Below are 114,867 nucleotides of genomic sequence, written 5' to 3'. Positions count from 1 at the left end.
ATTACTTGACGATTTATAGAACACACGAGAACTGGCCATTCGTGCACTAGGAATCCGGGCGATTTCTCCGGCGTAGTAAAGATATAGCTATCATGCCATGCCAAACTAACTGAGTGGTATATATGTTTAAACTGATTTGTCAGTCTAATCGGATTAATGAAAAGATTTAATAAAAAGGAAATGGTATAAAAAGCCCCAAATAATCTAAAATTTATTTTGTAAAAGAGGGGCGCCTTGATGCAACATAGGGAGTCTGATTGGTATGATATGACTGCATATACGTGGGCCGTTTGTGGTTGCATACACTAAGAATACCATATTATGACGAACGTTGCATGGAATGCTAGTCTGGGTAAAGCAGAATTAATTACTACAACTCGAATTTGCCATCGCATTGGTAGATTTTTATTCAAAAATATTCTTTGGAAATCTATAACAAATAGCGATGTTAAAAAATACTTTTCATTTACACTGAGGAATTCTTCGTGAAAATTCTATAAATTCGTATTCAATTCAAAACACTGAAGAAATCATTCGCTATTCTGTCTAATCTGTTTATTATTTTATGATCTTTTATTTCGGTCGGCTGAAATCTTGCAATTGTAACATTCTCAATAACATAGATTAAGTTATTTCACTTTGAATCACTCAGGTGTTGGTTTGATTCCAGGGATTTCGCATAGATGTCTTATGATATCTTATGGTTACTATATTCATATTTAATCAATGAAGTCAATTTTTTACTGTATAGATTCACACGAGGTAAGTGCAAACAAAATTTTGGTTTTACAAAATGATTAAACTATACATGACGTGCATTGTTATGTTGCGTGGGAGGTTAAGGAGAATTACGCTCGGAAATGCAAATGCCAAATTGAACTGAGATGTCTGCCATTATGTCATGGACGTTGTGTGTTTTTGTTATACGCAGTGCATTACACACGCGAGAGTTCAAGAAAAGTTTAAACAGTTAAACTGGTAAATTGGCCGAGTGGAAAACCTGAATTGCATTTAAATCCGGCATCTCCTCCATGCACGTTGCTCATAGTCCGAATGAATTACAGGTGATCAACGTGGAAATATTTGCACTGTGATCATCGATTTTATAGGCAACTCAGCCTAAATTTTATTCCAATTGAGGCCAGTGTAAACATAGGCAGCTCAATAATCTGTGTTCTCGCCCCATTCCTCTATTCCTCTTCCATTAGTGCGCGGCCGCTTTGTCACTCAACATTACTATACATATTTATATAAGCTTGGCAACTCTACGAGCTCTGACGATCGGTGAACATACGTACATCGTATACGTAATACGATGTAAACAATTGAAAAATATACGGACAAACGCTGATGAAAACTAAAAAAAAATGTTAAAAAACAAAAAAAAAATTGTTTTCCTCAATTCTGATGAAAAAATTTTGTTCAAATAGAGTAGATAAGCGCGAAAATAGCTGTGATTTTTAAAGCATTTGCTGCCAAAATTTCTTGTCTCGATGCTGGATGCCTAGGGTGCCGGTATTCGTCATTTTCTATAGTATAAACAAAATATACTATAGTCTGTATATAGGCGTAAAGCATTGGCGAAAAAGTTTTACTGGTTAAAAGATTAAAGCATAGAAAATTAGCGTTGTTGTGTTTAATATTAATTTATGTACGAAAAGTAAACTTAACAAGTTTGAAAGCAATAGATTTAAGAAAATGTTTACCTTTTGTAACCTGTTTAAAAAGACAGATTTTTTTAGAAAGATTTTTTTAAATTTCAACTTTTACCTTTTTGACCTTTCTAGCAACTTGCTGATTGCCCATCCTCCAACAAAACGTATTTTCGCTTGCCTGTCTAGTCCCATTTCTTCTACGTTGAAGCGAACTAGCTCATTTTCCTCTATTTCGCGGGTTAGATTTTCTAACTCGAAAGTGAACAACTCGCAGAGACAAATTACCAACTGGAACCCCAAAGTTCGCTGACCTTCGTTTAAGTCTGCCCAACATGGAAACCCAAAGCAACTTATCACGCCACTCCAGTATTTTTGCGTCAGAAAAAGGCGATGTAATCTCGCGGTATAGCAGCTGTAAAGCCCTTGTTTGATATTATTATGTACTGTTTTTCCGTTCTCAGATAAATAACCTTGAAATAACTTGTTTATTCGAACCAAAAGTATCTTGGAAAGCAATTCCAATGCTTCCAAATTGTCGCTTCCATTATTTGTTCCAATTTTATTGCGTTGCTGGTGGGATCATTAGCCTATAACTATCTTCTGCAAAAAATCTTTATTGAGAAACCAGTTGGGGATGTAGTTAGTTTTCATTAGCGCAGGATTGCATAAGTTGTAAAAAACATCTTTCAGATTGATGGAAACCCCACTATTTGTCTCAAAAATTTTTTGGCCGTGGTTTCGTCATAAAGAGCGTGTGACTCTGTGTCAATCATCAGTTTCCTCATCGGTTTCGCATTCCTCAGAAAAATGAAAAAAGCTGTCATCGATCGAAGTGGTTGTTTCTGCATCTTTCAAGGTCGGATCCAAGGCGCATTCGTGCGTTTCTAAAGTGGCAGAAGAATTTGTGGTAAATAAATATGTAAAGCCAGCTGTACTAAAGGCGATTGATCGGAATCAATACGGCGTTATACCTCAATCATCTACAACAATGGCACTTATTAATATGTTACACCAATGGTACACTGGAACAGATGGAAATGGATCAGTTATTAGAACAATTCTTTTCGACTATCGGAAAGCCTTTGATTTCATAGACCATTCAATCCTGATCAAAAAAGTGTCACAATTAGATATTCCCCACAGTGTCGTAAATTGGATTATGGATTTTCTTACCGATAGATTCCAGAGAATTAAGCTGGGAAATTCCTGCTTTTCGTCGTGGGACTCTGTTCCATCAGGCGTCCCTCAGGGCACAAAATTAGGTCCCTGGTTGTTTATTATTTTAATAAACGACTTACATATATCTCAAGGGGATCTATGGAAGTATGTTGACGACTCAACAACATCTGAGATAGTCCGGAAAAACGGCATTAGTAAAGCTCAGAGCCTAGTAAACGAAATGTCTTGCTGGTCTGAAAAAAACAGGATGCAACTAAACTCAGAGAAATGCAAAGAACTGCGCATTACGTTTTCTGCAAATCCCACTGATCTGGATCCCTTGGTTCTTAATGGTAAAGAATTAGAAGTCGTGGAAAGTATAAAGCTGTTGGGTCTCACTATAAACAGTAAATTGGAATGGAATGAGCACATCGCGGTTGTGGTTAAGAAAGTGAATAAAAGATTATACTTTCTCTCACAATTAAAACGTGCCAAAGTGAAATCGAAAGATTTAGCATTGTTTTACACTTCATGTACCAGATCTGTTGTTGATTATGCAATACCAGTATTCTATCACTCATTACCACAATATTTAAAGAATGAACTGATACGGTTGGAGAAAAGGGCAATTGCGATAATTATGCCCGATACGCATTACCTTGATGCTCTCAGATTGTTAAACATTAAATCCATGGAAAATCATCACGAATATTTATGTGACACTTTGTTCCAATCTGTAATGTCCGATGAAAATCACAAGATTCGTCATTTATTGCCTGAAAGTTATGATCCAGGCTATCTTTTAAGGAATGTAAATAATTTTAACTTGCCTCTAATTAAAACTTAAAGGACCAAAAACTCTTTTATCTTTGCTATGTGCAACAGATTCAATAATAAAATTAAATAGGTTTAGGTCTACCTGACTTTTAGATTTTAACTAAATTTTATTCTGCTTTTTAACTTTTTGATGTAAGTAATATCAGTAGTATCATAATTAATTTTAATACAAAGGTTGTAATCATTACGTAATTCAGCTTTTGCTGCAAAGTAATTTGAATAAACCTCTATTCCTCTATTTTATTCTATTCTATTCGTCTTTGGCAAGAGATAACGCCTTCTTAGGTACAGGAAGTAGAAACTTTCGTTGAAATCGCATCACCTGGAGAGCGGCTTCTTCTAGAAAGGGCGCCATACGTCTGACTAGACACGAACTCCGGAGAACAGTGCATGACGACATCAGTCATTTTGAGACTTTGTGATTTGTGAACTGTTGTTGCGTAACAAGGCGTCAGTGGAAACTGTGTGCGACTCGTATTTATACGTCCGTTTCTATCGTATGCATTCCAGGTCCTGCGTTCGATGGTCACTGCTCCAACTTTTGGACAATATAGAAGCAGTCTTTCGTTCAAAAGATCAAAAAACTTTCCTCGGGACCTATTACGAAGTTGATTATTGATGTTATAGAGTATCATAACGTTGCAGTTAAATTTCAGCGAATGAACTTTATTCACAGTGCATTCAAGGTATTGGGCGCACCCAGTGTCCACAATTTTAAAGCTGGTGAGCTTCCCTGGAAGACTCGATAAAACATTAATATTGTGAACTTTTACTGGAAGTTTCTTAAAATATAAATGTGTAAATTCGTCAGCACCATGCATAACCCTCGAATTCCCTATCCAGTGAATTGAAATAGGACTCTGTTCCGTCGTAACACTTTCCAGATCGTATTTCGTCTAAAGCTTTCTTTAAACGAATTTCTGTTTTCATGCTGCCTTTTCACTTCTTTCAACTCGACTCTCTGAGGAAATGTTTCATGGAATAACATGAAATTTAAAACTGCGTTTCCTTCATCCATCAAAGTGTGAATTGGTTTCAGTTGACAAAAATCACCAACCAGCATTACCTGGATACCTCCAAAAGGCAAGGAATTGGGTGAGACGGTGTGGTGCAGAAGATTGACAAGCTCAAAATATTCGTTGAATCGACATGGAAATTTCATCCCCCACCAGAACATCTGTGTTAGTAATTTCCTAAACGATGTTTTTTCTTTTTAAGGATCTCTTAAGCAGTAATCGATGGGGTAGTTCACATGTTTGAAGTCCGTATCGTGAATGAACGGTTTTTGCAACGCTATTTTTGTTTGGATCACAGGAAACTCCACTTGCGCAGACAATGTAACACCTTTTTCCTCTTGAAGAGCACCGCGTTTGTTAATCTCCAAAACAAAAGTAGAGATTCCAACACAAGCTTTTCCACTATGCAGTTATTGTGACCGCTCTCAGCAAGTTTCAAAAGTTTAAGTTGATCCTCTTTATATGGAATCTGCTTTCAAGGAAATCTTACGACGATTTCATAGAAATATAGCCGTGCGTGAAGAAGCAATAGTGACGTTTTCACTTGATAAATTAAGAGATCTGGAAAGTGATCTGAAGTTAGACTTGTGGTTGTTGCATTCGCCTGGTTCACTGTTCATCTTATTCAAACAGCCAAGACAGGACATCGTCCGTCGTTACTCCTTGGCTTCGAAGGCACTGAACGTAAAAACCCTGGAAACAAGGAAAAAGTTCAAAATAATTCAACGAAAACGGCGCTCTTAATATTATAAAAAGGTCCCTTAAAAAGGAGTCAAAATACCGGTTGCAATTGAAAATGGAGATGGCTAATCTTTGCTAGGATCGTAATTTGGCATCGATACGTCTCCCGCAGCAAAAATATACTCCGTTGCTGCCCAAGTGACAAAAATAAAAGAAAATCATGAAAGTTTACAAGCTTCGACCGAGCCTTTTCTGAGTGGATAACGGTTGACAACTTTGGTATGTGTTGATTTTAATGTTTTCTCACTCCTCAAAAGCTCAAGACGCCATTTTTAGCTACAATTTGGAAAGTTAACGATGCCCTTGAGGATAGTTAACTTTAACTAGATTTTAACTACAGTTAACGCCTACTACGTTTTTATACAACTGGCTTAACTATATACGTGACTGAATAAACTTAACTACGTTTTAACTACAGTTGGGTGGTTAAAAAGTAGTTAAAACGTAGTTAAGAGTTTTATACAACCGGCCCCTGGTATGCATGTACAATCCACGTGACCTGAATTTGTAGATTAAGCATTTCTTTTGTAAATACACAAGCTCCACTTATACACTATAGTTTATATACAACTTTTCGCCACGGCATGGCTAAAATCGTACCCGTAGCAATTTTGGATAGGCTCGGTCCTTGTAGCACAAACAACTAAAACTGTGCACATGCATGAACTATTTTCCAATTTAGCCATAGGAAGCCCAGACAAATGAGTTGAAGTTAATAAAAATCCGTAAAACACTTGAGATATGTGTTTAATAAAATAAATTAAAGTATGTAATTTGCTACAAAACTACCGTTAGAACCATGTATGTAGCGTGTTCCAGTGGCGCTGCCATTTGACTACGCAACTAGCGACGTAACTTACTATATTATTGGGAAGGAAGGAAACTCTCGCCTCAATTTTCAACATGTTCACAAATTAAAACACAAATTACTATAGTAAAACGGCACGTCGACTGCTAAATGCATACCGTAGGCTTAAGTTGAATAATCAAACTATATTTTCATAATGAAAATAATGCTGAATTCAAAGGAAAGCGCTGGAAAAACGTAAACAAATTTTGTAAATTGGCCGAAATTTTCGTGAATACATGCGGGATGTAAGTACCTACCCAAAATGGCGGCGGCAGAAGAATCTGATTGGTTGAGAAAAGTAAACAAAGTATGATCGACCAATCAGATTCTTATGCCGGCCGCCGTTTTTGGTAGATACTTACATCCCGCATGTATTCACGAAAATTTCGGCAAATTTACAAAATTTGTGCATGTTTTTCCAGCGCTTTCTTTTGAATTCAGCATTATTTTTATTATGAAAGTATAGTTTGATTATTCAACTTAAACCTATGGTAGGCATTTAGCCGTCGACGTGCCGTTTTACGATAGTAATTTGTGTTTTAATTTGTCAACATGTTGAAAATTGAGGCGAGAGTTTCCCTCCTTCCCAATAATATATATAGTAAGTTACGTCGCTAGTTGCATAGTCAAATGGAAGCGCCACTGGAGCACGCAACATACAAGGTTCTAACAGTAGTTTTGTAGCAAATTACATACTTTAATTTATTTTAACACATATCTTAAGTGTTTTGCGGATTTTTATTAACTTCAACTCATTTGTCTGGGCTTCCTATGGCTTAGCCTAAACTTTTACTCTACGCTTCAGTGGAAGGAGTCGAGGACTCTTAAGTAACAATATCGTTTTATTTGTGCTTAAGACAATTAGTTTTACTTGGCAACACAATTGATAAAAAGAAACTTTTTCTGTCCGATATGGTCCGAAGGATAATTTTTCTGACTGGAAACCAGGCTTCAGTCTAGACATAAGAAAAATTGTATAATGTCGACCAGAACTGCCACTGCGACTCTAATGTGGATTGGGGGCGTTTACCCGCAGCCACACCTTAATTTTCATCCCATACCGAAATTTACTGATTTCACTAACAGATGAGCGTTCTGGCAAGAGCATTTTTACTGTACGAGAGCGAGAACGATTAAAACGAACGGTTTTAAATAGATCTTTTTGACTATTTTAGCGAGTGTATTAATAATTCTTAACTTTTAGACTCAAATTTTAACTTTTGTAGTCGTAGCAAGATGTCCAATATTGTGAATAGTTAAAAAATAATTTATAGCTTGATTTTGTAAAGTTACACGTCTGATGTAACTATTTTTTGTAATGACTTAGTAATAATAATCTAAGCTTAAAGCTTTTCAGCAGTCGTGTAATTTGAGTAAATTGTTGTCAAACAAACATGTCACCTTGCGTTATTCAATTCGCGCGTGGAGTCGACTCATATCTACGACATATTCCGACAGTTTTCGATGTGGGGTCCACACGTTGCGTGTTTCTTCGGCTGTATTCGGTATTACATATTCATGGCCAGAAATTGCGGACATCGAATATGCAGATTGCCGTAGCAAATTTGCATATCTGTTCAAATATTATTCGTTTGCAGAACTATAAATTATATTGCGCATTCTTAAATTTCGCAAAATTTAAGAAAATCATTGCATCTTTGCAATTTGCCCTGGTTGTTTCTTGTAATTCGTGTCATATTAAAGATCCTGAGGTAATATTTTGCTGGTAAAGGTTTATGTTGGCTCTGCATTTTTATTTTATTTCTACGCTATTACGGTTTTTGTTTTATATGGTATTCAACGTGATAAATAATCAAACTTTTTTTTGAAAATGCAGGACGAATACTGATAAAATATTTTGAAATACTATATAAAAATATTAAGATTAACTTGCTCTGCAACGAGTAATTAAGGCAAATTATAATTGACCTACCTAAAGGTGTATTTTTAGCGTTTAGTACTGTGCACATTACAGTTTACTATAAACTCACGAAGCTTTATTTTGACACCATATGCAAATTTAGGCGGAAGTAGAATGTTAATTATGTCCGAATTTTCTGGCCATGATGTTTATTTACTACTAAAGATTTACTGAAGTCAACGTTGTCAGGTATAGTACTTTCTTTATTTTAAGCAAAATAGTAACTTCATGAGGTAAACTCTGATGCTCTGAATACTAGTATCAGTTCAGTTGTTATTGCACGAGGCCCTTAAATGTAAGATGCATTTAGAAAGTTGATGAATATGAAACGCGAGATTGCGAAATAAACCAAGACATTAATCACAAGCTTTGCGGGCATTTCCGCGTGTGAATTGCTTCCGTAATTTTAGTTCAGGTAGCTGATAAAAACGATTTGAGAACGGCTTTTTTTTCTAATGCTTTTTATACAATCATACTTAATCGGTTTAACCATTTGCACGTCGACACTCGACAACGTATAATTTACTGTATTCCATAACAGATATATTTATGTTATAACAAAATATTCACTTGTATAAAAATTGTAAAACTATAAAATATAGTTATGCCTTTTAGTTTATGAATGTGATATCCTCATGCACTCATGCATCTTGTTGTATTAAAGAATATATATATCTTATCAATAAGTGGGTTGGTTGTCTCTACCACTATGACTATGTAGCTACCTGCACTTCGTAGACATGATCTTTGACCCTTATAATATACCTGTAGTTTGAGTTTAAATAATATGACTATTTCATTGATTCTTACCTATTTATTGCATGTGAAGTTTTATGAGCTGATATATATATATATATAAATATATTTCCAATAATTTCCTTTACATTTCTACATGCATAATCATAAATACAAACTGGCGAGGGCTACAACCTCATACCATGGTCTTTTCTCTGAAAGTTGTCGTGTGTATCTAAACAATAAAGGTTGCAGTCACGTCGACAGATTGAACCACGTCTTATTTGAATGCAGAGAAAATGCCTTGTCTACACTAAACCGACTAATTCTGCGATCACAACGTCTTTGTTTGTGTTAAGAAGCAATATATATCGAGTAGCAAAAGCTTCATGCAGTGTCAGGCTAACAAATTTGGTCGGTCATATGCATCTGTAATCTGTGTAACAAACATTCTTCAAGCTTATTAAGGTTAGTTAGGTTACCTGTTAGGTATAGCGTATATGCAGTGGCGTTTAAAACCGTATAGAGGAGTTAAAAATATGCGAAACAAAACATGGGAGAATTTTTACAAACTCGCGTATCTAGCGCTCAAAAGTCGAACGAATGAGATTGCGTAACTTACAAAATGTAAATATGGCGGCGAGCTTTCCTATATGATACGAGCGTTTGCAGTGTCATTTTTACAGTTATTTCGAGTGGATTGTTACCGTCTTTAAAAAAAATGATATTTTATTATCATTAAAAGTAAAGACCTGTTGAAAGTTGAGAGAATGATATCTCTTATTTGGTATTGCTTTCAAAGCAATACAATTGTTGGAGCCAGGCTGGAGGAGTGATCATGCAGTTCCAGTCGACAGATATCAGAACATATATACCAGGTATGATTACATTTTTTGTGATTTGCCGTTTTAATTACTTTTTAACAAACTAAATCGTATGGTGCTACAAAACTCGGTTATTATACCTTGCAAAATTATATTTTTATTGGTTTTTTTTGTGGTACCCATTTGAGATATCTTAGCAATTATAATAGATGTACATGTGTTCCATCATTCCAAGCAAAATTTATATCTATATTACTATACTATATAGTTTTAGTTGTACTTTCGAAATGAAGAGGTGGTGAGCATTATCCTTGCCCATGTACGTTAGGTAAACATACCTGTATTAGGTTAACTGATTGGGCTATGCCATTTAATATGCGTACCCCCCTATTGAGGACACTGGAAATCCTCAGGGATGTGGACTGTTTTTATGCAGCCTGGAAATCTTCAGGTGTGGGTAGTTTCCAGTCTAGAAATCCTCAGGTGTGGGTAGTTTCCAGTCTGGAAATCCTCAGGTGTGGGTAGTTTTCAGCCTGGAAATCCTCAGGGATGTGGACTGTGTACTGTGTTCAGATATTACAGATATTAAGGTGGCTCCCTACAGTTTTGATTGTGTAATGCGCAATTGTGTTGGAAAGACCATTATTTTATCATCTTACAAAGTATGATCACGAAACTTGGCCACATAACTGCTATGATATCGCAAATTACGAAATATATGAAATTTCATAAAATTTCCTCGTTGCCATGGTAACATAACGATTTTAAAAAGGGCCAATTTACAGATTCTGAGATAATTTTTTCAAATTTTCTTCGGTAAAACTGTCTAATTTTTTCCACACAGTAATCTTATCCATAATTCTTTCTAATGTTAGCATTTAAAAAAGATCGTACGAGCACTTTTTTTTAAATCCTCAAAAAATCCTGTTTTTTAATTAAAAAAAATTCGGCTCGTACGATTTTCTTAAAACTTGCACATTTTACGCATTTCAAGATTACCGAAAACTGTGTAAAGTTTGAAAAGAATTTACCGAAGGAAAAACGAGAAAAATACATTTATTTTTATGTTTATGACGTCACAAAAATCAGGATTTCAACTTCCTCGCGCGACCAGTCGACATCCCGCGAAGGCCCGCGCGTGTTTATCAAAAGTTCACAATGACAAGTTTTAAAAAGCCCGCGCTGCATGCAACATCAGCTACGCGTGTTGCGTGTACTATTTCGCGCGCGACAAAATTACCGCGATACAACCATAGAACTGTAGGGAGCCACCTTAAATGGAATAGCCCATTCAAAAAGTCACTTGAATTGTTGTATAAACTTTAGACTTGGTTAAGTTTGTAATGACAGTATTTTTAGCACATGGTAATTGTTCTGTGCTCCATTTTGACTAAATACTGAAAACTGCTCCTGATCCGCTTCTGAACAAAGAGATCGAAATACATTTCCTTACATGCTTCAATCATTCTAGCTTCCCAAAAATAAAATTTACTGAAAATTTGAGTGCTACCTGAAAAAGATATTTTCATTTGAAATATAAGCAACCACAAATTGCCAGATTTCAGACATTCTCAAGCACTTAGCACACAGCTATACACCCAGTGGTATGCATGAGGAAAAGGAATGTTTATACCATTTTCAAATCATTTTGGGCCAATTTTAGGTTTGTTTTAAGTATCATCACAACTCCAATACAAACATTTTCCAATTAATTGAATTAATTGTGCAGTATACAGTAAAATTATATCCCCAACATTGTGTCTAATGACAATGCATATTAGCATCAAATGTGGTATAATTAACATACAACTTCACTAGTTCACTTTATATTCAATAAGCAGATACCAACACTGGGCTACTCCATATCTATGAATGCATGAATAATTCCTTATACAAAATTTACTGATCCATCTTGATTATGACAATTCTGACAATTATGAAATTAATGTGCATTGCTCTAATATTATCAACAACATGGCAGCGTCGTGAAATAACTTAACATCAAATGGATCAGTAAAGTTTGTATAAATCTATTAAGGAACTATTCAATAATAGATATGGAGTAGCCCAGTGTTGATATCTGCTTATTGAATATAAAGTGAACTAGTGAAGTTGTATGTTATAAGCTGTGTAAACAATTGGCTCTCAATTTTATATTTCTTTGGTGATTATATTTGGTTTTATTTAACCTGGTTAATCACATGTTGCACAAAATTAATGTGTACGTTTTCACACACAGCCCCCAAAAATATGAAAGATCCCTTTTTTGACATATCTATCACCGTACTTTTTATTGCAGATTTTCTTTGAATAACAGTAGAAACAACACAAGATTGCAAAAACACTATTTATTGCCATCATTGATATGATATTTTAACAAAGTCACATTATAATTTTACATGACCAATATCCACAGCTGTAAAATTTTGAAATGAACTGTCCCACCATAAGGAATTTGTTGTTAGAATAGAGCGGGGGTAGTTAAACTATATCAAAATATAGTTTGTTTCGTTTGTGTTGTTTCTTGCAATAGATTTTTTAAATACTTGCTGATCTTCAAGCTACTACACAGAGCAATAACTATCCACTCTCTGCAACCCAAATACAAATTTACTAGTATCTGAAACTATTGTTCATATTTTCCATGATTGGTTGGAGACCTGGGAATAAAAAAGTTTTACATTTGAGATCTTTATTTCATCATGCACAAGGTTTATAAATCACTAAAATCAGTATATTTCAATATGTTCACATTAGTGTTTGTTTACTAGGTAATTGGCATGTTGGTGCACATGTCATTAAATGGTCTGCAATATATGCATTTACCAATATTTACCTATGCAAATGCAATATGCATAATTCCATTGTCGAAAGCTTCGCAGTATTAAATACGTCGTATAAATACAAGCTAATTTGATGTCACCGTGCAAACTTATACAAGATTAGAATATTTTAAATGATGATATTACCATTGTATTCAGTTGGTCTGCTTAGGTGTTTTGCAACCTCCATATATGATATATATAAATTATTCTATTGAAGGACAAAACTAGAAAAAGAAGTTTGAGTGATATGCATAAGACGCAAGATGGCAGGCAACCCTTTCTTTTAAATTGGTATCAAGCCCAGTAACTAAAAAGGTAAATCTATCTTTATAGTTTATTAATGGATTGATTATTTTACACCAGATAAAAAAGGACCCTACGTTTACGTAAAAACCCATCTTTTTAAGGCCTTTTCCACTTCAACCGTATCGTAGCGAAACGTAGCGTATCTCATTGTTTTAAAGTCATTAGTTCTGATCGAATACTTCGGAAACAAAGAAATACACTACGTTACGTTACGATACGGTTGAAGTGGAAAACGGCCTTTACACTAACCCAGGTCATGCGTGCCGAAGTTAAAGTGGCGACGATGCTGATCCAGCACAATATCCCGTTTGCAGTTGCTGATTAACTTACACCACATTTTCGCGATATTTTCTCCGACAGCGGAATCGCCAAGAACTATTCTTCTAGACGAACAAAAACAGCTTGCATCATCAATGGCGCTGTTGCTCATTTCTTTCGGAAGAATCTGGTTGAACAATCCTTTCGCTATTGCCATTGACGGCTCCAGTGATTCTGATGTTGAAAAGATGAATCCCTTGACCGTTCGAATTTTTTATCTGAACTGCGCAAATGTTTGGGAATGCACTCAGTTCCTTGACATGTGCATGTATTCCTCGTCCACAGCAAAAGGAATATTCTCAAAAATAGGAGGATGCCTTTGCTACACATAATATTTCATGGGACAACTGTGTGGGTTTAGGAGTGGACAACACCTCTGTCAATATGGGTTGCAGAAATTCAATCAAGACTCGGGGATTGGAAAAGAACCCAGCGATCTATATTACACGTTGTCCTTGTCATATTGGGCACAATACTGCACTAAAAGCAGCGCACGCCTTTGAGGAAGTAAGTCTATGCCCGTTTTTAAAACTGTAGGGTGGGGGTGGTTCCGAATTATTCCGTTTCACATATTGTACATTCGCTAACAAATCCCCGTATTCTTGGTTTAGATATCAAAATTAAATGTTGAGGATATGGTTATTGATATTTATCATTGGTTTGACAAGAGCACAAAACGAAAAGCTTGTCTGGTAAAATTCTACTTCTTCTGTGACGTTGACTATTGTAAAGTAGTTAAACATGTCAATACCAGATGGTTAAGTTTAGAACGAGCGGTTACCCGGGCGCTTCAGCAATATCCTGGCCTCAAGAGTTACTTTTTATCCAACGGTATCGTACGATCGATATATTATTGCCCAATTCTAATTAATTATAGATATTTGCCAATGTATTATTTATATGAACTGATTACAAGTTGGAAATTAATTTACATGCGTCTTATCTAGCTGTTGCAGATGAACACGAAGCAAGATTTCGGAGATTTCCTTTTTTGATGATCCTATGACGGAAGTTTATCTTCTCTTTTACCAATCATCTCTTCAAACATTTATTCATTATTATTCATTATTAACATGTTTCTACAAAGGGAAGACTCTATAATTCCAGTTGTCTTTGAGCAAACAACTTCGTTTTTGCAGAAGCTTGCTAGTAAATTTCTGACTGTGACAGCTATTATGGAAGCAAATGGAGACCTCTGTACTCTTGATTTTAAGCATCCAGGTAAGATACACTGGCATACAGAACTGTTGTTACATGTATACGCATGTATGTACATGAAACATCCATAATGAATTATATTATAATAATACGTCGTATGTTTTTTAGAAAATTTGCTGTTTATTGGGTTGCACACCAAGATATACCCAAACCAATTTGGGATAAAGCTACAGTTAAAGTTGATAGCGAAAACGACAAATTTTACTACAGGATAGATATCATTTGGCATTACCTTTAATCGCTGAAGGCCCCAGATCATACCACTCGCTTTTTCAGACTTTTCAGTATAGCTATATGCTGATTCTCTTAATCCCACATTCTAACGCCGTTCGTGAGAACAAAACAGCGTTCCGGCCTAATCTAGATTCCAGGGAAACATCGAGCACTTTGACTGTAAAACTTGCAATTCGTGCCAGCCCATAATTTGAGCCAACGAAAGAACTTCTGAAGACAGCTATATCTGCCACTTGAAATTATAACAAAGAACACTTGAACAAATAAAATTCCCTTCACTGATGCATGATGAACTTTAACTAATTAATGTTAGATCACATAGATTAGTCTATATAATAGTTATATATTATATTATAGTCTATATATTATATTATATTGTGTTGTTATATTGTGTTGTCCCTTCAATTAAATTAAATGTTGGTTATAAAAAAGAGGCTTTCTGTTTCATGACGTTTAATGTGTTTTAATACCAGCAAGGTTTTGAGACCTAAGCGTGAAATTTGACCAACCTCGTACCCAGGGTCTTTTTACCTCCGCAACACTTGATCTCATCCTGTTAATACGGATTTTTATGGCCTGTTGGTGACTTATATTTAGTCAATAGTGACCGAGCTTTCTCTCTAAATTTTTTTAAATATGTGGTCAGAACGCTGGAAATGCAATTTCAGAGACCCAAATTTCAAAAATTCCCCGCGGGAGGCATGCCCCCAGAACCCGCTAGAATTGTGGTGGTGTGGTCTATCTGACGCGTGGCCGATCACCGAACTTGGCATCTATGTGGTTTGACGAAAATACTTGATATTTTTAACGTTTTCCAACGAAAATCCGTTGCATATAAAAATCTCCTGTTAATTAACCTTTTGGTGCATAATAGACCAACTTTTGACTTAGGCGACAAAAAGGGAATTTCCGAAAAGAGCATACTAAACTTGGTAAAATTGCCAAGTTTGGCTGCCAAATATTGTAAAGTGAAGAAAATATGGTCATGCGTGTTTGGCAATTTTGTATATACTTTTTTACCACTGTACGAACGGAAGCTTGTAACTAATTTAGCATCAAATGTGGTATAACAACTGCCAAAATAGACAAAACACTTCTCGACGTTTCGACCTGAGGGCCTTCGTCAGGAGAGTTAGTATGAAAATAAATATGGGAGAATACATTTTTTGTATGGGGGCAAAACACGTGATAAAAATGGGCCAAATCCGTGGTTATATTGTAACTAATTATGACCAAATCCTTGGTTGATATAAACAAGGATTTGGTCATAATTAGTTACAATACTAATTTAACTAATTTAGTTTAATTGCCAACTTCGCATGGCTATATTTTCCGTGATACTTCACATTTTGCAGCCAAACTTACAATTACAGCGATTACACTAATTTTGGTATGCTCTTTTTAGCTGTGGTGATTTATTTCCTCCTTGTCACCTAGATCGTAAGTTTGTCTATTATGCAAAAGGTCCATTAATGTATAACTATTGACGTCTTTTAAAAGTTATCAGTGTCTTTCGACTTTGCAACACGGTGTAAACTTTAAATAAACCCAAATGAAATATTTAAGTACATTTATTTCAAAAATAAGGTTTAAATGGTTTGTTTCTGTTTCCTTCAGAACAGTTAAATTACATGCAAACGACAGAAGAGTTGTCTACGGGACAAGGAATAATCCTCAGTTTAAAAAAGATGAACAACTCTGACGTCCAGGGGGATTATAGTCCAAATGCAAACATTGAATATTTGAGACTATCAGAGTATGGTGTTCCACTAAACAAACGCAAAATCGCTTGGAATAAAGTCCACATAGACTTAACGTCGCATCAAAAAAGATTTTTAGGCTTTCAAGTAAACCAAAATCTCAATTGTGATATAATTCAACCCTTCTTTGATATTGCATTAAACAACAATGGCGATCCGTTTTCAGTACCAGGATTGAACGGTACGAACACAATAGTCATGGAAAGTGCTGTTGTGGAATATTTTGCAAAGCTCTGGAGAATACGTCAATCACAACCTAGCAACGGCGAAGAGCTCTGGAGAACACGTAAGTCATACCCTAGCAACGAAGAAGAACGAGCTTACTGGGGTTATGTGACGACCATGGGATGCAGCGAAGGTAATCTGTACGCTTTTTATACAGCGAGAGATTATTTAGCAGGCATGCCACTTACTGATCCTAATCTGCTTCAAGACATCGGGGATGAGTCTGGTACAGAAATGAACGAATCATTCCGTACCCTTGTCCGAAACCATGTTCGACCGGTTGATGTATGCACAAAAAGAAATTTCGCAGCCAATCCCAACAACTTCACGCCAGTTGTGTTCATTTCAGAAGAAAGTTATCATGGGAATTTGAAAGCGTTGCACATGTTACAGATGAAAACATTCTGGGAAATTGGCAGTGGACATTTTCCGTGTCCATTGGAATTTCCTGACGATTACCCGACATGTTTCAATGGTGAAAACCTGGATAAAAACGGTTGGCCACGAGCTGTACCTGTTGACGAAGTTGGTGCGATGAGCATACCATGTCTTGTGAAACTTGTCACTGCTTTCTTGTTGAGAGGTTATCCCCCCCTGATCGTGTTCACAAGCGGTACCACATTCAGAGGAGCTTACGACAACCCAAAAGCTGCCATTGATAAGCTTGTACCCATCTTGAAAGAACACAACATGTACGAACGCCCAGTACAATCTGCTGAGAGTCCAACAAAATTTGATGTTCGTAGTGGATTTTGGTTTCATATAGACGGTGCAAGTGGTGGGGGGCAACTTGCTTTCCTTGAGATGGCGATGAATAAGGGCTTTGTTGAAGATTCTTTTCCAGATGGTTTCCCTCTGTTTGATTTCCGTATTCCTGAGGTGAAGTCAATCGCAACTAGTCTCCACAAGTGGTTTGGCTGCCCTTTTCCTGCTGCCTTGTTCATGATGAGAAAGATGGATCAAGTAAAACCTTTTGAAAACCCCTCATTTATCGGCGGAAATGACAGCACTCTATCTGGTTCAAGAAACGGGCATAGTGTATTGGTATTATGGGATCTGCTTTCAAGGAAATCTTACGACGATTTCATAGAAATAGTCGTGCGTGAGGAGGCAATGGTGACGTTTTCACTCGGTAAGTTCCGAGATCTGGAAAGAGAACTGAAGTTGGACTTGTGGTTGTTGCGTTCGCCTGGTTCACTGTTCATCTTATTCAAGCAGCCAAGACAGGACATCGTCCGTCGTTACTCCTTGGGTTCTAAGTCACTGAACGTTAAAAATCTGGACGGTGAATTTGAACGCAGAATTTATTCTCGTATTTGTTTAATGCCGCATGTCACAGAGAATTTGATACTGCAGTTGATCGAAGAACTTCGAACACCGTCGGCTTTTCCTAATCAACAGTGACCTGATCTGACCGTTGCCATCACACAAGTCGAAATGCAGGAAACAAATATGCAGGAAATAGATTTAACAGTTGATTTAAACAAAAGAATAATTATTACCTAGTGGACAAAGACTTTAATTCTTTTTTGAACAGTTTAATTATACATATATAACATCTATGTAGCATTTACTTAATAGTTAAAGGTAGAAACCTTGGATAGGCTTTTACACTTTTTTCATAATAAGCTTACTACTGCAGAACTAGTATTAATAAAATAACATAAATTAGGGCTAAATGTTTTCCTGTTTTATTTCTTTTCAGTAAGCAATATTCTGGCTATGGATGCATGCACTATTTTAGCTTAGCCTAATCTTATTCTGTACCCTTCAGTAGAAGGAGTCACGGGCTTTTCTTCTTACGAATATGCAACCCCCCGTCCCCAATGAGGCTTCTAGCGACGGCCCTGATTAAGATGCTACCTTGTGCCGACCATGCATACGTGCACGCTCGAGCAGAAAATGTATCTGAGGTTATTTAATTCACTCGGCGTTTTATTTAACAAACATACATATACATTGCCGTATTTTTCAAAGATTACACATTCTATCACTATTTCACAAACTATTTCGTGAAAAAATACTAATACTATATTTCGTAAGGTCGCATTTCAAATAAACCGTTCCCTTTCTTCATTATAGATAGGGTAAATGGATCTCGGCTAGACGAGGTGAAAACTGGAATAATTTTATAATGAAAGACTAATCAGGCTAAGCCTTTGATGTGATGCACTTTTTACCTCGCCCAGTCAGGATAACTCGCTCCATGTAAACAGGCTTTAAACCAGGTTTTCGTCAATCCCAGTGAGTCAGCATTTCTCTGCAGTCTGCGACCCATTGTCGGTGACGAATGATGTAGAATGTTTTTTGACGTGCAAATAATTTATACATCAATGATCACCAGGCTTAACAATGGAGATCGCCGACTGGCTGCGAGTGACGAAAATCAGGTGGGCGGAAATGTCAGGGACAACCGCTGACAAGAAAACGAAATCCATAATCACAAAGAAAATGAATGAACAATCGAAATTCTATGTTAATTGTGCCATACAAGGGGGATAAGGGTGACACCCCCACATATAGTTGTTTAAATGCCCGTTTCGAATTTCATGGCTTCTTTTGACAGATGTGAACGAGTGAATCAGTTACTGATGTTCAAATAAGAGCTCTTATACATCAGTGAATTCTTAATTAATACTCGTTCACATCTCTATCAAAAGAAAAAAATCGCAGCAAAAATCGCAAATGTAAACGAGCCTTAAGACAGATAGAACAATAAAGCTGAACTTTTGCCATCACTATATATATATATGATTTTATAAGTTCGCTGATGTTACACGCAGTGATGATGAACTAATAGACAAATTACTCGTAGTTAATGTTGAAATCTTCAGTTGCAATTAACCCAAGATGAGCCAACATCAAAATTTCTCCGTCAAAACAACTGAGTTCTGGGGCTTCAAATATAAGATCATAGAAAATTTTAGGCGGGGAAAATAAGAAGACACGATAGAGATTTAAAAATATAAAAACACAAGGGATGCGTGAAATAGTATTAATATTCAATTTTTAAAATAACATAAATAAACGTTGAAACTTAACTTGACCTATTGATGTAAAAATTGAGAACTCACATCCTTCGTAATTTTCATAGATTCCTGTGACAGCGAAAGAAAAGAAAAAATTCAGTTGACGAACGTTATCCTAATTAATTTATTGTTTGGTTTTGTTAGGCATTCATGAAGTGGTAACGGAATTGAATGTTCTAAAGCTGCCTTTCCTAATATAGAAATTTTGGCATAACATTCAAATCAATTGGAACAGGTTCGCGGAGTGTATCAGAGAGTGAGGGGCTAAGTCTTAAATAGAACGCCACAGTAAAATTTTAGTTTTCTACAATTCATTAACTCTTTAACGCTAATTAAAACTGCGAAACCTGCATTTTGAGAGAAAATTTATGAGAAAACTGTAGTCATAAAACAACAAAATTGACACTTTTACAGTTATAAAATTACAATCTTTTTCACTAGCTAGTGAAAGGCTATTTAACAATAGCCTAATCAAGCATACATCTTAAGGTTGAATTGAAAATACCTCGGAAATGTTAGTTACTGAGTTACTGCATGTGTACTGCCTGTATGGCTTTTGTTTCAAAAATTTTGGCCGGGTCCCTGTCCCCTCCCTGTCTCCGCGGTCCATGTGCAATGGTCGATTATTAATTTTACGTACCATTTATCGCGCAACTTGAGTACCTTTCTTTTCGCCAGAGGTAGTCCGTCACCGATACGAGTAATCCATCAATTCCCAGCATTACTCCAACTGAATTTGTAGCAAGGATCAGTCCCATCTTCAACGAATAAAAAACCAAGGTTGTAGTACTCAGTTTCCTAAATTTAGTTTGGTTTTAATCTAAGGTTTCCAATGTCGAAACCATTATTATTACAAGAAATCTTTATCATAATTTTTGGCCTCTATGTGCATTGTTCTAAATCTATACTAAAATTCAGATGTATATAATTCATGCAAAAGTGATAATTATATCATGCATGTCATGTAGAATAAGGAAGAATTTTGTCAGTTTGAACTAATCGGTACGTTTTCATTTCATGTCGTCGTTTCAATCACGGGATGCATTTTTCAGCAATTAGTTTTTAAAATTGATTAAAATATTTAGAGATTTCATCACAGTATGTCATAGTTATATTAATTTGTTTCATGACTAGAATTTGAGCTGTATATTATTCCCAAAAGCAGAGTTATTTGAGGATTTAATCGCGTCACACAAATAGGTTTTAAACGTTATCTCTCGCTAAAAATTAAACATTACCGTGCAACCACCACACCAGTCTTCTATTAAATATCCACGATGTTTATCATATAGACCGATGTGCAGTAGGGGGCAAAAGTTTGAGTCCAGTCGTTGTAGAATTCCAGTATTAAATCCTGGCTGCGTATCTATAGTTAAGACATGCGTGCTAGTGTTTCAGTACTGTAAACACTGGACTCAAACTTTTGCCTTCTACTGTAACTTATGTGGTTCATTAAGACAACGGCAGATAAAACTGACGTTGTAGCATAAATTAAATCTGAACGTCGCTTTTGGTACCAATCTGAGTTGTACACTAACCAACTAACTACTTTTCTTACCAAATTCATGCCTTGTCGCAGCTCAGAGGAAGAGAGTATGCATAGGACAGCAGGGCACTAGAAACTTTAAAAAAAGGACAATTTCACACGATATTTTACTCTAGCTACATTCATAGGAATTAAGGTTATTTTTTTAAGAGACTAGAAATACATGCATGCGACTGACCCTCGCTATTTCAAACCAGGTACACAAAAAATTATAACCTGACATAGACTAATATTATGAGATTACTCTTAAATCAGCCTATATTATATTTTATCTAATTAATGTTTCCAACATTTGGTTTGAAAAAAATCATAACGTGCATGCAGGTAAACATTAGCAATTCAATTTTTGCTGCATTATGGCATCAAGCAGGCAGTTTATGGATAGTCTTGCAGCAATTAAGTAAATGTTGAACATTCCGGCTTATAAACTCAGTTATTAAAACAGAGACAAAGAAAACATCTAACTTACAACCTGCGGGCTTTGTAAATGTGATAAGTACAAATTTAGACTACTCGGAAGAAATAGCCATTTACCGTTTTGAATGGCACATTAAAAAGCTTCAAAATCGTTTCTTTAATTAATTCTACGATTCAATTTTTTGTATTGGACAGTGCTATTTCTATATTTAACGTAGAAGGCCCAAAGGCCATCACAAAATGGTGTATAATGAACCCGGGTGTAATATTCCAATTCCCGGGCGGAATTAGTGCCCTTCGACGAGGCTTCACGCATTTCATAATACAATTCATCCTTAGAAATATATTTAATTTGTTTATGTGTACTAATGTGTAATGAAACTAATGCTTGAAATGTTACACATTACAAGACCATTTAGCATTGATTCTATATACGTATATTTCCCTGAGTAGATAACCCCCCCCATATAGCTAGCAAAGGGTGCCGACACAATAGGTTCACGTGAACAAAAATCACGATTCACGTGGACAAAGACCATGCATTTGCACGTGGGCATGGGTCATGGATCATGTGAACAAAGAGGTTAGATTCACGTGGACAGTGACCCTGAGGGATGAGGTGTTCCATCACGTGAACAGGGATCATAGAACATGTGAACAGTAGGAGGTAAATGAGAGCGCAGATACATATTTGATTAGGTATTATTTTAATATCGTATAAATCTGAGTAAGTATGCTATATGGAGTATTTCAATTGACAGATACAAAAGACATGGTCTAAAAAATAGTCCAAGCATTTCATTAAGTTTGTTCCTTTTTGCCTTCTGTATGAGGTTAGAAGTCTTAATTAAGGTGTCTTGAATATAAGTTCAAACTCTCTTTGGATTTTTTCGGAGGGTTTTCCGTATCCCAGCAGATCAAATGCTTCTTCGATTATTTTCCACACCACCTCTCCCTTCGTCTTGGCTTCGTTGACCGATATCCACCAACTAAGCGATCTTGTTTTTACGTTTCTTTGAGTATGGCAGCGCGAATATTTGTTCAAATTCTGTTTTGTGGGTTTGCTGTACTTTAGCACATCATATGCTTCGCCAACTGCTTGCCAAAGCCTAGTTTTGTTTTCCTCTGCTTTTGCCTCGTTTACGCAGATCCACCGACCAAGCGATCTGGGTTCCTTCTGCTGATTTTTTCAATTTTAATTTCCTCTGTATGAAGTTTATTAATGCTAGCCATAATCTCATCTCTGGCTAAAGTTTTCACTGTTGTTAAATCAACACCGTACATTTGTTTAAATGAATGAGTCATTTTAGCATGAGTAAATTGGTGCTAATAATTAAGAAATGTAAATGAAGGGATTTCGCACGGTTGAGCACATCAAGTTAGATCCTGTTTACACTGTACCCGATTCGCATGGTCACGACATCAGTTTACGTTGTTTTACCGTATATTTGTCCCCCAGAACTTTTTTCATTTGTCAGATCATGCTAAAGTAACCATGCCACCAAACGTTTGGAGGTGAAACTCCCGTTGACATGATTAATTTTGATGTCGTGACCATGCGAATCGGGACTAAGAGGCCACTTGGGGATGTAAATTAGGCGCTTGCAAAATTAAATGCGTGGGAAGAGCACGTTGTGGATGTACATGAGGCCGGCTAGCAAAATGATACGCATGGAGAGAGCATGTTGTGGATGTAAATGAGGGGCGTGCGAAAATAGACAAACGTGGGTATGCTAAAGAGGAATGTGAGACCACATGAACAGAGTGTGCAAGTGGTGTGATTAACACGTCGTCCACGCAAATGAATAATCCTTGAAAGTAATTTTGTGGAATGAGCCGATGAGCACATGCGCATAACTGCTCATAATTGCTCGTAACTGCTCATAACTGCTCATGAGAACAAAACTATTAAATAGTATTAATATCAGATTTGGGTAGATTTTGAAGACAAAATGGGTTGCAATTTGGCGCAATGAGCGTATGAGCATGTGCTCATAACTGCTCATAACTGCTCGTGGACACATGCTCATAGCTGCTCATAGCTGCTCATAGCTGCTCATAGCTGCTCATAGCTGCTCATAGCTGCTCATAGCCGCTCATAGCTGCTCATAGCTGCTCATAGCTGCTCACATTAGTTGCTCATAGCCGCTCATAGGTGCTCATAGGTGCTCATGTTAGTTGCTCATAGCTGCTCACATTAGTTGCTCATAGCTCATTTTGCTCAACTTCTCATTGCCAATTTTTAATAATCGAAATTAAACTATTACTAGTATTAGGCCAGAAAAGTAACATACTGGTTGAACGAAATAACAAAGACAATCATTGGAATAACGATTTTAACATTTATTTTTCTGTTATAATAATTTCTTCTAAATCGTTTTTTATCTCTTTTTGTTCGTTTTTCATGGTTTCTTTATAAGAATGGTTTAGTAAATCATTATTTCTAATCATCATCATCGCTATCTGTATTTTCTTTTTCATCCTCAACCTGGTGATTGTTTAAAAGCCTTTTAATAAGAAACTTTCTCTTATCAACAGCAGCTTCTATTGCCTCTTCTGCATCAAAATCGTCATTTTCAACAAACGCATCTTTTGTGTGCATTATTTTCTTATGTACTGGATCTTTCCTTAGTTGTCTCATCCACAGAAGGCGTTCCAAATAAATATTTTCCAATTCTTTCTGGAGTATAGGCATAATATTCGAGTAAGCTTTCTCCTTAGCAGATTGCTCATTCAGGCCATTGTTATAAGGCTTTCTTTCATTTCTTCAAAATCTGTATTACTTTTTTGCTTTGCTTCTTCTATTAGAGGTATCCATGGATCCACTTTTTCTTCAGTTTCTGAGTCAGTCGTCATCGAACTTTCAGACTTTACAGATGAAGTGGTCGAGACATCGTCCTGCAAATCCCTTTCTTGACTGTCCGAGTCTCTTCGAGACATTGCCTCTTTCTTGTGTTTTAGTGGACAATATTCCCGTTTCGTGTCTGCGCAGATTGTACCGCGCTAATGTGTTTCCGCAAAACTGGCAGCTCATTCCCTTAGGACTGATTGTGTAAAAATGGTTTATTATTGAGCAGTAACTGAATTTTATGAGCACAGAAGCCGATTAACTCATGAGCAGCTATGAGCAGCTATGAGCAGCTATGAGCAGCTATGAGCAGCTATGAGCAGCTATGAGCAGCTATGAGCATGTGTCCACGAGCAGTTATGAGCAGTTATGAGCACAAGCTCATACGCTCATTGCGCCAAATTGCAACCCATTTTGTCTTCAAATCTACCCAAATCTGATATTAATACTATTTAATAGTTTTGTTCTCATGAGCAGTTATGAGCAGTTAAGAGCAATTATGAGCAGTTATGCGCATGTGCTCATGGCTCATCCACAAATTATTTCAAGGATTATTCATTTGCGTGGACGACGTGTAATCACACCACTTGCACACTCTGTTCATGTGGTCTCACATTCCTCTTTAGCATACCCACGCTTGTCTATTTTCGCACGCCCCTCATTTACATCCACAACATGCTCTCTCCATGCGTATCATTTTGCTAGCCGGCCTCAGTACATCCACAACGTGCTCTTCCCACGCATTTAATTTTGCAAGCGCCTAATTTACATCCCCAAGTGGCCTCTTAGTCCCGATTCGCATGGTCACGACATCAAAATTAATCATGTCAACGGGAGTTTCACCTCCAAACGTTTGGTGGCATGGTTACTTTAGCATGATCTGACAAATGAAAAATTCTGGGGGACAAATAACGGTAAAACAACGTAAACTGATGTCGTGACCATGCGAATCGGGTACAGTGTAAACAGGATCTAACTTGATGTGCAACCGTGCGAAATCCCTTCATTTACATTCTTAATTATTAGCACCAATTTACTCATGCTAAAATGACTCATTCATTTAAACAAAGTACGGTGTGTGATTTAACAACAGTGAAAATCTTAGCCAGAGATGAGATTATGGCTAGCATTAATAAACTTCATACAGAGGAAATTAAAATTGAAAAAATCAGCAGAAGGAACCCAGATCGCTTGGTCGGTGGATCTGCGTAAACGAGGCAAAGCAGAGGAAAACAAAACTAGGCTTTGGCAAGCAGTTGGCGAAGCATATGATGTGCTAAAGTACAGCAAACCCACAAAACAGAATTTGAACAAATATTCGCGCTGCCATACTCAAAGAAACGTAAAAACAAGATCGCTTAGTTGGTGGATATCGGTCAACGAAGCCAAGACGAAGGGAGAGGTGGTGTGGAAAATAATCGAAGAAGCATTTGATCTGCTGGGATACGGAAAACCCTCCGAAAAAATCCAAAGAGAGTTTGAACTTATATTCAAGACACCTTAATTAAGACTTCTAACCTCATACAGAAGGCAAAAAGGAACAAACTTAATGAAATGCTTGGACTATTTTTTAGACCATGTCTTTTGTATCTGTCAATTGAAATACTCCATATAACATACTTACTCAGATTTATACGATATTAAAATAATACCTAATCAAATATGTATCTGCGCTCTCATTTACCTCCTACTGTTCACATGTTCTATGATCCCTGTTCACGTGATGGAACACCTCATCCCTCAGGGTCACTGTCCACGTGAATCTAACCTCTTTGTTCACATGATCCATGACCCATGCCCACGTGGAAACGCATGGTCTTTGTCCACGTGAATCGTGATTTTTGTTCACGTGAATCTATTGTGTTGGCACCCTTTGCTAGCTATATGGGGGGGGGTTATCTACTTCCCTGGTTACGATGGGATAAATAAAACTGAGCAGAGCCAGCAAAGGTTTTGGAATATTGACATTTTTGGAGGTGATTTTGTTAATTATGTAATTGTTCCAAAGTATGCGACGACTGGTGATGCATACGCATTATCAATATTCGACTCGCGTAATTCTTTCACTTCATTTATACTAAAGAATCTAATGCTTAAAATAAATCTGGCCCTAAAACACGTTTGCGCCAGAAATTTGAAAACATTGGACGGGGATGAGTATAAATCAAAATTCATGCAGAAAGATAATGAAGCGTAAAGTGGTGAATTATTACAAAGATTAGATCAGACAGAAATACGTAATTCAAATTCGAGGAAAAAATTTCACGTTTTAAAACTTGACAAAACATATATTTGTTACATCATTTGCAAGAAATGAGACTATAATTTATGTCGACTGGGTACATAGTCAATCAATTTCAGCTCTGCTTACCCAAATAGACTGAAAAGCCAAACTTGCTTCTCCAACATAAATATTGTACACCTTGCTGATTATGACGCAACCAGAGATGAAAGAAATGGTTGCTAATCCTATCAACACAGAACCAATAATAACGAAAATCAGCCTTTCTTTATTTGATAAAAGCATGTCCTTGCTTTATTTGAAACAGCAGCGCCAGCGGCAAGGTGTACGTAATACGATGTAAACAATTGAAAAATACACGCACAAACGTTGATGAAAACTAAAAAAAATGTTAAAAAACAAACAATGATAGTTTTCCTCAATTCTGATTAAAAAAATTTGTTCAAATAGAGTAGATAAGCGCGAAAATATAGGTAATTTTAATTTTAAAGCATTTGCTGCCAAAATTTCTTGTCTCGATGCTGGATGCCTATGGTGCCGGTATTCGTCATTCTTTTAAAATTATTTAGTGTGACCCAAATGGCTTGAAAACTGTTCAGTTTATGACGTTGTGAACGTAAAGTTTTGGCCACAGGGGGGGGGGGTGCATGGAAAGTACAGTATAATTATACGCATACAAAATAAACAAAATATATATACTTTAGTCTGTTGTTACGTTCGCCGGTGAGAACGAACAAAAAATGAGAGCAGTGTTGAGCATTTTAAAACATTTAGTGAATTATAGTGAGCAATAAGCAATTTAAACTTTACAAAGCACATTAACAATATCCTATTTCCTAACATTAACTTATCTGGTAAGAGTAACAGTGAATAGCTCCATAGTTGAAAATCCATCATAAATCCATCTATGTTATAATGTTCATTTGGTCAGCCGTCAGCTTAAATTAGCATCGTCAGTTATGGCATCTTGTAATGGCTGTAATCGCTTGCTTATATCTATTTGCGCTCGGACTTATATACGCTTGCTAAGAGAAACTGCAAAACAACAAGTAATTTCCCCTACGCAATTCAGCGTTGTAGCGCATGCTACCATGGCTTGTGGTTGACACCAAGTTACGCACTTGCGGTTAGGCGTGGACATAGCTATTGCTTGCTCATGCTTATACCTATTTTGCTTACTCATGCATGTAAGTCTTACGAGAATAAGGTTAATTAACTAAAAGGTATATATATATTTATACTAGCTAAGTATATGACGCTATATTATTATACGATCTAATTACATGATATTATGTATCATGTAACACTGTATATAGACGTAAAGCATTGGCGAAAAAGTTTTACTGATTAAAAGATTAAGCCATAGAAAATTAGCGTTGTTGTGTTTAATATTTATATACGGAAAGTAAACTTAACAAGTTTGAAAACAATAGATTTAAGAGAATATTTACCTTTTGTTACCTGTTTAAAAAGACGGATTTTTTTAAATTACAACTTTTACCTTCTTGACCTTTCTAGCAACTTGCTGATTGCCCATCCTCCAACAAAACGTATTTACGCTCGCCCGTCTGGTCCCATTTCTTATACGTTGAAGCGAACTAGCTCATTTTTCTCTATTTGGCGGGTTAGATTTCCTAACTCGATATTGAACTCGCTGACCTTCGTTTAAGTCTGCCCAACATGGAAACCCAAAGCAACTTATCATGTCACTCCTGTATTCGTGCGTCAAAAAGAGGCGATGTAATCCCGCGATAGCAGCTGTAATGTCTTTTTTCGTCATATGTACTGTCTCTCCGTTCTCAGATAAATAATCTTGAAATAACTCTTTGATTCGAAACCAAAAAATCATGGAAAGCAATTCGAATACTTCAAGATTGTCGATCTCACTCTTTGCTGCCAATTTTATTGCGTTGCTGGTGGGATCATTAGCCTATAACTGCCGTTAACTATCTTCTGCAGAAAGTCTTTAACTGAGAAACCAGTAGGAGGTGTTGTTAATTTTCCTCCAGAATTGCACAAATTGTGAAAAACATCCTTCAGGTTGATGGAAACCCCGCTATATTTCTGAAAAATTTTTTGGCCGTGGTTTCGTCATGAAGAGCGTGTGACTCTGTGTCAATCTCATCAGTTTCCTCATCGGTTTCACATTCCTCAGAACAATGGAAGAATGGCTGTCATCGAAGTGACTGTTTCTGCAACATTGCAGGTCGGATCCAAGGAGCATTCGTCTTTGGCAAGGGATAACACCTTCTTAGGTACAGGAAGTAGAAACTTTCGTTGAAATCCAATCACCTGGAGAGCGGCTTCTTCTCTAACTCTAGAAAGGGCGACATACGTCTGACCAGACACGAACTCCGGAGAACAGTGCACGACGACAGCAGTCATATTGAGATTGTGATTTGTGAACTGTTGTTGGGTAACACGGCGTCGCAAATTTCCAAACCGTAGACAGTCAGTCGCATCATTTAACTCGATCTCAGGTTGCTTGAAAACGGGCTCACACTCTTATTAACGACAAATATACACAGAAAATAAACCAAACCCTCAAATAACCCAAAAAATTAACCAAAAGGTATTTTCCCTGGTTCAATTCGGGGCTTTGCAAATACGAAAAAAAGAAAAAACAAAGTGGTTACAGGCAGTATTCGAACACAGGTATCAAGCACAAGAACCAAACCCATGACCACTTGACTGCAATGCATCGAAGAAAAGCCCGCTAGTTTAGCATTATATAGTTATGTCGGCTAATTGTGAAGTGTTTGTCCAGTGGGAAGAGGTCCATAAAAATCAGCAGCAATATTTTGCCAAGGACCAGATGGTAGAGGTGACATTTTAAGTGGTTCTACGTTGTTTTCAGGAGTTGCAGCTTGACAGGGCAGGCAGTGTTTGATCATTAATTCTGCTTGTTTGTCAATGCGAGGGAACCATATTTTTTCGCGAAGTAGCTGTTTAGTTTTTATTAATCCTTGGTGCCCTTCATGGGCCAGTTGAAGGGCTCTGTGACGTAGATTGGCAGGCATCACGATGCGTCGATGCGAGAACCTCTAAGGATAGTGTCATTGTTACCAGTAACGGTCAACTCGTGGCGAACTTTGTAGAAAGCTTTGAGATCTTTTATGTCAACGTTTTCAGCATCGGGAAGTGATGGGCCATCGGTGTTCAAAACTGAGTGCCATTGTTGTGAATGAATAAGTTCTGCGAGCTTCTGTAGCGTTGGGTCATTTAACGTGGCGTCTTGGATTTCAGCTAGTGTCATTGCGAGTGGAACAGCAGATGTAGTGAGAAGGGACACGTATTCTTCAGCGATGTTACGTTCACGCAAGGGTTGGTTTTGTAGTGGGTGACGAGAGATATAGTCGGCAGGATTGGTTTTGCCAGGCTCGTAACGAACGACAAAGTTGTAGGGTTGTAGACGAAGATTCCACCGTTCCAGTCGAGCAGGGGGTTTGGCTTTCGGGTTGTTGAAAATGTGAACGAGCGGCTTATGATCAGTAATCAACGTGAATGGTGCACCATAGACGTACAGGTGAAATTTTTCACATGCCCATACACAGGCGAGAGCCTCGCGCTCTGTTTGGGAATATCTTTGTTCCACATTAGAGAGGGAGCGACTGGCATACGCCACAATTTTCGTCTCACTAGCACCAGTAGAAGAAGTGGTTTTCTGAGTTAAGATGGCACCCAGACCGACAGGACTCGCATCAACAAGAATTTCTGTGTCTTTTGCAGGGTCAAAATATGCCATGGTAGGGCTGGTTGTTAATCGACATTTCAATTCGTTAAAGGCATGTTGGTGCTGCTGTGTCCATTGCCATTTGGTGGAATGACGAGTGAGAGCGCGAAGGGGAGCTGTAAGAGTGGAAAAATCGTAGATGAAACGCGAGACATAATTGACAGTACCGAGAAAACTGCGCAATTCAGCCGTATTAGCAGGTGGGGTGGCATTTTGTATTGCCTGAACTTTCTTGGGATCAGGTGACATGCCTGCTGAACTGAATGTGTACCCAAAGAAATCAAGGTTTTCCTTATCAAAAACACATTTCTCAGGGTTAAGAGTTAGTCCCTTTTCGCTCAAACGTTGGAAAGTTTCCTTCAGGGCTTTGTCGTGTTCTGCTGTAGTCTTTCCAAAGATGATGATGTCGTCACTGATATTCAGAGCTCCATGGATACCATCTAGAGCTTGTTGAATGGTATGTTGGAAAATTTCGGCAGCTGATGAAGTGCCAAAATTTAGACGTTTGTATCTCTTTAGTCCCTTGTGAGTGGTAAAAGTTGTGATGTGCCGTGATTCTGGTGCTAAAACTAGTTGATGGTAGCCAGAACGCAGGTCAAGCTTGCTGAAGGTTTTCGCGCCATTAAGTGAATAGATGATGTCATCTACGGTAGGTGAAGGGTGTCGTTCTTGGCGAATGGCACAATAAGAGAGCCGCATGTCCACGCAAACACGAACTTCGTTGGGATTCTTTGGTTTGGGTGCAGCAACGATTGGGCTCACCCATGGTGTAGGACCTGTTGCATCTTCAATGATATCGTTTTCCTCGAGTCGTTTCAATTCTGCGGCAACTTTGTTTCTCAGGTGGAAGGGAATTCGTCTCTCTGGTTGTGTGACAGGTGGTACGTTGGGGTCAATGTGAAGCTTTATTTCAACATCACGCATCTTCCCAATGCCTTGGAAGAGGTGTTGATATTGGGTTACTAAAGCATGGGTTTTGGGAGAAGTGGTTGTGGCTAAGCATTTGGGTGTGCCCTTTGTGGATGGCAAATTTAGGGACTTTGGCAGTTGGGTCGGTGACGGCACTTGCGGAGAAGGGTGTTTTGTTGGTGGGTGTTTTGCCCTTGTGTCGATTGAATTTACATTAAGCTTGATAAGATCAAGTTCTCGCGCAGTTGTGTAGCTAAGTAGAGAGCCATGAGCATCTTTGACGACATAAAACTTGGCGGAGGTCAAACAACGGCGTGATTCGACTACTTTAACGAAGGTGCCAAGAACAGGCAATGGTGTTCTACTACCATAAGCGTATATTTTAGTTTTTGGTTTTTGAAGCGTGATATGGTCATGTTTATCGTGGCTCTCCAACTTTGCGAAAGCGTTTTCATCAATGACGTTGATGGAAGCACCGGTGTCAATCATGAACGTGAAATTGACATTGTTGATTTTGACCTTCGCTTGAGGTAAGGCCACGCGATGCACTTCCGGAAATTCGGGACGTTTTCTTTGTTGTTCGCTTTGAACTGAGTAGAGCCATTCATCGGACTCAGAGCTTGACGCTGACGGGCTACGGTGATAATCAATGTTGCGAATGTGTTTTCCGACGACGGGGATGTGACGGGACTCTCGTCGAGCGGCAAACCTTAGCAAAGTGTCCAAGACGACGACAATTGTTACATTGTTTTCCTTTCGCTGGACATGGAGTATCTAGATGAGGCCACGAGTTGCCACAGTTATAGCACTTCGACGTTGCTCGCTGTGTGTTGGATCGACGATCAGGGTTATTTTGTTGTTGAAATGCACGCGAATTGTCAGGCGGTTTATTATTGTCAGGCAAAGAAGAACGTGCATGGCGACGTGTTGTGTTGTACGAATGTGATTCATTTCGGCCACGGTGTGGAGTTGTTTCATTTTCGGTTATACTAAGAGCAGCTAATTCTGATGTTGCATTTGTCAGAGTTTTTTCCATGTCTACAGCTTGTTTCATTGAATTTTCAAGTGCACGTGCGTGTTGAAGAAGTTTCGCGAGTGTTATTGTGTCATCTCGTAATGCAGCCTCTCGCAGTTTTTTCGATTGACATCGTTGAATGATCTGAGCCCGAATTTCACTGTCAATGTCGTTAAATTCACAGGTAGATGCTAATAGTCGGAGACGAGTATAGAACTGATCAACGCTTTCGTCATCGAGTTGTTGAGCTTGACGAAATTTGTATATTTCAAATGTCGTATTTTTCTTCGGCGAAAAATGGTCAGTGAGAAGTTTCAAAGTAGTCTTGTAGTCTTTTGCTTCATCAGAGTTAGGTAGATTGTCGAATATTTCGTGGACGGCTTCCCCAGCACAGAAGAGAAGCAGAGAGCGCGGTTGTTTATCATCGGTAATCCCTGTAGCGATAATGTATGTAATGTATGTTTCGAGACGTAAATGTATGTTTCGAGACGTTTTGTCCATCTTTCCCAGCGAATACTCACGTTATTTGGGTCTGCGACGTCAAACGGCGTTATTGGAGGTGTTTGAAAGAGACTAGTAGCCATCAGAGTAAGTTATTTTATCCTCGTCGCCAATGTAAAGTTGTATCTTTAATACTAAAATCTTCTCTATTCCCTTACGTTATTCACATGCGTGTCTATCTATTGTTCTCCGCTTCCCGCCTTATTCTAATTATCTAGTTACTTATTAACTCAACATTACACATTCCATGCAACGTTCCTCATAATGGTACGCCTTAGTACGCTGGATAAATCGATTCCTAGTGCACGAACGGCTTATTCTCGTGTGTTCTATAATTCGTGGTAATTCATCAGTGGCTAATCCTCGTAATACGCTGTCGTACGTTCTATTTTCATGTGTGGAAATGCGTATACAACAAGTTATATTATAAAAAATTACGAGGTGCATGTAAACTGTGGCAATTTCTGAAATGCAGCCTCAAAAAAATATTTGAAATTAGGCAAATCATCCGTGTGTAAAATAAACGCAAGCGCATTACGAAATTAAGCATTATTTTATCCCCTGTGGATAAATATCTTCGAGCGTCATCTAAACATTTCACTCTTCGTCTCTTGTATAAAGGACTAAAAAACAACAAGACAGCGAAATAGCCAACAGTCTAGTATTTTAGGTAAGTCTTCCACTTTATATCAGTTGCTCTAATGCCGCCATTGGCGGCAGATCTAGATCAAAAGAACACTCTTTTCGAAGCCCGTTGTTTAGATTAAACGGCGGATAAGTCAAAATTAAGTAACACTCTTACATTTCTCTTGAATGAGTCGACTTGAATATTATGCACTGAATATGTAGTTGTAAACAGTATTGTTGTATTAAGGTTAAAAACATTAGTTTGCTTGTTGATTAAATCGATAGACTTGCTTTCTATTTTGAACTTATCCACCGTTTAAGTTAAACAGGCTTGATACAACTGGTCCCTGGGGCTATAATATTCAGTGCATCATATTCAAGTTGACTCATTCAAGAGAGATGTAAAAGTGTTATTTAACTTTAACTTATCCACCGTTTAATCTAAATGGTCTTGATACAACCGGCCCCTGATCTTTAATAAAATATTGCTGCGATTGTGGTTACATTAGAAGTAAACTTGCAACTATTCTGTAGCTATACAGAAGAATTTTGTGGCTTTAGCCGGCGCTCTAGCCGATAGTAGGGCCCCCTAAGTCATCTGCACATGTCTCTACAACATATATACAATAAATAAGCACCTTGGGATTGAAAACTCACTCATCTTGAAAGCTAACTCACACTCAAACTCGTGTTTTGGGTGGAAAATCTTAATCACGCCGTAAGGCTTCTATATCGGTGTTTCCGTACTCATATATACGGTTTTCAGTGGCTTATCTTAAACTTTTCTATTCATTACCAGAAATTTGCGACATGATAATTTGCATTTATACTAATTTGCATTTAACTTTCAGCATAATGGCCTTCAACTTTTACTATTAAATACATATAATAAATATACAAAACCTTAAAATGTCGTTGCCCTAGACCTTGCCCACTGTTTGCCGACCTCTGGGTCAATAGAACAGCCGTTTCCCAACGTTTTAATGATCGAATTACTTATCTTAGGTATTTCTACGTTCGGCCAACTGATTGTGAACAAATGTGTATATAGCCTTCGTATTGTTCAAGTTCCTGATAAGACTGATAATATTTTTTAAAGTGATTGCAGTGAAAATCCGAGCCGTACAGAAAAGTTTATACACAAATACGAAAGACAATATCTTTAACAACTTTTTTTGGTATATTACACGTCAATTCATCAACTACCTGAATCGAAATATTCGAATCAATGTAAGCGATTTTATAAGTTCGTTGACAGAACACGGATAAAACTTTGAGCAATATATTTTTAAATTTGGCAGATTACAGAAATGCCCAAGCAAAAAAATTCGGCCACCAAAACGTTTCTAAACAGCTGCTCGACCGATCTAGAGGTCGGCAAACAGTAGGCAAGGTCTAGGTCAACGGCATTTTTAAGTTTTGTATATTTACTATATATATTTTATAGTAAATGTTGAAGGCCATTATGCTGAAAGTTAAATGCAAATTAGTATACATGCAAATTATCATGTCGCAAATTTCTGGTAATGGATTTTAAGAATCAAAGACTAGTTTGCAGCATGAATCAATAACAAACAAAATCTTTATGTCACACTCAATGATTGTGAGAAAGCTTTTTGAACACGGGCGTTAGTCTTGCATTCGTAATAACATGACGTATATAGCGATAAAGAACGATAAATCCAATGATAGGTAATTAAACTATCAGAATTATTACGTCTTCGGAAAATCTCGGTTGAAAACACTCACACTCATTGAGTGCGACATACAAATTTTATTTTTACTGATCAATGAAAAAGTTTTTTCTTAACCATTGGAAACATTCAAGGTTAAACACTGAGAATCAAGCTTTTATTCGACTAGAAATACCTCTATGGAAACCCTATAATATGAGAAGATCACGGGTTGTGCTCTCAGCAGATAAAGGCAATTGTGTTTGTGTTGTCAGTGTAATGGACAGAGAAAACTATCGGGAGAAAGCGAGTGCATTACTCAATGACAAAAGGTGTCCTTAGGTCTGACCCAACTGGTAAGACTGAAAGAGAATTGAACAAACGCCTATTGTTCTTAAAGAAAGGTAAAAAAATTAGCGAGGTCACTTATAAATTGTTGCGTAGTAGCGATCGGTTATCTCCGCGATTCTATGGCTTGTATTCTGAAAGCTCACTCACACTCAAACTCATTGAGTGGGAGATCTTAATCTTCTCATAACGTTTCAATGGCGGTATTTCCAGCCGAACAGGGGCTTGATTTCCAGTGATTTACCTTAAATCTTTCCATCTATTCAGAAAAAACTTTCTCATTGATCAGCATTAACGAAATTTATATGTCACACTCGATGAGTATGAGTGTGGGTAAGCTTTTTGAATACAGGCGTATGTCTTGCCGAAGATTCATAAGTCGGGAATATACCTTTGACACCTATCGTGTCTTTTGTTAACTCTTCCACTTATACATAATCTTTCGAGGTATTTGGCTAGAATATTGTCGATCTCCTACTGTTGGGAATACTGTCTACTCCACTCATTTCGTGGAATTTATTAGAGGTGAAACTCTAAACGCAGACCAAGTGCTCGTATCGTTTGATGTCGTTTCCTTGTTTACCAAAATCCCTGTCAATCTTGCCATCAAAGTTGCTGAAAAAAGACTCACAGAAGATGTTTCTTTATCACAAAGAACATCGTTACCTGAGGAGGATATAATCGATCTTTTATCCTTTGTCTCAATACGACTTATTTTACTTTCGAACGCAACTATTACCAGCAGGTTTTTGGGACAGCGATGGGATCACCGGTCTCGGCAGTAATTGCTAACCAAGTAATGGAAGATGTCGAACAAAGAGCTTTAGCCTCTAGTCCGGTCAAACCTTTGTTTTGGAAACGATATGTTGACAACGTGGCCTCTGCGGTTAACAAAAATGCGTTCGATAATTTGTTGAAACATTTGAATTCTATTGAGCCATCAATTCAATTCACTGTAGAGCGCGAGAATGAGGGAAAGTTGGCTTTTTTGGATACTTATGTTCATAGAAAGATCGAAGGGCAGTTAGAAACTGATGTTTACCGTAAACCTACACACACGCACAAAATTAATATCTATCTTTCTATACTCAAACCATCCAAAAAGGCATAAAAGGTCTTTTGCAAAAACTTTGTTTCAAAGAGCTGAATTGTTAAAATCCAATCGCGTTGCTAGGGACAACGAGCGTGATTATGTCCTCAGTGAACTGAGAGAGAACAATTATCCACATTTTTACATGATTTTCTAAAATCCCCTGTCGCGACCCAATGCAATTCCTCGGAGGGTAATTTCTCAAAAACAGGTTTTGCTATAGTTCCATACATTCAGGGAATTGCAGAACCAAACAAAAAGTTCCTGAATAATTGTGGTATAAAAGTTGCCTTAAAACCCTTTCAGACACTGGGACATATTTTCGCGAAACCCAAGGATCGCGTTGCGACTAAACAGAAAACTCATGCTGTATACTCTATACCATGTGGTGATTGCGAGAAAAAATATCTAGGTGAAACAAAACGCCAGTTCGGCACACGTTTAAAAGAACGTCAAAATGTCGTTTCGAACTTAGACAGTTCAAAATCCGCTTTGGCGGAACTCGTATATGTCAAACTAAACATAACATTGCGTGGAATGACTCAAAAGTCATTACCACTAATGATCATTATGGACAAAGGCGTTTTTTGGAATCTTGGTATATTAATGCGAGTCTTTGTGCCCTAAATAGGTATGGCAGCAGCTATTTGCCAAAAGAATATTTACATCTGATTGATAGATGACGTCATTTGAGAGTATAAATTTTAAGAAACTGAGTTTCAACATCAGATCACCCCTGATGAAGACACTAGACCGGAGTGTCGAAACTTTGGGTCGTGAAAGTTAATCTTTGTGTGGTGATCAATTTCAATTATTAAAACCAGTGTAGCGATAATTACGATAGAGATTAAAGTATTTGTGACCTTTACAACGACACTTTAGAACAGTTGGGTCATTTACTGTGTAACAAGATGCTGAGTCAGTATCGGCAGGTTCTTTGTTTATTTTAAGCAAAACAGTGACGTCTTAAAGGTAAACTCTGGATTCTGCTTCAGTTGAGGGAACTTATAGGTATGATAAAGGAAAATTTTATTCAGATGAAACGCGAAATTTCTAAATTACAGAAGCCTCATGTTAATCAGATAATTTATACGCTTTGCAGGCATTTCAAATAAAGCGAATTAAGAACGGCTCTTTTGTAATAATAATTCAACACTTTATAAAGAATACTTTTGTATCATCATTTGGATCATCGTTTGCACGACGGTCCTACGTATATCTATATTCTACAGGGTGTATCAGAAAAAAGTTTACACTTGGGAAATGTCTTCTAGACCATCGCGCACGCATCGTTAGGGAAATCTTTTGAAATATGTTTTATAAGTTATTAAAGTTTCAGACAATTTCGTGCATGTGCAACAGCGCATGACATTTCAAATGTCATGCATATATTAAACGACCCAACATGCGTTGAGAACGCTTGTTGTTTTGTAGTGAAACGTAATCCGCTGTAAGTTGATTTTTACAGGCTGATGTAAGATTCACAAAACATCATGTTTTCTGAGTTCTCGGTAAATAAGTTTTTTATTGAATTTTTCGCCGTGACTACTAAAACCAGAATTCCCTGTAGGCGTCTTGATACGTCATTATGCACATTAAGGTCTATTAAATGCTCTTCAATATAGTTAGAGAATAGCTATCTTCACTCAGCCAATCAGCTTCTATTATTTCCATGCTCTATATCTCATAGTGTTTCCAATTCATCAAATTATGAGAGATTTTTTGAAGTCATTAGCAACTCTATTTAAGGTCACTAATGAATTCAATCCCTTCTCAAGCCATTCTCTAAAGCCCGTTTTCCACTAGGCGAATTTGTTCGCGCAAACAGATAAAAAGTAGGAAGCGATCCTACTTTTCGGGGCGAAATTTTTCGCAAGCCAATCACATTACTGCATCTCAGATATCGCTTCGCGTCGCGCGAATAAATTCACCTAGTGGAAAACGAGCTTAAGGGGCTGTTTACATGAGCTCGGTAACTCGATATTCAACGAAACGTGAGATGATTTTGAGGTATTGAAATAAGCAGATAACATGATCCTGGCAGTCTTATAATCACCACAAAAATAGCATGTGCTTGTTTTATGTCTAAAATACTTATTTCAGTACCTCAAAGTCCTCTCACGCTTGGTTGAATCTCGGGTAATCGGGCTCATGTAAACAGCCCATAAGACGGTTAGAGCATGATCATTTAATTGTGTTCAATGTGGTATAAAGTTCCTCGAATTAGACACAAGGTCACTCGGGGCTGAGGATTCTCTGGACTATATATCCCATAGAGCACACGTGATCATGCTCTATTCTTACTTCGCATCGTCCTAAATTCTGAACAATTTAGTATTTACCTATGCAAATGCAATATGCATAATTCCAGCCCAGTAAACCTGCTTAGGTGTTTTGCAACAACCGTAAATTATACTGACGACGACTTAGTTAACTACATTGCTAATGTTACGGACAAAACTAGAATATGCATGGAGAATATACACGACGAAAAGACTTGATGTTTTTAACGTTTTCCAACCAAAATCCGTTGCACATAAAAAATCTCCTCTTAATTAAAAAATGTAACTATTACGTCTTACGTTATCAGTGTCTCTCGACTTTGCACGCAGGGTATAAAACCTAAACAAATCCAAATGATTTAAGTACCTTGAATTCAAAAATAAGGTTTAAATGGTGTGTTTCTGTTTCCTTCAGAAGAAGTTATTTGCAAACGGCTGAAGGGCTCTGTAGCGGACAAGAAATAATTTTCAGTTAAAAAAAGATGAACAACTCTGAAGTCCACCGCGACTATAGGCCAAATGTAAACATTGAAGATGTGAGACTATCAGAGCATGGTGTTTCACTAAACAAACGCAGAATCGCTTGGAATAAACTTCACAGGGACTTAACGTCCCATCAAAGAGGATATTTAGGCTTTCAAGCGAACCAAAATCTTGATTGTGATAGAATTAAACCCTTCTTTGACATGGCAATAAACAATTTTGGCGATCCGTTTTCGGCTTCAGGATTGAACGGTACGAACACAATAGTCATGGAACGTGCTGTTCTGGAATATTTTGCAAAGCTCTGGGGAATAATACGTCCATCACAACCTAGCAACGGCGACAAGCTCTGGAGAACACGTCAATCATACCCTAGCAACGAAGAAGAACGAGCTTACTGGGGTTATGTCACGACCATGGGATGCACCGAAGGTAATATGTACGCTTTTTATACAGCGAGAGATTATTTAGCTGGCATGCCACTTACTGATCCTAATCTACTTCAAGACATCAGCGGCGAGTCCGGCACAGAAATAAACGAAACATATCGTACCCTTGTCCCAAACCACGTTCCCTCCGCCGATGTATGCACAAAACGAAATTTGGCAGCCAATCCCAACAACTTCACGCCAGTTGTGTTCATTTCAGAAGAAAGTTATCATGGGAATTTGAAAGCGTTGCACATGTTGCAGATGAAAACATTCCGGGAAATTGGCAGTGGACATTTTCCGTGTCCATTGGAATTTCCTTACGATTACCCGACATGTTTCAATGGTGAAAATCTGGATAAAAACGGTTGGCCACGAGCTGTACCTGTTGACGAAGTTGGTGCGATGAACATACCATGTCTTGTAAAACTTGTCACTCCTTTCTTGTTTAGAGGTTATCCCCCCCTGATCGTGTTCACAAGTGGTACCACATTCAGAGGAGCTTACGACAACCCAAAAGCTGCCATTGATAAGCTTGTGCCCATCTTGAAAGAACACAACATGTACGAACGCCCGGTACAATCTTCTGTGAGTCCAACAAAATTTGATGTTCGTAGTGGATTTTGGTTTCATATAGACGGTGCAAGTGGTGGGGGGCAACTTGCTTTCCTTGAGATGGCGATGAATCAGGGCTTGGTCGAAGATTCGTTTCCAGATGGTTTCCCTCTGTTTGATTTCCGTATTCCTGAGGTGAAGTCAATCGCAACTAGTCTCCACAAGTGGTTTGGCTGCCCTTTTCCTGCTGCCTTGTTCATGATGAGAAAGATGGATCAAGTAAAACCTTTTGAAAATCCCTCATTTATCGGCGGGAATGACAGCACTGTATCTGGTTCAAGAAACGGGCATAGTGTATTGGTACTATGGGATCTGCTTTCAAGGAAATCTTACAACGATCTCGTAGAAATAGTCGTGCGTGAGGAGGCAATGGTGACGTTTTCACTCGGTAAGTTCCGAGATCTGGAAAGAGATCTGAAGTTGGACTTGTGGTTGTTGCATTCGCCTGGGTCACTGTTCATCTTATTTAAGCAGCCAAGACAGGACATCGTCCGTCGTTACTCCTTGGCTTCGAAGGCACTGAACGTAAAAACTCCGGATGGTGAATTTGAACGCAGAATTTATTCTCGTATTTGTTTGATGCCGCATGTCACAGCGGATTTGATTCTGCAGTTGATCGAAGAACTTCGAACACCCTCAGCTTTTCCTAATCAACAGTAACCTGATCTGATCGTTGCCATCACGCAAGTCGAAAGGCAGAAAACAAATATGCAGGAAATAGATTTAACAGTTGAATTAACAAAAGAATAGTTATTACATAGTGCACGCATCACTAGATATGATAAATATAATATAGCTGGCCGTTTTAGATTGCTATATAACATGAAGACTTTAATTCTTTTTGTCAACAGTTTAATGATATATATAACGTCTATGTAGCATTTACTTAAAGATAGAAACCTTGGATAGGCTTTTACACTTTTTTCATAATAAGCTTACTACTGCAGAACTAGTATTAAAAAAATACATAAATTAGGGATAGATGTTTTCCTGTTTTATTTCTTTTCAGTTAGCAATATTCAGGCTGTGGATGCACTATTTTAGCTTATCCTAATCTTGTACTGTACCCTTCAGTGGAAGTAGTGGGGACTCTGGGATAATCTAAGGCTGGTTTAAGGCTAAGTCTAAGGCTGCCACTGCAACGAACAAGAGCATACATGCATACGTGCACCCTCCAGCAGAAAATATATGTCAGGCGCCGGTTGTATCAAACCTGTTTAGCCTAAACGGTGGATAAGTTCAAAATAGAAAGCAAGTCTGTGGTTTTATTCAATAAGCAAACTAAATGTTTTCAACCTTAATACAAAGATACTGTTTACAACTACATATTCAGTGCATAATATTCAAGTTGACTCATTCAAGAGAGTTGTAAAAGTGTTATTTAATTTTGACTTATCCACCGTTCAAGCTAAACGGGCTTGATACAACTGGCCCCAGGTTATTTAATTCAATCGGCGTTTTATTTAACAAACATACATTTACATTGCAGTATTTTTCAAAGATTACACATTCTATCACTCGTCACATATTTCAAGATTAAAATGGAAACTATTTCGTAAAAATACTAAGACTAAATTTCGTAAAGTCACATTTTAAATACACCGTTCCCTATCGTCATTATAGACAGTAGCGTAGCCAGCCTGACGATTTGTCCCGCTATGCTAATATTTTGGAGTTCACTGACTGTGAAAACAATAGATTTCTAAAGACACGAATAATTATAATAACTCGAAATTTACATAGCGGGACAAAATCGTCAGGCTGGCTACGCCACTGATTATAGACAGGGTAAATGGAGCGAGTTATCTCGGCTAGGCGAGGTGAAAACTGCGAGTAATTCAAATACGTTTTAAAACTTAATAAACTTATATTTGTTACATCATTTGCTAGAAAAGAGACTATGTCGACTGGGTACATCAATTTCAGCTCTATATCAGTCAATCAATTTCAGCTCTATATACTTACCCAAATAGACTGAAAAGCCAAGCTTGCTTCGCTAACATTAATATTGTGCATCTTGCTGATTATGACACAACGAGAGATGAAAGAAATGGTTGCTAATCCTATCAACACAAAGCCAATAATAACGAAAATCAGCCTTGCTTTCTGTGAAAAAAGCATGTTCTTGCTTTCTTTGAAACAGCAGCGGCGACGTGAAATGAATATGGAGAGTTCAGAATTGTTTCGTCTTCAGTTAAATATTATTTTACCAATTGTTTCCATTTATAAATAAACGACGCTTTGGAATCAATTGTTGTATTGTGCGCAATACGTCACTCAAGTCTTATCATTTGGATTTGCATTGTGGGTAAAACGGCTAAATCCAATGTAATTTATAGTCCTCGAATTAAGCCAGTCGCACACAAGATCATTTTGCGGCAAAAGCTATAAAAACGTTCCGGCAAACATCATACTTGATTGATTAGTGCTGGATCAGCGTTGAAATTAGTCTATATAACCAATTTCTCTGTAGCTATTTGCTATTATTCGAGAGTCAATTTCAATCTCGATTTACATTAAATTTATTTTGCTGTTAATTGCCGTCCTGGCTTGTCGATAGGCTAAGAAATGATCATTCATCATAGAACAATTTCAGAGGCCAACCTGAAGAGGAATGTAATCTCCTTACTTACTCAGAGGGAATACATTCCATGACGCAGTTAAAAACACGCGATGTTGTAGAAAAATGAACTTTATTATTAAAATGAATATTATTAATTAGTACCTTTTATCCTGCATCTTGATAACAAGCTACATGTACTTGTAGTACATGTTAATTTTATAGGCCGATTCACTGTAGATTTCAGTAAAATTGCTCTGAATGGACAATTACTTTAGAATTGGAGAATACCAACCAAAGGGACATGTCGCAGTGCTCGGAAGCTTTCGTCCAATTGGAGAATGCTTTTCTATGCTTTCTAACGAACGAAGCTATGCTATTGGTTGAATCGGAAATGTATTGTAAAGTTCCGAGGAGCTGCGAGGAGCTGCGAGGAGCTGCGACCCTACCTCAACCAAAACTTATTACAGGGTTTACATAAATTTAAAATTAAAAAAGCAGCAAAAAAGGAGTTTTTGATAAGTGTCGCATTCCAAAATATAATATATTCCAATGTGGCGTAGAACAAACGGGTCATCACTTTAAATAAATAGGCACATTTAGGGGGTGTTCACATGGGCCGGCTCATGTGAACTGCCCTTCAGAACGAAGACGTGAACTTGAAAGAGGTCGTGGGGAATAAACAGCGCGGAACGTCTATACAGGGTGTCCCAAAATATTCCTCCCCCTGAAATGAAGCTTTTGTTGGAATTTGAATGCATGATCAACGCAGTAGATTTACACAATGTGTAAATAGCATAGTTATTAGGTTGAGGCATTCAAATAAAGCGTCTTGCTTTCAATTGGGTTTATCCTAATATCCTAAGGCAATCGGATTCTAATAGTGGCTTGATTTCAATAGTGGAAACGTTTTTTTTGGGGGCACCCTCTATATGGATATGCCAATACTACCAGTTATGGCTATTAACCGGATTTTAATACCTACTCTAAAAAAACTTTACTAAAGAGCTCATTTAAGAGATCATGGCGTTTTTATATTTATCGATGAGACCGGAAATCGATATCAATTATTTAAAATCGACTATGTTTGTGTTAACTAAAAGCGTTTTAAATGCTGTTGATCCTGCTTAGCCGAGATTCAACGAAACGTGAGATGACTTGAGGTATTAAAATGAGTAAATAACATGATCCGTGCAGTCGTGTAGTCATCGATTCCCACAATAACATGTGCTTGTTTCGCTTCATAAAGACTTATTTTATTACCTGAAAGTCCTTTTCAGCTTTATTTGTCAAATCTTGGCTAACCAGGCTCATCACTCCTGCATGTGGACTGCCCCAGTAGACAGCAATTATAGGAGGATGTGACAATGATGAAAAGATACAGATACAGTTGTTATTGCTCATGTGTCTCTTCTTTTTAAAATAAAATGCCGAGAAATTGTAAATTGAACAACATTTCATGCTCCAAACGCTTCAAATGGTCAAGAGTTTTATTTTCAAACAAACCGTTTAGTACGGGAAATCCATCTAATTTTCGTGCGAATTTACCAGGATATTCGTAGAAGTAGTAGATATGCACCATAGACACAGGACCGTAACTAGAACGATAATTGGGGGGTGTTTATTCATATATTCAGTTCTGCCCGACGGGTTTCTTTTGTAAGTGCAATAGCTTACAATAGAAACCCGTCGGGCAGAACTGAATATATGAATAAACACCCCCCAATTATCGTTCTAGTTACGGCCCTGCATAGACACGCTCATCCACCAAGACAAAGCCGAGCAGTTCAAACATTGATGAGTTTTTCCAATTCTCCTACACGCATGTCATCATTTTCATATTCATTTTCATTCTCATTTTCAATGGTATTTATGTCATTGCCGTTGTTGGTATTACTGGTAGTTCCAGGTTGTTCCAGATATGATAATTGCTGTCTAGTCATTACCATTCCGCGGTCTTGTTCGGATTCCTAACATATTAGATATCGAGTATAAAAAAACCCTGATTGAACGTGTCTAGAATATAATATCCCAAAAAATTTCAGCAACGTTTTCCAAAGTTTTACTTCCTAGGTCTGACGCAGTATAGAAAATGGAAAGAAACTACAATGCAGGGAGTTGGAGAAATACTTGAAATGGAATCCACTTTTTTGATGCGCTGCGAGATTTAATTTGCTTGTCAACAACGAGTGCAACTGCGGCATTATTGAATCGGATTATCTGACGTACGTACCTGTCGTTTGGATAGAATTTTAAAACAACCAAATCCTGATGCAACAGAACTCACGACGATAAATGCGACAAAAACGATGATTAATACAAGATGAAGAGACATCAAAGTTTTCTCGTCAGAACAACTGTATGATTCTACATTGAAACGTAAAAAAACAAAAAATCTAATTTCGAAAAATGCGAGTTTTACGTTTTGAACTAAACAATAGTAATCATTAGGGTCTGCTTACATGGAGCGAGTTATCCCGGCTAGGCGAGGTTAAAAGCGCCACAGATCAAAAGTTTAATCTGATTAGTCTTTTGTTATGATGCAGTTTTTACCTCACCTACCCGGGATAACTCGCTCCCTGTAAACAGACTCTTAAGAGAAGAATATAATTATGTGAAATGAAATGAGTACAAGGTGATGTAGCCACTTATTGTAATTGCGTTTGATAATTTCCGAGGCTACACATCGCAGTCATTGGCTCATTGGTACGTCGGATCGACAAGCAAGTATGCAAAACTAGAAGACTTACTCAAATTTACTGTTTTACATACCCGTCGGGCAACTAAAGTAGGCACGCCTTCGTTTGATGAAGGACAGGATAGAATTAGTTAATCCACCAATTCCCAGCATTATTCCAACTGAATTTGTAGCCAGGGCTGGACCCAGCTACAGGGAAATAAGTACAAGATAGTAGCGAAGTTCCAAGAAAATTGCAAGGGATTGATATGGATATTCTTGAATAGAATAGAGCTTTTCCTTACCAAAGTCGTTCCTTGTCTCACGCCAGACAGTATGGACAGAAGAGCAGGCGCTAAAAACTTGAAGGAGAGAGAAATTCGAATGATTTAATTTAACGATATCGTACTTTACAGGTGTCGTGTGCTCAAAAGTCAGATACACAAACGTACTTCTGCAATTTAATAAGATGTCGCTAAGCGTGGTTAGGTAAGCAAACTTTAACTGCAACTGCTTTACAATGAGACTCCCTTACATTGTGTTCTCTTGATAAACAGGTTGTAGTTGATCGCATTGACTCGCTTTATATTAAACACCCCCCCCCCCCGATTACACTACCGTGAGTACCGTCAACTTCATTGGCACAGCTAGGTTGAAGGCCCAGCACGGGTGAAAATGGTACGGGTATCCATTTAGAAAGTTGTGTCATAACTGTAAAACTAGAGATGATCTGGAAGGAGCACAATTACACCCCCAGAAGTCTACGGTAAGGTTATATAGGTAGAATAGACATTTCGTTGTCCGGAGGTGTGTGACGTTGCCTACGCGTATACCGCTCAAGCGTGCGATAATAAATATTGCGACGTTCAAGATAGCAATTTGTAAAACAGTTTTGTATCATTTTTATTTTTCCGACGTACAGAACGTTAAACTGCCGGTGTCATTGTAGACGTACGGCGGTAAAGTAAACCTTTTCAAGTGTGCTGACCTGGTAAAACTCTCCTCGACACACTGAATATCAGTGGTACTGTACGTATATGTACTTACACAGATAGTTTGGAAACCTAAACTTGCTTCCTTCGGATCTTTGTCATACAACCTATTCATGGCTATACTTGCACAGATAAGAGATGTGGCTGTTAATACCAACAATACACAACCAACAACGATTAAAAACTTTCTTCCTCGCCGCGATAGAGGCATTTTAAATATTGTTTTGCTGACTTTTAAGTTGCCTTCCTTTGATATGGCTATATATATGCTGAGGTGAAGTATCAAATATATACAGGAAGTTGCCAATCAATTCGTTTTGTTTAGATTTAACACTTGAGTTCATTTGTATAAAAGTGTTATTGGCAATTTCACTGTAGCATCAGCCCACGCAAAAACTCAGTGGCTTGTAGGTAAGTGTCTCGATCGTGCTCTTGCAAAAAAGCTTAGAGTAAATGATTTAAGAGCTTAGTTATAGGAAGAAATCTTTTGCCAAAGGCAACCACATTTCAATAGATAATTATAATAACGTTAACATTATTGAGAGAACCGATAGGGCCTGTTTATATATAAGACCAGTCCAGTTTTTCACCATATTTGTAAAATTGCATTCATATGAACAAGACCAGCCTTGCTCTGCCGAGATCCCGTCTGAACGAAGCGAGATCTCCGTTTAACAGGCTAATATGAACCCATCAAGTGGGTCAGCAGAAGCGAGCTAGGCTAGCCCGGCTGATATAAACAGGCCCTAATGCTAATCACCTTACCCATTTATATAAAGAAATATTTCTCATTGGCATGCATTGACTGCAATTTCTTAAAAGAGGTCTCGCCTGGTAAAATGAGTATCTTGCTAATGATGTTCAACTGCGATGTACTGAGATGTAGGATGATCGGTTGGTAGTCGCAATCACTATCTCAAAGCCCTTGGCGTAAGGGATATTCTCACACATTGCACCCGTCATGCATTAAGACCTCGACATACTTTAACGCCCCGTTTGCACTCCTAAAATGGGTATCCGTATACCTAATTGTATTCGACAACTTGGGCAAGCGAAAGACAGTTCGTCTTCTAATTCGTGAAATCTGTGCATTATCTATGTGTAAGAACCTGAAAGTAACATTTATTTCAGAATTATAAGATCATGACGTGCCTATATACTTTTTACTTTGAGAAACAAGCAAACTGTATTACGTAAACTGCCATGACTAAAAATTTTTTTGTCAACACTTAATATAATGAAGACCAGTGTAGTTTTTGCTTGTCATTACCATCCGGTATAAAAACGGAACCTAGTGTAGTATTATAACTATTATAGTGTGCAAGCTCCAACAGTTAATCGATGAATATTTATTTCACGAGTCTTTCCGTTTCTGCTCCAGGAAGGACGTCTGCATGGTGCATTGACATTGTCGATATTGCCAGACGCACAAGGCTGTTCGTGTGGTGATTGCACTCCTGATTCCATTACCGTGCCGTTATCTTGTTCAGGGTGAGTGGCAGCACTGTGTCTCTAAAAATATTGATCAGTTTTGTCATTTTCAAGATGTTATGACGCTACGATTGTGTCATTGTTAGCTAAAATAAAACTAATGTTCACATGCATGCAGTTTTAAAGTGTCTTTGCACGAGAAGTTTTGACAACCAGTAAAATGAAACTTTGAGATGAAACATAATTAATTTTACTGATAAGCAATTAACTATCTCTAGATGGTTGAGTAAATAATCGTAATTGGCATACGAAAAACATCTCAGCAAGTTTTATTTCAATTACTTAATTAAACTGTGATTAAGGAGCAAACTGGTCATTATACATGCAGTGATAAATCAGTGAATCAGTGCCGAATAAACTGAAGCAATATCGAGGTGATCCAGCGATATTCAAAATAAACGACCATAGCACAATTTTGAACTCACAGCACCTGAACTATGAATGCTACTATATGGTTACAAATTTCTAGCTAAAGTATATTTTGTAACACAAATCTACCATTGAATTTGTTTGAATGGTTTTTCAAAATCTTAATAATTTTATTTGTGTGTGAGCTTTTATAACCGACTTTGAATATTGGTATCCGGCATTCTACTCAACTTGAAACGGGAACAATGAAATGAAATCATGGTTTCAATTAAAGATGGCTATTAGCTATACGTCAAGAGAATAAAAAATCATTAGGTGCATTGTGCTGTGTGTTGTCACCGTAACGTTGTGTTTGAGAGTGAGCAAGTGTGTCCTTCATATGCGTTCTGTATATCAACGTGCACTAGGTGCATGTGTGAATAAAAATACAGACTCAAGTTGCGATATTCGTTGTATCTGGTGCCAGCAGCAGCGTAACTTGCATCGAAGCGAAGGCGGATATTTGCAGTTCATCTTTAATTTTACACCAACCAATAATTATGGAATGGAATTGAATGAAGACTCCGCAAACGAACAGCACCAGTCCACAGTACTCGTCTGTTGCATCGCAATACTTTGTTTTATATTGCATTGAAAGATGGCTTTTAGAAGCAACTAAAACGTTGTTCTAATAATCTCGCACATCTAAATCACGTCAAAAATGTTTAATTTCCTGTTGTGTCGGTAGCATTTTAGCACAACCGTAGCCTGATACAACGAAACAGACGATGATAATTGCCGCATAAACAATGAGTAACACAAGTTGAGCCATCATTTCAGTAAATCGCCTCTCACATGATTCTGTAACTATGAAAATAAAGAAAAGGCTTGTTTAAGACTGTTTTATATAAGAGCATCAAATGTGGTATAACAACTGCCTAAAATAAACAAAAAACTTCTCGACGTTTCGACCTGAGGCCTATAGGGCCTTCGTCAAAAGAGACGATACCCTAGTTTAGAGATGATAGATTATATATATATATATATATATATATATATATATATATATATATATATATATATATATATATATATATATATATACACCCATTTGCAAAAACGTTGGCCGCAGATATAGATAGATAGATAGATACTCGACTAAAAATTAGGAAATGAAATGATTGATTGCTGATCAAATTAAACAAACAAATTGCAAATCGTAAATCAGGAATCGAGAATCAGCTATTGGGTACATACGGAAGTGACAGTCTAGAGAACGATGAAACTTTCGCGCACGAAGGAATAACACGGTAGAACGGAGCAATCCACCAATTGCAAGCATTATTCCAACTGAGTTTGTAGCCAGGACTGGACCCACCTTTAAGGAAGTAGAAGAAGTATGAGGTATTATCTAACTAACATGTAATTCTATCTGTCAAAACACTGTATCTATAAAAGACTATAATAATTTTATTGAGATTGTACTGATTAGGGGAAGCGTTTTGCTATATCATTTGTGAAATTCTAATTACAGTGAAAACCTGAATTAGCTCCTATACTTTTATGACCCCCCTGCCTGAGAAAATAAACTAATAAAACGTGATAATCAACCAAACACAATTTGACGTTTCCTCACCTAATTCACGTCTTGATACCGCAGAGAGAATGTGAGAATTAGAGCAGGTACTAGAAACTTAAAGAGAGGAAAATTGTTGAAATTTTGCCGGTTTCATGACACTGTCCTGTAGCTTTGTGCTTGTATGGTAGAAATTGGTAGTTGCTTAATTCGCGGTATCCAATTTTTTAAAAGCTCATTTTGTCTTATGCTTTTTTAATCGATAGCAAGTGGCAAATGTTGTTCCACAGCGGGCTAGTAATTTTGGCTACTGGATTCAATCGTCGCGCAGAATGTGGTCCTAAATTTTTGGTGTTAAACTGAAAACCGCAAAGCAAATAGACTCTTTTGATAATTCCATCACAACATTATCGTTACCATTTATCGTTACTAATTCCGCCCGATGATTAGGAATGATGCACATCTTCTATGTGCCAGAAATCTTTTAGAAGCAAACTCGTTTTGGTGATCGCTTTTTCATGGCTTTCCACCTCAAATTCCAGATCTAAAACTTATGGAGCACTTGTAGGACCGTTTTAACCGAAAAAGGGCGACGCGATGAAGTTCACTGCGGCCATGACATAAAAATACCCGCGTGTAAATCTCCGAGCGGAGTTAGTACCCTCGCACGGTTCGGGGGTTATATATACACAAAACTGAACACGATCTGAAGAACTTATTGAATGTTATTCGGGGAATGTGTCGAATTGCTCGTGCATGCAATTATGAACATGAGACTGTCCTCGTAATATTCTCATTTCTGAAGAAAATTATGCTGAAACGGCTGGGTAATAGGCTCCAATACGTATTTCGGCTTTCGAGTTTCCGTTAACGGGTGATCAGATCGACCAGTAGGGTAATAAAACGTAACTCGAGTGGGGGGAATTGCAACGATTATAAGCGAATCGAACATTTCATGTTTTCTTGTTTTTCGACTTGCCGAATATTTAGTTGTCGTTGACATTGTTTTTTTTTCGTCGGCTACCAGTAATGTAAATCTGACCGGGTACATACAAAATGCTCGATACAAAATTTCAGTGGTACTTACACAAATAGCCCTGAAACCGGAAATTGCCTTCCATGCAAGGATCAGTTTCATGCACCTCTTTTATTATTACACTTCCACAGATAAGAGCAATGGTTGTTAATCCAAACAAAAGGCAACGCACACCGTTGAAAAACTTTCTTTCTTCTTGTGTTGAAGGCATTTTATCTCACGTTTCGTGCTGTAGCTCCTCTCGATATCGTTGCTGAAGCGAATTATTTATACAGGAAGTTAAACACTGTTTTTTTTCTTTAATTGATAATAAATAGGTGCTTTTCGGCATGAACATCAAACAGTTCTTTGTGTGGCGTAGGCTTGCCTTTCAAGACATTTCTACTTCTGTAAAATGCGCGTAAAATCAATAAAAAAACGAAAATGGTCACAGAATTTAAGAAAATGGCAAAAATGGCGCTGTTACACAATTTTCCTTGCAACTTGCAATGCAATAATTTTGAGAATAATTTTAATACGCAAAGAGTGTTCAGAATTATAAGAAAATGTTAGCAGATCGTAAGAAATGTTCGTATTGGACAACTTTAGGTGCCTCAGCAGTAGAAATGCATTGCAAGTTGTAAGGAAAGTTGGGTGGTGCAACACAACCGTAAACAGTGTTAACGATTTCACGTGTGCTGACTCCCGTGCAGTCATCATCAAATCAATCCAATAATTATCATTTATAGACCAGAGTTCATGTGTTCATGTCTTTTCTTCATTCAATTTCGCAAAAAATAGAGTGTGCTGAAACCCTGCAACATTATCTAAACAGTGTCGTTAACAATATAGGAACAAGCTGTTAATAATTAATGTGCTGCAATATTTGTTTTTGAAGTTATTCGGGAAAAAACCCTGTTGTTAATTCCTGTTTTTAGTGAATTACTACATAACCGACATCGTTTTTATTCAGCATGCATGCGCATACAATTACGGAACTACGGAATACAAAGTTTAAACTCAAAACTATACGGACGTTTTACATCATTAAGTTTTATGATCTTTGAGATATTTTACTAGAGGAGATATAAAGAGATATGAAGTACATCAGTATACCGATGGTAGGTACGGTTGAACACAGAAATAAAGACAGAAACACATGAAAACAGAGAGAAAGGGAGCTACAGAAATCTTAAATTATTTTACATGATGCATGGAATTTATTACTTTTGTGCCGTAGCCTCTATGGAGTTCCCTCAAGTTACGCTGACTCACTGTACCACTGCATGGAGATCACGTTGTCATGTTTTTAACCAGGGGCTGGCTGTTAGAAAGGCGTTTAAAAAAACCGGCAAATATTAATTTAAAAATGCAAAACTGAAATTGATTATCTATTTATTGAGCAACTAGCTGAAATACTTCACAGTTAATTGTTTAATTTTAAATGGAAGTATGTATTAAATTCTTGATGTGTAGGTGTAGTCATTGATCAGATGCATGAGAGAATATTTTTAAACTTCGGCTTATCCAATAGACTAAGCGCATTTCGAACAAATGGCTACAACCTTAATTCAGTGTTAAGAGACAGCGCGCTAACCGCATCAGCCACGTGCATGGGCTCTGCGATAACTCGTGATTTTATACATATATCTAAGAGATGATTTTCGCAATTTCGCTGTGGAAAACGGCCGATTTTTTATTCATGGAATATACAAAGAACCAAAATTTCATTCACGGAAATGCTAAGATCTCCTCCGGCAATACAGTCTAAATTCTAATCAAATACGGTTCAGCAAATAAACATGTCTGAAAATATACCGCGGAGATTTTCTGCATGCTTTTCTGCAGGGTTTTAATCCTTTTGAGTTGTTATATTTGTTCATATCATGCACACGTAAATTTGGATAAAATATTTTCTGTGCATTGAGCGAGCCGCGATGAATATAAATTGTTTGCATTGCATGCCAGCGTTGTTTCTCAACAAGAGGACGCGAGTGGGTTGGTTCTGAGCCAGAGGTTAGAAGCAGATTGGAAAAATAGTACTCAAGCCTGTTCTTAAAACCTATTTTCTTACACAGTTTAGCAAGAAACGCATGCGCTTTTCTCAAATTTATCTGCAATTATATGAAGAAAAACTCATTCGTTGATCGCATTAATCTTACATTTATTTTTAAAACACGCGTCAACCTTTATTTACATTGTTGTATAAAATATTTAAAATATGGCTGTGTGGCTGGGAAAACTCTCGACTGATGTAGTTATATAAAAAAGTAAATTCACTTCAGTTGAACCTTAAGGCTAATTCCCGACACAGTTGAAAAAATAATCAGTGCCATACTCTTTGATAAATTACATGCATGCATATAATTATTACGGATATGATATATAGTCGTTCATAAAACTAGACATGCATATTCGCATATAGTATGTCGTAAATACTGCATGCAGACGTATCGTTTATTGACGTGTTTACTGATCGGTGTTGAATATCACAACTTGAAATCCCTCTGGGAAAGCGCGCGGGAATCGTATCCATAGATTGCCCAAGTAAGATAGCGGCCAAGTGGATTGTCATTGCATCGTGAAGCCGATACGAGAGAGCCATGCGAATTTTGCGGGTCTAAAGTATTTCACAGCATAAGATTAAGATCTTTCCAACAGCAGCTGCCGCTTTTCAATAGAAAAACACATTTCATTGGCGGGCAAGACAATTATAATTGTCTGACCGCATTGTGTATGTAAAGTTGAGTCGCCTTATGAACCACCTGTTTCACGCTAATACGAAATCTTTCAGAGTATTCAAGTCGTAGATCGCGCCTTCAGGTTCCTCGCAATCTTGTTTCATTACTCAAATCAATGAAATAGCAGACATGCTGAAATCTGGTAAGTTTTGACGATTGTTTCAATCTTATATTGTTGTATGTGACTCACATTTAAGACAAATATATGAATATTTTGGAACGTATGTAAAACAGTCACGCCTTTATTCGACTGACTGCACTGAAATCGTCAAGTATAATGTACACAATGCTAGCCGGAATGTTCGAGAAACGTATCATTTGCTCCACAACGTCTACGTGTACGCTGTATTATCAAATCTAGCTCATGTTTTTCGTCATCGTCCTTTTTGTTATCTCTATATTTTAAATGACTATTATATTCAATCATTTGTAGCTTTATAGCATAACGAAAGTAGTCCTAAAGCCGGATCAGTTTCCAGTGTGATTTTCTCTTTACAAATTCTCCGATAATAAAGATATTTTCGTTCGATTGTTTAGTTTTTCTAAAGGATGTTCCTGTACCACAAACACATATCCCGTTATATTTATAACCTTATCGCTTTACATTATAGCTAAATCAGCGATCTATCCAAAATTTGATGAAGAGCGTTGAATTTCTGTTCTTATAAACCTTGAAATTTCCATCAATGTTTCGGGACATTTATAGATGATTTGCTTGTTAGCAAGTGGGAATTTGAAATAAAGTATTTGCTCGTAATAAACTCTAAAATACTGGTATATATGTCGACGCTCAACGGCGTAGACAGCGCCAGTCAGGTCAAAACAAACATTTAAGGTCTTCAAAGGTCACTTGAGCACGACAAGTCTCTTGCAGACGAAAATGTGCTCGGTTATGGGATGAATATCTGTACTAAAGTGAGCTAAAAATAAATTTTGTATCGTAGGTTAATAACACAGTATGTTTGGCCACTTTTCATCCCTCTCTGATGCTTTACTTTCTCATGATATATTAATTACATGAATTTGCTAATATATCCCTTGTCTGCATGCATGAAATCGCCATATGCTGATAACGATCCGTTAATAAATTAAAGCATTTTTGTAGATCGATAGTGACACGCATAATTTGTAACATAATTTTTTCTCGCAGACTTCATAGTCTCTGGGTTCAAATGAAACAAAATACTGCAGTTATTACATATTACTGTGACATGAAATACATGCTCTTCGAATCAATATTTGCGTAATGTAAAATTACACCTCATATAAGCTGCAGCACACGCTCATTTGATCCAACGCGATTCGTTTGAAGCTTAATAGCTTCATTGCACTGTCCACGAAACAATTAAGCTTGCAGACAAGTAATATAAATCATCAAATTAAGCGTTATCGTATAAAATATATCTCCCACATTGGCAAACAAATCCAGAAAAGATCTTTTCCTAGTCAAAATATATGTATATGTATGTTTTTAAGAGCTGTATTTTAAATTATAATTCTCCGAAAAAGTGAAGAGAATATTGAATATTGTGTTATTTTAAGAGGCATTTGTATTTGTTATTGTGCAGTTGTAAGAGGCAGTTGCATCGTATTGTATTGTATTCGAATAAACATGATAATAAACACGTTTCATTCCATGCCAAAATATTCGAAAGATTTTGCTGCTTGAAAAAACTCATACATGCGCACGATGAAATGTCAAAGTTGGTTATACTTCAAGTAAATATATTTTTATCTATACACATGCATGTAGTGAAAATCATCAATAATATATGAATGCATGCAACCATACGCTAGATAAGACAAGTTTATATCGATTTAAAACATATTGGGCGTTTTCCAAGAACAACCACGCGAATATAATTTGTCCCTGAAAGTAATAATATGTTCTTGATCATATGAACTCAGGCGGTTTAAGGCATGCGTCATAGCTCTTATATGAAAAATATAGAGCTGCTGCTATGCATTCTCGATGTATTTTAAATTTTCGTAACTATTGACAATTACCGCGATGTCGTCCACAATGAGGACCACAGCCCACTTGTGCATGTCACGCGTACTGCGTATCTTAAGTCTTAATCAGAAAGGCGTGTCAGCTGTTAGTGCATGATCATGAAATATATAAAATCTTACGATATCTTATACTGTCTCATCCGTTAATAAGGGCTTCGACAACCATATTCTAATTGCATTAATTCTGCAATTACCGTTTATGAATTTCGGCAAAAGTTTCATTTACGCTGCTATAGTAATTGTTATTTAGACTCCTTGATTGTTGATATCTTAAGGCCATGTCATAATAAGACTCCTTCACCTCAGCGTGTGAAAAATAGAACTCAAGCGCTGGTGTACCTCAACATGATAATATAGCTTTTGGGGTTTGTGTGACATGCACACACAAGTTACATATACATACACAGGCATAAGTTAAGGACAGATACAGAAGCACACTTTGCATGCATTTGGGTTTATATAGATGGGCAGATATGGTTATTGCAAAAGCGTACATATACTAACTTTAAGAAAGAAATATTTCGGAAAATATAGCGAAAATGGTAAATACCTTATTAATTTCTAAACGCTTCACTTATAGCTACGTTTATTCATACGCAACAGGCTGTTTACATGAGCCTGGTTATCAGTGATACAACCCAGCTTGAGGTGCTTTTAGGGTATTAATAAGGTTTCATGAACCAAACCGGCTCCCATTCATTTTTTGAGATAACAACAACACTGCCAACCTCGAAGTCATTTCACAATTGGTAAGGCTCGCTATATTACTGTATATAGCGAGATCATGTGAGATCATGAGTGTATTCATATATATCGCGCATCCTGATATGTATGCATATACTTCAAGGTTCTCACAGACCGTACGCGATTTGGCAACGCGGCGGAAACTTTCAAAGTTTTTTATTTTCCAAAAATAAACTACCATATGTAATCCACAAGAATATAATGATAGTCTAAAATTCATTTGATTTTAAAAAATAAATATCGTTGCAAATTCGCGTCGCGTTGCCATTAATTCGCGCCCTAGCTGTCTGTATGTGTATGTAGGCACAGTTGTGTAGGCCTTAAGGCTGTTTGTCCTTCCATTTCCTTTGGCCGCGCAGGCAATGCGACATGCGGCGATTTTCAAATTGTGGCTTATGCGGGCGTCACGCGATCAAAAACAAAGTACTCTTATAGCCTGTGTGGGTGACGCGGAGGTAATAGAAAACCGCCTTTATGTGAACTAAAGTATATATTATCAGATGTGTTGTGGTGTGACTGCCCTGTGGGAAAACAAACGTTGATTTATGATATATTGTAGCTCTCCAGCTTAATCGTTTTTCATGAACCTTACGAAAAGTTGAAATATAGATTAAAGGATATAACAAGATTAAGGAATTCAGATTTCCGAATCATTTCAAATTATTCATAGTTGTAACATGAAATTTGGAAGGATTTAACGTACATCAGTGGTGTGAGTGCATACTAGAAACGCTTAAGCGGAAAGAAGCCTTATCTTTTCTCTCATGGCATGCATATAAAATCGTCACCGCTTGATGTTGAAAAACAACTTAAGTGAATATACTATATGCATTTCATCTTGGAATTTAAATGCTGCACTGAATTGAATGATAAAGTAAAAGGCTATACATTTGTATTTACAATATATTTAGCCTATGTCGTAGCCTCTAAACCCGACTTTCCCATAATATTGAAATGATGTCAAATTTATCGCTCCCAAAAATAATATATAGCTATTATAATTATATAGCTATACGATATTAAATACACACAGCGTAACGACGCGTTATTACTTGAATAATCTTGCTTTCAAGATTATCGCTATGAAATATTAATTGGTGATAAATTATAAAACAGGAAACTTCTGTTTATTTGCGAATGCTATTTTCACTTTAAATATAATTCGAATTCCCAAAGTTACATAGATTTTCAGACGGTGATAGGATATACATTATATCCATCAGACTAGCTTTTCACCCGTGACGTCTCCAGAAAATCTAGCAAAATACAAAAGAGGCAAACACTGACGCAGTTGCATAGATTAAAACTCTCGAATAACGAGAGGAGTGTCGATCTCTGTACATGCAAGGACGTCATTATATTTAGTCATATAGAGCTTCAATAACATTTTTCTTATTTTTTATTTTATTTAATCGTAAAATTTATTGTCATTGTACGTATGAATTATTTCATCAGGAATATTACCAATATGCATGTAATGATTAACCGGGCCAGCGCTAGCTTTACGATATAGGCCATGATGCCCTTTTCAAGCACCTCCTCTTAAGGCTGTTTTCCACTTATGTGTTTTCATACGCACGTACACGCACTTAAAAGTCTAAATCCTTATAGTTTATACATGTTACCTTTGAAAAGACTAAGTTAATAAATCGAAGGAACTTAGTTTTCTGCATACTTTAGTATGCTTTAGTTGACCTAGATCGGCTAGATGTTAAATAATAAGTATCTAAAGCATTTAAAATTTTCCGCACGTGTACGTGCGTATAAAAAACGCGTAAGTGGAAAGCAGCCTCTAGATGCCAACCGATGAGCAAACATTCGACCCATAAGAAAGTAAACGAGGTGTCTATAGTCTACACCACATTGATAGCATTTGCGTAACTGGGAGTGCTTGTGGTATACTGGCTAAGGGCCTGTACCAATATTTTATGGTAGCCTTACGTATTATAACAAAATAATTTATAATGAAATCTATCTTTAGAAAATGAAAGTTTCCGTACGGAGACATTGATAGCTCACAATCAGTACAGAGCCCAGCATAGTGCGACACCTTTGAGTTTATCATTTCAACTTTGCGATGGTGCTCAACAATGGGCTGAGCATTTGGCTGAGAGCGATTTGTTTGAACGTAGTCCCGAGAACGACCATTACAGTGAAAATATAGCGTGCACATGGGGCTCACATCTGACTGGAACCTTAGTGTCACGGATGTGGTATGAAGAAGGAAAAGATTATGATTACAGCAGAGACACCCTAAATAAATTTACCCAGAACTTCACACAGTTGCTTTGGAAGGAATCACGTGAGCTAGGAGTGGGTCGTGCTCGAAGTAAACATGGAAAGGAGATTATTGTTGCGAGGTATCACCCCCCTGGAAATACTAATCATTATACTGCTAATGTGTTGAAGAAATCAGATTCCCTGATACAACCCCCCCACCTTGTGGATACATTGGCATTGAAGCGTATTCCAGGTAGGGTCAAAACTTTATATTTGACAAATGTTGAACAAAGTTAATTGATTTTTAAGATATTATCGTGCTATTATTTCGATGCTCTATATTTTCTAAAAAATTACATATAATGTTAGTAATATCCTAAAAATCAGTAATGTTTTGTTTTGTAGATTTGTTATAACCGTCTGAGGCCGCTTGTATAAAACTCTATAACAACACTTTTCATAGTTCAATCCTAGTTATATAATTAACTCAGAAATAGACAACAGCTCTGTTTGACCAATTCTGTTCTTAACTACAGTTAAGAGTTAACTTGTCTTTTATAAAACTGGCCCCTGGATAATTAATATTCCAGCCTTAAAATTTGTAGCACTTATATCTGTTAAAAATTACAATATTTTATATTTGTTTTAATTACGCTTCTGTATGTTTTAAATATAACCAGGTCTTCAGCAGTTTCAAGAGGATTGTCTGCTGGCCCATAACAGGTATCGTCAAAGGCACAGAGCGGCGCCGTTGCAATGGTCATACAAGCTGGCATACGAGGCCCAGAAATGGGCAAAACATTTATTGGATACTGGAAGTTTCACGCACAGTGAGAATATAGCGTATGGGGAAAATTTGGCAGGACGGAAAGGATACGACTTGAATGGAAAGAAGGCGGCAAAACTGTGGTACGATGAATCAAAGTTGTTTGATTATGAGCAAGCGTCGTTTTCTCCTGATACAGGAAATTTTACCCAGGTTGGTAACCGGCATGACATAACATCTGGGAGGACAAGCCAGTCCCTCGATCTTTACCCTTGCAATTCATTAAAAAATTTAGAAGTTTAGGAAAGATTGTAATCGGCGGTGGGTTGGGACACTGACCTATTTATAGTGTATCATCTAGGCTGAGTTATCGATACAAAAATGTTCCCACGCAAACGATGACGAATATAGATATGAGAGAACCGCTATTTGTGAGAATTTTTTTTTCACTTTTGGTGGTCCATTTTGAAAACATGCCATTCCCTTTCCCAATAGTTAGTCCGCTTCCATATAAAATCTTTTATTAATATTTAAATATTTTATTTCCCAAATACGTGAGAGTGAATATGTAAAAACAATTTAGATAAAAGCGCAAGCCTGGTTAACTTGAAAAATTTGAGCTAAAGCTATAATTAATATAAACATCAAATACCAAAAATTTGGATGACACGTCTTTAAAAATGAAGTATATTTAGTATATCAAGACTTTCAATCGTTTAAAAGTTTATCAAAATGAATGCATTAGGTTGATGATTTTACCTTGCAACATGCAATTTTTTAATCACGGGTATGAAATCACACTAAATTGTGCTCAACCCAATGCTATTACGGCAATTAATTATTTACAATACTCTTAATGCAGATGCAACTCATCAGTGATTAAGAAATCAATCTCGCGCTACGCCGGCAATTGATTTTGTAAATTTATACACGTATACTGTATAATTTTCACATTAATATTCCTATTTGTTATTTCTATTTCATTATCACTTGATTCAATTCTTCTTTCGTCGGTTCATATGATTGCTGGTTGATGATGACTGTCTAACGATCCAAATTTGAACGGACAATTTGCATGTTGCATTGCTAGCTCTTCGTCTTTTAAGGAAAATGTATTCCAGAAAGAGCATACAAATATTATTAAGAGCGTACTAAATATCGCAGTGAAATGTTATTAAATTCAAAAAAGTTCCAAATTTACATAAGTTTTGGGTGGAAAATGATAACAATTTGCTGAGACAGTTTACTGAGACAGCTCGTCTATGTCGGCCACTAATTTATCAACCTGCGCCATAATGCCTGCAGTACACGACGATTGTGGTCTAAACAATCATTTTTATGAAATTTTAGTTGATATGGCGAGGCAGTCGGTATTTTGGCGTTGGCAAGGCATACAGCAACGACATGTGTATCGTTGTGGCGTATTATTTTCCTCCGGGAAACATCGTGGAAGAATTCAAAGAAAACGTGGGTATTCTTGAGGACAGCGTTGATGGCGTTGTGGTCAATGAGGTGGCGACAAAAGGGATGATGGCTGAGTATAGTCAATGTGGTGAGTTGTTAAATTTGCGGACAGTCTACCGCGGTATAATGCATGAAATTAATCTGGTGTTAAACAAGGAAAAGAGTTTTAAGATAAATTATATTAGAGAATATTTTACAAACTCTTCTTCCTGCACGCAATATACTGAATACAACTGGAGCAATACTTATTAAATTACGAACTCGCTTGAGTCTCGAAGGGTGGTCGAATCGTATGGGCCGTGTTTTCATATGGATGCGAGATATTAGCATGAAGCTTGATCATGAATTAAATATATGTTCGCTTGCCCTTTTTAGGGGCTGTTTACATGAGCCCGGTAACCCGAGATTCAACGAAGCGTGAGAGGACTTTGGGGTATTGAAATAAGTCTTAATGACACCAAACAATCACATGCTATTGTTGTGGTGATTATTCGACTACCAGGATCGTGTTATGTGCTCACCTCAAAATAATCTCACGCTTCGTTAAATCTCGGGTAACCGGGCTCATGTAAACAGCTCCTTAAGCGCCCGTATTTTCAAAATTAAATCATCTTGAAATGACATATTTTTCTGCTCCACATGTTGCCTAATCAGCCTGCGATGGTTTCGTTTTCCATATTCATAACAAATCCTAATCGACGGTTAACGTTGACATTCTTTCTCCATGCTTAGAGTTGGAGAAATTCCGCACCGAGTTTATTGTTTTTGTCAATTATCTTCGAGCACGTCACGCCTCTCCTCCGCTGACTGTATCGCATTTGCTTATGAACAACGCTCAAAATTGGGCCGATCATTTATTACGATCAGGAAAGATCACGTACAGCAACGATGAAAACACGGGTGAGAGTATTGCTTATGCTGAAAGGGAAGATTTGACTGCCTTCAAGGTAAAATAGAAGTAATGTTTTCTACAAATGTTCTGTGAAAGAAATCCGTTAATTATGTTGACAGTTGATTGTAATTCCGCTCCGTTTCGCAGGTAAGTCATCGCTGGTACGGTGAGATACAAAATCACGACTTTTCTAATGCAAACCCGAACCCAGAAACCTTAAATTTCACACAACTGGTATGGCACGATAGTCGGGAGATAGGTGTTGGAAAAGCAGTTGGTAAGGATGGGTTCTCTGTGGTGGTAGCACATTACAGTCCTCCAGGAAACAAAGAAGGATTTGTTGGAGGAAACGTCGGAAAATTGTGCAGTGCAGGTTCGTAATCATGAGCGATAATCTCTTTTTTTTCTTGCAATACGTGTCCGTGTTTTGATAAGTTCCAATTTGTCCAACAGAACTTGATGCATAAACTGGATGACATAATAAACTCCTTTAAATGATTTTCTTACAATGTAAAAGACCGAAGTTCATTGCTACTTTATTGCGTACTGTTTGGTTTTTCCCCTAGCAGTTATCGATCACAGATTCACAGTAGTTATAATTGATTATATAAATTATATCAATGACTACATAACATATATAAATTAATTATCTAGATCTTAAAGAAGTCGCATACATAAAGAAAAGGTAAGATGTTTCGCCGCTCTTTGGTATTAAAACTGTAGAAAAAAACCCCAGAACTACGGTCTGAAATAATTTCTTTGACTTTAACAACTCAGAAGTGACTTGATTGAATCATGAAGCCGCTTTTTAAAACTGGATTTTTGTTGTTATAGTTTAAAGCTATACATAGTTGTAGCCAAAATATACGGTTCATTATTTCGTCCCAGATCATACATTCGGTATTTTTGGCGAATGTGTTTTGGAAATCAAATGCGCGACCTTTGGTTTTCTAGTCTTTGTTGTTCTAATCTCTGAACCTTGTCTCTTAGTACATACCGGGCCGTAACTAGACATATTTGAACGGTCGCGTTCTAGCAACTGAACCAGTAAAACTAAGATGGAAAGGTTCGATTGCCACCGTGGTCAAGCTACCTTTTCGGCTTTCCTGATTGCATGGAAACTAAGAATTACGTTAACACATTATGTCCGTTTCGTAGACTGAGCATGTCATAAAATACGCGTATTAGGGTTACAAAAATAAATCAGGTGGATGAGGATTAAGGAGAAAGCAATTAGCAATAACTTTTAGTCGTCTAACAATTAATATTTTCAGGAAGTACGACGAGAATGCAAATGTGGTCGAGGATCGTGAGAAGAAAAACGGACTCTCCGGGATCATGTTACCGTCAAGGGACGAAGAAACGTTTGTACTAAGACCATCTAGTGGTGAATTCAACCAACTTGTGTGGATTGATCGCTCGGCAACACCTTCCGGCACGAAGCAAACTGTGGTAAATGGCGAAGTGATAATGAAGGAGAACAACCAAGAACATGAATACGAAAGTCCACCCCCAAGTCCTTCTAGAGCGGTCGACCAAATAGAAAAACTTCTGACGAACACCAGGCAGAAGTGGGAGAACGAGTCTAGCGAAGAAGAAGACAATGAAGAAGGGCGGGAACCAAGAAGAGCTGATTTAAATGAATACGTCGTTCTTAGTAAATCAACGTCTCGCGAAGACATCGGAAGTGAAGAAGGGTCGGTTTATAAACGTTTAAGTCGTACCTTTAGCGACGAAATGGAATTCACACGACAGGAAAGTGTTGCAGAAGAGGGGGAAGAAGATGAAGAGGTACCGCTATCCAAAAATGGCAGAGATAAGGTTGACAATGAAGCAAAAATGGAAGGTGAAACAGCCACCGTTTCAGAGGATGCAAAGCAATATGATGCTAATGTTGTGCAAAGTCCTCTAGTCTTAAGAAAAAGCGAGAAATATGTACATCAATACGACAAAGACTTCGGACAGGTATCGATTCAAATTTTGAACTGCTTTTTTGATTACAAAGATTTCAACAATATTTTTTCATCCTGTTTCCATTTCCGAAGAGTAATCATATTATTCTATAGCGATTTTTCATAGAATAATATTCAAAACTATTTTTACATAATATTATTTATAAATTTTCAGGTAAAAGAAGCGTCAATTGTAATACGCCCTACAGCGAGAGAAGACAAAGAAACGGAGGATTGGCAAGCTATTGATGACATTCTACACAGTCCTAGGCTAAGAAATTCACAGGAGATCGAGGATGAAAGATTAGAACAACATGATTATGACGGTCAACAAGCTGTTTTACGGCGAATAGAAGGCGAAAATCAGAGAACCTCAACTGCGGCTGATGGACAAATCGCAAGAACTGGTCAAGGCTTTCCTGTGTTGGAACACGTTGTTACAACAACATTTGCGAGAACAGTTGATCATGGCGTTATTGATGAGGAGTTTAATAGTTTGTTTTCTGAAGATACTGTGGACGATCAGCTAGGTAACTTGCTTGCTATAGTTGTATAACTGGTCGGTTGATGTCCGCGTGGTGTTAACCATTTAATCATTTAGTGATTCAAATACTGAAAAGCATTGTCATCTTACTCAATAGCCACATTTGTCATTTGTAAAATTTCTTATTAGTAAGCGACAGGTGAAACATTTTTTGAATGCTATTTAAATTAAAAAAAAAATCCTAAAATCTTTTATCAATCAAATTGCGCCATTTCATAATTCATATATTTTACAAATCCAAAGATTACCTTAAAATTCTTTTGCGCTTTATGTTTTTACATTTGTTTTAATTTTAGCAACCGAAAGACAAACAGCACAATATCCAATATATCCTTCTTCAAGCATAAACTTCGAGGAGAATATTTGTGACGATAACGATGTTCCTTCTCCGGTGGAATCACTTGAGAATGAAAGAACAGAGTTAGAACCGATCGAACATTTAAATATACAAAAGGAAACAAGAGAGTATTCGTATGCCCTGTCCGAAGATACGTTCTTTTTCGAGGATGAGGAGGAGAAAACAATGGAACTACAACCCTGCGTGAAATCTGAGGAACAGATAGCAGTAGAAAAGGACGTGACAATTGAGAAAGATATAGCAGTTACTGTAGACGTGCCAGATGAAGAAGCTGTACCTTTTGAAGAAGAATTGACAGTTGAAGAGGATTTGCGTTATGAAGAAGACGTCACATTTGAAACTGTATTAGTTCATGAAGAAGGCGAAACAACTGAAGAAGACGTAACTGTTGAAAAAGATGCACTAGGTGCCGACGTACCAGTTGAGGACGCACCGGCAGAGGTAGATGCACCAATTCTAGATGACGTAGAAGTGAATAGGGATGCAGGTGACGTCACGATTAAAGAGGATGTACTAGTTGAAGAAGACGTACCAGATAAAGATGTACTTGGTGAGAAAGACGTACCAGATAATGATTTACTAGGTGAAGATAATGTTGAAAGAGATTTATCAGATGAAAGAGACGTACTAGTTGACGACGTCGCAGTTGAAGAGATCACAATAGTTGAAGAAGATTTAGCAGTTGAAGAAGAAGTAAGAGTTGAAAAGGATTTACGTGTTGAAGAAGAGGTACCAGTTGAGCAAAATGTAGCAGTGGAAGAAGATTTATCATTTGAAAAAGAAGCAAGAGTCGAAGAAGACTTACTAGTTGAAGATGACGTGCCAGTTGAAGAAGATGTGTTGGTTGAACAGAATAAAGCAGTGGAATTTGACGTTCAGGTTGAAGAAGATGAAAAAGGTGAACCAGTGGTATATGATTTACCATTTGAAGAATATTCAAAAGTTGAAAAGGATGAACTAGTTCAAGAAGACGGGCCTGTTAAAGACGATGAGCCAGTCGAAAAAGATGCGCTGGTTAAAGAAAATGTACCGGTTGAAGAAGATGTATCAGTTGAAGAAGTTGAAACAGTTGAAGAAAAAGTACCGTTTGAAAAAGATTTACCTTTTGAGGAGGACACAAGAGCTGAAAGAGACGTGTTGGTTGAAAAAGATGTTCCATTCGAAAAAGATTTGCCATTTAAAGAAGTAGAAGAAGTGAGAATTGAAGAAGAAGTAAGAATTGAAGAAGAAGTAAGAATTGAAGAAGTAGAAGAAGTAAGAATTAAAGAAGATATACTGGTTGAAAAAGATGTTCCAGTTGAAGAAGATGAACCAATTGAAGAATATGTACCGGATGAAGAAGATTTGCCAGTTAAAGAAAATGAAGTTGAAGAAGATGTACTCGTTGAAGAGGATGCACCAGTGGAAGAAGATTTACCAGTTGAAAAAGACATACGAGTTGCACAAGACGAACTAGTTAAAGTGGATATGCCAGTTGAAGAGAGTAATTCAGTCGAAGAAGATATTTCGGCTGAGAAAGATGCACCAGTTGAAGAAGATGTACCAGTTGAAGAAGATGCACCTGTTGAAGATATTCCTATATTCGAAGACGATTTTCCGTTTAAGGAGGATGTAGTAGTTGTAGAAGAAATAAGAGTTGAAGATGATGTACTAGTTGAAAAAGATGTACCAGTTAAAGAAGATGAACCAGTTGAAGAATATGTGCCAGATGAAGAGAATGCGCCAGCTAAAGGGAATGTAGAAGTCGAAGAAGATGTTCTCGTTGAAGAGGATGAGCCAGTTGAAGAAGTTGTACCTGTTGAAGAAAATGTATCTGTTGAAGATGATCTGGTCGAAAAAGATTTGCCGTTTAGAAAAGATGTACTAGGTGTAGAAGAAGTAACATTTGAAGAAGATATACTAGTTGAAAAAGATCTACCACCAGTTGAAGAAGATGAACCACTTGAAGAAGATGTGCCAGTTAAAGAGAATGTAGAAGTCGAAGAAGATGTATTCGTTGAAGAGGATGTACCAGTGGATGATGATTTACTAGTTGAAGAAGATTTACCAGTTGAAGAAGACGTAAGAGTTGAAGAAGACGCAAGAGTTGAAGAAGACGAGCAGGTTGAAGTAGATATGCTGGTTCAGGAGGATAATTCAGTCAAAGAATATATTTCGGTTGAAGAAGATGTACTAGTTGAAAAATATTTACCAGTTGAAGAAAATGAACCTGTTGAAAAAGATAAACCTGTTGAAAAAGATAAACCTGTTGGACAAGATATACCAGATGAAAAAAATGTGCCAGTTAAGGAGAATGTAGCAGGCGAAGAAGATGTACTCGTTGAAGAGGATGTACCAGTGGAAGAACATTTACCAGTTGAGGAAGAAAAACTAGTTGAAGTATACATGCCACTTGAAGTGGATAATTCAGTCGAAGAAGATATTTCGGTCGAAGAAGATGTGCTAGGTGAAAAGGATTTACAAATTGAAGAGCATGAGGCAGTTGAAGACGATATACCGGTTAAAAGTGATGTATTGATTGAGGATGATTTACCAGTTGATGTAGGCGTTGGAGTTGAAGATGATAAACTAGTTGAAGAATGTGTACCATTTGTAGAAGCAGTAAGTGTTAAAGAGGACCTACTAGTTGAAAAAGATAAACTAGTTGAAAAAGACATAGGAGTTGATGACGATGCACTAGTTGAAGAAGATGTACCAATTGAAGAAGAGAAAATATTTGGAGAAGATGAACAACTTGAAAAAGATATACCAGATAAAGAAAATGTGACAGCTAACGCTGAAGAAGATGTGCCAGTTAAGGAGAATATTGGAGTCGAAGACGTTGCAGTCGTTGAAGAAGATGTACCGGTGGAAGAAGATTTACCAGTTGAAGAACACGTGAGATTTGCAGAAGACGAACAGGTTGAATTAGATAAAACAGTTGAAGAGGATGATTCAGTCCAAGAAGATATTTCGGTTGATGAAGATATAGTAGTTGAAAAGGATTTACCAGTTGAAGAAGATGAACCAGTTGAAGAAGTCGTGCCTGTAGAAGAAAATGTACTTGTTGATGATGTTCCAGTCGAAGAAGATATGCCGTTTAAAGAAGATGCACCAGTTGTAGAAGAAGTAAGAGTTGAAGAAGATATACCAGTTGAAGAATATGTGCCAGATGAAGAAGATGAACCAGTTGAAGAATATGGGCCAAAAGATGTACATGTTGAAGAGGATTCACCGGTGGAAGAAAATTTACCGGTTGAAGAAGACATAAGAGTTGCAGAAGGCGAACTAGTTGAAGTAGATGTACCAGTTGAAAAGGATTTATTAGCCAAAGAAGATGAACCAGTTGAAGAAGTTGAACCAGTTGAAAAAGATGTACCTGTTGAAGATGTTCCAGTCGAAGAAGATTTGCCGTTTAAAGAAGATGCATTAGTTGTAGAAGAAGTAAGAGCTGAAGAAGATATACTAGTTGAAGAAGATGTACCACCAGTTCAAGAAGACGAGCTAGTCGAAGAATATGTGCCATATGAAGAAGATGACCCACTTAAAGAGAGTGTAGAAGTCGAAGAAGTTGTACTAGTTGAAGAGGATGTACCAGTGGAAGATGATTTACCCGTTGAAGAAGACGCAAAAGCTGTAGACGACGAACTAGTTGAAGTAGATATACCAGTTGAAGACGATAATTCAGTCGAAGAAGATATTTCAGTTGAAGAACATGTACTAGTTGAAAAGGATTTAGTAGCCGAAGAAGATGAACCAGTTGCAGAAGTTGAACCATTTGAAGAAGTTCTATATGTTGACGAAAATGTACCTGTTGAAGATGTTCCAGTCGAAGAAGGTTTGCCTTTCAAAGAAGATGTACTAATTGTAGAAGAAGTAAGAGTTGAAGAAGATGTACTAGTTGAAAACGATTTACCAGTTGAAGAAGATCAACCAGTTGAAGAACATGTGCAAGATGAAGAGGATGTCCCACTTAAAGAGAGTGTAGAAGTCGTAGAAGATGTACTTGTTGAAGATGAATTACCAGTGGAAGAAGATTTACCAGTGGAGGAAGATTTACCAGTTGAAGAAGATTTACCAGTTGAAGCAGACAAAAGAGTTGCAGAATACGAACTAGTTGAAGTAGATATACCAGTTGAAGAGGATAATTCAGTCGAAAAAGATATTTCGGTTGGAGAAGATGAATTAGTTAAAAAGGATTTACTAACTGAAGAAGATGAACCAGTTGAAGAAGTTCTACCCGTTGAAGAAGATTTACCTGTTGAAGAAGATGTACCTGTTGAAGAAGATGTACCTGTTGAAGGAGTTGTACCTGTCAAAGAAGATGTACCTGTTGAAAAATTTGTACCTGCTGAAGAAAACGTACCTGTTGAAGATGTTCCAGTCGAAGAAGATTTGCCGTTTAAAGAAGATGCACCAGTTGTAGAAGAAGTAAGAGTTGAAGAAAATGTACCTCTTGAAAAAGATGTACCAGTTGAAGGAGATGAACCAGTTGAAGAATATGTGCCAGATAATGAAGATATGCAACTAAAAGTGAGTGTAGAAGTCGAAGAAGATGTACATATTGAAGAGGATTCACCGGTGGAGGAAGATTTACCGGTTGAAGAAGATATAAGAGTTGCAGAAGACGAACTAGTTGAAGTAGATGTACCAGTTGAAAAGGATTTATTAGCCAAAGAAGATGAACCAGTTGAAGAAGTTGAACTATTTGAAGAAGATGTATCTGTTGAAGATGTTCCAGTCGAAGAAGATTTGTCGTTTAAAGAAGATGCATTAGTTGTAGAAGAAGTAAGAGCTGAAGAAGATATACTAGTTCAAGAAGATGTACCACCAGTTCAAGAAGACGAGCTAGTCGAAGAATATGTGTCAGATGAAGAAGATGACCCACTTAAAGAGAGTGTAGAAGTCGGAGAAGTTGTACCAGTTGAAGAGGATGTACAAGTTGAAGATGATTTACCCGTTGAAGAAGACGCAAAAGCTGTAGACGACGAACTAGTTGAAGTAGATATACCAGTTGAAGAGGATAATTCAGTCGAAGAAGATATTTCAGTTGAAGAAGATGTACTAGTTGAAAAGGATTTACTAGCTGAAGAAGATGAACCAGTTGAAGCAGTTGAACCAGTTGAAGAAGTTCTATCTGTTGACCAAAATGTACCTTTTGAAGATGTTCCAGTCGAAGAAGGTTTGCCTTTTAAAGAAGATGAACTAGTTGTAAAAGAAGTAAGAGTTGAAGAAGATGTACTAGTTGAAAGAGATGTGCCAATTGAAGAAGATGGACCAGTTGAAGAATATGCGCCCGATGAAGAAGATGTGCCACTAAAAGAAAGTGTAGAAGTCGAAGAAGATGTACTTGTTGAAGAGGATTCACCGATAGAAGGAGATTTACCAGTTGAAGAAGACAAAGGAGTTGCAGAAGACGGGGTAGTTGAAGTAGATATTCCAGTTGAAGAAGATAATTCAGTCGAAGAAGATATTTCGGTTGAAGAAGATGTACTAGTTGAAAAGGATTTAGTAGCTGAAGAAGATGAACCAGTTGAAGAAGTTCTACCTCTTGAAGAAGATGTACCTGTTGAAGATGTTTCATTCGAAGAAGATGTAGTCGTTGTAGAAGACGTAAGAGTTGAAGAAGATGTACTAGTTGAAAAAGATTTACCGCCAGTTGAGGAAGACGAACCAGTTGAAGAATATGTGCCAGATGAAGGAGATATGCCAGTTAAAGAGAATGTAGAAGTCGAAGTAGATGTACTCGTCGAAGAGGATGTACCAGCGGAAGAATATTTACGAGTTGAAGAAAACGTAAGAGTTGAAGAAGACGAACAGGTCGAAGTAGATATACTATTTGAAGAGGATAATTCAGTCAAGGAATATATTTCTGTTGAAGAAGATGTACTAGTGGAAAAAGATTTAGCAATTGAAGAAGATGAACCTGTTGAAGAAGATGAACATGTTGAAGAAGATGTACAAGATGAAAAAGATGTGCCAGTTAAAGGGTATGTAGCAGGCGAAGAAGATGAACCAGTTGAAGAAGATGTAACAGATGAAGAAGATGTGCCAGTTAAAGAATATGTAGCAGGCGAAGAAGATGTAACAGTTAAAGAGGGCGTGCCAGTTGAACCCGAAGACATCAAAGAAGACGGAGCAGATGAGGAGAAAATACTGGAAAAAGACGTGACACAAGATCTTGTAAAGGACACGTGCGAGGAGAATTTAACTATGGAAGATACAATGGGAGACGGGGATGAAGGATTTGAAAAAGAATCAGGCACTAAGCATGTGCGATTTTCTACTTCTTGTGACGTTTTTGATGACGAATCTATATCACTTTTAGATACTTCAGGTTTCGAAGACGATGTAATAGTTACTGATCAAGGAGATAAATTAATTGATGAGGCAAAAGGTTCAATATCGCCAATCACTAAGGAAGGTGAACAGGAAATTGATAACGAGAGTCGCTGGGTTGAAATTGAAAGGAATCCAGTAATTTGGCACACTGTGGAGAAGGAAGAAGAAGAACTAAAAAAAGGTAACGAAGAGCTATCCTTTGCTCGAGCTGAGAAACCACAGATAGATGAACAAAGCGTGTTCGAACGGATGGTAAATGTCGGCGCTCGTACGATAGTACAAGATGCTATCAAACAGGCCTTAAGCCGAACGGAAGAACAAAGTGATGCACCTTTTACACCTCGACTTGTACGAACCGAATGCGGAGACATGGTTGTTGTGAAGGTGGAAGAAACAGGGTCATTAGAGGAAAGATACGAACTTATGGAGTTTGAGTTATATGAACAGTACATGAAGGAGAAAGGAACGTTTTCACCAATGCAGCTTGAATTCCCTTGTGATGTGGAAAAGGTTTTTAGTTCGGCCGAAAAGTATCAACAATTTACGCTACCAGAAGAACTCGAATATATAGGAGACGATGAAATTGATTACGAGTCCGAAAGACCATTACTTGCGTCGCATTTATCAATAATCATGGAAGAACCGCCTTCAGGGACTGAATCTTTATCTGGATCATTAGTTAAAGTTCAAACAAATGAAACTGTTCTCACAAGCACAGATATTGACTCAGCAGAATTTGAAGTAGCACGTCCAAGTGAATTTGATATTGTTCCTAGTAATGTTCACGAAGCTCAGAGTAAGAGACAAAAAACAGAGGCCAACGAAAGTGAGATTGTGCATGAACAATCTCTGCCAACCGCAGCTGATGAATTTATGATACTATGGCCATCTCGCGAAGAAGACCCTAATTTAGGAAGTAGCGATCTTAAGGAGATTGATTGTGCTGCGGAGGAAGAAACAGTTCAAGGAACCATTGCGACCGATTACGAGTTTGAAAGTTTGCTTTTAGAAAAAGATAAGGCAAAGGAAATGGATTATTTAAAACTTGATTTAAGAGAAAGCCCTGATGCGCCTTCGGAGTCTTCGGTATCTCCAGGAAGCTCTGTTCGCAGCTGGATATCGTCTGATTTATCATCTCTTGATGACGAAACAACTGGTAAATACCAGAAAGATTACAAGGAAGATCCAGATTTTTCAATTTCAGAGCAGGAAGAAAATCTTGTGCACGATTCAACTAGCCTATTTTCATGTGAAGAAAGCAGAGAGACCGATAAGCAAACATCTAAGCCGCATGAAGATTTAGAAGATGTCTATTCGAGTAAATGTAGAGATGCATTAGATTCAATAATCTTATCACGGAGAGATAACGATTCCAGCGGAAACAGAGCAAAGACTAAACATTTTGAATTCCGCAGATTCTGACCAAAGAGATGATCCAGAAGTAATCGGGGTGACTGAAACAACGGGCAGAATCGAAACACAACCTGATAATCAGCAAATATCGTTTGGTGAGGAAATGGAAAATAGTCAAATAAAAAGAACAGTTACAACAGTTAAAACAGAATCGGTCGTGTTATGCGAATCCAGTGATCAGGATATTGAGTTTGAGGGATTTTCTACAGAACAGGGGACAAGATTAGCGGAACTTGAACAGAAAGACACCAAAATAGATGAATATAGCGAAAAGCTAAGCATGGAAACTGAAAGTTCGAAAGGTGAAAATTTGCCTACTGATCAAGAAGATATAATTCAAGACGTGGAAAAAATTGAATTGAATTATAGTCAGCCGGAGACCGATATATCTACTGAAAATAAACAGGACAATGGATCCGGAACAAAAACAACAATAACTAAGGTGATAACTCGAACGGTAGAAACAACACCGATGCCGAGCACTGACCTGGACGATAGTAGATTAACGGAAATTATTAGAAAAATTGAAAACAAAGAGCTGGAAGAGGGAGTTGATGTAACCACAAAGGAACATGAACAGGATGGTGTAAAGACATCAGTTACGACTGTTGTTACACGTAAAGAAGAAACACTACCTATGGAGTTCTCGGAAGAGAAGTATAAAGAATTCATTCAACAATTCGAAGCTATCGAACCAGGACGTAGTGTATCTGATGATATAGATAAGGGTGCTAAAACTGTGGAAGAGAAAATAACTACGTCAGAAGACGGAACGGTCAAGACAATAACAAGGATTGAAAGATGTAGTATTGAGCGGGAGCCAGTTGTGGTTTTTGGAGGCGATACAGATGTAACAAAAGAAATTCTTGAAAGAACAGAGAGATATATCGAAAGAGGGCCTTCAATAGAATACCAAGAACACGAGGATGAACAGGTGGTGCACGGGGTAACCGCAGAGATACGAGAAGTGGATATATTGGAGTCAAAAACGGAGTTAGGTAGGTTTTGCCGTCTGATATATTTATCAATAAATGTTAAAATAGATTGCCGCTAATCAACGTTATTTTCTAAAATGAGGAATGTCATGCATGAGTAACACCTGGTAAAACAAAACGCAACCATTGCTAATATTATTGCTCTGGTTATAAATGTTAAAAAAAATTTAAAAAAGGTAAAAATCATTAAAACATTTTTTCTACACCTTAAATGCAATAAAGAGATTTCTGTTATATAAAATTAATCAAAGGATTTTTAGTTGTCGGACTACTTGGGAAAATCAGTTACATAGTTTCATTCAATTAACAAAAAAACCTTTAGCCAGCAGGAATACATGATTTAGGAAACTCGTGTAAGATTTAAGCAAAAATAAGCTTCGTCTCAGCGATTTGACTGATATTTATTGAATATGTATCAATCTTAGATTATTATGACTTTCCTAAAATCAATACAAAACCGATAAAGAAGCCTAAACTCATTTAAATAAATTATAAAAGCTTTATTAGGGGACTTCCAAGCACGAGTTCTACTGGAACACAATAAATGTCGTTATATTCATTACTCTCAACCTCTCACCTGGTCTGATAAACTCGCGAAAGACGCTCAAATTTGGGCTGTTCACCTTGCTGAAAGTGGATGCCTCAAACACTCTACATCCTCCGATTATGGCGAGAATGTGGCTTATTCTTCCGAACTATTGGACGGTTATGATTTATCGCAGCTGTGGTACGACGAGATTAAACACTACAGCTTCCTAAAATCTGGTTTTACTACTCAAACTGCACATTTCACTCAAATGGTGTGGGCTGATACGCTAGAGATTGGAGTGGGAATGGCGCTGGCACCTGATGGCACTTCCTACTACGTTGCCAGATACAATCCTCCGGGGAATAAGCTTGGCTACTTTGAAGAAAATGTTCTTTTTCCAAGAGAGAATGCAGTGGAAGGTCGACCAAGGAAAAAAAAGTCATCAACTAGTCCACCCAGTCCACCTAATGAGATTGGTAAGGTTTCACAGATCAAGAACTGGGCCTTTGTGTAGCATAATTGTTTCAAAACTTAAAACGCTTGCAATTCCTAATGAAATAATAAATCAGTAAATTTTATCAGAATAATAATAAAAAATTTTCATATGATAATAAACTTGCAAGGCAAGAAACCGGTCATCTAAAAATAAATCCCAATAACCTGAATAAAATTCGTATCTTAAGGCTAGTTTCCACTCAGGAAACTTCTCCTTTGGATCGGACAGGACAGGAAAGTTTCCTTTGTATAAACGCTGCCTGAGAACTCACCGACAAAGAAAATTTCCCTGTCCGTTCCAATCCAAAGGAGATTTTTCCGACACAAAGGAGTGGAAACTAGCCTTTAGTAAGTTACAACACTAAATTAATTACTAACTTTAATGAATAAAATATATATGCTGGGTATTCATATGAATTTTCGGAATATTGATGATAGGAATATGTTATATTTTTTAAGAGAGTCAAATATAAAAGGGCAAAAATTCAAGTTTTAATTATCTAGAATCTTTCTTTTCCACCTAGAAACCATTAAACACGATTGCTTAGTGACCCACAACTACCATCGATTTCAACATGGTGCCGAAGAACTCAGTTGGTCGCCAATGCTCGCTGTTGAAGCACTGCATTGTGCAGAAAGAGTCATTCGCACTGGCTCCATCCAAAGCAGCGAGACAAATGACCGTGGTGAAAATATAGCGATGTCGAGCGATCGATCCTTTGATGTAAAAGCAGCTATTGAATTATGGTACAACGAAGAGCGGGAATATGATTATGATTCCCCTGCATTTTCTTCACTCACAAGAAATTTTAGTCAAATGTTATGGAAAGACTGCAAGGAGGTAGGAATGGCCTTGGCACGGAGTGATGATGGAGAATTGGTTGTTGTCGTGGCAAAATATTATCCTGCAGGAAATGCAGTTGGCTTGTTCCAGAATAATGTTTTCCCAAAGTCAGAAAGATAAAGAGATGATGTCACATTAAAAACTGGTACGTCTTGAATTAGATATGAATTTTTTTACAGTAGGGCCCACATATAAGGGATCCATTTAAACAAAAGGTAGAATTCTAAGGACCTGGAGGACTACCTGACGTCGTTAATCAGGATTGGTTGTATCAAGCCCGTTTAGCTTAAACGGTATTAAGATTTTGTTTGCTTGTTGAATAAAACGTTAGGCTTGCTTTCTACTTTTAACTTTACCACGGTTTAAGCTAAATGGGCTTGATACAACCTGCCCCAAAAGGACGCCCTAACTATTAAAGTATGATTAATACACATAATTACTCACACATCCAATTGCACACACATCCATGAGAATTTGTTTCCTTTCATTAATTTCTGTCTGAAATGTTAAAATAATCCCAGCCTTGCATCTAATGCTGGCAACAACAAAGATAATAATTTTATTAGTTCAATTCCTAATATCCTTAATCACTATTTTGATTCAAAATTGTTCATCCTATCCATAACCTGAATCATAATAAGAATTGTATTCTAAACACTAAAAGCTCTTCAGGTCTGTTCACATGATCCAATTTTGTTGGATCCAATTCACTCCTAATGGATGTTTTACAGTCTGTTGACTTGGAATGTATATGGGCCGCAAATCAACTTAAATCAACGCAGTACTGCTTTATCAATAACTGACTTCATTCCATACAATAGAAGTGAATTGGATCCAGCAAGTTTGGTTTTTGTGAACAGACTTTTAAACCACTGATATAGCTTGTGTGACAGTAATGAGTTTTACATGTCTTCGAATCGAAATCACACAACATCTAAATGTAAGTTTTTCCTTCTTTTTAGCATGCAATGGAAAAATGCTAGATGATGACAGCCAATAAACAATGGACAGTCGTAGATAAAAATATTTGGATGTTTTATTCTGTTGAACTTCCGTTAAATGATATTTAGTATAATTTTGCGAAACCAGAAACCATGTTAGGTCAATTGCAATAAGATTAATGAGCATATTTTAGCTTAGAAGATATAAATGTTCAGTTTATTGATTTTTTAGAATTGTTTTATCAAAATTGAGTATAATTATTTATAAGGATATGATTATTTTAAGATGATGTGAAAAGGCCATGAGAATATATTAAATTTATATTTCAATAATCAAACTATAGATCTGTAGTAAAACTAGTTAAAGTAAAATAAAATTTTCCGGTTTAATGCTTTGCAAATAAAAATTTGCAACAGTATACTAACACGAAACTATCCTGAGAGATATGAAATATCACGTTCATAACCTCATAATTTCATAATCCCAGAATTTTGATTGCATGCCAGTGCAATCCAGGTGGTTTTTGAAAATAGGTTTTAATCATACAGTAGTTGTTATTCGATTAGCTATTACAATGCAATTCTACTTCTGAGGTATCTAAAGTTGACAGATGCGAACATTTCTTATAATTATACGATCTGCTAACGTTTTCTTAGCATTTCGAACACTCTTTACATATTAACATCCCTCAAAATTATGATTGCACTGCAAGTTGCAAGAATTGCATAGTGTAACACCCACCGGCTTTAGTAGTCGCCTTTTTTGCGCTCCCTGCATACGAACTTTTACATCCCAAAACCCAAGCATGATGAATTATGTTTTACGCCAATGGGATCAGCCAGTTCTAGATTATGAAACTTTTATAAATATCTAATTTCCAAAGAGCTTGCAGTTTTTCAGTATTGCATTCGGGAATTTACACATGCAGCTGACAGCTTCTAAACTGCAATACGAAGATGTCAAATCACAAATTCATCTTACCCGCAATTCGAGTACTATTTGTTTTAAAGAAATCGTTTATTTGTGTGGAATCGTTTTGCTTTTTTCGCCGTGTTATGTTATTTGGCCGATCGGAAAGTTATAATTATTCTGCCATTCACCCAATTCAGTCAAAGAGATGTCGCAACGCACGTTATAAAAACAAAAGGTCCTATTCCAATGGAGAGGGCATCCTGAAAACAATGGAATATTATCACGTAACATGTGGTCAGGGGCCGGTTGTATCAAGGCCGTTTAGCTTAAACAGTGGATAAGTCAAAATTGAATAACACTCTTCCATTTCTCTTGAATGACTGTGAACTTGAATATTATGCACTGAATATGTAGTTGTAAACAGTGCATTTGTATTAAGGTTAAAAACATTTAGTTCGCTTGTCGAATAAAAAGATAGAATTGCTTTCAATTTTGAACTTATCCACCGTTTAAGCTAAACCGGCCCCAGGATGTTTTTCGCGGGCATAATTAGCCTTAAAGGCCGTTTCCCACTTCAAAATGCGTATCGTAGCGAAACCTAGCGTATCTCATGCATTGTTTTACAGTCCTTAGTTTTGGTCAAATATTTCGGAAACAAAGAAATACGCTACGATACGGTTGAAGTGGAAAACAGGCCTTGGGAAGTTTAAGACAACGAACAAAGGTACGGTCTACGGTTAATTCCTTGTATTATTCGAATTAATTAAGCTGAGATAAACTACACCACAAACAAAATTTACATATTTCAAAGGCCGTTCATATGCTTCACACCGTAGCGAGCGATCTTGCAATCGTAATAACCAGATGATATTCTGTTGTTTGAGCGTTTTAAGGACGTTGTACTGACTACACGATGTTGCTTGTTGGAAAATGGTTTTGTTAAAAACAGATCAGGACGATACAGCAAAGCTTGGGAAACTCGAGGCGTCAAGCAGTCATGCAGATTTCGACCATTAGATCGGTAGCTTGGCCGTTGTATAAAACTTCCTAAACTCTCTAATATAGCGACGAACAGAATGTTTTATCAACAGATGTGCCTTCGTTTTCAGCTGCCGAAAAATATTCAACAGGTGAGAGCATATCTGAGATTATCTGGCAATCATGCCCAAGATATTAAACACATTGCATATCAGTTATTAAACACATTGCATATCTGGTTATGTTTATAGTGGGTGCATTAAGGCGTATAATCATGTGCTTCTAGCAATTTTCTTAACAATTTAATGCAATACATTTAAGTTCTAGTAACTACAAAAATCATGATGTATAACGGCAATGCAAACTTTATTGAGTTTATTCCATATTTGCGATCATTCAAAATGTCTCAAACGTTGAATGTTTCGTTATTGTCAACACCACAGTTGAAGAATCCGAAGACAGAGCTAATTTCAATACCGCTTATCACTATGGAGATGATGTTCTTTGTGATAAATATTGATGCATCGTAGTCATAGTGGAACCACACGATGAATCTCATAACAAGAAACGTCAAGTTAACGAGAAAAATCTGAACAGAGGTTCGAGCTACCATTGTCTTCTTTCTCACACTTACTTCACCAAACCTTACTTTATGTTGAAACAACACAAAAGGCGAAATAAACAGACTAATGCAAACGAATACAATAATTGCCGTTTCAATTGAACTGTCAAGTTCGAACGAACCCGGTCTGAATTGCTTTTGCTCCAGTATGATAGCCAGCATTTCGATGCTGTCGAACAAATCCAGGGCAGCCGAAGTTGAAACCCTTTCGATGAACCTTCGATTTGGAGGCGAGATTGTGACATTTAGCAAGAGAATAAGTAACACTGGCGTTATGCAAAGAATCGTTTTTAATACATTCGGGCCAAATGTATCTGACGGTTTTAACTCCGGGACAGCTTTCGCAAATATGATAGCGACGGCTGGCACCAGGATTATAGTATATAATAACCACACGATCCAAACATAGCGAACTGATCTTTCGTGCTGTACTTTTGGCAGAAGGCATCCGAAACAGCTGAAGAACATTAATGCAGGTAGAAATAAAGGAATAAATATCCAATAGGGTGTATCTATATTCATCACCATATAGCTAGTCAATGCCAGTGCCTGAAATATGTACAACGCATAGAAAAGTACAAGTCCAGACCACACTAGACAGCTAAGTCGCGCCATCTTTTCCTTATGATGAAATTTGATCGTTATAGGTCGTCTAACAGCAAATACACTCTGCCTCTTGTTCTGACACTTTGGAAGTTTCAAGAGCTATTTGAGCAATGCAGTGGGTGTATTTCATGTTGTGAGATTAATATTCCGCTACGTAAAGCAATGCTTAGAATGTTTTGTATCAGTTGGTGGCAATGCATTTAATTATTTAACACTAAAATAACGGTAAAGATTGTTTCAAACTATAATTAGGGTCGGGGAAAATTAGTCCTTTCGTGCTAGATTCTCTCACTGAAAATATATTATTTCCATCGTAGAAATTGTAAATATAGAATTCGCTCATACTAGAATTGTTTCTTAAGAATTTTTGAAGTTCAATTAATTTAAGATTTATTATTTATTTTGGTCAATTTAATTATAAAGCAGCCTCGAGGGTCGGGATTTATAAATGTCAAGGGTTAAGTGTCATTAGTTAGATATATTAGCTGAAACCTAACTAATTTTGTCTACGAACTGCTGAAATTTGCTATGAATAGATACTTCCCGAATTTGCTTGAGTGCACACAAAAACAATACAGCTTGGAAACGAGGCGGATAATGAAATCTATTATCAGTGGGAAGGTTTGCATTGCCCGAGAATAAGTTCGGGAAGTGTCTTTACACGCTTCCTACATATTCTACAAGAATATTTAAATTTCTTTGGCCATTTCGGATTGCAAATGTACACAAGACGAACACATACTGAAGTAGCGATAAATGAATGGCAAAACAAAACCTTTCTTAAACAACATCAGAAAAAACCTGTCAAAATATGGTAAATAATCCGGTAGAAGTAGATTTATTGTGGGCAGTTGTGGAACAGGAGCCTTTCAAAAGAATTGTTTTGACATTTAAAAACTGAATGTGATTGCTTAGTTTAAAGCTCATGCGTAACTTAAGTGTTGGAATGTTTTGAATTCAGATCAGTGAGAGAAAGGGTGCAATGTGATCCTATGAAGTGATGATAAGGAAACAATAATCCATAAATATTTCGAGGATATACTCTGATAGACCTGAAAAAGAAGGTAATAAAATGGTAAGATAAATAAATAAATAATGAGATAATTAAAGAAATAGTGGAATTTCTGAAGCTGATCTACTTGTTTACAGTCAAAGCTTATAGACCAACATTTCAAATCCTAAGTCTGCCTTAAATTCCGGCCAACTTTAGGTCATTGTGTTTTCTAACCTTTCCGGCCCTTTTTCGCTTATTCAAATATTGTAACATTTGTGTATACCTTAAAATATTTGTGTATATAGCTATAGAACCCATCCATCAGGGTCGGATCATTTCTGAACAATACAGCTATTTAGTAAACATTGGTCAAATTTTTACATTTCATTATGACTTATTTGAAAGTCATTTGCTGAGGTTTAATTTCCATTTTAAAAGCGCGCTTTCTGCCTGGTTTTTCAATGGCCAAATCGAGGAATAGTCCAGTTATTTTTATCGTGCAGCGCATCCAATTAACCCGCTTGGTAGAGACGTCAATATCAATATGCCATATTAACGTAGCAGTCCAGTTATCATACTGCACCAGTAGCTGTTATTCTAAGTAAAGCAGTCTTGACCAATTCTCAGAAATCAGGGGCGAATTATAGCAGCGATAATTAATTAAAAAAAAGTGTTGTAACGCACGCATATTTTAGGTGCAACGTTGGAGTTTTCACTTGGTCGAAGGTTGAATTGAAAGACTCTGCGCCTGTCTGAAAATATCTGCCACCCCGAACTTGCATGAAATTATTTCGCTGCGACGCTGTCCTAAAAGATTTTTCAATGTGGAAATAAAACCTTGGGTACATTAGGAGCTGTGGAACCAGTGGAGTGATAGTAATATCTATTACTTACTGAAGTGTTAATTGCTGTCTGAAATATTTATTAAATGTTATATTATGTTATCGTATTTTCACGAAAATACCAATATTTTGTAGCTGTTCTCATGCAGATAGCTGAAATTTCTGGCTCGACAGCAGTAAAAAAAATTCGGTGTAAGCAAGACTATACCCATTAAAGAATGCCTGCGGTCCAAAAAGTTGGAATAAGATACGAAAAATCCTGGATACCCCTGTATTGACCTCTAACGTGGGCCAATATTTTGTTTGTGGGCTGGTTTCTTATCACGTCACACATGCACGTCGCTTCAATATGGTCATCATGTTTAGCCAGATATAATATGTAATTTTCGAACATTTTTGGTGCAATGAAACACAATTATGAAATGTGCAAGGATATTTTTAACTTAAGAAAGATCGTCCATCAATTCAAACTGAAGTAATAAACACGTAGCTAATCTACGACAGGATGTTTATTCAATACGAACCTCTGAAACGGGATCAAGAGTAACAAATAGTTTAGCATTTTTTATTAATTTATAATTTGTCATGAAATGAGTTTTTCAGCAATATATACAAGAAAAGAAGTCGACCTGATTTCTGAAATATTCCAGGAGGAATCTCAGGATGACACCAAATGGGCTCTACAAAGTAATTCCTGCAAGACCGCCACTAATGCTAAAAAATATGAGGTAACACCTACAGCATTAGGTATGTCAATGAGATAATAACAATAAGCTACGCCGTGCCAAAGACAAAGCTCTCAGTCTTCCAAAGTCAGATGAGTAGTGGGCTCCTTTCGAAGAAAATATTGTCTATTTGACGTTCAGGTAAGTAAATTGTAACAGTTTATTAAAATATAAGGCGTCAAACTTAACATGGACAGAAACTAATAATGGTCGAGTAGACTGATCCTCGAGATTCGCACGTTTAGATGTGATATTGAATTGCAAAACCGGTTTAGTATACAGCTCTTTCCTACTCTACTTATTTGAAAGCGAAAGAACCAACCACGCAAATAAGCTTTCTATCAAATTTTAAATTATTTTCCACGGTTCAAGCATCAAACATTTCTTAATATGCAAACATTAGGAACAATAGAAATAAAACATCTCAGCTCAATCTCAATTTGAAATTCAGCTAGACCAAGCTAACATTTTTCTGCTGGTTGTGCATGCAAATTCTATTTTTCACATGGTTCCATTTTGCGCACATTAATTGACGTTTTTACAAGATATGTATTTTCAGTTTAGGTAAAAATGTGGTCGTTTCTCATTCAAGTATTGATTTCAATACTTGTAATTGCGGGAAAGGTAAAATGTATAGTCTATGTATGGTTGCTTATGTTGATAAGGTCTCTCGACTTTATCTAAAACGGTGATTGGGGATTTGATTGAAGAAATTTTAGCTTTAGTAGATTAATTGGGAGCACGAAATCCATTGGAACTGTTGTAATTATTCACATCTGCAGACCAAACAATGTCATGATTAAATTTTTATGAACCTTGATTTCTTAGAACTTGCCTGTTCGTAGAACTCTAGAAACAGGGAGCTGTTCAAAATCAAACCATGGTGAAATGATATTGGTGAAAGATAGAAAGAACAAAGATGCCATTATAGTGTGTACTGAAAATAACGAAGTATTTAGCTGGAGAAAAACAGACAGTGCGTAACGTAGTTGAATATTTGTTATTGTCTTTATGTGGTGTCTAAAAAGCCCCGAAATTTGTAGTTTTTCACATTTGATGATTATTTGATTGCGAGGTTGGAATAGCCCAAAATGTAGAATTTCGTATTCAGTACGCCTTTATTTTCAAGATTCAAAACCTCTTGGTGAACATTTTGACCCCGGCTACGACTGTCTCGACATCTTGAAACACGATGCGAATTCTAAAGATGGGTTTTATTGGATCACCTTGAACGGCAATGTTCCGAAGAGGGTAATCAATTGTAATTTGTTAAAATAGCTAATGACTCTAATTAATAATAACATTGCAATAATTTAGTCACTAAGTTAGCTTTTGTAAACCCATATATCACATGATTGTGGTACATACATCAGCTAACAATAATTTATACCGTAATCAGGATCATGTTGTGACTGCAGTTGTCAACTATACTATAGGTCTACTGTGACATGACAACAGATGGTGGTGGATACATACTGGTTGGTTACATGAATGATACTGTGACTTGGAACGTTCCTTCAAATAACGAAACTGTTGAACCTTTCGGAGATCCTCATTGGTCCAGCGAGTTTGGTGATCTTCAAGTGATAGACTTTAGAATACAAGTTTCGTCCGATGATGATTTTGAGAACACAAAAGCTCATTGGTAATTGAAACAACGTGTTATTAACCAATATTAGCAACATAAAAGAAATGTGAGTTTGAAGGGGGGTGGATAATTGTGCGCATATCAGAAGAATGACATAAAGCGTAAAAGTTAAATCCAATGTAAAAGGCTACAGAGTTTTAAATAAATAATTTACAGAACAATAGCTATGGAAATATGTACATCAGTTACTGTAAAATCAGGATATACTCAATCTTTCAACACACAACTAATTTTGTAGTAAATGGGACAACAGTTAGGACATTTTAAAAGAAATATTAGTAATGCTTTATCTATTTATACTGACACAGAGAATGCCTCTGAATTTCTAGGGCATTTCGATTTCAAAACAAACGGTCACTAAAGAATCTGATGATCGTCAATCAAGGAGGATGTCCATACAACTTCCCAGGTGTTGGAGATATATTACATGTGAAAGATCTAATGACGGGTGGAATTGTAGGAAAACATTTCCCTTGTTCAATATTTGGAGCGTATTATCATCCGTTGGCGAAAATTGGTTGGGTAAGTAATTTATTTACTGTTTAGCAATAAACCTGAATTACTACAAAATAACGTGTCTTGATGCGAATTATGTTTTATATATACTTATTAATTTTTATTGTTTGGCTATCAAAGCCATGAAGATTTTTTTCATTCTTTTATTGCTAGACCATGATGAATAGCTGCTTAGATAAGTCATGTCCAAATGGATTTGCTTATCATCCCGTATTTCCAGTTCAAGTCGTTTATTCTGGAGGATTCAGGTTTGTTTTATCAAATTATTTTCAGAGTTATCATCCCCAACCGAGCGTACTAATTTCTGAGGTAAATTTGTCAAAGGAACAAAAACAAATTTGCCTGCCATTATGTCGAGCAATGCTATCTAGATGTTAGTAGGTTTTCAGATTATCCACCGTCAGAAGGCAGTTGATACCAAAAGACTCCTATAAAAAGACGTGTAATTATGCAGATGTCAATTACCTTTCAGTTTTGTCGCTGGTGAAGGTAGCAGGGCGTCTACGGCATTTTTTGGTTGTGACATGGGAAAGGTAATTAACATGTTTAAGACAAAACTGCTTTCCAGTTTTATTCTGGTTCTAGGTCATAAATTTCTAATAAAATTCTTCAGTTATGATCTATTGTCTTGATGTTACTAGGCAAGTCATTCTGAGTAAAAAAATGTATTCATGTGCAGTTATCATGGTTACGAGCTCCAGACACACTAAGAAATATAAAACGTTTGATGGATTTGATTCTATTTTGATTTATATAATTTTGTTTAGAGGCTAAACTAGGAAAATTTAATTTGGTGCAATTTTTGGTTTTGGAAAGCAATTTAATATACAACTTATACGATTTATTTAACCCTATTTTACTTACGCTAAACGAAACGCACTTTAAACGATAATATAGATTTTGCATATATTCATAAACTACAGCGAACAATAACACAATAGGACATCGATCACTTTTAATTATAGTTTATCTTAATAATTAAATAATTATTCGTTATTTTTCATATTCTTTGTAAAACTATATTTCTGCGGGAAAACGTTTTCAGGATCAATTCCTCATACCTTTAAGACTGAATCGATGGACATTTTGAATTATAGACCAACTTACGATCTAGGCAACAAGATAGAAATTAATCACCATTGATAAAAAGAGCATACCAAAATTAGTATATTCTCCAAGTTTGGCTGTAAAATGTCAAGTATTACGGAAAATATAGCCATGCAAAGTAGCCAATTTTGTACACTGTTTTAATACTAAGGCCGGAAGCGTTTAACTAATTTAGTTACACATTTCGGCTGCTGTAAAAAGGTATACAAAATAGCCAAATTCACATGGCTTTATTTTCCGTACTTTACAATATTTTGCAGCCAAACTTGGTAATTTTACTAAATTTAGTATAGCACTTTCTGGAAGTTTCCTTTCGGTTGCCTAAATCAAAAGTTGGTCTGTTATGCAAAATTATCTCCAAAATTAACCATTAATAATTGATAGATCGTAATTTTGCTGTAGTGGACCACTTTAAGGAAATATATTCGACTTACGTTTCAGTGTTGTGCATGTTATGGACCACGTGGTGGAAGAAATGTTTATTGTCTCAAAGGATGTCAAGCAACAAATGGTGGTACAATAACAAAACATGCCTCAGCTTGGTTCTGGGTCAGATCAAATCCTCCTCGTAAAGTAAAGGGAAAATGCATGGAGTATCAAATTGAAGACGAGAATGGCGATAGTGGTGTCTGGTATAAACTAGTTGGGGACGATGATATGCCTGTTAAAGTAAGCGTATGTCCAATTAAAGTCTTCTGAAAACCAAATTCTCAATTTTACTGGATATGAAAATATATTGTTATGTTGATATGATTCTTTCTTGAACTTTATTAGGGACGTTGTGGGAATGAGGTGAGTCTCTGCTAAGTCATTTAAAGAAATTCACAAAATAGATTTCTGCCTCCTGAAACGACATAATAATACACATACTTTATAATATCACTTTGTATCAAAAGTCGAAACCGGAGAGTGCTTACTACCAAACATAATTTCATTCTTTCCTAGCATTTGCTCTGCTTTTTAAGGTTGGTCCCTAGAGTGCGTTAATCCTTCGTGAAACCTTCGGTGAATTTTTTTTATTTCACTCCGAATGCTTTGCAAGTCGTTTAGTAGCAACCGGACAATTTTGAAAAAAAGTTATCGATAATTTTAAAAAAAAATTATCGATAGGATTTTTTTCAAATTTCGTTAAACGATGTTTTCACTTTTAATTTTTTGTATTAATAACTAGATAAGCAAATCAGTTACAAACACTTGTGGTTATATCGGAAAAATACAATCACTACTGTTTGTTACTGATTTGCATAACAATTAAAGAGGAATTTCGCTTTAAACTAATCGCCATATTTGTTTACATTTTTTGGGCAAAGCCAATCAGAATAACTTAATTTTAAATACTTCATGTAAAATGATATATATTAAACTTTTTATCAAAATTTATGCATTCTGATTGGGTTATTCAAAATGTAAACAAAAATAATGATTGGTTTAAAACGAAATCTTCCCCTGTTGATTTGCATATCTATTCGAAATTTCACAAGTTCTTTGCTCCGCTCGTGTAAACATTACTTTTCAAACACTAGTCCTTCTATTCCCTGAAAATTGTAGTAGACATTACATTCAATCTGCGAGTGAATCGAAATGGACATTTGTAATACTTTTCACAGGGTATTGTGGGCAACAATGATGATTCAATCAAGAGTATCGGTGCTGCTGATGGATTTTTAGCCTATAATACCACAGATGAATCTCTTCTTTTCAGAAAAAACAACACATGGAAAGCTCTAGCAGAAAAAGACGAGGTTTGAAAAAAATATTTGCAAATAGCTGGAATATATTTTATTGTGCATTTTATATTCATGGGTTGATAAATGGTCGGGTGGACGGATGGACAGATGGACGGAGGGATGAATCAGTTAACGGGGTGGATGGATAGAAATAGATTAGAAAATTAATATGATAATATTTATTGATATTTACTTATCGTTCTCTTTAAAGCTTTTGCAGATGAAGGAACAATTGCGATGGGTAACAAAGCATACAGTTGATATATTTCTAAACCGTAAGTTTTATGCATTTTCTCTTCAACTAATAATTCATTTAATAATATATTTATCATAATATTTCCGCATTTTTGTTTTCACTGTCATAATTTTAGTTGATTTCACATTCACTCAAAACAATTTTTCATTGCAAAACAAAAAATACGGATCCAATAAATTGTAGGAGGCCAAAAAGACACCAACCGCAATGAAATTTTATTCCGCGTTCGTAAATTTGTCGTAATTTTTATACCAGAAAAATCGGAACATTTTTTCCTTATATTTTTTCCTTTTTTTGTGTGCAATTGAGGTATTGAAAGAAGTGTGTTCATTGCTGTACGCAAATATTTCCCTGTTCAATTATCTTATCCTGTTGAAATAAATAACTTAATGCATAAGGAAAGAATGAGGAGCCTTATAGTCTAAGTTCCAAATTCTAGATCTCGGACGGATGATGTGCAACGATTTTATTACACGCGAAATTAAAAAAAAGGGACTGGTAATCAGCAGCCTTCTGATTAGGTAAAACAAAGGAATGGTATTTTTGAGAACGTCGGTAAATATTAACTACATTAGGAGTGTATACATTACGTTATTTCTTTTTACCTTTTTAGTGCAAAGTTTCTGTGACACTTTGCAGTATTGTGGTGAGTGGCGAAAATTCACATCAGACAGTCAGACAGTCAGTCAGTCATAGTGTAAACTCCGGGGGGCGGAGTGTTTTTATGCGTATAGTAGCTTTTTGTATATAATCAGTAATTTAAAGTTTTTAAATCAGTTTAACTTGCTTTATTTATTAATTCTCTACATCCCTTTTGCTAAGTTCACCAAAATATTGAGGAATTTTGACGGTTACTGTAAATTTTAAAGCATTGCTTTTCCGCGGTTTGGGTTTTGTTTCAAAGGGATTTGCGCAGATTTACCCCCGGAACACCCGATTTTTTCCTATACGTCGCAACTGCGCATGTGCCGTCGAGCCTTCAACATTATTCACGATGTAAAGAAACGAGGAGCGACGAGCATTGCTTCAAAACATTCCGAGCGTAAAAATCGTGCAATTCTTTGAGAGTCTACGCAATTTATCAACTTATGTTATGAATTGCGAGCATTCAATTCGACACAAATATAATTGGAAGGTTTATTCCATAAATAGAGCTAATAGGTTAGGAAGAAAGTCAAACGACGCTGTGTTGTTTATGTATTGATAGATCTCTTACACGAATGACGAATATATATTATGTCGATATATAGCAAGTCGATACTCGATACCTGGTATTCTGCATACAGTACATAAATGATACTATACAAAACGGACATTTTGTGCAGTAATCAAATCATTTTGGCGGTATACAGTATTGATTATATGTATATTGTTTTGTATCGATTTAGCTACGCGTCGAAGTATCCACATCATAGACATAATATGCACCGCGGTTTATTTACATTATTTACAACGCAACTATTTTGGCTATTCTTATGAAATGACGATAAATTGTTGCCATCATATAAATGTAGTGAATGTAGTCACAGTTGTTTGACGAAGAAAAGAGACTAAACTGAGAAAATCGCGTCCGGTTTACATGGGCAACTAAAATTATAATTTAATAGTGACAATATCCGCGGCTAACGTAACTTGAGTACTTTGAATAATTTCCTTTTGATTAATGTTTAACCTAGTTCATTATATTTTTACTGGCATAAGTCAAAATGTTTATGTTGGGAAAACGTGTTGCTTAGGTATTACAGGGCATGAAAACTTTGCACTATCCTTGGATCCCTAGTTTAACCTTACCATTACCTTTTTTAACCTATGTCTAAAATGGCGGACGTATGTCCTAATAGAAGCAGCATGTTAAGTGATAAAAACTCCGTTATTGATTGGAATCTCGACGTAATCTCTAATCATATAGTCTAGGAAAACATTAGCTATGATGGAAAGAGATTGGTATGGCATGACAGCTACGAAACACTACAAGATTTTATTAATACTGGTTTTGTGCAACGTGGCAAATGGTGCTCTCCCGGCGGTAGTTCAAAAAGATTCGAGAGCCATATTTCTGATTTAACAGTTACATGGTATCCTGGTAAACTAAATTCTCTTGTATTTGGTGGTACAGACGGTGAGAAGTCTAAGGATTATTTCATAAATGACTGCTTATCTTTAAAACCGGCCGAAAATGTACAACAATCGAATTTTCGCTCTGCTGAATTTAAAGCATACATGGATGATCTTAAGTTTGACACTGAAATTTTACAAAGTAGAGTTGATTCAGTGCAATCCTTTATTAATGCATGGGGAGATCAAACTCCAACAATTATTGAAAAATTGGAAAATGAAGTTATTCGTTTGCGTGCTGTTCTTGAGGAGGAAAAAACTAAAAACTCTGTCTTGGACCTAAAAGTCCAACATTTGAATGAAGAGCTCGAGAAAATCAAATTCTTTATTCATTATTCCCCGAAGGATGTAGTCAAGCCTATTGAACCGGATAATAATGACGAGTCTATTGTTATGGTTGAAAGCGAGAACACACGGGATAGGTGTCAATCAATGTCCCCAAAGTCACCCTCGGTTACTGGGCCCATTCCAACCTTACCCAAAACCTTAAATGGAAACCGCAATTCCGAATCTGCCCCCCCCCCTATGCCTTCTATGATTACCCTCACTACAGAGCTCGGCCTGTCAAAACCCTGGTGTAGCCCCTAATGATAGCGTGGATAAAAACTTAACGATACCTGATGCTACTTCGTATAAAATTCCTACTCGTATTACTACTCGATCCAAAAATGTCTATGATAAAAGGAACTATGGTGGTGATAATGTTAATGGTCATACTCCTTCAAACTGTATTTACATTAATGGTGGCTCCAAAATTAAGGCAAGACTCCCTTCGTTTTTTGTAACCAACGCATGTCACGTAACAAATAAAATTGATGAACTCGCCAGTGTCATTGAGTTAAACAATGCTGACATCACCATAGTAACAGAATCCTGGCTATCAGAAAGTATCCCTTCATCGGTGGTAAACATCGGAAAGTCCTTTAATATATATCGTAAAGATAGACCTACCCCTGGGGGCGGCATTCTTGCCTATGTAGATAACTCTATACCAACAAAAAGACTCCACCATCTTGAGACAAATGATATGGAACTGCTCTGGCTTATACATAATCCAACGAGAATGCGAAGACCTTATAGCTGCATAATCACTGCTGGAGTATATTTCCCCCCGAGTAAGTCTGCTAATGAAGCCAAAGGTTTCACGGAATATATAACAAAATGTCTCGACTCCATACTTAAGGATAGACCATCAACGGCTATAGTAGTTACATGAGACTTTAATCATTTGAACCCAAGTCAAATTTGTCAAAGGTTCAGTTTGCGGAAGGCAGTTATTACCCCTACTCGTGGCTCAAATACTATGGACCAACTCCTTACGAATATGTCCAAACTCTACAACAAAATGCTACATCTTCCCCCCCTGGGTCGATCTGACTACCAATAAATCCTTTTCACACCATCAAATCAAGTAAATCAAAGCAAGGCAACAACAAGATCTGTGAGAAATCTACATCCTGGAAACATAAGAGCACTGGGTCTCGCACTCAATCTAGAAAATTGGGAGGATGTCTACAATGCGGATGATGTGGGTGATAAGGTACAATGTTTTAATGAAATCATTGGAAATATGCTGGATACTTATACTCCGGAAAAATGTATACGTATGCACCCAAATGATAAAGAATGGATGACACCTTATATTAAGACTCAAATTAGAGCAAGGCAAAAAGCATATACTAAAGGAGATAAAAATGAATACAGGAAACTTTGTGCCAAGGTTGCTCATTTAATTTCAAATGCTAAACAAAGGTATTATGAGATTAAAGCAAGCTCTACCCGCTCTTCTAATCCAAGGAAATGGTTCAAGTGTATTTACTCATTGTGTGGAGCCGAAAAACAATCCTCTCCCACACCAACACATGCAACACAAATGGAAGTAGAGTCAATGGCGAACAAGCTACTTGATGCATTTATTACCCCCTGGGCCAATCGAGAATCAAACTCACTAGCAGCTAGGGCTGCGGACGTAGAAATTATAGATCGCGAACCGCCTTTACCTAGTATCGGACAAGTAAAGACAATACTAAAACGTTTAAATCCGAGGAAAGCATCCGGTGCTGATGGGGTTCCTGCTTGGGTATTAAAGCGTTTTCACGAAGAATTAGCTCCGAGTATTCATGAAATTATATGCGCTAGTATCCTCCAATGCAAATATCCAAGCTCCTATAAACATGCTCTGATCAGCCCCATTCCGAAGGTAAACACCCTTGAGGATTTAAGTACCGACTTCAGGCAGATTTCAGTCTTACCGCAAGTGGCCAAAGTCCTGGAGAAGCTACAATTACGATTAAACCAGGCTGATTTTAAAGTAAAACCAACCAGCACGCAATTGCGAGGGGTAGATCAACAGTGAGTGCACTGACAAGTATGACTCAAGATTGGTATGATGCCACAGATCAAGGTAGCCCATATGATAGTGTACATGCGTTGTTTATAGATTTCCGAAAAGCGTTTGCTCTCGTAGATCATGAGATTCTTCTAACGAAACTGGGAAATATGGGGATAAATAAGTCATTCTGGTTATAGTGTCAAAGTTTTCTGACCAACCGAACACTGCAAGTTAAGGTTCCCTAAATGTTCTCTCTAGAGTTGAAGCAGTACCAGCTGGTGTCTCGCAGGGAGCGCGCAGTTATCTCACCTACGCTATTTAACATTTACATTAATGATATGGAAGATTGTATCCCAAGTGAACTTTCAATATCCACATGTAAATATGCCGATGATTGTAGCCAATACGAACTTGTTTCTACTGGATTAAAATAGTAAAATGCAGGAAGTATTGAATTCGACTTGGAAGAATGGGCTACTCAGAATAAAATGCAGCTGAATACCGGTAAGACAAAGGATATGTGGATTGGATTTACGAGATCAAGTTCAGCTCCCCCAAGTATTAGTATAGGAAATGAAACGATTGAAAGAGACACAAAATTCAAACTTCTTGGGGTTACCATGCAAAACGACCTTAAATGAAAATCTCATGTACAAGATATCGTTAAGAAGGCAAGTAAAAGAATCTATTTTGTCAGGGCTTGTAGAAAACCAAATCTTCCAAGTGATATAGGACTAATGACCTATTGTACAAAGATAAGACCCATTCTGGAATATGGGGCGCCAATCTGGGCAGGCATACCAGATTACCTAAAGGAGGACATCGAAAGAGTACAAAACCGCTGTCTAGATATCATTGGATTACCAAGGAATAAAATCGAGTCACTTGCATCAAGAAGAAACTATTTAACAAGTAAAGAGTATGAAAATATGCACTAAATTCAGAAAATCATCCATGAAAGAAACTGATCTGTAGTACAAATGTAAATGAACACAATCTAAGAACAGGCTGTAACCCTCTTTCGGCGCCTTTTTTATCGACAGATAGACATAAACTTTTATACCGAGAGCTGCCTGGCTGAAATATGTTAATGTACATAGTAAAAACTAATTAACTAAAAGATGTTTCATAAGAAATCTCCTCTTTTGCGATGTCCCCGTAAATTCCACACACGTCAATCTGGCATCCCGAACCCGCGATTTCCTTTGGCGAGGAAACAAAGGCTCGCCGATAATCGAAATCAGAAATTTTTCTGGTTGGTGGTCGTTCGTCATGATATAAAATGAATATAATATAAAACGTTGTTATAAAATAAATGAATTAAGTCAGGATTTCTGACTTCCAGGTATGGTTTTTTTCAGAGCCTTTTTTCCAGAGGAAATCGCGGGTTTGGGGGACGAGCTTGCACAGACGTACCCATCGCCCCTCAAGCTTTTCAGTTATAATACATTTTTAAATCAATGGCGTTATTGCAATATGATTGGCTCTTGACCGACTGGTTACAGCCTAAATTGGCAAAAATGATTTTAACATTTCTGACCTGATAGTCGAAATCACTCTCTGTGTCAAACACAATGATTTAAAAACTCAGAAGATAAAGCAAAAAAATAGTGGAAGCGGAAGAATTTTTCGGTCGTTGACACAACTGCGCTAATTAATTTCAGGCTACAAGGAAAATGGGAAAGGCAGTCCAAAATATTCTACATTTAAAGGACAAATTTGAAAATATACTGTAAAATTATTTGCTTCGAAACATTGTAGAGCGCAAAGAGCTATGAAATGACAGTGAAATATTATGATATGATATTTGATTTTATCTTGAATGGCACACTTTTATTCAAGCATAAAATTCATTTGATCTCAACATGATAGCAAATTCGAATGTTTAAAGAGGGCCGTGGCTGGGCAGTGCTTTCACAAGATTGGCAAATCCTCCCCCCAACCACCCCCTCCCCCCACACCAACAGCCTAATTTCAATGTGGGCAGGGAGGTGATTGTGTTCATTAATGGTACTTGCTGAGAAATGCTTCATAGAAAGAAACTACCCCCCCTGCCAACAGACTCAATTTTAATTCTTGCAGGGGGTTGATTACTTTCGTTTACTGTTCTTCCTGAGTCACTTGACGCAAAAACAATGGAGTTATCCTTCTGATAGGTATTCTGTGACTTCTATACCGCGCATGCTCCATACAATATCTTGTCAGAGTTTCAATCAAAATTATTCCATCGTCTTAACAGGTACTTTGAAGATTTTGAGTTGTAAATCTTTGGCTGAATTAAACCCACGTATTCAAAGCGGAGTTTATACCTTTCCATTTCAAGAAGATTGGAAGTCATTAGGGAAAAAGGTATACAATGATAGAAAGCTGTACACACGTCGCGGGTGACTCGCGCACTCCTTTTTACGTGTCTGATCTACTTGGCGTGCGTGCATTTGAAAGGCAGAAAAAATTCAAATTTCGTTTCCGAAAGCTATATCCAAAAGTCCATATATTTATAACATATTTTATCAAAATTACTAACATTTCTAATTGAACGCTTTTTTGTGACGGAAATGAGGCATATGGTTGCATGAAATTCAATATGCTTTAAGGGATCAGCCGAGAATTAAAAAACATCGAGTCATCGAGAGTGTGATAGTGAACTAAACTCTTGAAATGTTAAATAAGTTTACTGATCGGCCGACGAAGTGGAATCACGAATGAAAACAAAACACGTTCTACTTTATGCCCAACGAATAGACCCTTTCGATAATCACGTCACAACATTATCGTTTTAAATTTTATAGCCACCTTAACCGGGATGAATTTCTCTGACAACCTATGCGCAAAGGTTGCGCACCTTCTTCAATACATGCATGAAAAAGAATTTTTAATTTTGACCAATAAATGTGGAAATAAGTCAAAACACTAAAACAAGGCTACCAGGCCATGGCCGGCAGCTTCGTTCTTGTGTTTTGGCTTATTTTCACACTTGTTTGTCAAAATGAAAAATTATTTTCATGCATGTGTTGAAGAAGGATGTTTTGCACCATGCGCATTGGTTGTCGAGTAAAACTTGAAATCTATCTCGGTTAAGGTGGCTCAGATTTAAAACGATATTGTTGGAGTTAATAGGGTGATTTAGGACGAGGACGTGAACGTCAAAGACGACGTAAAAATCGCGAATAAATGGCGTGATGCGCCAAAATATGGACATGCCACGCCATTTACCCGCCATTTTTACGTCGTCTTTGACGTTCACGTCCTCATGCTAACTTTCCCTGATAAGTTCACGGCAACTAGGTTTATAATTCATTGCAATTATCGCTACTCTGGTTTAATGAATAAAAGTAAGCACCACAGAAAGATGTCTAGTGTTTTCAGGAGTGCCACTAGCCTAGAGTGTCGAAACGGTGGGTCGTGAATGTATTCTTTAATGCATGATCAGATTATTGTAAATCTTCCTAGTGTTAATAAACGTATTTTCAGCTACATTTTTTTATCTATGTATGATGATTACTTTGATTAATTAACCAGAGTTGCGATCATTGCGATGGATGTTCTACCTTTCCATGTTCCACCCAATCAGTGCCATACAGCCATACAGCCATACGTGTTATTTCCTTTGTCCCTGAGAAAGTTATTCTTTGCCAAAAAATAAAAGTAAAAAGAAACTCACCGAGAAAATTGTCAGCTATGCAAGGCTACAATATCATTAGGCTCTATCGTTAATCTCTTGGGAGATTTCAGTAATGAAGCAATCAATGGCTTAATACAAATTGAAATTTGCAGTTTTTCCATTTTAAAAAAATTAATAACCTTTTCACAAACCAGTTACTTCAATTTGACGTATTAGCTTTATTCTTGATATTTTGCTCTTACTGTGATACGCAGGTATACTGTGATATGCCTTCAGGCTGGAGTCTTATTGCACGACTATCTAACGCGGATAAACATGTCAATGATAACAGTGATTTGGAGAACGTATCAAACCGAAATCCCACTGGTAACCATGATATGATATCTGCTGGATGGAGATATGTGAAAGGGAATGAAATAAAAATTACAAGAAGTGATGATCCGACGCATACAGCCTTATTGGTCACTGTTAAAAATTGCTTTGGTCCACAGAAAAGAAGTCTCGTTCAGTTCCTTCTTGAAATTTCCAGGTCCAGTCATCAATGTGATTATCGATGTGAAGTCAAATATGGTGGTCAGTACCAGAGCACTGCTGGTTTTGAAATGCACAATTGCAACGGTAAAAGTCAAAGCAGCAATCAGCTTGGTTTTAGATGCCGCTGGAATTCAACAAACATCGGAGCGATGATGATGATTGGCGGAGGGGGAAGAAACTGTGATAAAGCATATCACGGGATTCTTTTTTCTTTTACTCGTGGACGCCCAGTATTTCAAAACATGGATTTTGGATCTTTTAGAAAGAATATTGAAACTAAATATGATTTGAATATATGGATCAGATAAATGCAGTGCAGAATTATTTTATATCATATGATTTATCAGTAATATGATTATTTCAATATAAATCATATTCATCATATAAATAAAATATGATTATTTGAAACTATCTATAGACAGTAATAAGTTGTGCAGATTATCATAGCTAGAAATTTATTACGTGACTGCGTCCTACGACCGACATAATAGACGGTTTTGTTTTTTTAGAATAATATTATGTAAATTTGAATTAAATTTGCCTTTAATTCCTCTTATTTTCTCTTACGCCTCATACTTAAGCCCCGTTTACACTACACTTGATTTATTGGCACGGCACGGTAAAAATGGGTACCCGTGCTTATTTCATTAGTGTCCGGCCTTTGTTTTTGTAGTCTGAACACTAATAAGATAGCACCCATTTTAGCCCTGCCGTGCCAATAAATTGACGGTTCCTTACATTTTAAATTTTCGCACAGCAATACAACATTCCTGCAAACTACTTTGATATATTATATGAGACCGCTGATTTATTTGGTGCTGTAGACTTGGAAATTGCAATGCGAAATGCAAAATGTGAAATTGAGGCATGTGCAAATCGTATGTGAGATTTCAAAAAAAATTCTTTTTTCGATACCTGAATATGACCATGCTATTCGTTTTAAATTTTTAAAGAATATTTTTGGGACTGAAACTTACGAATGAATTTAAAGGTTTCTTAAACTTTATAGAGTTACCTAAAATATCCAAATGTGAGTTGTTATAATCTATTTGGACTAAATTCTTACCACTATTCTCACTCTAGTTTGGTTGTAAATGGCGTACGTATAATTAGTACCAAGGGAATCAGTCAGAAATAAGACGAATGAATGAGATGTACCCCACCCCTGACGTTACGGCCGTATCATGAAGGGAACTCAGATGAGAGGAGGAGAGCGTGCTTTCCGAGTTATTCTCAGAAACATTTTTGGACTATCTGCGCTAAATTTGCGAAGAAAATGAATTAATGTAGAAAGGGTATGTTCATCAGGTGATTGCACTGAATATAAAGCTTACTTTTTTAGTTAAAATTTACTTTTTTTTCTCTTGAGTTGATTGTATTGTTTGGTTCACTTGAGAAAATTTCGTATGGCATTTATTAACTTCAATAGATTTTTCAGTTTCAATTATTTAATCAATCAACATTTTACAACATTGGCTAAATAACTTAGCATCAAATATGGTATAACAACTACCTAAATTAGACAAAAACACTTCTCGACGTTTCGATCTGAGGGCCTTCGATCCAGGGCCGTAACTAGAACGATAATTGGAGGGGGGTTTATTCATATAATCAGTTCTGCCCGACGGATTTCCATTGTGAGCTCTTGCACTTACAAAAGAAATCCGTCGGGCAGAACTGAATATATGAATAAACACTCCCCCCCCAATTATCGTTCTAGTTACGGCCCTGCTTCGATCGTCAGGAGAATTCAGTAAACTAATTGTCATGACGAAGGTCAAAACGTCGTCAAAGTGTTTTGTCTATTTTAGGCAGTTGTTATACCACATTTGATGCTAAGTTGTTTGACGACGCTGGCCACGGTGCTCCCTGTTCATGTTGGCTAAGTAAGTTAACATAATAAATTAGGCATGTTATCGGTTTCAGTAATGCCATTTCGAATAGATATCATTCCTTGTTATAACATGGAAGCTAACTCCAATTGGTCGTTTTGGGACATTGTCCTGTTGTGTGCAGGTTTTTAAAGGAGATTAAAGGCAATGATTTTTCTCCCCTCTTTCCGTCGTCCTTGTTGTAGATGATTTTTTTCAGTCCTTATTTCCTGGTCTTTTTTCGTTTCCTTCTCTTTCTGGGGTGGGGGGCAATCTCTTATACTTAATTAATATTTTAGATCGATTTTCTTACGTCCTAACAACGTTTCTTTGCTATAAAGCTCAATTCTCATGTCGACGAGTGACGATGTACATTTACTGACATTCTTTTCTATTTATATTCTTTTCTATCGCTTACCCATGTCGCATGAGACAAAGGCAAGTGGAAGTTCTACGCCTCTGTCTGAACAATAGTTACATAAAAATTGTTGCTTGCCCAAGCTAGGGGGTAAAAAAGAAGACCTGAAAAAGCTGCCCATGATATTAACTTCTTATTACCCGAGCGCGAGGTCTTTACCGGGAAATATCGGACCGAGGTCTTTTTGTACAGACCGAGCTCGAAGAGCGAAGAGCGAGTAAGCCAGGTTAATAAAAAGTTTATTATATGGCATACGACATGTAATTGCACTTGAAACAAGCAAGAAATGGACAAATTCGTGTTAGTATACGTAGCCGGGTACGCGTTTGATAAAAACAAAAACAAAATATTGAATTATATAGTTTTCCTGAACTGTCTGGAGACGTCTTATTAATTTCAAAGCAATTAAATTTTTCCTTGAACATTGGTTTGTGCCTTTGTCATCCAGCATTTGTTTGTTCTCTCATCCCGTAATGGATCGCCGGTAACGCCGTTCCATTATGGGAAACTAAGGCCCCGTTTACACTATACCGGATTGCTTCCGGAGTGGGTCACATTTTGTAGGTATTAAAAGGCAGTAAAAAATTTTACTGTCAGAGATCGAAACAAATATACCAAAAACTATCAAAATAATAAGTATACGCTTCTAACCATTGCCCTTTAAAGGCAAACGAAGATATCGTGACAAGCGAATCCGGTGCAGTGTAAACGAGGCCTAATCGACCGCTGAAAATTCTTCTCAGCGAATCACTGAGCTCCATTTCACCGGAAGTGACGCTTGCCTGCAAATGTAAGAGAACAAATATTTAACTATATAATTTTATACTCCTCACTTTTATTCATAAAGAAATAATTAGTTTTACACTATTAATAAATAAACTCTCTGACTTACACCCTCCCGGCGAAGCTCATTTTAACCATCTGTAGCTATTTAATAATTAGACAACGAGTCCAAGTTGTCTATGAGCGATAGTCAACGAAGGAGAAGCCTGAGTTTACTTTTTGCTCATAGACATCGAAGGCAAGTTGTCTAATTGTTTTAGTATACACCCTGTACCTAGATATATTAATTTCGAGAAAATAATCGATACACCGCAATTACACCGAAAAATAATTTAATTAATTCAATTTTATACGGTCGCGCGAGCGAATTTTTCCCAAACGTTCACCATCACGAATAGACAATGGTTGAGTAGCCAATCAGAATGTAGGATTTGTAATAGACAATACTCGGGTGTATATTAAAAATAGTTACTCACAAAGCTTATAATACTAATAATAGCAAGGTGATATATGTTAGTTGGGACCTTCAGTTCTGTTGCTTATAATATAAGTTGTACAGTTCTATTAGGCGACATGCTAACACTTTAATTAAATGGAAATGAAATGACCTTTCTTAAGACCTGGTTCCACGGGTGCTATTTCTCGGCGAAATGCGAAATATTTCGTTTGCTCCTTTTGAATATACAAATTCCGAAAATAGCGATCTTAGGTTAATGATATTCACGATAAAACACGGGTATGAAATAAGCCTTGAAAGATTATGCTGGTAAATTCTGGAAAAGGAACATATTTGGAGTGCAAAAAGGTAAAGTTTTTTATTTATTGCTTAAATCCGATAAAACGCGTTTCAAACAAAAAAGTTGTGTGAGGTTTGTCAAAATGGAAAAAAATTCTCAAACATCCAGAAGCTTCTAAAATGTTGCCTTGCATATGCAATTTATAAAGACCTGGTGACATTTCGTCCTTATTTCAAAGGCATCGTCAGAGTAAACAATGAAAACTAAATATGACCGATTCGGCCCAATCTGGCCTTAAATTTTATAATTATTTGATGGAAATGGTAGATACCAAAAAATTATCATACCTCGGGAGAAACGTATATAAATTCAATAAAATATGTAAATCTACACACATGTGACTCCCACCAAAGTAAGAGGCAAAATAACACCCGATGATAATTCTTCTGATGATCGCACAAACACAAAACAAAAACAACGCGCCAGGTCGTTTATGTTCGTTCAAGGCAGTGTTCGGATTATGTCTTTTGGGTGCTTTGTTTTAAAGCTATATAACGCTCGTGGCTGAAAGGCAGCGTAAAACAACAGAAAAAAGCTTTAACAGTCCGTCATTTAGCAAGTCAAGAAAACAAGGATTTTTTTCAAGGAATAAGCACCCCAAATGTCAGCGTCTACATTCATACGGCTATGTTTCGTGTTGATCATAAAATTCCATCGCAAATAAATAATCCTACTGTGGATTAAACAACGCATCGTCTCAGATTAGCGTTGTTTCAGTTATTCATTTGTCGTCAGCGATTATTTCAAGTTAATAGTGCGACCAATAAGAAACGTTTAAATTCCCGACCGCAATGACGCAAAATAAAATATCAACACAAAGGGCACTCACAAATATCACACTGGTCACTTGCATTTGTGTGTGATCCGAGTGCTGTATTCTTTCATTCCTTCTGGCATTATCGACGCTGAGGTAATACATCTATTTTGTTGCATTAATCGCCAGAATTAATTAACTAATCATGAATAAGTGTTATAATATAAAATAATTTTTTGAGCACGATATGTCATTAATGGACCCTAGCTGGGAAATATAACGAGAATTTCGACATTGTAAGTGCGTGCTCTTCGCTTCCGGAAGTTAAAACAGAAGAATTAGGACTGAGAACATCTAAATTCCCTACAACCACAATTTGCGGAATATGGTAGAAGGTAAACTGGCGATGGCAGACCAGATAAAGTTTAGGAAACACTGGATTGCCATTGGCTTTTATTTGCTGGCTAAATCTTGCGCGAAAACTTAAAACAATGCTCTGATATTAGTAGCTACTAGTACTATAGTAGTAGAAGTAGCACAAATCTTTACCTACGAAATACAGTTTAAAAAGTACATGTATTATAAGTGTGTGTGTGTCCTGGCTAATATATATACAAATATATTCAAATTGTATATTACTATATTACTACTATATATTACTATATTACTACTATATATTACTATATTACTACTATATATATTATATAATGCCCAACCATGCATTTCAAAGACGATGTTGAAGGTTGTATGCTCTGTGTTAGTCGGTACATCACATGGAATTGATTTTTTTTCCTGCATAAAAAAAATTTCTGGAATATTCAGCGCGTATTTTAGGTAAATGAAAAAGAAAAATCAAGAGGCATTTCCTGCCCCAGCTTCAATACCATGGAAATTATCTTGTCAAATTAAACAAAGTTGTTTCTTGGGATCTATTTTGAGCAATTTTATGCAATCTATTTTCAGCACAAATATGCGTTCAATGTTTGATTGAAATTTCAATTAAAGAAAGAATACGATCTTCGCTATAACCTATTTTCTTTTCCACTAATAAGCCAAGGCTATTTATAATTTGTGCGGTTACATAATAAACTGTCTGAAAGGAACAAGCACTTAATAATTCTGAAATATTGTCCCAAACTTATCTAAATCGTATAGAGAGTCAAGCTTTTTTCTTTCATTCCACAAATCTCATCACAGATATATACCCAGATAGCTCATTGCGTGCTTTTCTCAAATTAAACCGTAGTCATACATGTCAGATGCCGAGCATATGATTTAGACAAACAATATCATCACGAAATGTTGCGAGTTGAACAAATGGAATATTCTTTCTGCTTGGATAACGTTTGTTGAACGGAGTCCTGCTGCGCATAAGCCAAAAATGTAAGCATGTCAAATGGATCGAATAGCCATTTTTTTATTTCCGTTTGAAAAACACATCGATGGATCAAGTGGATCAAATGGCCACTTTTGTTTCGGCTGATAGACACCTATGAAATTGTTAAACGTCCAATGCACGCGTTTTCGAAATATAGAAGTCGTAAAATCAATCATCAAACTTCATACCGCACTTACTCCACTCATGTAAATTGGTTGTTTGCTGAATATGATTCTGCGTGTTTCGTTCATTAAAAAACCCTACTAACCGTACTGCGGCCGGTTACCACACTAAAGACTAATTTTCATTACATCCACGCGGGCGAAGCGGCTTTCGAAAATCTGCTCATGCGGCTGTGACGAGCCTGAAAAACAAAGTGCGCTTCGCCTGGCTGCGCGGTTGGAGCGGATGTAATCCAGAATCGCCTTCACATTGACATTGACCCAAAAATATACAGTGTAGAGAAAAGTGCCAAATCTGCGCAAAAGCCTTCACTTAGGTGTTATGATTGTACATAATCTAGAACTATTTTAAACACACGCTATGCACACAAATGCATAACGGTTTATAGACTGTCAACTGTTTTTCGGCACCTCATGCTAAAGTTATTACAGTCTTGTATAAGACTAAAAGGTACGTGAACCCAAAAGCTCATTACACTTGAAAGATGTCACTTACGCAACGTACTCGCGATCATCGCGTTGGAATTGTTGGGTAAAGTATGTTTAATCCTCCAGTTTATGAAAAGCAGTGTTTCTTTCGATATACAATTTATAGACGTCGTTTTAAAGGTGATTCTCCATTACGTCCGCTCCGCCCGCGCAGGCAAAGCACGCTTTGTTTTTCAGACCTGTCATAGTCGCATGGGCAGATTTTCATCGAAGGCCGCTTCGCCCGCACGGATAAAGCGGACGGTAATGGAGAATCGCCTTGGAACACCGTTTGCGCGCAAAATTGGCCGGGTCAGAAGGAATGCTGTTTGACTTGAAAGATTTAAAGTATAGAATATAATCTGCTTCGTACGCAAATTCAAATTTCAATTCAATTGGTTCATGCGAGAGGGAAGTTAGAGTTTGTGTGTATTCAAGCATTTAGTTTCGGGTTTGCTTTTACAGTAGTTTTAAATTAGAAAATCTTTTAAATAAATCTTGTGTTTACCTTTGTCCATATATGTCATAGCGGGTAGATATGTATAGCACAAGAAAAACGTTAGGAGCACACGGGCTTTGTTTACTTCAAACATCATGTTTTATTTTGTATCTGTCGTCCAAATAAATCCTCCGTCCTTTGGAAATCGTAAAATCAAGCGATTGTTAATTTTGTACTTTATACAAGTTCGTCGCAATAATATGTAATTACAGTTAATTAAATGGGTTAAAACAGCGACAGCCGACAATTTCAAAAAGTATAATCCAAAGATTAGCATCTCGAAACACAAAACATGGACTGAAATGAGGCGTGATTGAGTTAGTAATATTTCGATTTCATTTTAAAACTATCGTCAGACAGTCTACTTGACGATGATTTTGAAATGAGATCGAAATATCTCGTACTCATTCTCGTCTTGTTTCAATCCATATTTTTTGTTTCAAGATATGCTAATCTTCGTATTATGTTTCATGTATATATATTTAATGAGATTTAAATCACCAGAAAATCAGATTCTAAAGTTAAACGGGCTATTTAAAAACATACATGGCATTGACATTCATCTTGTATCAGATAACATGACTTGAGAATATGTGCTGTATTGTATATATAATCACCTTACAGCCACAACCCGTTGAACGTAACGATGTTTGAAAAGGCCAAAATAACTTTTGCACAAAATAATCGAATATAGGCAATAAACGAATATATATAGGCCTACACGATGGGGGTAAATGTTAAAACTTAAACTAAACTTCAGGAATCAGTGAATATGTCGACTGGTTTATAGGCTACATTTGACAGACAGTCACATGCAGGCTTAAACCTTGTAGCCTATCTAAGCATAGTTTGACACCGTTGGCATTACACACGTTGATTAAGGAGTTTCAAAGATAAAAAAATGTTCATCTGCATGCCGTCGTTCTACTTATGCTGTTCAACCTTATATGTACAGTCAAGATCCATTTGAATATTCGAGCAAAGATTGTCTCATAGATAACCTAGCTCCTCAGGTTAATATAGTACGAATTGCGCAACTGGCCAATCTTATAAAAATCTAATCAGGGGGCAACACCAACTTACAAATCTCGTGCTCAGAGTTGATTAATATAAAAAAACACTCTCCATATCTGGCTAATGATCTTTAAAACAGAAAGCACTGCATTGAGAGCCATTTTTTAACTACCTATATAGAAATATTATACAAACATGATAACCTGATGAAATATGAAATGATCTTCCCATTTATAAACTGAAAGTATTTTAAGTGCTTCAACTCTCTCATGAAAAAAGGAGTTTTGAGTACCTGGAATATGCATAAGGGAGTTAGATGTCAAAAGTTATACTATCGTAGCATATATTTACAGTATAGCTATTACATCTTATCTTATCAATATTCTCTCCCATTTATTAAGGAACTCAAACTGACACTGTTTATTTACTGATTTGACCTAAGAACACATGCGTATAAAGGTAGCAAAACAAAAACCCTACAAGCTTCTTGCCAGCCCGCTCTTGTAAATCGTTTAGATATTTCACACTGAATGATCGAGAAACGGAGGAAGGACTTCCGATAATTAAACACTTCCGAGTATTATTAAATTGACCATTTCCAGTTGGAAAATTTTCAGAATAGCTAATCCATTGCATCTAATGTGTTATGTATAGTTTCGCCTATATTGCATGTGAGGGATTTCTTGAACTTACGTAGTATTTTTAAATAAAGAAGAATTTAAGGTTTTCGAGAGCAATTCCATATTCTGCGATTACGCGTCTTCAAATATCTGATTTTCTATTCCAGATTCCAGGTTTCCATTTGTCCAATAATTTGATGGTAAGATTCCTTATCGGAATTTGGAGTTACCATTCTAAATATAGTAAAGTACGGCATCATTTTTTGACGAGATAGATGATGTATGCAGTTAATTAATACGTAAAATACGCAGTTTTAGCTTGAGTACTTGTGTTATAGTTGATGTTTACATGATCCCTCTTAGTCGAGATCAATTGACGCGTTAATCAGTTAAATAACTTAGGTAATGGAATGAGTATAAATCTTGTAAGTGATGTGAGTCGTTTCCCCAAAAGCATGTGATAATTGTTTCCTTTTAATAAAGATTTGTTACAAGCCGGGCTCATGTGAACAGCCCCTGGAGCCCGCTGCACACGAGAGCTATTAGCTGAGCTTAGACATCGCAATGTTGTTAGCTCAGCAAATTTCTCTCGGGTGCCTCAAGAGCTGAGTTAATTGCCTCTATATCGCAAGGTTGTTGTTAGCTGAGCTGATAGTTCTCGTGTGCGGCCTTTAGAGTTTCCGACAAAGAAATTATAAGATGTGTGAAACTACAGTATAATTGACACATAGACTAAAGTTTGTCAATTGGGTTAGGGCGTCTATTCGATCCATGTGTAAATATAATAAAGCATTTTCCAAAAAACCGGCCTAAATAATTATGTTTCGGACTGTCAATTGCGAAAACGCAAATCATTTACTGTGATATATGATTATTATTATTATTATTATTATGTAGGTTATACAGTCTTGCAGTTTCGATTATTTTGAACGTGAATTTCTAATATAATGAAAGGTGATGAGTCATTTTCCTTTCTCATTTATCCATGAGCACCAGAGTTTACAGACTTAATTGCAATATGGTATTTACTTTGGAATGTTAAAGGATGCCGAATTTTACCGATCGAAAAGGATCACGGAAACTCGTAATATCTGAGACGGTATTAATATAATTTTTGAGCGGATTTTCCGGTTTAGACAAATGCGAGTATTACGAGTATATTGATTTAGGTCCAAGATAGCTGAATCATAAGTAAGAAAAGCCTTATTGAACGATTTGAAGTGTATCCCATCACCATGGCATGCAGCATAGCATGGTTAACAATCTGAAAGTCAAATCAACAACCTGATGGAACAATAACCTAACCAGAGATTTGCCAGGCGGGAAACGAATTCTTAGAATGAATATGAGAGCCCAACATATAACTTTTAACGAAGCCATTAAACAGTTTAAACTTTTTGAGAGATTCATTGATAACGTTTCGTCTTTAACTTAAGATATCTTCAGATTAATGATAACAACATGAAATTTGAATATATAAGTTAATTAGATCTATTTACAAGGTGTTATGTTACAAGGTCGTAAAGAAGATAATTAAGGATAAGAGTGTAGGACAGTCCATGAGGGGACGATTCAAGCGACATAACGTATACAGTATCTGATGAAATAAATTTTTAACAACTATCATCATTATCAACACATTTTCAGATGTTGAGATTGACGATTGTTTCTGCAGCATTGGTGTGGATAGCTTTGCTTAACGCCAAGGTAATTTTTCAAGATTTTATCAAGCACGTCGTCATAAAAATGTAGTTTCCTCCAGGAATGTGGTTGCAAATCCTCGCAGGCTTTAGTCCATAAGTCGTCAAGAGAAATAGATAATTTTAATGGAAACACAATTTATATCGAGGTGTCAGTTTCCACAACAAAACAATGTTTTTTCACTTATAATAAAATCGCAATATTGCATTTCATGCGCCTTTTACAGGGAACCACATGTTATAAAAGGTCTACTGTTTAATCTTTTGTCGGTTGAAGTCAAATAATATGCATATTGTGATACAAATCTACTTTACAATTATATGCGTTTTTTAATTGATTTCACTATAAAATCAACTTTAAATAACCGAATTTCATGGTGTGAGAGGACGATTTTCTAGACGAATATACATTGATCCAGAAAAATCCTACATAAATAATTTATCGCAGACAAAGCTGAGACATTAAACAAGTCTATATTATCGAAAATATATACAATAATACTCTGTATAGATGTTGAAAGTCCGAAAGACTCATGACCCAGGAAGCTGTTCAGAATTTAATCATGGCGAAATGATATTGGTAAAAAACCGTGAAAACAGGGATATGATATTAGTTTGTACAGAAGATGATGAAGTCTATAGTTGGATGAAAACTGACAGTAAGTAGACATTCAAGATATATTGGTCTTCGAAAATGTCTTCTTCTATTGGTCACAGCAATTTCTACCCGTCATAAATTTTTTAATAGATTCCAAACCTCACGGTGAGTTCTTTAATCCTGGTTACGACTGCTTGGACATTCTAAATAAGAACACTAAATCAAAAGATGGATATTATTGGGTGGATTTCGATTTGGGGAAACCAAAAAAGGTAAAAGCTAACACTATCCTTTCCGATTCATCAGTGTTGCTATGATAGAACAAGCACTTTGGTCATATATACATACAAAGCTTAAATAATATGAGAGGATCGGTAGCTGGGTCTCTTGCCTTTTACCTCAAGGGCGAGGGGGTACAACATGGCCGTTCTATTCAAAAGATTGTACTGCAATTTGTTATGATAAATCACTGAAGTTCTACAACTTTCAACTTTTATTCCTATTCTTTTCCAACTTTTTGTATCCTTTTGAATACAGGTCTACTGTGACATGACAACAGATGGTGGTGGGTATATATTGTTTGGTTACTTAAATGACACAGCGATGTGGGCCATCCCGACAAATAATAGAACTGTTAAACCATTTGGTGATTCACATTGGTCCAGCGAGTTTGGGAATGTTCCTATTTTGGATTTCAGAGTTCAGATTGCCACTAGCAATGATTTTGAAAAAACCAGAGCACACTGGTAATTATTTAGTGAGAAAGCTCAAAACAGAAAAATCGTATTTTAATTTCATTTCAGTTTTTGCATAACCAGAAATTCCGAACATTAAATGGCATAAAAGTTCAAGATGCCATAATGTTCATAACACAATTTTTTCAAATTTTTATCTTAGCTTTAACAGGTTCCCCAGTAATGTCATTTCAGCAACTTGCTAACCTTTATATTTCAAGGAGCTAACGCGTTGCTAAGATGACATTACTGGGAACCTGTTAAAGGTAAGATAAAAATATGAAAAAATTGTCATAAAAGTACTGAGTTTCTGCCCGTCTTAAATCGAACTCCACGAGTGCAATATGTACGATAGAAGTTGCTTTAATTTCAAATTTTGTCTGATGCCTTATATAATTCTATTATAACAAGGCAGCCATCTTTGATTGCGATATTCTAGGATTGTGAACTTTTATAATGATTAATGTCCTGAATTTCTGGTTATGGAGCAAAGTAGTCTTAGTAGGTTGGCCAGTCAAATGCCACCACATATGCCGATATCGGTTTTCTATAATTCGGACTGTAAGGGGACGGGGACAAAATTGCGCGATCGATGATTTTCTCATAGTTGAGATAAGAACCCTTAGGAGTGAGGCGTATAAAATTTCATGTGTAAAATATGAAATGATGACGCAGCGCAAAATTCAATTACAGCTAATTTGCACATCAAAACAACAAATTAAATTATCCTAATAATCTTCGAAACAAATCTGAAAAAAGGATTAGAAAGGATTAGAAAGCGCCGTAGAAAGGATTTGCCAAGCGGTGTTTTTATTTTATAATGTGATCTAAACTTGAAAATAATTTTCCCTACAGGCAAAAATTAAATAAGCTGTCAAAATACTCATCTCACTATAACTAAATACATTATGTTATTATCTACCTCATTATGTTTAATTAAGCTTCTTATGGAAATTTACTAGTTCCGCTGTTGCTAACAGCGTCTAGCGTTTCCCGCACGTTACGTTGCTCTTTATTTTATTTATGAATATTAGAATGATTAAAATACTCTTTGATCATGCATCATTTAGATTTACGTGCGCTTCTTTATGGAGTTGGGGGGGGGAGGGCGTGGGTTAACAGTAACCAAAATGAAAAGTAGGAGAAATTTTTATTCTACACAGAATTCAGGTAGTTTTTTTTTCAAATCAGTGGTAAGTCCGCCAATTTTTGCTGAAATCACACGCCTGCGCCCCAAACTCCCAAAGCCTGTATACGCTTATGCTACTAGATCCACATCAAGAGCATTGTTTTTCGAACATATTTGTTGTTCATTTTTAGGGCATTTCGTTTTAAGGACAAACGTCGCTTGAGAAATTTGATGATCGCATATCAAGGCTGTCCGAGAAATTTTCCTGGTATTGGAGATGTGTCTTCTGTCAAAGATTTGATGACGAATGAAATTGTTTCGAAAGAGTTCTCTTGCTCAATATTTGGCTCGTACTCTTACCCCGTTGTAAAAGGTGGTTCGGTTAGTATAAATTTTGAATAGTAATAATTTCCAAAAGAAAACTTTTTCTGACGAAATTTTTTCAAGCTGAGGTTACTTCATACGGAAAAAAAATGAAGGGCAAGTAAGGAAAACTATTATTGTATAGTCCAGCGAGCAATTCAAGTTAGCCCAATTCCGAAATATATGTATAATTAGAGTTATAGGTAATTGAATAATTAGACTCGAGAAGCGGAGGAGTTAGTGTAACTATTCCCACGTTAATTACTTGGGCGGACATATTTAATTACGTCTCTGTGGCTCCTCAAGATATTACTTCTCACATCCTCTTACATCCTCTTACATCCTCTTACATCCTCTTAAAACAACATCCTCTTAAGACATTCTATCTTTCATGTTGTTGGGAAATTTCAACAGACAAAGATGAATCGTTGTTTAAGAAGACCATGCCCATATGGACTTGCTTATCCTTGGAAGCCAGCTAGAATTGATTTCTCTGGTGGATTCAGGTACGAATAACGATTTAAAAGTTACAAAAGATGACATTTGATGCATGTTATACACTTATACGCATTAAATATAATTAAGTAATCGAAATAAACTATGTAGAAAAAAACTGTATTACATAATTTTAAAAACCCACGCCACCAATAAAGCAAATCTATGAAGTGGTTTTGTTGTCGCTTATTCACTCATTTTCGTTTAAATTAATTTGTTTTTTTAAGTAATGAGTAACCAGCATGCTGATTTTAGAGTGTCGCGAAAGATTCAGGTCATCTCTAGTGCAGATATAATTTATCATCATTGGATAGATACAACCGATAATTTAATTACATGAAATTGTTTTTTAAATAGTTATGGCAGCAAGGGTTACAGTAGTAATAGACGTTCAACCGCATTCTTTGGTTGCGAAAGAGGAAAGGTACGAGTCTTTCTATTAGGTTGAGAAAAGTGGTAGGAAGCCTAGCTAACTGGAAGTATTTGACTGAAATAAAACGGTCTGTTGTAGAGCCAAAATAATAAATTACTATAAGCTATATCAGATCAGAATCAAAATCAGAATTTAAATCAATGCACACTTAATGCGTTGGTTTTATTTATACTCGTTCGCTATACGTTCTGTAATAAAAGCTTTCCCCTGTGACAGCATTTGTTAGCAAGTTCATTTCTCCTGTCTAATGTATATATACTCATATGGGGTTTACAAATGATAAAAAATTCTCGGTGATGCATAAATTATACATATTGCTTGTTTAGATTTGTATGCGGTTGTTCTCTAGCGTAAAAATTTTCCATGACAACTTAGAGTTGACGCCTTTGTCCTTTTGTGCCCAAATTTGCTTGCTCAGCTGTGTCGCATTATTTTATTTTTGTCCCGAAACGATGCCGGGTGGTTGGTATATATCTGGTTTTAAACTTGTTCTCCGTCAATCCAATGTACGTTTCTTTGGTTGTGTTTGTCTCCACTGTTGCTTGGTAAATTAAATTTGTTGATAGGCATTTTCCGTCCAGGGGACACGATTACCTATTCCCACAATGCTAAATGTAATAAAGAGTTTTAGTGGTAGCATGATTTTTCACAGTGCACGTTTTTTGCAGTGCTGTGCATGTTATGGACCACGTGGTGGACGAAATATTTACTGTCTCAGAGGATGTCGTGCAACAAATGGTGGTACAGTAATAAAACGTGCATCAGCGTGGCTCTGGGTCAGATTAAATCCCCCTGAGAAAGTCTGGGCGAAATGTATGGAGTATTGGAGTGAAAGAAAGAATGGCGCGAGTGGCTGGTATAAATTAGAAGGAGACAGAAATATTCCTGTCCCGGTACGCTTTAGGGGGATTGTAACCCGAAATATGCCTGCACAACAAACCTCTATATTGTGGAATTTTTTGCTGTTTCAGAGACCAGGTTATGGCTGTTAGATTTGAGCGATATCACACGTCTTCCTTTATAAGCATGGTCTAGGGCCGGTTGTGAAAAAAGTTGCGTAATCCGTAACTGTGGTTAGTTAGCAAGCCAGATCTGGATTTGGCATAAAGGTTCGAACCTTTATGAGGTAGCGAGCGAGGGCAAAAGTTACAACGAAAAAAGGAAATAATAACTCAGTTTTGTCGAGGTTCTGGCTGCTGATTGGCTAGTTCTCTTCCTCAGATCAGCTGGAATTTAATTGAATGAATATTTTATTGAATAAAAAAATGTAAAAAGAAGGCAATCAAAATATAGTGTATTAATTCGTAATATAGTGTATAAATGAAAAAAAATAATAAGTCATTAATAATTAAACTTTTGACATTTACATTACTTCGCTCTGAACTGTTTAGGGAAGATGTGGAAAAAATGAACCATTGATGAATGATGGCGTAAGTATAATGCTCGCAAGGCGGGAATAGTTTTTTCGTAAATTTATAAAGTGCGGATTTCGAAAATCAATTTTTCTCAAAGCAGTCGACTAAAAATTTCGTAGGTGGTTGTCGTAGAAAACTTGCAGGATGTTCCAGAAGTCACCGGATTGTTGGCCTTTCGCATGGATAATCAAACTTTGAATGTCAGAGGCAACGAGACATGGAAAGCTCTTGCTGAAGAGGAAAAGGTGCGGGAACAAAAAGATATATTTTACACTTTTATAATCGGTATTTATAAGTAAAAAGAGGGGTGCGGGTGATAAATTCCATCTGGTGGAAAATGTAAAATTAAACGTATACGTATTTTTGCATGGGGTGACTTACAGTTGACAGGGACGTAACCAGGGCACTGACTTTTGGGGCGCAGCGCGTTTAAGGCGTGAGACTTTTGAATCTAATTGAAATTAGTTTTGCCAGTGTGTGTCCTCGCTTTACCATTTTGGATAAGGAAAGGGGGGGGGAGTGATAGCCCAGACTTGCTTAAATTTATCGGGCAAAATATCATGACATGAATACAAATTATAGGTTACGCAAGATGTTTCGCAGATTAACGATAAGCTAACAAATATGAAGAAAAGGTTAAACAAATTGGAAATTAGTAAGTCATTGAAGATGATAATTATAATCACTAAGCTACTGCTCCAATTTCATCGTGGGAATAACATTTATTATTTTTGTTAAAACTAGAGACGGCGAGAAATTTCAGATATTGGAAGGTATATAATAATCTTAATTACTTTATACCGCAAAAAATCACGCTATGACGTGATAGATAATTTTCGTACTATGTACAGAAGGAAAATTATATTAATCTAAATCGTTTCAGTTAGACATTAGGGAGATTTAGCAGGAGGACGTGAACGTCAAAGACGACGTGAAAATGGCGGGTGGATGGCGTGGCCTCTCCATATTTGGGCGCATCACGCCATTTATTCGCCATTTTCTGATCTATTTTGTCTTAAGCGCGAACGTTAAATGTGACCTGGATACTCCTTCCATTTCTTATATTCCGCAGAAATAAAAATAGCAACCCGGATGACTGAGCCTTAGTGGATATTGAAAATAATTAACAATAAATATAGGTACTGCAATCTGATGTTTGGAAGCTTGTGGCTCGTTTTTCAAATCGTGACAAAAAAAATTGGATGAAAGATGCGAGTTTTTGGTATGACCAAATGTCGTCTTACGGTAACACACAAGATCCATCCGTCAACCAGGACATGATATCTGAAGCTTTTTGGAAAACACACGGAAATGATATAAAAATTACACGAAGCGATGATCCAACGCATACGGCATTGTTACAAACAACCAACGGTTGTCTTGAAGGGAAAACGTTCCGGGAGTTTATCACTTCTTTTGGAAACTTCCGGAATGGAAACACTTGGTCGTATAACAAATGCCTGAGTAAATGTGCGATTAAATATGGCGGGTTATACCGGAGTACGACTGGATTTGAAATGAACCGATGCAGCAGTGATCTCCAAAGCAGCAACTATATTGGGTTTTGGTGTTATTGGCGGGGTGATGGTGTCGTGATGATGATTGGTGGAGGTGGCAGCCGTTGTGGTAGAGCAGATCATGGGATTGGAATAACAGAAGCTGATTCGGCAATTTTTGGAGAGGTTGTAGCCTACGCAGATTTCGGTTATGAGCCAGGTCATGGCTACTATTATGTCGAAAACAACCTTCAAAGAGAATACGCTTTAAATTTGTGGGTCCATTGAATTCATATAATAGAGTATCCATTTATAAGTTGATTTGGCTCTTGCTGCAGGATATTCAGATTTGATATAATCCTAAATATATTCCAAATACTCGATAAATTCCACAATCATCATATCTACTGTGCTTAGAATTGGATCTTGCATGACTAGAAATCGTGGACAATGCGCCCGATGCTTTTCAGCGGTTAGTCGCAGTTAATAGTATTCATATTCATATTCAAAATGGCAATGTCATGTAGCTTAAAGTTGTCAAATTACATTAATTTTACGAAATTTGCAGAGCAATGAAGGAGACAGGCAAATGAATATTTAAAGATGTTTTAGTGGAAGGCAAGGAAAGGTCGGCATTCATAGAGTGCATCATTGAAACGGGAAACGGTAAGTTTCTCACGTCAGTTATATATATTTGTACATCAATCTCATATGGTCGATGTACAAATATAAGTAATTCCCACTCAAATATGATAAAAATATAGGATTTTACATGCAGCAGGGGTAATGAAAATGTTGCTGTGAAACGGCATTTTCTTGTCAAACAGTTGTTAAATCGACCTATGAGATCGGAAGCTTGCAATCAAAAATGAAAACACAGCAGTTGTATAAAATATGGAAATCAATACACTCCTCAGTGATTTCTATTGTAATACCATATGGGGAAATATTTCGCGTGCGTAGTGACAGCATATCCATGATTTCTAGCCATGAACCACAAATCGACGTTAGAGAATTCACATAATTAAGCGAAGTGCCGTACGAGGGGAGCCCAAAGATTACGGATTGCTAAAAAAGGAAATTTATACTAGATCTGCGAGTGCAACGATTAAGACCTCTTTATTTTGTTTTGCACAATTCGTTCTATAATAAATTCAATAGCGACTACGATTTTTACTGATCACCAAACCCATTCAGGAACAAGGTAATTCCTAAGTAATATTATTTCATTGAATGACAAACTTTTTGCAGTTGCACGTAATAAAATTCTTTAAGAAATTGGGATCACTATATAATCGTTAAAAGGTCGTATATATATGTAATTAAGGCCCGTTTATGCTTGTACATAATATAATATTAATTAAAATAATCGTGATAATGAATTTAGTGACGGATCGTGGAGTTATATATAGGCAGAATAATTACCTGAATAATTTCATTATTTAAGTACCTTAGGCCAGGCGCACACGACGCGATTTTAGTCGGCCGATATCAAACAGGTTTGATATACATTCCAATTGCAGTCTGCCGACTAAAATCGCTAAAAAATGACATCGCGCACGCAAGGATTTAGTCGACTGACTAAAATCGTACGACAAAAATCGTCGTGTGCGCCTGACTTTATTAACAACGCTATTGGGTACTGATTTGAAAAGAAAACATCTAAATCTTTAAAAATCAACCAATGCGTAGAGTTATGTTGTAGCCTTAGTTTTGCCTTAACCTGGGTCCACCACTGGTAAAATCTCTATTTTATAGATGTACTCTATAATAGCTGTAAAATGATCATAATTATTAAGAGAAACAGATATAATTGGAAGCGAAATTATATAATAAATCCGGCTTAAATTGTTTCCGCGTAAAACTTCCAGCTTAATCTGATT

At 36.8% G+C, this 114,867-nt stretch overlaps 8 protein-coding genes across 14 annotated transcripts; 5 read left to right on the top strand and 3 right to left on the bottom strand.

The window, feature by feature from the left end:
• The first annotated feature begins 37,502 nt into the window (after positions 1-37,502).
• LOC114526159 (serine decarboxylase 3-like) lies at positions 37,503-41,553 on the top strand. 4 transcript variants are annotated; one of them, XM_028547678.1, is made up of 3 exons: positions 37,524-37,612; positions 39,299-39,798; positions 39,874-41,553. In XM_028547678.1, exons 2-3 carry the CDS (start codon positions 39,366-39,368, stop codon positions 41,067-41,069), a joined length of 1,629 nt encoding a protein of 542 aa, XP_028403479.1. In that variant the 5' UTR covers positions 37,524-37,612; positions 39,299-39,365; the 3' UTR covers positions 41,070-41,553. The 4 variants fall into 4 exon arrangements, with proteins under 4 accessions (XP_028403478.1, XP_028403479.1, XP_028403477.1 ...); XM_028547677.1 differs by having other exon boundaries at positions 37,503-37,573; positions 39,299-41,553; XM_028547676.1 differs by having other exon boundaries at positions 39,302-41,553.
• A 3,104-nt stretch (positions 41,554-44,657) lies between these two features.
• Positions 44,658-46,927, bottom strand: LOC114526177. Its single transcript, XM_028547697.1, has 5 exons — positions 46,694-46,927; positions 45,952-46,008; positions 45,742-45,856; positions 45,203-45,336; positions 44,658-44,939 (listed from the first exon to the last, which is right to left on the bottom strand). The coding sequence occupies exons 1-5, from the start codon at positions 46,847-46,849 to the stop codon at positions 44,757-44,759; spliced, it is 645 nt and encodes a 214-aa protein (XP_028403498.1). The 5' UTR covers positions 46,850-46,927; the 3' UTR covers positions 44,658-44,756.
• Positions 46,928-47,886: 959 nt separating this feature from the next.
• On the bottom strand, positions 47,887-51,336 carry LOC114526182. The gene is made up of 4 exons (XM_028547703.1): positions 51,141-51,336; positions 50,114-50,170; positions 49,735-49,855; positions 47,887-49,344 (listed from the first exon to the last, which is right to left on the bottom strand). The coding sequence occupies exons 1-4, from the start codon at positions 51,298-51,300 to the stop codon at positions 49,329-49,331; spliced, it is 354 nt and encodes a 117-aa protein (XP_028403504.1). The 5' UTR covers positions 51,301-51,336; the 3' UTR covers positions 47,887-49,328.
• A 2,372-nt stretch (positions 51,337-53,708) lies between these two features.
• LOC114526180 (titin-like) lies at positions 53,709-72,604 on the top strand. Its single transcript, XM_028547701.1, has 10 exons — positions 53,709-53,951; positions 58,548-59,039; positions 59,467-59,765; positions 60,903-61,104; positions 61,749-61,963; positions 62,056-62,281; positions 62,563-62,593; positions 63,183-63,873; positions 64,036-64,390; positions 64,701-72,604. The coding sequence occupies exons 1-10, from the start codon at positions 53,939-53,941 to the stop codon at positions 72,503-72,505; spliced, it is 10,329 nt and encodes a 3,442-aa protein (XP_028403502.1). The 5' UTR covers positions 53,709-53,938; the 3' UTR covers positions 72,506-72,604.
• LOC114526181 lies at positions 72,506-76,677 on the top strand. Its single transcript, XM_028547702.1, has 4 exons — positions 72,506-73,494; positions 73,990-74,496; positions 75,040-75,504; positions 76,322-76,677. Exons 1-3 carry the CDS (start codon positions 72,600-72,602, stop codon positions 75,477-75,479), a joined length of 1,842 nt encoding a protein of 613 aa, XP_028403503.1. The 5' UTR covers positions 72,506-72,599; the 3' UTR covers positions 75,480-75,504; positions 76,322-76,677.
• Positions 76,678-78,414: 1,737 nt separating this feature from the next.
• LOC114526069 lies at positions 78,415-79,466 on the bottom strand. The gene has a single exon (XM_028547570.1). The coding sequence runs from the start codon at positions 79,426-79,428 to the stop codon at positions 78,598-78,600; it is 831 nt and encodes a 276-aa protein (XP_028403371.1). The 5' UTR covers positions 79,429-79,466; the 3' UTR covers positions 78,415-78,597.
• Positions 79,467-79,554: 88 nt separating this feature from the next.
• On the top strand, positions 79,555-96,393 carry LOC114526068. Of its 4 annotated transcripts, none has more exons than XM_028547567.1 (15): positions 79,555-79,644; positions 80,381-80,494; positions 81,906-82,604; positions 82,809-82,956; positions 83,110-83,231; positions 83,417-83,625; positions 83,958-84,150; positions 84,298-84,392; positions 84,617-84,677; positions 85,693-85,920; positions 86,026-86,043; positions 86,859-86,993; positions 87,190-87,253; positions 93,921-94,030; positions 95,558-96,393. In XM_028547567.1, exons 3-15 carry the CDS (start codon positions 82,551-82,553, stop codon positions 96,143-96,145), a joined length of 2,025 nt encoding a protein of 674 aa, XP_028403368.1. In that variant the 5' UTR covers positions 79,555-79,644; positions 80,381-80,494; positions 81,906-82,550; the 3' UTR covers positions 96,146-96,393. The 4 variants fall into 4 exon arrangements, 3 of the variants coding, with proteins under 3 accessions (XP_028403368.1, XP_028403367.1, XP_028403369.1); XM_028547566.1 differs by having other exon boundaries at positions 80,381-82,121; positions 82,540-82,604; XR_003687300.1 differs by lacking the exon at positions 95,558-96,393 and adding an exon at positions 93,764-93,837 and having other exon boundaries at positions 80,381-82,604; positions 93,921-94,004.
• Positions 96,394-100,569: 4,176 nt separating this feature from the next.
• Positions 100,570-113,451, top strand: LOC114526200. Its single transcript, XM_028547714.1, has 14 exons — positions 100,570-100,616; positions 106,269-106,328; positions 106,833-106,980; positions 107,070-107,191; positions 107,457-107,665; positions 108,974-109,163; positions 109,560-109,651; positions 109,998-110,064; positions 110,742-110,966; positions 111,465-111,503; positions 111,608-111,733; positions 112,071-112,143; positions 112,233-112,261; positions 112,628-113,451. Exons 2-14 carry the CDS (start codon positions 106,269-106,271, stop codon positions 113,270-113,272), a joined length of 2,025 nt encoding a protein of 674 aa, XP_028403515.1. The 5' UTR covers positions 100,570-100,616; the 3' UTR covers positions 113,273-113,451.
• Positions 113,452-114,867: the final 1,416 nt, after the last annotated feature.

This window comes from Dendronephthya gigantea, unplaced genomic scaffold (assembly GCF_004324835.1).
Source record: "Dendronephthya gigantea isolate DGI-Jeju-01 unplaced genomic scaffold, DenGig_1.0 000037F, whole genome shotgun sequence".
Lineage (NCBI taxonomy): Eukaryota > Metazoa > Cnidaria > Anthozoa > Malacalcyonacea > Nephtheidae > Dendronephthya > Dendronephthya gigantea.
This window is presented reverse-complemented; position numbering and strand designations above follow the sequence as displayed.

What these genes read in the sequence shown, in the direction of transcription:
- LOC114526159 (XM_028547677.1), top strand. Translation starts at nt 39,366, where the DNA reads ATGAACAACTCTGAAGTCCACCGCGACTATAGGCCAAATGTAAACATT.
- LOC114526177 (XM_028547697.1), bottom strand. Translation starts at nt 46,849, where the DNA reads ATGCCTCTATCGCGGCGAGGAAGAAAGTTTTTAATCGTTGTTGGTTGT. An exon ending in TAGGTTTCCAAACTATCTGT is followed by an intron (nt 46,009 to 46,693) that starts GTAAGTACATAT and finishes CTCTCCTTCAAG; the next exon opens with TTTTTAGCGCCTGCTCTTCT. An exon ending in AAATTCTATCCAAACGACAG is followed by an intron (nt 44,940 to 45,202) that starts GTACGTACGTCA and finishes CTAATATGTTAG; the next exon opens with GAATCCGAACAAGACCGCGG.
- LOC114526182 (XM_028547703.1), bottom strand. Translation starts at nt 51,300, where the DNA reads ATGCCTTCAACACAAGAAGAAAGAAAGTTTTTCAACGGTGTGCGTTGC. An exon ending in CCGGTTTCAGGGCTATTTGT is followed by an intron (nt 50,171 to 51,140) that starts GTAAGTACCACT and finishes CCTCTCTTTAAG; the next exon opens with TTTCTAGTACCTGCTCTAAT. An exon ending in GGTATCAAGACGTGAATTAG is followed by an intron (nt 49,856 to 50,113) that starts GTGAGGAAACGT and finishes ACTTCCTTAAAG; the next exon opens with GTGGGTCCAGTCCTGGCTAC.
- LOC114526180 (XM_028547701.1), top strand. An exon ending in ATACAGGAAATTTTACCCAG is followed by an intron (nt 59,766 to 60,902) that starts GTTGGTAACCGG and finishes ATGAAATTTTAG; the next exon opens with TTGATATGGCGAGGCAGTCG. An exon ending in ACGACAAAGACTTCGGACAG is followed by an intron (nt 63,874 to 64,035) that starts GTATCGATTCAA and finishes ATAAATTTTCAG; the next exon opens with GTAAAAGAAGCGTCAATTGT.
- LOC114526181 (XM_028547702.1), top strand. Translation starts at nt 72,600, where the DNA reads ATGGAAAATAGTCAAATAAAAAGAACAGTTACAACAGTTAAAACAGAA. An exon ending in GGAGTCAAAAACGGAGTTAG is followed by an intron (nt 73,495 to 73,989) that starts GTAGGTTTTGCC and finishes AAATTATAAAAG; the next exon opens with CTTTATTAGGGGACTTCCAA. An exon ending in CAGTCCACCTAATGAGATTG is followed by an intron (nt 74,497 to 75,039) that starts GTAAGGTTTCAC and finishes TTTTCCACCTAG; the next exon opens with AAACCATTAAACACGATTGC.
- LOC114526069 (XM_028547570.1), bottom strand. Translation starts at nt 79,428, where the DNA reads ATGGCGCGACTTAGCTGTCTAGTGTGGTCTGGACTTGTACTTTTCTAT.
- LOC114526068 (XM_028547567.1), top strand. Translation starts at nt 82,551, where the DNA reads ATGTGGTCGTTTCTCATTCAAGTATTGATTTCAATACTTGTAATTGCG. An exon ending in GAGAACACAAAAGCTCATTG is followed by an intron (nt 83,626 to 83,957) that starts GTAATTGAAACA and finishes CTGAATTTCTAG; the next exon opens with GGCATTTCGATTTCAAAACA. An exon ending in GTTTATTCTGGAGGATTCAG is followed by an intron (nt 84,393 to 84,616) that starts GTTTGTTTTATC and finishes ATTACCTTTCAG; the next exon opens with TTTTGTCGCTGGTGAAGGTA.
- LOC114526200 (XM_028547714.1), top strand. Translation starts at nt 106,269, where the DNA reads ATGTTGAGATTGACGATTGTTTCTGCAGCATTGGTGTGGATAGCTTTG. An exon ending in TTGGTTGCGAAAGAGGAAAG is followed by an intron (nt 110,065 to 110,741) that starts GTACGAGTCTTT and finishes CGTTTTTTGCAG; the next exon opens with TGCTGTGCATGTTATGGACC. An exon ending in AACCATTGATGAATGATGGC is followed by an intron (nt 111,504 to 111,607) that starts GTAAGTATAATG and finishes AAAATTTCGTAG; the next exon opens with GTGGTTGTCGTAGAAAACTT.